At 41.5% G+C, this 115,827-nt stretch overlaps 1 protein-coding gene and 1 long non-coding RNA gene across 5 annotated transcripts; both read left to right on the top strand.

The window, feature by feature from the left end:
* Positions 1–9,135: 9,135 nt before the first annotated feature.
* Positions 9,136–31,404, top strand: LOC135446846 (glycerol-3-phosphate acyltransferase 3). Of its 2 annotated transcripts, XM_064711265.1 has the most exons (12): positions 9,136–9,383; positions 18,573–18,645; positions 24,462–24,732; positions 25,206–25,280; positions 25,758–25,847; positions 26,037–26,130; positions 26,533–26,648; positions 27,737–27,792; positions 28,251–28,336; positions 28,759–28,887; positions 29,363–29,442; positions 30,248–31,404. In XM_064711265.1, the coding sequence occupies exons 1-12, from the start codon at positions 9,243–9,245 to the stop codon at positions 30,372–30,374; spliced, it is 1,338 nt and encodes a 445-aa protein (XP_064567335.1). In that variant the 5' UTR covers positions 9,136–9,242; the 3' UTR covers positions 30,375–31,404. The 2 variants fall into 2 exon arrangements, with proteins under 2 accessions (XP_064567335.1, XP_064567336.1); XM_064711266.1 differs by lacking the exons at positions 9,136–9,383; positions 18,573–18,645 and adding an exon at positions 20,158–20,240.
* Positions 31,405–32,966: 1,562 nt separating this feature from the next.
* LOC135446845 (uncharacterized) lies at positions 32,967–65,780 on the top strand. 3 transcript variants are annotated; one of them, XR_010439910.1, is made up of 7 exons: positions 33,025–33,074; positions 33,631–33,707; positions 51,161–51,277; positions 51,741–51,814; positions 54,562–54,669; positions 62,414–62,464; positions 63,365–65,780. It is a non-coding gene; the product is annotated as an uncharacterized LOC135446845 (long non-coding RNA). The 3 variants fall into 3 exon arrangements; XR_010439909.1 differs by lacking the exon at positions 33,631–33,707 and having other exon boundaries at positions 32,967–33,074; XR_010439911.1 differs by lacking the exons at positions 33,025–33,074; positions 33,631–33,707 and adding an exon at positions 50,153–50,266.
* Positions 65,781–115,827: the final 50,047 nt, after the last annotated feature.

The raw sequence follows: 115,827 nt of genomic DNA, 5'->3' as shown, positions 1-115,827 counted from the left end.
AGGAGGGCATGGTGACAGTAGAAAAGAACATGTTCTTATGACAACAACATGAGTGGGAAGCTGACAAACAGCTTATTTTTCACAATCAAGGATCTTGCACTTGTGTTACTCCTCCTCTTATCTTTCACCGGCCTTGCAGGAACCATGTTTCTAAACTATTAGAGTGTAGGAATGTGCCCCCTGTTGACAGAGTGAACAAATGATCCTCTGTCTCTTAAAAAAGGAAAAAAGCCCAGTTTCTCTCCTCCATTTGGTAAAAGACACCTCATAGGACCTTGAGGACTTCACCTCAAACCTAAGGATACCCAATTGGACAGAAGCCAAAAGTTCCCACTTAAGCAATTCATTAGAAAAAGAGGAGAGCAAAGCAAGTAATTGCTTTTGTGGGGTGTTTTACCTGGGGCAAGAGCCTCTTGGACCTGGCTCAGTTTTTCTCTGTAAAGACCTTTGTCATTTTGCCTTTTATTAAAACTTTTCTGTTTCCAACACTACCTCAGAAGCCATTCTGCTGCTTTTATGCCATCTGAGGTAGCTGGGCTATCTCAGGTGTGATGTTTCCCTGAGAGCTCATCAGACCTGGCTAGAGGAAATATTATTAGAGCTCCTCATTTTTACCATGTACCCTTACAGGATGAAATGCAGCATGGTCTTGTGCTCATTTGTGAGAAATGATAGGCTAAAATGGAAGCAAGTGCAGTATTTGGGTGGACCAGGCAATAAATGCCCAAAACAAAACCAATCAAAGAAAAAAAAATAACAAAAAAACCCTGTCCTGGTTCAGGGCAAATTTTGGAGAGAACCCCCAAAGGGGCTCCTCCAGGAAAGCAGATTCAATTGGCCCCTCTCCCCAGGCAGTCTGGGAGAAAATACCTCCTTGGAGAAAAGTGGAAAAAACCTGTTTATTAATCAATAAAACCCCTTGTTGCTCCAAAAGAGATGACCAACTGAGAGAGTCCCCTCCCCGGGTTGCAGCTCAGCTCACTCGGTCTCTGATCAGTCCCTCTGGGGCTGGAAATGTCGTGGCCCAGGCCTGGCCCGGTGGGCCACAGGTGCAGCTCCCAGTGCTCTGCTGGTGTTCAGTCCAGAGCAGGTTTGAACAGGTCCAAAGAAAAAGGAAAAAGGAAAAAAAACCCCTACAGTCCAGGGAACTTCTTTGCCTCAGCTAGCTAAAAGCAAAGGAGACCTCTGTCCCACTGTCTGTCCATCTGCAGGTGACACAGTCCAGGAGCAGGAATGTGGAGGAGTGAGTGCAGCGTCTGAAAACAAACTGCTGCTTCTTCTCTCCCCCCTTCACTATCTGGAACACTCTTAAAGGTGCAAAACTTATTATCCAGCATAAACAGAACAAGACGATTGGGGATAAAAGCATCATATAGTCAACCTAGGACAAACCCTGTCAGTGTAATTAATGTTTTTGCTTGTTATATTGTTTATGTGTTTATTATCTGATAGATGTGCAAACAACAGACGAGATGTATCATCATCTTGGATAAGCCTGTGAACACTCTTCCTCCAGAGCACAAATTTCCTCTGCTGTTTACCATTTAATATATTTGACCTTAACCAAGGAGCCTTGTTCTTTTAATTGACTGGATGACCTTATCCCAAATTAAATATGATACAGCTAATAAGTGCAGGGAAGACCTACATTCTAGGTAGCCTTGCTTTTTAATTTGGTGTTGCTAGCTGGTACAACTCTTGCTGTTAGCATCCCTCACATGTGGGATGCTGATGTGGCACTAATACATCAGGAAACTGAAACAAACCACAGTGGTCCAGGGTGCATTCATCCCAAACTTGAGCTGCCTAAGGAAATGAGCCATGAGTTGGAAATAAATGTAGGTTGGAATGAGTGAATAAAATAACTCCCTCCTGCTATGTGGGTGGGGTAGAGAACAAAAATAACTGCTGCTTCTAATTCTTGAAGATATCACTGCTTTAACAGCTGTGTGGATAGAAAACCAGATCTATTTTAAAAAGTTCTTTGCTGAAACTTGGGCAGTGTGCTCATTTTTATAATAATCTTTCCCTGTACCATACCTGCAAAACTGATTGATGTAGCTCAAATCCTTTATTCAGTTGGCTCCAAATGTCTTTTTCTGCGGCTGTCTTACATTTGGGAAGGTTTAAATGCTTAACTCTGACTTTTCCAGTCGGCTGGCCGTGCAAGGTGCGTGGCTGAGCGTTAGCAGAGATATGCAACGGGGGCCATCTGGTGGCGTCTAGTCACTGGCAGCACACTGCCTCGCACAGCCGGCTCTCCCATTTCCAGGAAACCACGAAAACGTAGATATAACGTTGCACACTCCGAACACTGCATTTTCAAACACTGATAGTGGTTTACTACCCGCAAAACTTGTGCTTGCTTGACGTTTCAGCAGCCTTTGCTGTGTGGGGTTTCTCCAGGCCATCTCTTCCGTATCACAAACCAAAATCAGAACTGCTTCTGTCCTTTAGTTCATTCAAAATCAGGTAGGGGTCTAACCCCTGAGTTTTTTTGGAAGTTTTTTTTTTTTTTTTGCATTTTAACACTCTGTAGAGGTGACAAACCCGGGATGTTCCTGGATGCAGTACAACATTTGCTTCTGCTGGGATGAGTTTCTTCAGTACCTTGATGCTGTTTGATCTTGATCTGGGGCTGGGGATACTTTCAGAATAAGTTTTCAGGATAATGAAGATGTTCGGAACTTGTTTTCTACCAGCATGCATTTCCTTGTGCTGTAGTGAGAACTACAAACTGTTAGTGCCAAATTTAATAACACAGTGTTTCAAACTCTTCCATGTGCAGCTTGCCCTGAACAAAACCAAGAAAAGCAGCCTGGGCAGCTGCTCACTCTAAAGAACAAATTTTGGTTACATATGCAGTCTGAGGCCTGATTCCAAGCTGACCAATGGAGGTTGGTCACAGATGAGACTTCTGGGGTTTATGGCATCTTTGTGGAATTTACTTTTGGAAATGTTCCTTCTGAGGCGTTGTTCACTCTTTGGAGCAGGTTTCCCAGCTGTGGCACATATTGTGGAGATGACCTGTGAGAGTTCACAAGTTCATTTGGTGTTTGAAAAGGGGCTTGGAAGTTAGAGGACATCCAGCACACAGAGGCCTTCCCGATTCTTTGTTTTTTATTGTTTCATTGCACAGACAGGCAGCACCTTAGCTCTGTAGCCATTTCTCCTCTCCCCTCCTCTTCTATTTATTATTCTATTTAAGGATGGCTCCTCAATTAGTGTACCAGACTCCTCAGTGAGCAGAGTTCATTGTGATCAATTGTCATCAAGGCTCACGTTTAGTACATCCAATCAATGCTATTCTATATAATGGCTGTGGTATTGAGTGATTTCTAATTTTACAGTATGTTGAGCCCTGTTGAACTCTTTTAATATGATAATTGCTTTACTAATCAGTAGCCATGATTTGTGTGCAGTTGTGGATTATTGATATCAGTTGATGTCCCCTAGTATTTCTATTTGACAGTATGAAAGATGCGTGTGATGAAAGACCTGTAATATCTAAACTGTGGCTATTAATTAGAGTATAATTGGGAAAGGTACTATATCCCTGCATATCAAACTTCTAAAAGTAGGTTATTAAATAATTTGAAAAGGCATATTTCTTTTTATAAGGGATAGTTACTTATAACTATCTTTTAAGTTTATAAAGACATCCGTTAAACAGCCGTTTTTGTAAGCATTCATTAGTTCATACATTAAATACTGCATTTATCAATTATATAATTGATTTTTTTTTCCTAAAATGCTCATTGTATGTGGCTATGGACAGCCTCCTTTTCTCATATAATTTATGACTTTTAATAAGATGTATATACATCCATTCAATGAAATAATAATTGAAGTTTGTTACACTTCAAATAAGCACTCTGCCCAGTGTTTTATTAATATAATTTTCTGAAATCCACCTACAAGGGATTAGAAGGATTAACATTCTTGTTAGATTTGAGCTGAGGCTGATTTTTACCCAGATGCTGTCTTAAGACATTTGGGCTTTTAAGTTATTCTTTGCATGTTGCAGTGCCTGTGTGACACAAGGATCTGGTGGTTGCATCCAGCTCAAGGATTACACTGCACAGCAGCCCTAGGAAGTGGCACCCCTGTGTGTGTGTCTGAGCTGCCATGAGGACTACAGCCTTATTAATGCTCCTTTGGGAAGTGCAAGCTTCAATATCACTCAGGGGAGAAAAAAAAACAAACCAAGATGTAAAGATAATTTACTGGCTATCAGCATGTTTTGTCCTTCCTTAAAATCCTGCTGTGAATGGAAAAAATTTCTTTTTAAGTGGTTACTTTTATTGCCGTGGAAGTTTTGGTCATTAAGGAGATCATGGAGTTCTGGACTAATACTCCCATGTTTTTTCATTCACTGTTTCCTCTCTCCCAGTGCAGTGGAAATCCAGGCTGCCAGGTCATGCTCAACAGCCACAGGAGGTGCCATCCTTGTGGCCTGCTCCTTGTATTGGTGTCACAAATTCTATCATGTCTGCTGGGTCAGTTGGTTTTAATTGGGTTGGATTGATTAATTCCTAGAAATATAAATTTCTAAACTATGGAAATGAAATTATTTGAGATGGGGCACGCCTGGGTACTGTGTTCATGAAGCACACAGTGCTTATAAGCCCTTGCTGTTGCTGGGGACAACACACAAGGCTGCAGCTCCATCAGTGCACATTGCCAGGCTCAAAGGCTCTGTGGAAGCCCAACTACTTCTATTTATTTTCAGTGTAATAAGAATTGGAAGTCCATGACAGCAGACAGTAAAATTCCACTTAGGATACAAAGTGAAGCTGAAAAGATCTGACTCCTTTTATAAAAGATATCAATTTTTACAGTGAGTTATAGCAAACACAGTGCTAGAGAGAAAGCATGCCTTGCCTGCAGCCAGAAGACAGACTAGAGAGTGCAGAATTCCCCCGAGTGGTTTGCTGGCTACCTGCCATTCCTCAACTGCTCAAGATAAAAACAAGCCCTGGGATAACCACCCTGACCCTATTTACTTGCAATAAAACACTGATATTTACATGAGATATTTGCATTTACATGTTTGATATTCTGAAGCTGCCCAGCTCCAGTGACAAGAGACAAATGAAATGCTACTTTTTATTAGATCTGACCCACCAGAAGGCAGTAACACATGCTATAACTTAGCAAAGGGAGCCTGAGACTGTCTCATGAGGTACAGGCTCTCTTCCCAGCTTGGTTAACCAGATTTTCCCCATCTTGGAAACCAAGTTTGTAGCCATGTTCCATGCCACCAAAGCTTGAGAGGTGCTGATAATTAGGGGGATAAATTAAGTGTGGCCAAACAAACAACAACAACAACAACAACAAAAAAAAATCAGAAAAGCATTGTGGTAAGACTGATCCTTTTCCTCTGTCTTTGATTCAATCCAATCCCCATTAAAAGCATGTGTTACATCAGAGGGTCATGTTTATTTGTACAATAAACATACTTTTGCCACAGACATGAAAATACACTATTGCTAGTATTAATAGGACAAAAATTAAGAATCTCAGAAACTTCTCACAAAATTAAAGGAAAAAAAACAACAAAAATTTTTGCATCCATTTGGAGCACCTGATTTAGGTAAACTTGAAGCATATCACTTCAACCACAACTTTTTTGCTATGCACTGTACTTGGTGAAATAAATTGAAAAATGAGGATATATGAAAATGTTTTCTTTCAAGTATAGCAACGCTGGTATATTCTCATGGGACGTTTCTTTTTGAAAAATACTCTATTAGAAACATGACTAACTGTAGCCTTTCTACATGAAATAAGCCTTCAAAAATTAAAGCATGGAAAATTTTTAAAACTGGCACTTTTTCTGTCTTCAATGTACATCATACTGTTTTACCCATACTGAAAGCATGGTCATAGTGCTTGAACAAAAAAAAAATGCCTTCTCTCTTAGGAAAACTGGTTCACTGGTAAAAGTGAGGCAGAGAAATTTTATGCCTTCACAGATTACAGTGCAAACAAATAAAATGTAATGATGTAATCAATTTGAAACGAAATTGTCAGTAGATAGGTGATCAGCAGTTTTTAACAGCTTTATCTTTAAAAGGCAAAGGCCACTTAGTAAAGAGAGCAAGTAGGTTTGTTTCTTTTTTAAAATAAGTCAACAGTGTTTGCAGTTAGCAGCCAAGTGTTCTTCAATGGGAGTGCAAGATTTGTGCAAAGGCCAAACTTCAGCATGGTTATGACAGGACTTTGGTAGCAGCACTGTCACCAGGAGGCGATTGGATGAGCAGGCAGGTTTCCTTCCTGCTGTCCCAGGTGGAAAAGGTAATTTTTCAAGCAACTCAATAACAGAATTGATTTTTTTTCTTCCCATTTAACATTAATGATTTTGTGAATTATTCATACAAGCATGGAGGGGAAGCCTGAGTGCAATAAATAAGAGTATGTGTTTATGTGTAAGTCTCACCTGTCTTGGTCTGTTTAGCTCACACAGGATGGCTGCCTGTGCCTAAAACTGCCTCCTGTCATGATACATTTTCACAGTGTTTTTCCTCACTGTTGCATAGTGAGAGCAGGAGTCAACCCAGCCACCTTCCCCTGCTCTTAAAGCACAAATGTTGGTAGAGACTGCTCCCTTCCTACTCTTTGTTTATGGAGCCTGAGAACAGTGCCAGTGGGTCCAATAGCCAGGCATTGCAGCCAAAAAAAGCAATGCCTTAATTCCATGTGATGAATATTACAAGGAGAGGTCTCCAAATCTTCTTTTGTTTCTCCAGATACACTGATGGATTCCAGCCTTCTGAGACTCAGGAATTTGACATAAGGTGTGCCATTTCACTAAAGCAGAGGTTAACAAGCACATAGACTAAACCAAACTATTTTCAGTTTTGAAGGTTTGTTTTCTCAACAAACACACAAGCCAACACTTTGCCTTGCACAGGATTATCTGTACTGCAATTCCTGCTTCAGATGGCAATATTAGATATCATTGGTTGCTGTCTAAATAAAGGTACTGAAATGTCACGGAGATACAAAACTGCATGACCCATTACTGTGAACTGTACTGTTTTCCTCAGGATCTAGACAGCATCTACTGTTGCTGCTTGGGCTGCATCTGTCATTTGGATGAAGCATTTTGTTCCTTAACACAGATGAAAACAAACTAACCAAGCCTTTGGCCTCTGCCATTTGCACCAGAGATGAAAATTCATAAACAAGTACTAAAAAACCTATATCACTTTCTTCTTGGGAAGCAACAGACAAAATTCAAAATTAAAATATGCATGTGTTATAAATATCAGCCAGTCTGGAAAGTAATGTTCTTTTGATTTGTTTCTGTTCTTGGCTTTGGGCACTTTTAATTGACTTGAATCCACACATCTTTGCAATATTTAAAAAGCACTTGTAGTGCAGATAGTAAGAACACTTTATTATACTGTGTGTAGCACTGACAGGTTATGGCCTTGATCCTTACTGGGCCTTTTGGGCATGATCATAGCTAAACACTCAGAAGAATGAAGACATTGAAGTGCTGTTTGGCAATGTCAGATCTAACTGGACAATTGTGGCTGTTGTGTCTAGAGGCTTCACCAGGGATCATCCTGCTTCTGCCTCAGAGAAATTATTTAACCAGATGAGGCAAAGAGTAGGAGGAGAGACACCAGAGCCAAAAATAGGAACCAGAAAGCAAAGCCCTTGTCCACATGACTCTCTTGGAACTCTCCTTGGACTCCAGGTTTTTCGTTGAATCCTAAGCAATTGGTTCTCAGATATATTTCTGATCGCTCAAATGTGGAGAGGCACACATCCCTATTTCTATTGAAACAGTTATGAAAGATGCACACAGAAAATATGCTGACTGCCTTTTTCTCGGAGGACTAGGTTATTCCCTTTCCCTGGGATTCTTTGGGCTGACATCCCTTTCAGCCTTTTTCTGCTAGCATCGCTTTCTTGGATTGTGTCATGCCAAGCGCTGTAGGACGGGCTGTGCACAGGCTGGAGCAGGCAAACCCTCCTCCAGCCAGGTGCCACCAAGTTTCTGTGAAAAATTAATGTATTTTATGATTGGATTTTTGCAAATATTAAAATGAATGTTATATGTGTTGCGTTAGAAAGAAATGCTGTATTAATTCTCTTAAGTACTGTGTTAAATACAGTTTTAGGTCATAAAAATTTTTAAAATAAGAATTATGTTAGTGGGGTTTTTTTAAAGAAAGGAATGAGGCACTCGCACCAGACAGCAGCCACAGGACACCTAAATCTTTCAGGGAAAAGAATTTATTGCCTTCTTATCAGAAGAAACGAACTTCTTCCCGCCTTGAAGGCACTGTTAGGATTAGAAGGAAGAAGTTGGCAATGACCAGACAAAATCCTGTGTTTGAATGGAATTTATGCATCATATATGAAGTGTAAGAATATGCAACAGGCTATTGTTTTTAAGGGTTAATCCTTTGTTAGCAGGGGTCCTTTTTCGGGCTCATGATGCCCAGAAAAAGGCACCTGGACGTCCTTAACTCTTTGTTTTTATTGTCTCATGTTGTCTTAATTCCATTTGTCCAAATTGTTTTTACTCTAATTGTGTTACTATTTTTTAACCATTTTATTACTATTAAACTTTTAAAAATTTTTGAAAACAAGTGATTGGAGTTTTTCACAGTTTCCTTTCTCTTGGAGAGGGCCTAACGCCGGAGTGGGAGCTGGACCCTCAGCGAATCCCTCTTCCCTGCTCAAATCAGGAGGAAAACACAGGTGGTCGAGTGCAGATCTTGCCCCTTTTCCTTTCTTTACTTGTCCTGTTTGATATTCACACACCCACGAGCTTTCCCCAGTTTTCCTTTCCATTTTTGCCCTCTGAGCTGCTCGCTTCGGGCTTCCTACGGCTTTCCAGCCCCCGCTGCTGCCTCGAGGCACCCGGCTGGCCACGGCAGCGCCGCCGCGCTCCCGCCCGCCCCCGTTGGAGCCGTTTCTCCTGCACCAGGAGCCTTCCGTGCCGTCCGCTAGACCCGGGTTCAGCTGCTTCCCGCCCCGCGGGCGCCCTCTCCCGAGGCACACGGCTTCCAAAGCGGCACCACCGAGAAGGGGCAGCTGTTTGCACCAGCCCAGCCGCTCCCGAGCGGCCGCCGGGCGCACGGTGCCCCGCGGGGCGGGCCGGGGCGGAGCGAGGCGGGCCGGGCCGGGCCGGGGCGGCCGCGGGCCTTTAGGGCCGGCGGGAGGCGGCGCTGCCTGGGTTCCGCTGCCGGCCCTGGCTTTGCGCGGCCCTGCGCGCCATGGAGGTCGTGTGGGCCTTGGGGCAGGTGGGCGCCGTGTGGATGGCGGTGGTGCTCGGGCTCATCGTGCTGCCCTCGGCGCTGGGCATCTCGCTGGGCATCTCTGAAGCCTATATGTGGGTGCTGGTGAAGACGCTGGAGGTAGGCGGGGGCTCTGGAGGGGAAGGGGGGTGTCCCTGGCGCTGCGTTCCCAGCGGGGCTGCGCCTTGCTCGCTGCCCCCGGGCCCAGGCGGGCCGGGCACGGCTCCCTCCGCCCGGGGCTGGATATCCCGCAGGGGCGTCTATGCGCTTTGCTCCCATCGTGTCCTGCTATAGGGGAGAGCGGGTGGGTCACGTCCTGCCTGGCATCAGCTCTGCCCGGCTGTAGCTTCGGGCTTAAAGCCCTCAAGTAAAAGTGGAGATCTGTGTTAAATTTCTGCTTGTGTAGGCTCTGGAGCGCTGTCCCTGGAGCCGCAGGAGAGCGGAACAAACCTCGTTACCTAGGGCTGTACCGTGGCCTGGGCGAGGCTGTCGCTGTGGCAGCTGTGCTCCACCTGGGGAGAATGATGCCGGGTCATGCTCCTGGAGAGTGTAAAGGTCTGCTGCCAGAAGTGCTGATGCTCAGAAACGCGGACTCCCATCCACATTGAGCATGTCCAATGCCTTAGTTGCCATCTGCCTCTCAATTCTCAGGGATAGCCAGTTTCTCGCAGAGGGACTGCCTTCTGCATGGGGCATATTTAATATGTGTGTGAAAACCCTCCTTCTGAAGCTTATGGTGGTGGTCAGCAAGGGTGTTTTTAAATTGTTGCTGGACGTGATCAGATTTGAATCTTTACTACGCCTTTTCCAAGGAGGAGGGGTACCCAAACCACGGAAACAGCTGTAAGGAGGAAATGTTAAATGACTCACAGCACACTCAGTGGCTATGCAATATACATCACTACGTGACTATGGAAAGTAGATTTTGTCTAATTTCATCTTGTTCTTCGAGGTTTTTAGGCAAGCCTTGTTTCTGCACTTCAGTGCCTGGCTAAAAAGTTCCACCTATTAAATCAGCATTTGTTAAATACATCTTGAGGCAAAATGGTTTTAGGCTTTTGGGTGAGAATGAAGCTGCTCTAAGTAATTTCTGGGACTGAATGGTATCAGGATAAATGTTGAGAAGATGCAATTGTTAGTGGAAAAAAGAATTTGAATAGCAGGAGCTGAGGAGGTAAAGATCACCCTGGCCTCAGGGAGCAATTCAGATGGCCTAGTGAGATAGTCTTGTTTGGATGACTTGCCTTCACCTTTGAATAACCACAATTTACATTCTTTATTCGTAGATCATTAATCATTATTTTTTAGTGTCATCAAATGTTGCAACAAGAAGTGACTCAAAATGTTTTGGGCAAAATTGTGGAGAAGTATCTGGCAGCATATTGATGGTGGTTAATTGTGAGAGCTCTCCTATTGCCTAAGGGAGGAAATAATGACTTACCTCTCGAGTTACCATTACTTTTGCATTAAATACATTCTGGAGTTGCATGCTGCTCAATATATTAAAAATTTTATTAATACATAATTATATTGGACATAGATATGATATAAAATAATGTATCTATAAAGAAAAGGCAATGAAAAATTGGAAAGTATTCTGACAAGAGTCAGCTGAATTTGACTTGCTATGGGAGAGTGAAGAAGTTCAATCCACCCCGGTATTCAGCTTATCTCAACCTGGCCTTGCTTTGCCTATGAATACTTTGTCCTCAGAGTACTTGCATGGGGATAATCCCTGGAAGGAAGTGGTTTGTTGTGGGATGTTTCCTCTTCATTTGCTCTCAGGTCTGTCGTGTTTAGAAGCCTGACAGAGCATGACTGTCTGCAGCCAGGTTCCAGCAGGAGGGCCTGATGTGTAATATCTTAACTGTGGATATTAATCAGAGTAATATTGGGAAAAGTACTATATCCTTGCATGCCAAGCTTTTAAGAAGTAGGTTATTTAAATAATTTGGGAAGGTGTATTTTTTTAATAAGGGATAGTTATTAATACTGTTGTGTTAACAGTAAAATGTGCTCCTAGCTGAGTGTCTGAGACGCCCTGGGATGTTGAATTGAGTGTGCACATTTTCTCCTAAAAAGAGCCTTTTTGGCTCTGTGAAGTCACAGGATGCTGAAGTCTCTGCTGGCTGAGGCCTTTTTCAGCAGTGTTCACTTATTAGCTTTCTTAAGCTTCCTCTTCCACTCCCTGGATCTCCTCAGGCCTTTTCCCCTCTTTTCCAGGAGGAGGCACCTGCACAGTGTTCAGTCAAGGTGCTGCTGCTTTTGTTGCCTCTTTAATAGGCCACATTACAGGAACGGTCAGAGAAGTGGTGGCTGTTTGTGCATCCCAGGTGATACCCTGGTTTTGCCTGTTTGTATCCCGTGTCTTGGTGTAGTGGAAGGACACAGTGACTGTGGTTTGTTTCCTACATGGCCTGTGTTGTCAGGTTACAAAGTCTGCTTTATTCAAATCAATCTTTTTTGAGGGCCCAAGTCTGTCCACAGTTCAGGGACAATTCTAGAGTGTGCTGTGATACCTCTTCAGGTCGTATCAGACAAAACAAAACATCCAAGAATGAGTCTGTGGTGTTCATTGTTGTGTAGGCTGTGGGATGGAGCAAGTTAAGATGATGGGGGCTTGTGCTTGAATTTTTTCCTGTCAATTAAAAAAAACACCTTTTTCTGCTTGTTTCAGGAGGGCAGAAGCTTGTTCTAGGTGCTGCAGGCATGATCTGAGGAAAGGGAGGGGGAAGCTCCTTTTAGGAACAAAGTGTTTTTGTACTTCGACCATCTGACATTTCTGACAAGGGACATCAGTTGGTGCACAATAGATTTTTCTCTCTGCTGAGCTGCCTCAGCAAACACATGCTGCTAAGAAAACACAGCGTGTACAGATGAGGATGTGCTGCTGTTGGGTTGCATTTGACCCTTAAGTACTGCACTAGGGATTACCAGCCTTGTATGGATATATTTTTCCTATGTGATTGTCTTTTTTTCCACGTGATAAGGTAAAATGTGTAGAAAGTTGTGCTGAAGAAGTACAGCAGGCAGCACTTGCTATTTGAAAGCCTGTTTCCCCCATCATGTGGGTATTCCTGAAAGTGCATGAACTTGCTCCTGAGTTGCCTTACCAAACACAGCAGGTTAGGAGTTTGCTCATTTTTGTCTGTGACTTTCCTTCCAGTGTTAATAGAAGGATTTCTGGCACCATGTTGGTATAGTTTTTTAAAATGTGGGAGTACTGCTGCAGACACATCTCTAGCAGCTGTTTGACCCTGTGAGGAGCTAGTCTGGACTAGGCAGCCTGCTGTCCTGGTGCTTGTCAAGTCTCTTGCCACAGAAATATTCTCTACTGCTGAAATGCTGCGGACTGTCTCTTGCAGTTGTCACAGCATGCTGCATTGCTCCCTGTTTGTTTTTCAACATCAACAGATTCCTTCCAATTTTAAATTTAGTGCATTTTTACCTCTTGGTCTCGTTTATGCTCTGTCTTAATCCATTGCCTATTGTGAACTCTTAATATGATTTGGGGCTGTCAAGGCCCCTGCAAACCTGCCATTGGAGGTGTCTTGCTAAGCACTTGAGAATCCAACCTTCAGAAAGTCCTTTCTCTTTCATTGAGGCCCATAGAGCAGTCACTGTCACATAGGATAAGTTTCTCTATTTCCGTCAGATTGTAGAAAGTCTGTAGGACTAGTTTGGACAGTGTGTCTATATATTTGGCAGTAGCAATGTACCCTCCCAGTGATGATCTCTGCTTGGATGGATTGCAGCTCACCTTGTTAAATACTTGAGGGTTTTTTTCCAGTCTGATGGGGTTTTTTGGGTGTGCCTTTCTGCCTGAGACAGTAGAGTTGTCAGCAGTACTTTGTAGAGTCTGCCCTTCTTGCCCTTTCTAATGGGAAAAATTCATGTGTTTTTAAAACTGTGCAGTGCATAATGTTGTGAAACATGAGGAAACAAGAAAGCCTTAGGGAAGTGAGGTGTTCGGGTCACATTTGAGTCAGGAAACAAACAACCTGGCTATTAACTAACATCACATTATTGTCTGTTTCTGGACTAATGGTTTGTTGATGGCTGCAAGCACTTTTAGTGCACTCCCCTTCCCAGTCTCTGGAGGCTTTTTGTGGGGGCTTGTGGTGAGCAGAGAGTGCTTCTTGTGTAGCTGCTTTTGCTGGCTGTAGTGCACAGCAGATGCTGCACTTGTAGGTGTTGTTCCAGTCCTGTAACTGAACCATGGGGTTTAGAAGCAGCCCCTTGTAACAGAAGCAATTCCTGATACTGTATTGTGCTGCCTGTAGTGAATGTATTTTTGCTGCACAAGAGTGCATTATTCTGTAGCTGGAGGTTAAGCCCAAGTTCCTTGTGTTGCAGATGACCTTGGCAATATGAGTGGAGCTAGATATGAGGGAAAAGGACCTCTCAGTGCCTCTGGTCAAACTGGAGATTGCAGCTGTGCGGGGCTGGTGGGATGGACTGATACTCTTGTCCTAGGTATGCCAGGCTGCAGCTTCTTCCCATAAGTCGCCATCAGGATTCTGTGTGGTGCTGGGCATGAGGGTAGGGAATGGAGAAGAGGGTGTAAACTGATAAATAGATGAATCATTGTGGGCTTTGACTGCTGCTTGTGTAACTCACTGGCCTCAGCGGCAAACTTTGCTGACTAATGTCATTGCACAGTCAGTGAGGGCCTCTGTCTGTGTAATTGGTATCCTTCAAGGACTGCTGGGCAGAGGAGAATCAGAGAGAGCTCTGAAAGCTGCCAGCTCAGATGGTAATGAGAAGCAGGTCTTGGAGACATGCCTGGTGTGAACGATGCATCCTTGTTACAGGGCTCACGGTGACTTTTGCAATAATATTTTAGCAAATTTTGTGCAGAATCTTGAAGTAAATCCCTGGCCTGTATTAATGTAGACCCCAGTCCTTTGAAGGCCTTTATATATGTTTACCACAGATTTAAAAATCAAGAGTCCTTGTATATCAGTAAGATTGGCAGAGCTGGGGGCTGCCCTTTGCTGTAGTAGCATCAGTAATTAATGTGCCATATTCCAGATCAACACCTCTTGTCTGAAACTGCTCTCTGTTTTACAGCATGTGAACACTGTTAATAATCAAATGCTGTTGAAAAAATAACAGCAGCTTGCCTTGAAGTAGGAGTTTGTGAGGCTGCTGTGAAGGAAGCTGCTTGGCATTCCTTTTGCTGATGCCATTGGTGTTATCCTATAAAGCTGGACTTGTAATTGCTCATTGGATACCTGTCCACCAGGAAGGACTTGCTATGCAACTCCTGTGTGCAGAAGAATTTGGGAAGCTCCTTGGAGGCAGTGCCAGGGGTGTCCCATCAGAATAAGAAGTGCATGGGAGGTGAGAAGAGGACGTTTTGCCCTGACTCGGAAATGATTGCTCCTCTTGGTGGTGTTGGTGTTCTTTCCTCACACAGAACAGCTCAACAACTGGCATGCAGATCTTGCTATGGTAAACAAGGTGGCAATGTGTGGGATGTGCTCTGCAATCTTTCTGTCTTGCTGAGGTTTGGAGAGATTCCAAGGAGGAGTGCTCACCTAAACTAACACATGAACTTTTGGCTCTGATCCAGCGGTGCTTTTGAAAGAGGGACCCCAGTGGTCTGCCTCTATGTGATTGTAGATTTCAGTCATCTCTCCCTTCCAAAAAATTGTTGAACATTTTTAAGTCAGAGGTGGTGTAAAGGTGGTAAATGAGGTGAAAGGCGGAGCCCCATTCCTTAGGGAAGCAGGCAACACTTTGAGGTGTTCCTAATGATTTGTGTTTTGATCCCAGCAAAGAATGTCTAGATGTGCTTTCGTGAAATGACATGTCAGGCTTGGCTTTGGACATAGACCTCAGAGGCAAAATCAAACATTCACAAGAGATATCAAAAACCCTTCCTAACTCCAGATAAGAGTTGCTAAATGGACAACTATCTTTCTCAAGTACTGCATAGGTCCTCTATGTGTGGCAGTTGCTTAGTGATGTGTAAGTGAATTTGATCTTTTGGCCACTTTAGATTTTATTTTAAAGGTGCTGATAAATTAGAGGACTTTTCTAGGAGGATAAGGAGGGAGAACTTTTCAGGGAAAAGTTGATCTTTTCCTTGCCTAGTGAAGTGTGGTATCTTCAGATTCTGCACTGCATAAGTACAGCATTCAAACTACTTTATTGTTAGCAGTTATGATACTAAAGTTTCAAAATTAGACTTGTGGTGATGCTTGTAGTTCTGGGATCATGCTGTTTTCTAACTTTACATTTTCAGTCCATTGGGTAGCCCCACTGTAGAACTGGTTTTAATCTGTTCAGGAGCCGGGTGTTTTATACTTATTCCCCAAAGCTGCCTCAAGAAACCCTACTAAAAACACAGGTCTGCACCAAGGTCCTTGGGACTGCCAGCTCAGCACCAGCTGGGAGAAGCCACTTAGATTTGTGCCAGTGTTACTGAGAGATCCAAAAGCCTTGCCAGTCTGCTTTTTGCTCATTTCCTGAGTAGAAGGGAGACTATGACTTGTAATTGTTTCATGCTTTGATCTCTAATACACAAACACGTTGTTTTCCCCTCTGTGGGATGGATCAGCTCACATTGTGATAGCTCTTTGTAGCATAACCTTGTTGTCCTCCAGCACAGGAACCAGCAAAGGATGGCACATATCCCCAGTTAGCAGGAAGGAAGGAGAATTACTCACATTAGTGCAGGTGGTGTCTCTTTTATTTTCCAGCCTGGATACAAACAAGCTTTTCACTTGATCAAAGTTGAGATTCTGGCTTTGATGATAGTGCCTTTAATTCAGGTGCCTGAGAATATGTGAAAGAGTTAGATGTTAAGTAAAAAATTCTCATTTCTTACTCCTTGGTTGCTGGAACATACATAGTTTTGGAAATATGGTGGATTGAGGTAAGAAGAAAGCTGACAGAGAACTTAAAACTTATTTGCTGTGTCATCTAATAGATATGGGTTCTTAGGAATGCTCCTGACCAAGAGGGAGAGCTGGTCTCATCATTGCTTATTTTATTAAGTGTGCTTAAATCCCCTAAGAGGCCTGGCATGGAATGTCAGAATGCCTCAGCCAGTGACTTGTGGAGCACAAGTCAATTGTCCCCCAGAATACACGGTGCAACCCTTGTGCATGATGCTGCGCTCTTGTCAGGCTTGTGGCAGTGCTCCCATCTCCTGGGAGGGCACAGGTAGAGTGCAAAGGGAACTGTCCTCTCCAGGCTTTCTCTTTGCCACTGTTCCTCCATCCCCTGGGTGGGTTGCTGCACCTTTCTGGAGTTAGATGGATATGAGGAGCAAAGGTCAGACCACTTAGGAAGAAGAAAGGGGCTTTTCTGAGTAGGGTTGATAAATGTGTCTGAGCAGTAGAAACTGACTTGAGTTACATGGCCCTGCAATTTCTCTGCTTTGGGAAGATTGCACTGCCTCCTTTGCATAGCAAAACGTCAAGATACTGCAGTATAGGGGGGAGTTGCAAGCTTCTGTGCATTACAAAGGCCTGTCTCAATAACCTGGGTCCTCATGATTTGTGCTGAGGCTCAAGCTTTGACACAGTCTAGAATGAACCCAGAACTGCAGAATTTCTGTAGCAAGAGCTTTCTGAAGCTCTTGCTACAGAAAGCATTCTCTTTTGAGCACTGAAGTGTGCTCGAGTGTTGCATTCTCTTTCGAGCACTGAAGTGTTCTTTCAGGTTTTAATTGTCCCTTTGAGAGGATTTGAAAGATGACAACTTTTTTTTTCTGCTGGTGTGTAGGGCTGAGACCATTAGCCAAATATGCTCTTGCTCTTCTATGTGATAGCTGTTTGTGGAGATATTAATTTGTTGAATGCAATGATTCAAGTCTGGTCAGAAATGATTGCGTGAATGTATTTGCTGGTCCCTCTGTACCCCCCAAATCCATTCTATAGACAAAATGTAAAATGACAGCGCTCTGAATAGGTTCTTCCTTGAACATTGTTTTGGTTTGGTATTTCCCAGAAGTTTTATGGTCACGGTACTGATAAGAATGTAGCCAGAAAGTTACTGAAGGTACTAGAGTACTACAGGAAAACTGAGTTATTCCTACTGTTTGCTGCACAGGAGCCATGGGCAAGTCCAACAAACTCAGGGACTGTGGCAGCTGTATCTCCAGGAGTGAGGAGGCAATAAATGTCACTGGAGCAGCTTCAATATGCATCCAGTTAAAATAAATTCCTGGAAGAGCTGTTTCCTTAGCAGCAGGAGAACTGAGAAGGAAGGGGCTCTCTGTAGCTCACCCCAAAGCTGGTGAATTGGCCTGTTTTCCTGCTGCTCAGAGCTTCAGAATGAGAGCTGAGAGAGTTGGGGTTGTACAGCCTCGAGAAGGCACCTGGAACTCATTGACCAGAGAAGCTGTGGACTCTCCATCCCTGGAGGTGTTCAAGACCTGGCTGGATGGGGCTCTGAGCAACCTGATCTGGTAGAAGGTGTTCCTGTCCATGGAAGAGGGTTGGAACTGGGTGATCTCTAAGATTTCTTACAACTCAAACCATTCTATGATTCTGTGAAGATGCCAAGAAACGAGCAATTGCAGAGTCAAGGGAAATGTCAAGTTTGTTCAGCTTGGAAAGTTCTTGGGTGCTATCCTTTTTGGGTTGAGTCTGAATTCAATTAAAATTTCTCATGAGTGCAAATGCTGGTTTTGGTTTTTAGTGAAATCATCTGTGTGCAGGCTTCAGTTTCACAGTTTCACTTAAGCCAGTTAGGACTTCTTGGTGGTTTTTTTTTGTTTTTTTTTTTTTTTTTTTTTTTTTGGTTTTTTTTTTTTTTGGTTTTTTTTTGTTTTTTGTTGGTTTTTTTTTTTTTTCCCTCAGTATGATGAAACTCTGAAAGGAGACGTCTGGGTTGTGCTATGTCTGTCAGCTTTGTGAACATGTACTCTGCGTGCGTGTGTCTTGTGTCCAGCTCAGCTTCTGGGGCTTTCCCTGTGGCCTGGACCCAGTGGCTGCTGTGGCAGTAGTAAGGCTGACTGAGGCCTTTCAGGCTCCTGGTGGCTGTGAACTGAAACTGAAACAGGTGTGGCTCTCTGAAGAAGGAAAGCAGAGTTGAGAAGTACTGACTAGCACTGAGTGTTGTTTTGGTTTGTTTTTTTAATTATTATTGATTACTCTGAGTTTCTTCATAAGAACTGTGTATGGGTTTGGGTTTGTGGACAGATCTGAGGAGGATGAATGATGATTACCTGACGAAGATATTCTTTGAAAATCACAATGTGTGTTTGGCTAATTGTTGGGTTTTTTTGGTGACTTTTTTCCTTAAGTGAATACTGCATGTGTGAAATGATGTTTTCATTCTGTTCAACAGTGGGCCACTATCCGGTTACAAAAAAGTGCCAAAAAGCCGCAGCCGCAGGTGCCACGGACTCCTTCTGCCACTGGTGAGAGCTTGGGGTAAATCACATTGGTGAGGTTCATGTTGTCGTGTTGGAGTACTGAGGCCTTCTCAGATGAAGCAGTTAGGTGTGTGCATGGGATAATCTGAGAAGAGGTGGGTGTTACATGCTCACTGAAAGTCATGGTATATCCTCAGGCAGCTGCTCACTCACTGTCCCAGTGGGACTGGGGAGAGGATCGATTGCAAGGGTAAAAGCCTGAAAATCATGGGTTGAGATAAAAACAGTTTAACAGGGAAAGCAAAAGTCACACCCACAAGCAAAGCAAAACAAGGAATGTGTTCCCTGCTTTCCCATGGGCAGGCCAGAGAGCAGGGCCCCATCATGGGTAACAGTGACTTGGGAAGACAAACACCATCAATGTCTTGCATTCCTCCTTCTTAGTCCCATTTTATATCCTGAGCATGATGCCATATGGTCTGGAAAGTCACTTTGGGTCACCTGTCCAAGCAGGGTCTCCTCCCACTCTCCCAAGCACCCCCAGCTTCCTCACTGGCCTGGTTGTACAAAAACCAGGAAAGCTCCTGGCTCTGTAAATCCTGCTCAGTAATAACAAAAACATCCCTATATTATCGACTGTGTGTTCAGCACAAATCCATAACACAGCCCCATACCAGCTACTCTGAATAAAATTCACTGTACCCCGCTGAAAACCAGCACACTTACATATCTTATTGTTTTGCAATGCTACTGGCTAGCAAACAGTTCCTGCAGTTTAAAATGCTGCCTTTACTGGCTCGTACTGAGTCTTTGAAAAATCAGGGGATAAGGAAGTGAAGAGCATGAAACAACATGAAATTTAACAAAACAAAGTAGAGCTTAAGATGGAGACTGTTCCTAGTTGATGCAAATTTTTGTGTTTAAATATGAGATTAGTTTTCATCTTGAAATTTGTCTTTACCCTGATGCTTCTAGGGTTGCTGGCAAGCTATCTCAGTCCTAACAGCATTAGAGTGCACTTAAATATTCTCTGAAGAGGTCTAAGTGTTTGTTGGACAGCACCTTTCTTTCCCAAGCTTAGTGTTTTTTCTGTGGTAGGACTGCAAGTTGAAAGTGTGTAGTGGGCTTGTCTTTTTTTCAGTCTGCTGCTGTTGACCTTTTACTCTCTGGAGTTAGTATCAGTGTTTGCCAAACTTCTTACACTCACTGTCTGTAGAAAGACAGCTGAAAAGTTGCTTCATCTTTCTTCCTTTAGCCTGGTTTTGAAATTAGTTCTTTAACTATATCTTAACCCATACTGTGTGTGAGTTGTGGTAGACTGTAGTAGGTCAGAGTTGTCTTTGTCTTTGGAGCCATAAGAGAAGTCTGAGTTTGCCCAGGAAACAGGAGAAGGCTGAACAAAGCATTGCAGTCAGCCCTTGGTTTCCTCCTGGTTCCCGAATGCTTCAGTTTTGTTATTCAATTGCTCTATTTTGACAGCATTTGGCAGCAGTGTGAGCATTTTCTGTGTTCCTCCCTTAGGCTGCACAACTGGAAGCAGGCCCAGCCTGCCAGTTAGCAGACAAGTCAGCTGTTACCTGAGCCTGTGGATTAGCTCATGTGAACATGATCCAGTAGTGGGGACTGAATTGCTGAGCCGGGTATGTGTTTCAGCTCCAAAGGGATATGCTTATCAATACTGCAAACACTGGGATCACTGTCTGCAGGCCAGGTGTGCTGCTGGCTTCTGTGGCAGCAGATGTCAGCATCTGTAAGAATAAACTGTAGTTACTGCACAGCACCTCTGGAAACAGGTTAAAACTTGTCTTGCTTAGTTGCTGACTTACAAGTGGCTGAGAAAAAGTACATCCTATATCACTCACCAGTGTCCTGAAAGTTGTGGGGTTTTTTGGGAGGAAAGGGGGGAAAGGCAAGGTTAGCGGTCCTTTCTGGTAATTGTCAGTTACATGTTGTCTGCTTCCCAGGTTGCCAATGATGCAGGAAGATATCCTTTTTCTTCCTGTAAGGCTGATAGTGCCCCATCACTTCATGGGCCAGTGAGATGGCAAGAGACCCTACTGTGCTGCTTTAGCTGCACAGTGGGAGCTGTCATCCTCCTAGACATCTGATCATTCTTACACGTGGTTATTTCTTCTCTAGTAAACAGACATCAAGGGAGGGAGGCCCTAGCTAGTAGACTGGTCTTTGAACTATCTTTAAAAAAAGCTACAAGTAGCTATTTCTCCTGCAGCTGAGGGGTGTGTAGTGTTAATATGTGCTGTGGTTCAGAACCTGCACAAAGTTGAGTGTACTTTGCTGTCTGGAGGATCATTAGAGATAGTAAAAATGGCCTGAGGTAATATAATAATATAATAATAATATAGATGATTGTGTGCAGGCTATGTTCAAGCAGTCTTAGGGATGGGGATGCACAATCACAATGGTAGCCTGAAGCCCTTTTTAATGTTCTTCATATATCAGAAATAAAAAGTTAAAATCTTTCCCCACTGGAGGTGGCTCTTTCTGCCGGAAGCTGGAATCTTAACTATTCCTTACTTGAGAAAGTATGGGGAGACATGTGATGCCAGGCTGAGCTCCATATCTTGCTCTTGGGAATTTTTAAAGCATAGGAGTAACTGACTTGTGATTAGGAGTTCCTGGCTGTGGAAGAAAGTACTTGAGGGCATCTGCCCTGCACATCACAGGGTAGGCGTAGGTCTAACAGTGCATTATATAAGTCTGCTGAGGTGACAGAACGTGATGAGACAGAGGCCCAATTGCATTACACAATATTTACTGAGGGAGGAGAAACTCCTGCTGATAATGAATTACAGAGTGGTTGATTAAAACAGGGTAAAGGTAAATGTTTCTCTGTGTGTACGCACCTATGTGTAAGTGCTGTACGGATGTGTATATCATATCTTACGATTTCCCTGACCAGTCATAAGATTTCCCTGACTCACTGTACTCAGTCAGTCAGGGAAATCAGCCAGTACTAGGAGTTGGGTCAGGATAGAAGGGGGTACTTGACTTTATGTTCGAAGTCAAGTTCTTCTGTTCCCTGGCAGAGCAAAAATGGTCCTCCCCCAAACACTGAAATTTTGTCCCTCAGTAAAAAAACAAACAAAATCAAACAAAAAAAGACCAACCCCAAAACCAAGTGGACATGATTGAAGAGACACCACCTTTCTCTGCAGCATCAAATCCACTGTGCTTTACATCTCTTGGCAGAAAGGGCTGCCGGTGCCCCTATGTTGGTTGTGTGATAAGCAATAGTTTCAAGAGAAAAGTTGACTGGTGTAGTTACATGGAGAATTATGCGATGCTGTCACCTCAAAATCTTTCTCTGTTAGAGGGCAGTGTGTGCTGGACCCAGTGGTAGCTCTTGGCTGAGTAGGGGCTTGGAGGGTGGGTGTCTATCTCACTGTAACTGAATAACCAGCACTCAGCTGGCTGTGTTGTCTTCAAGGTGGTGGGTTTAAAAATGACGAAAATGCCAATAAGAGATTTGAAAATTACATTCAGTAAAGGAAAAGCTTGTGCAAATAACCTTACTAGTATCTAGTTACTACATAAATAGATACTACTAAGGAACTAATTACTAGATACTACTAAGTAGATCTACTTGCTTTGTAAGTAGATGGTGTTAAATTTGAGTCTGGTATAATTAGTTTACTGCAGTATGTGAGCTTGAAGGCTTGGGGTTAGTGCTGTGGTTTTTTGGTTGGTTTTTTTTTTTTTTTTTTTGTTGAGACTAATGTTTGCTGTACTCCTGCATAGGGCTGTCTTTGGCCAGCTCAGCTGTGCCTGTGGCCAAGGGATTAAAGGCCATTAAGTGTGACTTGTGATTAGAAGAAGGCTAGGTACGTCACCAGAGAGAGCAGTGTGTGTGTAATTCTGTTTGTAATGCCTTCACGTGCCACTGTGATCTTGGCTTGGAGCAGCTGTCCCAAAGCTGCAGGGCAGTTGGTGCATGGGGTGTTATGTGACAAGGACAGCGCAGGCTGATGAGGCTGGACATTCCAGCCCTGCTGTCTCAGCTTGCTGGGTTCAGCTGAGAAGCTGGAGCTAGATGGGCCAGCTGTGTGAGTGTGCTGAATAAGGGGGAAGGATAACAGCTGGATAAAGAGGAACCATGCCCAGCTCTGGGAACTAGAGAGAGAGGTGGTACTTGTGTGGTGGGTGCTGGAGCGTTCCCCTGGTTTCTTGCCTACAACCTGTTTCCAGCAGCATGGAGCAGACAGGTTGCACTGACCACTGACTCACCTACAGTCCTAGATATTTCACAGTTTGGAGACTTTCTGAGTGCGAGGAAAATTGAATCAAAAGCTAGAGCTGTGATTTGGGTTTAACATATGACATAAGTATAGTCCATTTTAGTAAATGCTTGATGTGATGCATGCTTGCATAATTTAGATCCTGAAGGGCACGTGGCTTTTTGAGTGTGCCATACTAATGGGTTATATTTGTAAGCTTGTCATAGGACAATGCAGTGAGGTGGCCACTGGTACAATTGGGAGTTCTGCCTGCCAGGTTCCAAGCTGAAGGTGCCAGTAGGTTTTGTAGCAGTGATGTTCTTCTTTAGTGTTTACCTTGGTGGTTTGTGGGATTTGTATCTTGAAGGCTTCCCATGTTATCCCATATGTGCCATATCCGTACGTGCGATAAGAAGATTTTCCATATAACTTGTAATTTAAATGTTACAATTATTGGCACAGGAAATATGTTGAGAGATTTTCTGCTGACAAGACTTAACTGGGAGGAACATATTCTAGGATGTGGAAAGTTCCTAGTAGCTTGACGAAATTGGGTGCTATGTCCTTTCCCTTTTTTTTTTAACTCAGCATGGAAGCACAGAGATTATGCAATTTATCAGAGGGCGTCTGACAGAGTGGCAACTTGAACTTGGACCTCTGTAATCCAAGTTGAGTGTCTCAGGGGATGGTTGTTCTGGTTAACTGTTACTCTAGATTTCTTTGGTCATCAGTTTCTGGAGCCAGACTTGCTTACCAGCAAGCAACTACTTGATCTGTGTTTAGCTTACACAATTTGTTTTTGCCTTTGAAAGCTCTGATGAGAAATTTGTGCTTATCAGACCATAAGCTTAAAAAATGAACAGATTGGAGGAATGGGAATACTTCTTGTTTGTGCTGCAGTTGTGAACTCTCCAGGTTTCTCTCCAGGCATTATGTAGTCAGAGTTCAGCTGAAACAGTTGTTGGTGCTGAACTAAATCAAGGCTCCTTTAAGCACAATTTTCTTTGATGCAGTGTTTTGGAGAGTTTTTCTTTGTTTGATTTTTAAGTAAAATAAAAAAAAATAGTGTGGTCTCCCTGTACCTACAGAAAATATTTGTGCTGTGATGGCAGGGAGGTGTGTTTGGTTCAGAGCTGGTCCATGCACAGTTTTGTGGTCTGGGGCTTTGGGACTGGTTGTGGCTGTGGGACACCAGAATGTCAGACAATATGGGAGTAGGGAAGCCTCTATCAAGGAGATTGAATGCCTTTAAATACACAGAGCACAGGAGGGAATGAAAAGGCCAAGATCTCACTTGGTTTCTCCTGAAAGCATAAGAAAGTCCTGAATAAAGTTTGAGAACACACCAGATGGTGGGAAAGGGTTTGCCTTCTTGCTTCATGTTCAGTAGGTAACAGAGCTTGATATAGTTGCTGCTCAAGGTGTTGTTGTGAGGAAGGGGAGCTGGAAGTGGCCTCCTGCAGGGTATGCTGTGGTCAGCTGCACAGCTTCACTTCCTGTCCTAGGAGGGGCTCTGACAGTAAATTTGTCTTCTTGAGTAATACAAAGTGACTAGTGATCTGGAGGGTGACTGTTGGTTACATCACAGAATTATTTTCTCAGTTGGTTACCCTTTTCCTTCCCAAGGTATCATTGAAAGGGATGAAACGCCTATGGAGAAAGAAATTGCTCTTCTGCATCGAGCAGACTTCGAATTCTCCCACATTTTTTACTTCTGCAGAAAGGGGATGGAGGCTATTGTGGAAGATGAAGTCACTCAGCGATTTTCCTCAGAAGAGCTGCTCTCCTGGAATCTGCTCACAAGAACTAATGTCAACTTCCATTACATCAGCCTGAGGCTGACTGTCGTGTGGGTCATTGGGGTGGTAGTGCGCTACTGCATCCTGCTGCCCCTGCGGTAAGCTCTGGTGCTGAGGGGTTTTGTCAGCCTGAGAACGGGTAAATTTGGGCTTTCTTGGTAAATGTCATCTCAGCTTTCTTTAACCCAAAAGCAGCATTGGCAGATAAAAAATATTAACGTCCTTAAAGGCTCCTTTTATGTTAAGAAGCACTTATTTGCTGTGGAGAGTAGAGTAGAGCTGCTGGTCATCTTTTGCATGAATGTTTCCCTTAAGCTGATGTGTATTAGCAAAATAAATGTAAGCTCTAAAGCCCCCTGACACTGTGTGCATGGGCGTATCTGGATCTGCTGCCTTTGCTACACCTTGACTTTAAGCAACAGGTTAGGGAATTGCTGAGTTAGAGAACTGCATATGTCAAGTATCTGAGGAATAATTGAATTTCTGCAATCCCTTTCCATTTTAAAGAGGGGAAGTGTTATTACAATGAGCAAAGGTACTTACTTAGGTTTAATGTCTGTTTTGTCTGTAGCGTTAGCCTCGCTACCATTGGGATTACGTCAATGATTGTAGGAGCAACTGCGGTGGGACAGCTGCCAAATGGCAGGTAGGTACTGTGTGTGAGGGATGAACTCTCCAAATTGCATCAGTGCAAACACTGGAGTGGACAGATTTTTACCTAGAACAGGCTACCAATAGTCCATTCCACCCACAAATTTGTGGACCCTGTTTTAGTGGCATTTTGAATTTGGGCTGGGGTTGGGTTCTTGTCAGTCTTGGCATTGAGGTTGATGATTTCTGATGGGTTCCTCCTGCTGGCATGAGATACTCAAATGGGACATTGTAGGGCAGGTAGTAGTGTTGGGATGAAAAACACCCAGCAGAGAGAGGACAGCCCTGCCTGGCAAAGTGGTGCCAAGGGCATGATGTATCTTGGCTGAGCTGCTGGTAGAGCTGGGAGCATCCCTCTGTGCTCCAGAATACCAGGAAGATTTCAGCCCTGAGTTGTGTTGAGTAGTCTGGAGAATATTGCATGTGCATCTAGCTGCTTTCCAGGATGCTTCAGATGTCCAATTTCTTTCAGGGTGAAAAACTACCTGAGCGAAGTGGTTCACCTCACGTGCTCCCGCATCCTTGTCCGAGCTCTGTCTGGCACTATCCATTACCATAACAAGTGAGTGAGCAAAAGTGTATATATGCTTATATGTGTGTGACATCCCATTGAAAATGGGGACTGCTCTCTCCTGAGCTGCGAGTTGTCACACTCTAGAGGTTGACTCACCTGACAGCTTAATGGAACTATTTGGTGTGTAATGTGGTGCTTTAATGCACTAGCAGTCTAACAAAAAATATGTAATTTCAGGGAAAACAGACCTCAGAAAGGAGGAATTTGTGTTGCCAACCATACATCACCAATAGATGCGATCATTTTGACAAATGATGGATGCTATGCAATGGTATGAGGAGACCTAAGATAACAGCAAAGGGACCAGGAGAGGGAAAGATTGTGGGGTATTGCTTGTGGACTTCAGTACTTTTCACAGCAGTGATGTTTGCTTGAGCACTGGTCAGTGGGGAAAAATGTAAATTATGTTGAAATTGGTCTATATTATGTGCTGGAGAAGTTGTCCTTGTACTGTCAATACCTAACTCTTCTGTTGAAGTACCTGAGATAGTGCCATGTGAGTGTCTCGTATTTTTCAAGTGAATGCATTTGAACAGTCCTGTGGTCATTGCTCAATCCTGGCTTGCAGCCTCCCAGTGCATTTGTGTTTGTTGGATGTTTTTGGAGGGGTGGAGAGGAGGAAGTTGTGCCTTTCAGGTGTCTCACATACTGATGTGCCTTGCTGGGCTTGCAGGTGGGCCAGGTTCACGGTGGGCTGATGGGCATTATCCAGCGAGCCACGGTCAAGGCCTGTCCTCACGTCTGGTTCGAGCGCTCCGAGATGAAGGACCGCCATCTAGTGACAAAAAGGTGACGTGCTGGGCTGCCTCCCTGGAGAGGCATTGGGCAGGCAAAGACCTGGATTTGGGAATGAGTTACAGGGGTGGTGTGCAGCACACTGCATCACTCAGAACGACCTGAGTGTGCTTGCTCATGTGGGCTTTGTGCAGTACCCTGAGGTGAAAATGTCAGGTTCCCAGGTCACCAGGGAAGGCTTGAAGCATTTATGCAGCGTGCCATGGTTTAGACCAAAGGTTCTGGGAAGCTTTAGATTGCAGACTGTCACAAAATATCTGATTTGGGAAGCCATCAGCATAATAATTAATGTCTGATGAATTCAGGTATGTCCTTGGAAACAATATGAAGATACTTAAATTCTGGTAGTTTCTGTTGAAGAGAAACACTGATGATAAAATTGGATTTTTGTTACAAAAAGTCAGTATCACTGGAAATTGTGAACGACTAGAAATAAAAAGCCTTATTTGTTTGGGTGAAAGGCCAAATGTCTTGTTATAAGGATATAAGCTGTGTACAAAAGTGGTTTTCTGCAGGATGTCACCAAAAGCATACCTGTGAACATTGTAGTACAGGGATAAAAATTCTTCCTAATTTGTAAAGAACTTTTTAGGTTAATTTTGACAGGTTAACTTCTTCACTGGCTTATTTGCCTCTGCACAGCAGGACAGTTTTGCCAAATTGTCCATGTGTTATTCAAGTACTGAGCTGTAGGCCTTTAGAAGTCCCCTTTTAAGGAATATGCTTTTAAGTAGCAGAGGCTGCATGGACCACTGCATCAATATGCTTTTTTCTTAGGCAATTTCTCGAAGGTTGAGTGGATCAGAGTTAGTTAATGGCATATAATTGTTGGCTTCTCTGACAGACATTAGTAAAATAATGCAAGGGAAGGAAAACAGGATATTGCATCAATGTAATGCTCCAGGGGTCTAAGGCCCAAAGCTTCAGTTTGTATAGGGAAAAAAAGGCAAGTGCCAATTAGTGTCTAGTAAAAGGCTTTGGTTTCATACATGTGTAATATATAAAGGTATTTTTAATGCACCTGCCTGGGGAAAGAAGAGTGGAAAGGAGCTGTTTTTTAAGCTTTCCTTCTGCTTCCACAGACTCAGGGAACATGTGGCAGATAAAAGCAAGCTCCCAATCTTAATTTTCCCAGAAGGTAAGAGGCTGAACTGCTTATCTCCATTCAGTGTAGATGTCATCCCTGTTCTCTTTTCATGGGTTCTGCTGCTCAAGTCTATCTTCACCTCTGGCTTCAACTTTGTTAGGGCATTCCTGGTTTTCATCTTTAATATAAGATGCATATACACGGAGACAACACAATACTGTCTCTGGATGTTGCTTCTCCTGGCAGAAGAAGGGGAAGATTGTTTATTTTTCCCTGAGATTATTAATTTGCCGTCCTACAGATTTAACCGCAGCATTGTGATTTTTGTCTTGCACACCTTCTGGCTTCATTCAGGGAGCCAGTCACAAGACAAAGTCTAAAAGTAAGCAGGGGGGAGATGCTTAACTCAGTGAGCAGCAAATGCAAGCTCTTTATGGGTAAGACCTGTCTGTGGATGTTGTGTTGTACTGAAATGGCTGTGTGAAGCAATGATTTTGTCTTCTGGACAGGTACCTGCATAAACAATACATCTGTGATGATGTTCAAGAAGGGGAGCTTTGAAATAGGAGGGACAATCTATCCTGTTGCAATCAAAGTAAGTGGAAATAGCTGGCTGCTGGATTTCAGATTTGGGATGGCTTTTTGTCAGAGGGGCGGGAAGCTGTCTCAATGCAGCTGCCATTAAAAGCACAGTAGCTCTGGCAATTGGGTGGATGCTGTGGGTGACTCCTGGAGAATAAGTGGCTGAAATTAAAGTTAAATCCTTTGGCCTATAGAGCCTGGCTGGTGGGCCTGATGGGGTCAGCTCCTTCCTGCAGAAAGTTGGAAGGAAGAGAAATCCAGCTAGTCCTTCCCAGTGCTGAAGGGAAACATCCTGCTCACAGCAGACTTAATTATTTTGGCTGTTCAGGCAAATGGGTGACGTCTGCTGCTGGTTCTGTTATGTAATCCCAGGTCTGAGATGCTGTGATGGTCTGGGGAAAGGCTTAATCAATTGTTTTTTGTGATCCTTTGCAGTATGATCCTCAGTTTGGAGATGCCTTCTGGAACAGCAGCAAATACAATATCGTGAGTTATCTGCTGCGAATAATGACTAGCTGGGCCATCGTTTGCAATGTGTGGTACTTGCCACCAATGGTTAGAAAGGTAATCCTGCATCTGGTTGCCTGACTGCTATTTAAAAACTTGACTGTCTGCAAGTGCACTTTTACTCTTTTTTCCCCCCAAAACCTCTGCCCACCCCATGTCTCCAAATTGGTTTTATACTGGATTTTTGTCAGTGCTGACTGATGTATGATTGGACTCTCCTTTTCCTGATTCAGCTTAGTACCATCAGCAGTGCATCAAATGTACAAAGGATAGCAGTAAATACAGTGCTGCTCACAGTAGCAATAATGGTAATGTTCCATCTTGTTGAAGCAGAATTTTCTCCTAATTTCAACACTCCAGGGGAAAAGTGAGTTATTGTCACATGGGAACATCAGATCATGATGTTGGCATGATAAGGAATGGGTATTTTGGAAGTGAGCTATTTTGATGAGGCAGCAGATGAAAAAATGTTATGAAAGTCTGCTTCCATTGACTTCTGTCTTTGATTATGTTGAATTTGTGGCTCTTGAAGGAAGATGAAGATGCTGTTCAGTTTGCCAACAGAGTGAGGTCAGCCATTGCTCGCCAGGGAGGACTGACTGAACTCCCATGGTGAGTGATGCCCTCCTTGTTAGAATTCATGGACTATTTGTGATTAGTTTGACTGATAGGTAGCTTCCATCCTTAGCTTTCTGACAAATAACATTGAACATCACTTTATTCCACTCAGGGGAAACAATGGAGTAACTTCACATGCATGTATGTGAAAGTTAAAAATGTATGAAGTCTTTGGAGCACATAGCATGCAGTGAGTCATATCTAAAAGGCTTGATGATTTTGAAGTAGGTCCATTCACAGTTGTTTCTGATGTTGAGATTAAGTATCAAAAGTGAAGTTTGTTGGCAAATCTGATGAACAGCAAAAAATAAAACAGGTCTTGAGCCTTTCTGCTCTGACTTCTCATGTCCTACCTCAGTAAAGTAGCAGGATAATGCCTAGATTTCATGTGGCACAAACTTGAGAGTGAAATTCAGATGATGAGAATGAGCAAATAGATTCAACTATGAGACCCAGCTCTGAATAATATAAGGCAAGACACAGCTGTAGTATTGCAGAAAATTGACTACCTCTACAGTCTGGGGAAGTAGCATCCCAGACTGCCAAAGATTTCTATCGTAGGTACAGTGTGTTACCAACATGATCAGGCTGCTTTAATGAGCTGAATTCAAAATTTGAACTGCATAAGCTATGTGCTCAAAGTAAAGGTTTTAATAAACCTGCTTAAAATTGAATGTTATAGAAGTTCTGAAGAAAAGCCTTTATTACCTACCTTAATCAACTGTAGAGTTCTAATGCAATGCATAGTTTGATAACAATAGCCTTTATGGCCCTGATGTTTACTGTTCCCTCTTTCCAGGGATGGAGGACTGAAACGAGCAAAAGTCAAAGATACTTTCAAAGAAGAACAGCAGAAGAACTACAGCAAAATGCTAGTGAGAAATGGATCAGTAGGAAGCCTGCCTGCAGAAACTGAGTCAGACTGAATGATGGTTCTTGAAAAGTAACTTTGCACAACCAGCCTTAGCAGGAATGTGGTTTTTTTTAAATTAAAAAAAAAATGTCAAAAAATAGAGCAAGACGACAACAAAATCCTTCATTGTGTGTATTCATATTCTCTGTATGGCTGGTGCAGAGCCTGCCAAGGGCAGTGTCTCTGTGTTCTTCTCTGTTCATTCTTTCACTAGCGTGCCCCTCTCCATCTTCATGTGATGATGCACTGCAGCTCTTGGTATTCCCAAGCTGAATGCTCGCAGAGTTAGAAGATGAAAAAACACCCCAGTTTTTCTGAGTTGGTAAGAATGAAGGGAAGTACACTGAACAGATGCTGTCAGCACACTGCTCGTGAAGATACCTCTTTTTCATGGTACTTTAAAGGTTTAAACATAACAAAATTTTGTCTTTTTATTTTCCTATTGCTCACAGATTTTTTGTTGTAGATGACTTAAATCATATGCTTTAGGATGTTGTCAGAACTGTGAGATTGATTCTTTTTGTTAGCTTGCACCTGGATGTGCAAGGAGGGAATGGAAGCAAGGGTTGCAGAGACCCTGCAGGATGGGAAAGGAGCTGCCCTGCCAAAAGCACAGACCATGGAATGTGAGGAATTTCGTGGCCTTATAACATGGATATTAACTTTATTGAAAACTGCTGCCTGAGGGAAGATAAGGGGCAAGTCCTCAATCTCCCTGTCCATTGCTGTTGTTGAAATTGCTTTCTTGAGCTCTGGAGCTGTAAAGGTAAGGTACAGTAAAGGTTGGACAATGTAGGCTATGACAGATGAATCTTTGTAGATTGTCAAGAGTGCCCATCTGCAAAAATAATTGTTGATGGCTTGAAATTCTCAAGAGAGCCATTCCAGAAACACATCTTGTGTTTCCTGGGCTAACAATAGCTATCACAACCATAAACATAGGATTAGTAAGTCAGCTTTGATATGAGACATGACATGTCCAAATCTGCAATATATTGCTGTCTGAATGTAATGAGAAATAAATTCTATATTAATAATGGGTATTGTGTGGCATTACTACTGTTCTCTATATAATGAAAAAAGTTATACTTCCTGAGAAGCTGACATGGAATCATGGAAACTTCAATCCATGACATAAAGGACTAATTGTAGTTCAGTTCTATAGATTTCTACCCTGACTTTCTTTCCTTTTTTACCCTCTCCTTGGACTCTAAGGCACATAGATGGCTTGGTGTTTATCCTTGTTAGACTAGCAGTAACTCATCATGCAGGCTCATCTTGAAATTACAGCATGAAGTCACATCAGGGAGACTCAATTAATGAATCTGTAACTAACTGGGAAAGAACTGAGCTTCTAAATTTTTAGCTGAGTTCATTTCTAAGTCTTTTCCTTTTAGCAAAGATAAATTAAATTTGATGCTGAAAGAAAATTACTGTCCTATAAATCAAAACTTAATCTGATAGAGCATAGTCTCCTAGAAGAAGAATTCCTGTTTCCCATTATGCACTCACACAAACAAATGTATAGGGAAGTGTTTTCAGGTTTAGCATGGCAAGCCTTCAAGAAGGAAATTGTTTCTGTTAAAATGGTTAGAGTGGTAGGACCATTTCATTGTAACATTTGGTGAGACATACCAAAGGCTTTTTGCTTAAGGTGAACAGAGTTCAACTGTCGTCTGAGTTGTTATTACTGTTAAGATGAACTGGTCATGCAAGCTTTGGGCTAATGAAAGCATTTGTCATAATTTATGGATATTAGCTGTGAGCTTGAGCTTTCCTGGATTGCACTCACAATAGGAAGCTTTGCAAGGACAGCTCCTACAAAAACATGCCTGCCTGTTTTATGTACCTACATACCTAAAATACAGTTTAGGTAACATTTAAAAATCTACTCTGTATAAATATTGGGATATATATTTAAATGTTTCTTATAAGGTATTGATTATGATGTATTTCTCTGTAGATGGAACAAGAATTGTTCTGGTTGAAGGTTTAAGTACAGGATTCCTAAGAGAACCTTCACAGCCAGTTTATGGGCCCTCTTGCTTTCTTCCTGCTTTTTGAGTTAATCATCAGTAACTGAACTGCAGTGATTTTTTGGATGCTCTGTGAGGTGCATGTGTTTACAACAACAGGATTGAGAGCTTTGGCAAAAGTGCTCAAGGCTGCAGTTTGCTTCTTGCTTAGGGCAAAATTGAATTTTAAGGCAAAAAGCCCTGCTAAGTTAAAGGATAATGACAAAGTAATGACCAGGTAATCCAATGATGCTGTAATGAAATGTCTGACAAGCCAAAGGGAGTTCTGTGACTTAATTACAAATAGTCTCCTGAACTAATTTTTAACAAAATCTGCCTTATTTTGGAGAGAATTTGTCGAGGAAATGTGTAGATTTAGCTGTATGAGTGTCATGGGCCATGACCAGAGGCATCATGCAGCAATTTCTTAATTGGGAATATATAGCTGAATAAGTTGAGGTTTCTTGAACCTGCAGCTGTAGGGGGATACAGTGTGGGTAAATGAAGGTGGTATAGAATGTAATCTTATCCCCCAACGAGTTGCAGCTGGACCAATTACTAAAAATTAGGAGCAGGCCTAATGTTAACAGGCCACACCTGTAGCCAATAAGAACAATGTTCTAAAAGAGTGGATTGGTGCTGCAAGGACCAGGAACAGTCAGTGCTTAGAGGAGCTGTCTGTCAGAAACATTGAGGAGGTATGAAACTGGTGATATGGAATGCTTGCACTATAATGATAATAGAGCTCTTGATGTATACATGCAGCAGCTTGTACATCTTTGCTAAGCAGAGAGTCCTGTGTGTTCTTTGATTCTTGTTGGTATAGCTCCAGACTTTTCACTTAGCTCTGAAAATGTCTTCAGAGAGGCTGTGTGGTTAGTGGTGATAACTAATAGGTGGTTTTGGACTGTGTCCTAGATTTGTTACAGCCATGAGATCCAAGTTTTTGGGGTGGTTTAGTTTTTGCTTTGGAGAAGTATTTTTGTAGGGCAGCAGGGATGACTAATAGCAAAGGGCCAGTGCATGGAAAGTGTGACTTGACTTGCTGCCAAGTAGGCCCCTCTACAGCCTTTGGAAAGCTTTTTGTACATTTTTTCTTTTTCCACTGACAGATGGGAAGTTTTACAGCTGTATTGGATTGAATGAGTAGCGATAGCTCAAGAAATCAATGGTTGAACTGGAAGTTTTAGTTTCTGGTGCTGGGCACAGAGCATTGATTCTTATTTTAGGACCTAAGTGCATATTTTTGTTTAGGTTTGAGAAAGACCTTTGAGTTTAGAGAAGGGTTGGCTCCTTTCAAGCTCTGATAAAACTCTGCAGGGTTTGGACAGGTAGGTGGTTTTAAAGGTGGTGATAGAATTGAATTCAAATGTTAATAATAATTTTTCTGCTGCTGTAATCTGTTATTTCTACCTTGAGCACAGTGGGTACAGCCAAGGGTTCCCTTTGTATCCTGTTAAGCTGCTCTGCCTCTAATACGTTAAATGTATGCAGACTGTCATTATGGACAGCTCCTAATTGACATGAAGGAGGCTAATGAAGAAAAACTCAATTAAGTGTCTTTGGAAACTTGTTTTAAAAATCTCAGTGTGATTCTGGAAGTTCCTGGCCCAATCCTGAAATTTAAGGTACTTAAAAATGTTCTTGTCCCCCCTCTTACTGAACAGATTGATAAAGAGGTTTCTAGTCAAGATTTAGGTCTTCCCCCAATATTTATCTGGTCTAATTCAAAGAAGACTTCAAGTGTCAGATTGGATGTATTCCTGCTCTTCCTTATTTTAACTAGTGTTTCTCAAGAATTGGGCAGTCCTGATACTATCAAATTCTTGCTTGAGGAATGGAAATTATTTGAGACAGTACTGAGATATTTAAGGAAAGGGCCAAAGAAAACCCCAAAGATACACAACTAAGGTGAAAGCTGACTTTGGTTGTGAAGCTTTCTCCAAGGTATCAGTACTAATGCTCTGGAAGGAAGTTCCTAGTTCTGATTTTTTTTTTTTGGGATGGTGGACCTAAAGCAGCTGTTGGATAAACAAAAATATTTATCAGTACCAGCACTAAGGCAGCCTGATTTTATATGTAATTGTGCCTCAGCTTAGACTGCAAGCTCTGATTGAAGCTGTGGTACAATGCAGTGTTATTACAGAGTGATTTGGGTTGGAAGGGACTTGTCAAGGCCATCCTTTACAATTTACAATCCCTAACCCCCTTGCAGAGAACAGGGACATTTGAACTAGACCCCTCTGCTCGGAGCCCTGTCCAGCCTGACTCCAAATATTTCCAGGGATGGGGCCTCTACCACCTCTCTGGGAAACATGTGCTAGCATTTTGCTACCCTCATTGTAGAAAAATTCATCCTTATCTCTAGTCTAATTCTACCTTTTAGTTTAAAGCATTAACCCTTGTCCTATACCCTACTAAAAAGTCCGTCCCCATCTTTGATGTAAGCCTCCTACAAATACTGAAAGGCCACCACAAAGTCTCCCTGGGCCCACTTCTTGACCTTGTTCAGGCATCCTGTCCTCCAGGTGTGTCAACAGCACCACTCAGCTTGGTGTCATCTGCAAATGTGCTGAGGGGGTACGGGACCCCAGTATGTCATGGATGAAGTTAATACTGGTCCCAGTGCATCCCCCTGAGGGACACCACTGAAGCGTGATATAGGCCAGTATGTGCTGCAGCACAGAGCTTGACTCAGCCCTGTGTGAGGATATGTAGTTGGACTGAGAGCTACTAAAAGTCACAGGGATTTTTAATATTTATTTGTGTGATAAGCTGGCTGCTCAAGCCTAGCAGTGAGGGCAAATTCTTTGATTTTGTCACAGACATGTTTTTGGGTGCTGCTGTGCCACACAGAATGTGGCCATGCTCTTACCAATCCTGATTTGTTCTCATTAAAAAAGGTTTTTTGCTTCTCTGAAATGAACATAGTAAAACCAGCAGAGCTGTGACCTCAAGAGTCAAGATACAGACTCCAATGATTGTTCACTGTCTCCACATTTTTATTAAATTTTTGAGGCTCTTTTTGTGCTGCATAAAATCCATACAAATGAAATACAAGTAGAGTCAGTAAATAGTAATGAAAAGGTAAATGCATTTTGCAAAGAAGCCAGTGCATATCAGACATCATGTGCAATAATGGTGATTTTTCTTTTTTTGCACAGATCACAAAGCTATTATAGTCTTTTAAAATTAGTATCTGGCTTTTAGGCTCTGTAATGGGTTGTGTGACCTTACCCTTTGGCTAATAAGAAAAATTACATTGTCTTTAAATACAAGGCAGACACAAGATATGATAATTGTATGGATAAGACTGATATTTCTATTAAATATAATGGAATGGGAACATGCTTGGCTCAGTTTTCCAAATTGTGGCCACCTTTGGAGCAGGGAGGAATGAATGTGTATCTGAGATTCAGCACAGCTGCCCTGCAGCTTGCTGAGGAGGCATGGCGAGGGAAATCTCCCTACCAGCTTCCTACCTCTCTTGGGCCAGGCATGGTGCAAGGCTGGAAACTCAGATGTGGCCAGGTTGCAGTTTGTGCATCTCTGTGGTGGGAAGGGCTTGTCCTGGACCTGTCTCACTGAAATCCAGAATTCCCAGCACCCCCAGGAGCAGTGACTCTATTGTGTCCTTGTGCTATGGTAGTGCACGGTTCACAGGCTGGACTGTATCCATTTTTCTCTTGCACACCAGATGATGTTCTAAATGCACAGCATGTCTTGGAGACCTAATTTGTAGGGATTTTAATTTCAAAGAGAGTCTGAGAGCTGAGTAGCCTTGAATTTCTGTGAGTTGCTCTGTCACGTGATGTCTTGACACCATTCAACCAGTGTAACTTGGTTCATGTGACTGCAGTAATGTCAATTCTTAAAGAGTCACAGAATGGTCTGCATTGGAAGGGACTTTAGGATGATATTGTTCCAACCCTCCTTGCCATGGGCGGGGACACCTTCCACTAGGTACCTTCCTCTATACCCTGGAAGACTGTTCCTGGAACTCTTCCAGGAATGGGACAGCCATCCAGGATGAGGAATGGATCTCAAGAGTGATGTTTTTAGCTATAGCTTATAGTGTCCTGTCTCAGTATTTTGAGATTTTGATTCCAGAGTAAAAGCAACTTCACACAGAAGTCCAAAGGAAATTTGCTTTGGAACCTTGAGGCCAACACCTAATCCAGACACATTGCAAGAAAGAAATTTCCTTGCCAAGCAGCACCATCTATCATCTGATAACTGCAAAACAATGGGTTTTATGGTTTGGGGGGTGGTGTGTTTTTTTTGTTGTTGTTTTTTTTTTTTTCTTTTTTTTTGTTCTTTTTTGTTTGTTTGGCGTTTTTTTTGTTGGTTTGGGGAATGAAGAGGGCTTTTGGGAGACCTGGCACTGAGCTAGGATGGGAGCCGGGACCTTGTGCCTTCTACAGTTAAGCTTTTCTTGATGCTCTTGAAGTTTTCAAGTAAAGGGCATTCCCAGCAGAGCACTGCCATCCTCAGTGTGGGGCCCTGTGTCAGTGTCAGGCTAGGCAGGCCAAAACTTTCTGCCTCTGAAGTGACTTGCTGGCATAAGTCAGAGCTTTATTGGGCAGCAGCAGGTTTTTGTGTGTGCTTTGCACATCAGGACTTTTCATCTTTCTATATAATTTTTATTTTGTTTTTTAACGTTATCTGGGTGTGCAATTCTATGCCTGGTGTTAAGGAAAGATATAAGTTTTGTTGCTGAAGGATGATGTCTGTATTTACTTTCAGCTTTGATTGTCTTATATTGCTTTCTTGTGGGCTCTGTCTTTACCTCTCTTCCCCCACAGTAGCAAGTCACTGTCTCCTGCCATTAGTTACAAAGAAAAACTATGAGATTGGCCCTGTGTTCTCCTCACTTCATACTGGGAAAATGGATTAGTCCAGATGCTTGGTAGAATTGCATAAAGTGAGTGTGATGGAGTGTAAGCCCAGGTGGGGACAGCTCTAGCAAAAAAACAACCCTGGCATGGCACACTCCAATTTCCTTCCTCATGCTTCATCTTGTACAACAGTTCCACTTAATTATTACACTGTGAAAGTCAGCTGCCCAGGCAGGGATTAATCCTTTCCAACAATTGCAATCAAACTTCCACTTGTGGGCTCAACTTCTAATGCTGGGTTCGTGCTCAGGGAAAGGGATGGGAATTCAGAAGCACAAGCTCTTAAGAGCAGCAGCAATTTCCTCCTTGTCTTGTTCAATAATAATGGTGGCACTACTTTTTGGGGAGGGAGAGCAATAATGTTGTTTAGGAGGTTGTCAGTTCCCAAGTTAGCCACATGAAGAAACCAGTGACCAGCTGAAGTTCCAAACACACCTGTTTAGCTGGGCTGGCCTATGGTGAAAGTTAAACATGTCTGAGACTTTGGGGAAGAGTTGGGAGGTAGGGAGAATATTTAGGCTTTTAGAGTTGTGAAGTGCTTGGTAGGTATTAATTAAATGCTGTTTGGAATGCCTAAAAAGCTTATATCTTTAATCTTCAGGTGCCGAAAGATCTTTGGAAATTGTCCCTGATATCTTGAGAAAGGTGATGCCCAAATGCAAATCTTCAGTTCTAAGTAGTTCAGAAGTAACATGGGCTTGGTCTAGCTCTGTGTAACTAGAGATAACACAGGAATTAAGACTACACAGCTGAGAAGGGGTGAAGTTATGGCATTAGAAATAACTTGCTCTTCAGAAAATGTAGTGCTGAAGCCAAAAGTGCATCTTTAGTTTGTACTCATCTCAGTATCTTTTGGAGCTGTGAAGGGTGGTCTTATGACCATCTCTTCATGCACCAAAGGGGAAAACCTTTTGGTCATATTCAAGCTTGATATGTTGCCTTTGGACTTTTGAATGTGTACTGGTCAGGATTCAGCTGTGCTCCCACTTCTGTCAGTAGAGGGTTTTTTACTGTGTTTCTAAGGAGCTCACAATAAATCTCGAGAATGTCAGGAATGTTAGTGTGGCATTCCTGTTCCTGCCTTGAAATCATATGCACTCATTCAAGTCCTCAAGAAAACTCCTGGGTGGTTGATCAGCAAGGTTATCTCAGGACTTCCGTTTCCTGTAGATGTGCCAATTTATTGATCCTGAAGTTATTTGAGCAGGATGCTTGCTGCTGTATTTGCAGATGTTTCTGAAGCATGTTGAGAGGCAGCAGTGGTTTGCCAAAAGGGCTAAGTCTTGTCTTAGGGGCCAAGACTGAGAGTTAACTTCTATCCAAAGTGGCACCACTGTCATGTTACTAATGGTGTAGAAGATTAAGATTAGATGCATGTTGTGCTCTCTTGCAAGTACCAACCATCCGCAGTTGATCACTGCTGTAGATGCTATTTTAAATATCCAAAATTGAGGCACTCTGTGACTTCCTTTAAGTTGCTGTTATCATTCAGACCCTGCTTCTCTAATGGGCTCTCCAGAAGATGTGGGTGTTACAGTCCTCACTGATGGCTGCAACAGGACCTACAGGGATGTTGCTACTCTCATTCCAGGATTTAGGAGCAAATAAGACCATTGGTCCCCTCCTGGTGGAAATACACACCAGCAGAGTTTGCATTTGATCTGGCTGAGTCACAGTAAACTTGTATTACAGAAATCCAGTTTCAGAAACCAGCCAAGTCCAGGATTATTTTCAAAAAATAAAAATTATTTACTTGACCCTTTACTGTCCAGCTTTACAAGGTTGAAATGACTTAACCATTCAGGACCTTCTGGATTAATCTTTGCTTGAAGTAGCTTTATTTGCCCTGCCACATCACCAACTGAAATGAAATTGTTAAAAGATGGAATCTGTAAATGGGGCCACTACTGAGGCTTGCATGGTGTTCCATTTTAGCCCCCTCTTCATAGGATTTCCTTCCTCAAAACTAAGTATATTGCTCCTGCCAGTTTTTCCAGCTTGTTGCTATCCTTGGGATTTTCCATCTGTAAGGCAGGCTTCCTCTTCGTGTCTGCTGTTTTGTTCTGGCTGTGGAGCATCTTTTCCTGTAGGCTTAAAGAAGAGGGAGATCATTAACAGATAAAGAATCAGGTTACTTGTGTATGTCACTGTGGTCCTTTAGGAAGATGGACTCTGTAGGGAGCAAAATGGAGCCATTAAGAAGATGGCTGTTTGAACTGGTTGTGGCCCAGAGAGAAAGGAGAAGAAATACGTCCCAGATGCAACAGGAGAAGTGCTGTCTTGAGCATGCCCTTGATAACTCTGAAGGGTTTTATTTTTTCATGGATGTGTGATGGCAATTCTAGCAGACCGCTTTACAGCTTAGAGAATTCTCTTATTGCAGTGTTTCTCACAGCCCTCCGGTGGTGCGCATTTGTGCATGCTCCTGAAGTAAAAGTGGATATTTCACACTATTCTCTTAGCAGAAATGTAAAATAAACTCTTAAGGATACTGTTTCAAGGAGGCTGTTATGCTGTTTAAAATCATGTTACTTTACAGAAGTGTTTGCTCATGGTTTTCAAAACTGTTTTTGTGCTTTTTGCTGCATGTAGCTGCTTATAAAGTAATGAACAATTTCCCCCACCCCACTTCTTTTGCTTTAAAGGTTTCGTTTCTAATGCTTTCTGTTCCTGAAGTTGTACAGTATTTAGTTGTACAGTATTTAGTTGTACAGTATTTAGTTGTACAGTATTTAGTTGTACAGTATTTAGTTGTACAGTATTTAGTTGTACAGTATTTAGTTGTACAGTATTTAGGATCATTATTTTTTAAATGGCAAAAATGCTAAAGTTTGGATTTGGCTTAGAAATCAATGTTAACTAATATGCAGGGCGAGTGAGGATCAACAGTGTTTAGAGCGCTTGAACTCCCAGATTTGCCTTCTCACATCTCTTGGGAAGGTGTGTCAAGATTTAAAAATAGAAATGGTTTGTCTTCCATGCTTTATGTGTAGCATAATCATGTTCCTTTTCAAGGTGCTTCAGAAAAACCCCTTGGCTATAATATGATCAACATAAAAACAAAAATGTGAGAAGAAAACAAGCAAACTCAAAGCTCCCAACCACACACAGCCCAAAAGCCTGGAATATGCTGCGACATCAAAGTTTCCACACCAGAAAAAAGCTGGAGTAATTCTGTTTTTGCAGAAGCTGTGCATTTAATTTTAAATCGTTCTGTAGTTGCTGCTCTGTAGTTTACCCCAAGCCCTGGCAGCACTGCTAAGTGTAGCAGTAAATATTACATCATAATTTTTAGGTAGCCAGTGGAAAGATGAAGCTGTCTGTCAAAGCTGGCTCTAAGGCCAAGGGAAGAGTCCCACTACGCAGGCAGGAAGCCACTATGGGGGCTTTTGGCCAAAAATGTCCTTGGACTGTAGCCAAAAAACTGGGAAGCTCAGTTCCTATGGATGCCTCCTTGAAAGGAATGATCCTGTCTGTTGTGAGCAAATGATGGGGAAATTGGTCAGGATGAAGCAGGACTTGGGAAGGCCAAATTTTTGTAGGTGCATGAAATTGGATCTCACAGTCTAGCAGGCACTTGCCTGGTGCCTGAATCCTGCAAGAATGTGAGTTCAGTTGCTGACAGCACTCAGTGCTCTCGTGGGGCTGGGGTGGCACTGGTAGGAACAAGAGGTTGAACTCAATGCAGTTCATGCTACGGTAGCCTTGCATCTCTAGACAGCTATGGACCATTCATGGCATGCAGGAAAATTTTGGCAAACTTTTCCTTTGCATTTTGAGTTTTCACAGGGAACAGGAGAAAGCTTCCTGAAATGCTATGGTTTTGGTGTTGGGAAAAGCAAGCTCAGATTAGAGTGGTGGCAGGGTGGAGATGTACTACAGCTTTTTGTTGGCAGCCAGAGCTCTGTTCTGGAGACCCTGAGCTCTGCCACTTGAGAGGGCGAGAGGTTTAATTGATAGCACTTGGATTAAATTCTTGCCTTGCAATTTCATTATTAATATTATAATTGAATAATTTTTACATGTTTTTTTAGTGCTGTTTCCTCTTGATGTAAGATGATGAAAGGCAGGTAGGCCCTCTGTTTTCTGCATATTTGCACACCCCACTTTTGTAAACAATGCTGAATCTGCTGTCTGAGACACGCTGGTGGGCTTTCTGCACCTGAAATTGCAGGACAGGAGGCTGCTGAAGAGCTGCTGTTTGGCACAGTTGATCTCTGCTACGTTTGCATCCTCCTGCAAAGGAGCTGTGGCGAGTTGATGTATCACAGCACAGGCAGCTAGGTGCCAGCAGCGGCTCACATTTGGTTTGCCTGATGCTTGTCCTTCCCAGCAGTGCCCAGAGCAGGAGCAGCTCAGCTCTGCAGGGCACTATTTGCATACTCTAAAGAGTTGGGCCATAATTGGCCTTCATTGATTTTGTTTTCATTGAGCTAAAATAGAGTCAGAGCTTCTTAGGCAAGAAGAGCTGATTGATTTGTGGTAGGATTCAGGACTATTCAGTTGAAGGAATAATTAATTATGTTCTTATTTAGTAATTGTCAGGGTCGAAGTTTACTCTTACCTTTCAAGTAGACACTGCTAAATTTGCTCTCTAGACTCTGTCTCTCCTTTTAAAAACTAGGAGAAGGGACCAACAGGCAGAAGATAGTTTCCTTCACTATCCTTTCATTACCATGTCTTTTTCTCCCTGCACTATGTGCTGCCTGTGAACTATCTCCCTGCTTATCCATTTGCATGACATCCTTTTTTCTGGGTCTTAATTGATCAGCTCCATTCTCTGGAAATTTTCTTCTAAACAATTCCAAGAAAACACTTTTTTAACCAAAAGTTGGAAAACAAAGGAAAAAAGAATCATTTACTTGAGAAAATTTGAATGGTAACCTGCTGTTAAGATTTTTATGATCTTTTTTTGGTTCTAATTAAAGCTTTTGCCCCAAAGAAATGTTTTCTTGGGTTGAACAAATACACCTGTGAAGCTCAGGAGCTGGGGGGTGTTGATTGTGTGCTGTTTAACACTCATAAATGTGAAACACTGGATATGTGTGTGAGTTATGGTCTTGCTGAAAGTGGAAACTTGTCCTTCCTTGTGCTCTTCTTAGCAAGTATGCATTTAATTAAACATTAGAACTGTGTGAGCAGACAGTGCTCTGTGGCACAGGCAGATTTTATGAGCTGTTTCAGCAGAGTTGAAAGCAAGGTTATAGCAGCCCCATACAGCAAGGTTAGCATTGGCACACACATAACAAAGATGATGTTTGTTACATTTTCTCCTCTTCTCATCTTGTGCTTGCAGCATACCATGGTGGCAATGTTTGCTAGTGGTTTTTAAGTGTTGGTCTTATTACAAATATAATGTTAGACACCGATGAATTGAGTCCAGCTGGTTTCTGTGCTGCTGCCAGGAATGCAGTGCTCAGTAAACACCTTACACCAAGCAAGTAAATGACAAAGGAACTGCCTGGACAAACAACAACCAAATGCAAGGGATCATTCTTTGTAACAAATTAGTTCTTAAATAGAAGGGTCTTCCACCAGCTTCACTGGATGAAAACTCCTGACTCAATGAGGGCACTGAAGTGGACACAATCACCAATAATAAGTAGGACACAACCCCTGCATGGCCTCAAGTCCTTTGCAGTATGTGAGTTTGCAGGGGTGGGAAAACCAGAAGAGAAAATTACTGAAAAAATAGTAGGGGGAGAGGTTGATGGCTTTAGGTAAAGGGCCAACTCCAGCAGCACCACAACTATTTTGTCTGAAATGTACATGGGCAGTATTGTTCAGATAAAGAAAGTACCTCTCAGTTTGGAGATGTTCAAAGGAGTGCAGTTTACTCTGGGGATGTTGTCTCCTTGCATGAGAGTTGGTGGGAAAACTAGGGAAACTGCCATGGAAGACCTGCAAAGTTCATTTTCTAATATGCTTTGCAGGAAAGAATTGAATTTTGAAGGAACTCAGCAAAAAATGCTATGTGAGAAATCAGCTGTGTTAGGATATTTTTTTCCTTTTTTACCATTTAATTTCCATGGAAAAGCAGGAGAAACACTGTTATATGCAGAAAAATCATTTTCCCAGTCATCAATTTTCTACCAAAAATAAAAAAAAGTTCTGAGGTTTTGTGGTTTTTTTGGTTTTTTTGTTTTGGTTTTTTTTTTTTTTTTTTTTTTTTGGGTTTTTTTTTTTTTTTTTTTTTTTTTTTTTGTTTGTTTTTTGTTTTTTCCATTTTGGACAAATGGTGGGGTTTGTTTTGTTTTGGGCTTTTTGTTTGAATGAGAGATTTCCTATGTAGAAAGGCTGTAGCAGATTTCTTTGGGAAATATTGTTCCTATTCATTTACTTTTCCCAGAGGTAAGCAAACTTCTTTAGTGCTACTGCTGAACTGGAGGCAAACTTCTTTAAAACTGAATGGCTTTTGAATGCCATTTTGCTTCAGTAAAGTTTCCCAAGCTGTGGCAAAGTCCCAGCCAGGTAATAACTGCATAGGATCTGGGGCACTCAGTAGCTGTGTAGGCTCACCTGGATCCTGCTGGGCTGAGCAGCCATCCTGGACACCAAGGAAACCCCTTTTCCAAGCCCTATGCCCTCTGCAGGTGTCTGAGCTGGAAACCTCTTATTTCCTTGCTTGCTGTCTCGCTTTTTGGTTAAATCAGCTTTTGCCACTCTTGGATTACACACACACACCCCTCACCCCTGGGCCAGTCCCAGTGCCTACTTTGCCCTGGCATGACGGGTCCCAGACCCTCCAGCTGTTTTGTGGCCTGTGCAGCAACTTCCATATTGGAAACAGAGCTTTGGCTGGGAAACAAGGTTATGTGGGGAGCTGTGGAGTTTGGAGACTGAAAGAAAAGGGGTTCAGGGGTTAAGGTGAAGCAGGAAAAACAGCTGTGTGATCTTACAGTGGTAAATCAAAGCCTGTGCAGGCCAGCATGTTCCTTTGAATTGGACACTCCTATTACATCATCTAAGCTGTTCTCTTTTTGGCATTCACTTTTCTCTAAATAATGCTTTTTATTACTCTGGATAAATCCTATTTTGAGATTTTGAGATCTTAAGGTCATGGGCTCCACCATTTCCATAGAGTGTTTTTTTCTCTTTCCTAATGATCTGTTTTAAGGAGCAGGGAGGCACTGAATTTTTTCTTTCCCATGAATAATCTTCCTCTGTCAAGTTGAGATGCTTTGTCATAAAATACCTTTTTGCTAAAATAGTGAATGGGTGCACCATAGCCCAAAACAATTAGCACCACTTTGTGTCTGAGTGCTTTCAAGTGTGCCTCCTGGGATCTCTGTGATTTGTGCTGCCATCTTGCTATTTGTGCTGTGTCAGAGTTCACCCATCATTTCAGAACCAGGAGGGCAGGAGCTGGGCTATTCTGCACATGCGCTTTCCAGGCCTTCCTTTGCCAGGGGCCTGGAGGCTTCTGCCTCATTCATTTTACTGTGAGTAGTTTTCTCCACTGCATATATATCTCTTGGATTGAATTCTTATGTATTTCTGCCTTGGGACAGAGGTAACACTAATGCCTGTGTACACCAGGGCATTGGTAAAGGTTGCCTGGTTTTGTCGAGGCTGAGAGATGAACCTGAATTCCAAGTGCTCAGTATGACTTTTTCCTTTGCTTTCACTGAGAGCACTGATTAAACATGTGTTTACAGGCCTTTTAAACTTCACCTAGTTCCGGTGCACCAGAGTTTCAATGACTTGTCATTTCTACTAGACTGATTGCCTTGGAAATTGAAGAAATTTCTATGCTGATATGCTCTGGGTAATGAATAGTTGTCTTAGAAGAAGATGAGTACCTTGGGGTTGTAAGGATTATTGGACTGCCTATGCTGGAGCTCCAGCTATTGCATTGTGAAGATAATGAATGATTAATTGGTCTCATACTTTGTTCTTAATTGGTAGCAGCACTTTGGATGCACTGGTTGCTGTAGCAACTTAGAGGATACACCTGTTCTCAGTAAAAAAAAATTTTAAAAAGTGAAGGGATATAGGACAAGGAGCAGAAATTACCACCTCACTGGCACATGTAATTGTTGTGGACAAAATAAGAGTAAAGGGAAGAGCTGAGAAAGAGGACTAGCGCAGGAATCCCCCCAGCGAAAAAGATGTGGAAACTCCTCCTGTCTTGAGAGCAGAGCTTGCTTTGCATCCTTCTTCCTTTCTGGCTAAGACCTATTTTTTTTTCCTTTCACAAAAAATGCAGAACTGTGTTAAATGCCTGAAGTTTCTCTCTCACATGATAACTCTGCACCAGTCTCTAGAAGGAGGCTGACCCTAGATCCTTCCTGGGTAGCTGCTCCTTTACAAATGAATGTATTGTAGTGAGCTGCAGCTACAGGCGCTTGTTCCCCCTGTTATTTCCTGTTCCGAGCATTCCTGCTCAGGTGTTCTGTGTCCTTGGTGGATTATTAAACCCTGTGCTCCTGTGTTTCAGGGGGTGAGCTACAGAAGTGAGTGGCTATTAAAAGCAGCAGTTGGCCACAGGAAATCTGTGTTAGACATGAAGTTAATTCCTGTTATTCTTGCCTTTGTAACCAGTAAATCCCTATTTTCCGCCCCTGTTTTTGTGATTATGTAAAATAACTTGCCAGGTCTAAAGGGAGCACTGGCAGCTGTGCAGCTCTAATCTTGTGTGCAACGAGGGAGAGTCACAATCACATTTTGTCTAACAGTCTGCCAGAAACCATCACACATTCATTTCACAAAGTGGAAGGAAAAAACTCTGCAATTCCTTACATAAACCAGAGAACAAGCTGTGGGGCTGCATTGTCTTCCTTCCTTCCTGATGGAACAAGAAGGGATCCCATAGTGACTTGCATCAGAATAAGATGCTGGAGTAGATATTTTATGGGTTGTTCACCCACCCTCTGTCCAGGTGAAACTTTATCTTGGTGGAGATGGTAGTAGTAGAATTATCTCATGGAAATTTCTTGCTAGTTTTGAAAAAAGCTGAACTAAAGCTGGCAAAATTGCACTTGAAAATGAAAGCATGGACATTACATTGTGGATAAATGTTTTGATGGGTGGAGCATGAAATTACCAATACTTCTGCAGCAGTATTTGTGGCCAGGACACTGACTTGGGCAAAAATCCCTGGAGCAAGGAAATACATAGAAGTACATATTTCAGCCAGATTTTGAAAAGGACAGATATCTCCTTCGTAATCCAGAGATTTGAAAATATGTCAGGAAGAAAATAAGTTAGTTTTCTAATGTGCGGTTTCTGCTACTGCAACTTAGAAATAATTGACAATATAAGAGTGGAAAGAGATGCAAATGAGGATGTTACAGTGTGAACAAATGGAGGTTATGCTAATCTTGGTATGAAAAACCCATGTATGTTAACAATGATCAAACTAAATTGCTCATTAATAATCACCATAAGTCAACAGCACTTCCTACCCAGATGCTCAGAAATGTTTTATGAATCTTTGAAGCTCTGACAAAGAGCAAGATGAGGTGAGAAATTTTCTGTAGCATAGGCAGTGATGGTGGAGGAGTGGAAATGAAATCTGGGGTTATGATTTGAAAAAATTCAGCAAACAAAGCTGTGTTGTCCTGAGAAGAAATAAAGTTCTTTGACTTGATCTGATGCATGAAGCCACATGTTCAGTGACACTGCTGTAAAGTGGCTCTGCCCTGGGTTACCTGCAGTTGGAGAACTGTAGCAAAACTTAGTAGCTCTGTATACTGCTTGTGCTGCTAAGGAGTAACTTCCTCTTTATACTGATGTTGATGTGTGAGATGCACTCAGAAGACAGCAAATATTGTATGTTTCACAACAATAATGTGTGAAAAATCCTTTAGGTTTGTTTTCTAATTTGTTTCTACTTCAATTAACTTTTTAAACTGCGTGTCTTGTCTCATAAAATGATGAACGCTTTCCAATTTATTGAAACAGTGGTTCTACAAAAGAACAATATGCTTGAGCAACTCTTTGTGCTGATATATCATCATCAACCTTAGTAATGAGTAGGAGAGAGATAGGGCTGGGTTTGGCTGCATTGAAAACATTTGTAGATTTTATCTGGAACAGATTTTATTAAAATTGCAACCAACTTTATATAGCCCAATATACGCTTCATTAAGGGAACATTACCTTACAATTATGATTAATTCGATTAAACTTATGAGAGTGTGTTATTTGTTCAAATCAAAAGGGTGGCAGGGAAGAATGATGGATGATGAAAGAGTGTGATAAATGAAGAAAGCAGCTGAACTAAATTGAATGTGTATTCATCCGTTTTCACTTCATAACTAATGATAAATTGAGCATGTCACATTTAACAATACATGTCTGAGCTTAATCACAGTCCCAGCCCCTGTAATCTAATGTCTTTTGTCAGATAGCTGCATTCAGAGGACGTGATATTTGGTTTGGAGAAATCTACGCAGTTCATTATCTATCTGTCCCGGCAGCTAAAATCACAAATGAAGGCTCCTGCCCTCCCTTGAAATGAAATAACGGAAGTCTCAATTGGGATAGAGTTGTCTAGAAGGCAGAGTCTGACTGTGAAATGTTAATTTGACTTGAAAGGCAAGTGATGTATTGAAAATTGTGTGTTGTTGACAAGAATACATTTTGGGATAATTGCAGACTCGAAGCCTGTGAGCTCAGAGTCTAACTCACAGGCTCAGGCACTTGTTGTGCAGCCACGTGGGAAAGATGCCGTTCAGCACCAGCTGAAATGTCTGAATTTGGCCTGGAAGGTTTGGGGAGTTTGTATGGGCAATGACTGGCTGCCTTGGGATGGTTTGCAGGCTTCTTAACACGTACCTCAGGTTTTGATGGTCAGCCTTGCTGGATGGCAATCTGCAGTTCTGGTTCTATCCTTGGTTGTAAGAGATATGAAGCAGGATGTCAGGATCAGGGCTGTGCTGAGGGGAAGATCTTCATTTTGTCGTCATCAGAACAAAAGAGGAAAACATTTTATTCTGGGATGTTTGGTCAACATTTCATACCAAAAATGTAGTTTCGGCTGGCTTTGTTGTTCCATTCCTGGTTCAAAATTATTCACATGTTTAGGCCTGAGGAATGATGGATTAGGCTGCTGAACCACACCAGGGATGAATTTTGAGCATGAAATGTTTAGCATTTCCAGGAATAGTTCAGATGTGTTGTTGCAGATCCTTGTGTGATGTAGATCAGAGAGAGAGAAAAGGTTGTTGTATAGTTTTAGGGAGTAACAGGAAGCAACTGCAGAAGAGCTGAATGCGTGAAATGGTCCTCCAAACCTGAAATGGAGGAAAGTCCTGCATCTCCTAAGAACACTGGACATAAAGTGATGTCCTGTAAACAAATGAAGAATAAAACTGGGTAGCTAAGCATGGGCATAAGTGTCATGTACAGGGATAGGGAGTAGGGAAGGGACAGTCTCTTGCTCTTCTCAGGTCACTTTAGTTGCTTTAGAGCAGTATCAGACACCTCTCTTGTTCTCTGTGCTGTTCCTCAAATTCTCCTTGTCCCTCTCTTGCAATCAAGTCTCTTGACATGGCAACTGCACTTCCTGCCCCTGAATAGGAGAACTCTGTGGAATTTCAAAGATATTTTTGAGCTTCTAGGTCAGGAGTGGGCCAAACTTTGTTCTTGTACAGTACTGCCTGTAAGACTGGATATTAAATAGGTTCTGGACAATTAATGTAATTTAAGAAGGGTAACGATATTTAATTTTGCCTGCCTCTCTAAATTTAATGACTGAAGGAAAGGAGTTTGTGGGTAAAAGTTAAGGAAACAAAATAGACTATGAAATAAAGGGAAGAAAACTGTAATATTAAACTTTTCAACCAGTTTTGTAATGACATCATTCCCCCCTAGACTGATGCCACTGTTTTAAGTACCATACTATTGTTCAGTCCTGGCTTCAGGTGTCTGAATGCTTTGTTCTTCTGTGCCAGACATCACATCTGGATGGGATGGATGTGAGGGAACCCCTGTGAAGCTGTCTCTGCTTTTCCTTTATCTGTTTCTCAGGAATGCTGTAAAATGTTGGTCTATTTGCCTGAGGAATACAACTGAGCATTTTTTGGTGCGTAAAGAAGAAATTTATTTACACCTGTAACCAGCATCTATAAAACCACAACCTGATTTCACTGAACTATTGAAGCCTTATCCTTTGGAAGGTGATGATTGCACATGACATAGCACTGGCTCTAGCAGCGATGTTATTAGAGCTAGGATTCTCTCTAAGGGATGGAATTTGTAGTGAAATCTAGTCTGCAGTTCAGTTGTACACTTAGTGGCAGGAAAAGTCTAAGGAATGGAATGGAATTCCTGTGAAACTAGCAGTTTTATTTATCCCTCATGCCATGAAAGAGGTTTGGTGGGGTGGTTTTTTTTACATAGCAGACACACAAAGGGCTAACTATGTGCTTTTCTCTGGATGTCACAATGCTTCTCAAGCAGTAGTTTACAGTTGCTACACAGATATTTCTGACTCTGACCTGATTGACTGAGGTGGATTTTTTTGAGAAATGGTCTATGCTGTGAAGATGGTTAACCTGGAGGTAAATGGACCATTTCAACTGTTTAGGCAATCTGAAGCTTCAGTCTCTCAATATCTGATTGTTATGGTGAGGTTAGATCTGGGTGAGAAAGGAGGGTATGAGGTGCTGGGCTTCTCTTTGGAATGTTCCCACAGGCTCTTTGGGAAAAGAACAATGTTTACTATTACTTTTATGCACCTCTGCATTGCCACCAATGCAAGCTCCTTTCCTGTGAGCTCTGCTTTAGCCAATGCATTCTTTTGTGGGAAACAGGGAATTGACTGAGTAAGGTGGGAAGGAATCTTCTGGAGGGATAGCTGCAGATGGCTCAGCTTCTTTGAGGAGCTCACTCTTTACATGTGCCCCAATTTTGGGTACCCCAGTTGGAGACTTCAAAGAAGATGGCTCTGGGTGCTTTCTGGACTTCAGATTTCTGCAGTGCTCCTCAGTGTGAACTCCTACAAAAGAGGGGTACTGGAAGTGACTCCTTTATCTTAAAAGAAGGTATTTAAGCCACCCTTCCCCCATGGCTGAGTAGAAGGCTCAGAGGAGACAGGGGTGTAGGAATCATTAAAGTGAAATGTGAGTCATGTTCATTAAAGGCAAGCTAGCAGAATGTCTTATATTAGTGGCTGTGTAATGATTAGAGCTTCCTGTAATAATAATGATGGTGATTCTACTATATGAATTGAACATTCATTCTAAGTTAATTCACACCCTTTTAACTAATAAGTTATTTAAGGGAATAAAAAAAAGGAACCCTTTTTAGCTCATAATTTGAATAGACTGATCAAGAAAAGCTGAAATAGCAACTCTCCCTCTGTTCTGGGAAGATTCAAATTGTAACCTTTATCTCAGTTTGGTAGTTTTATTTATTTATTCATAATTAACTACATCTCTACTAAATACTAGGCCTCCCTCCCACTGGAGATTGTCTATGTGTTCACTAGAAGTATGTTCCTAGTCACAATTGTCTTAAAGAACTTTATTTTGGTGTGAAATTATTTGAAGAAAACGTCATTTTTATTTTTGTTATTCTGAGACATGGCAGGGAGATGAATGATTTACTGTTTGCCTTTCAAAATCTCCATTTTTGAGCAAGAAATCGTGGTCTACAAATATTTTTATGAGGAAAAAATAAAAAGAGGAAATAATTATTTATGGTATATGGGACAAAAAAAATCTGAATAACAAGATTAAAATGAGGCAAAAGGTTTAGTTAGAGTATTGAAGGAAAACTCTGATGGTGGCAGCCATGGCTTTGCAGTAGTCTCTTGGTAGCGAGAAAAAACTCTAGTTAAAGCTGTTTAAAGAAAGCCTTGGGGATAGAATAGCATATAAAGCCCCAGCAGAGTGGAAAATGGATACAAGAGACTAATTGGTCTTTTGTACTTGCAGCTTTGGTCATTCAGAGGACCTGGAACCACTAGCAAGTTGAGGACTTGAGAAGTTGTGTTCCATTGACGTCAGCTTCTGCGCATCTGCAAATTCACCTGAACAAATTGACACCTTTGAGTGAATAACATGGGTTTTCTCATTGTTTTATTCATTACTTTTGCCTTGCATTCAGAATAGGAATGTCCAAGACAAGTTTTGGCATGGTTAGGTATAAAGACTGTACAGAACGCCTCAGTGTTTTAGTTGTGTACTTCCTGTTTAGAAGTAACAACTGAACTTTTACCATGATTTCTGTCCCGATCAAAGGATTAAATTTATTAAACTACATCTTGTATTGCCATATATTTCAAGATGAAACTAGCCAAAATTTCAGCTCTGTACACAATAAAAACTTGAAGGAATCCCACACTGTGTAAACCAAGAGGTTCAAAGTTAAATTCAGATTAGTATAATTTGTATCTGGAAGACACACTCTGATGCCTTGTCAGCTGAGTTCCAGCAATTAATGTCTTCCCAGCTTAGCTTGTGCAGGACTGCAAACATGTACATTTGGAATAACTTGTCATAATTTACTCCTTAGGTTGTGCTCTTGTTGGTGACACACAGTCTGATGTGCAAATCCCTCAAAGTCAGCTTTTATTTGAGTCATTGCAGGTATCTGCTTCCTTGTAAACAATTTATAATGAACGTTTGGTTATTTGAGATGTAACTCAAATTGGTTTGGAGAATGCTTCTCTTTGGATGCTGCAGCAGATTCTGGAGGAGAACAGCTGGGACAGGAGTCTGGATGCTGCGGAGTCTGGGAGGGCCTGGGTAGAGGGAGCTGTCCAGCCACTGGCAGCTCCATGTGTTCTGTATTTATCTTGCAGGGGTAATTCTTAATGTTTCTTGAGCTTTCCTTTAGATGAGAACTTTTTGCTTTCTTCTCCAGAATTACAAGAAAATCCTTACTGCAGTCAAAGTTGCTCTGGAATACCAGCGCTGAATTCCAGCCCAGGCCAGGCTTAGATAATCCTTTAATAAACATCAAGTTCTAACTACCTTAGTTAAACTAGGCTGAAATACCAGTACCTTACATCTGATGCTGCAATTGAACGTTCTCACTTCAGGGTACAACAAACTTGAAATTATCTCCAAAACATGGCCTTCTCCTCATCCATATCCCTCAGGAAAAACAAAAAGTCAGTTGAAATTTCTCATAGGTATCACAGAATCATTTTGGTTGGAAAAGATCTTAAGTCATCCAGTCCAATCTTTGATCACTACCCTGCCAGCTGGCACTGAGTGCCACATCCAGACTTTTCTTGAACACCTCCAGGGATGGTGACTCTAACACCTCCCTGGGCAGCCCACTCTGATGTTTAATAAGCCCTTTCTGTGAAGGAATTCCTCCTGATGTCCAAACTGAACCTCCCTCCCCTGGTTCAGATTGAGGCTGTGTCCTACTATTTGCCTAGCAGGGAGAAGGGGTTGACCCCCACCTTGCTACCACCTCATTTTGAGGAGTTGTAGAGTGTGATAAGATCCCCCTTTAGCCTCCTTTTCTCCAGGTTAAACATCCCCATCTCCCTCAGGTGCTTCTCACAGGATTTGTGCTCCAGAACTTGGTTAAAGGTAGTAAGCAAAAAAATGTTTTCTTTAGGGTTTGAAAATACACTGCTAATCACTCTTGGGTTAATCTGGAGACAGAGGTCTTTGAAAGAGAAATATTTATTTCCCTCTTAAAATAGCTTTTTTTCAGCTGCTTCTCAAAACTGGGTTGCCCTCAGGCTTTGTCTTCTTTTTGTTCTCCCAGCACAATATCTAACACACAGAACTAGTTCTGGTAAAGTGCTAACTTGGGTAGTTTCTGAATGTCTCTGATAACCTCAGTGGTTTGTGTGTGCTTGGACATGGGTCTGGAAGACATCAAATATCACATTAAATGTTCAGCATTATTAATAATATTGACCTGAAATCTGCCAGACTTTTATGAAACTGTTGGTGAGTGGTGGAGTCTAAGTTCTGCTGGTTGAAATACAGAGATCTGGCAGCTCAATGAGCAGTTTCATATTTATTGGTAGGCCTAACTGTTCTAAGTCAAGCCATATTTCCTCCATCAGAAGAGTTTATGTGCTTTCATCATCTTCACTGGTGACACTTTCCAAACAGAATTGTGTACCCCAACATAAATATTGAAGGATGCTGGCTGCTCTGACCCAAAACATAGAGGAAGTAGAATATGTGGCAAGGCCCACTGTGCCCTGTCTAGTGCTTGCATGTTGCAATGGAATTCAGAAGGATGTTAGGAAGTGAATCGATAATCAGGATGATAATGGTCAAAAAGGATGTTCACAGACAATAATTATGGATCTTCTGGCTTTATTTTTTTGCCAGCAAATATAATGTTCTGATGAAGTCATAATTTAATTAACTCCATCTTAACAGCATCCAAAAGCCTATACTTTGCAGGAATAAGTAATGTCCTGTCGTCTGTCTACACTGATTTTACCATTGTTGTTGTTTGCTGTAATCTTCCTGTGTTACTGTGAAAATTGCATCTGTCTTTAATATGAAATTCATTAAGATCTCTGCTTTTGAGCAGTTGTCAAAACAGCTTCTTACATTTCAGCCTTAACATTCATGTATTTACATTTAGCTTTGTGGAGAACCAATGGGAATAAATATTTTCTCCTCCCCCTCCTCTTACTTTCCTCCTTCAGCTGCCTTTCCCAGTGCTCTCCTTTACTTTCTTCTCCCTTTCATAACCTCATCTAGACACCTATTAGCTCTCTGTTTCAATAACACTGCTCTGGCTTCCATGAAAGTGCTTTTTAATGTAGGAGATGTACTTCAGCCATAACACCAGGGTCACTTTCTGAGTAACATTTTATGGGATTGATTAAACTTTAACACCATAACTGTTGACTTTATAGGCCAAGGAAGAGACACTGAGTGCTAAGCTCTGGATAATTTGTGCTTCACAATTTTTAAAAATCAGACAGAGATAAGGTTTAATGTGTTTGATGAAGCAACCCGTTTTCTTTTTCTACAGCATGTCCTATTTTAAAAGACCTACAACATTTAACATAAAGTCTTTAATGAAATAAAGTTATAGTAAATAACTATATACATGTAGAAAAGATTATTTAGTTATCAATGGGACAAGAAGTTATCAATGGGAAGAATACAAGAAGATTTAATTTGCTCTTTCCTTGGCTTCAAATGTGAGCACCTTGTGCTTTTTGCTGTTTCTAGAAAGTGAATTAATGGCTGCTCTTGGCTGAGTTGGTGTTCCAGAAACATGTTGTTCCTTCTCACTGCAGGGTCTCCCCTTGCTGTGACTTTGGTAGGGCAGAAAACAATGGTGGTTTGCTAAATAAACAGAAAACCCCCAGCTCTGTTTAAATCTCTTCTTTCAGTGTGTGCAGTGGCTGGTGCTGAGAAGTTGCTGGAGAGTGGTGCCTCTCAATGTGTTCCAAGAAGGAAGAGGAGCATGAAAGAGTGCTTGATGGATAATGTGGCTGCAGGTACAGTTCCTGGGCTGGTTTTAGTCTCACATGATTTTAGGCAGGCCGTCTGTAATCCTCTCATTACCTCATCTGCTTGGTGGCTAATAGAGCACTTATCTGCCAGGGCTTCCCTGTTTTTCTCTGCCTGTGGGAAACTCCTCTGGCTGGAGCTGACACACTGCTCCTAATTACTGTTCATAATTAATGGTATGGATGTGCTCCCCCATCCAAAGGGAAGAATGGTTGTACTTCCTTGTGGAGCCTGAAGAGTCTCATCTAATGCATGATTGACCTCAGAGGGGAGCACACAGAGGTTCAGTTTCACCCTGACTGAGCAACTCAGATGCAGAATCCCTGCAGGCCCTGGGGATAAACCCCAGCCTGGGACTGGGCCTTTCTTGCACATTTTTACTCTGCCAGAGCAAACTAGTGTAGGGGTGTTGGATAATGCTCTATTCTGTGCATGAGCTTCCACTGGGGTTTCTGGACCCCTGATAATAAATGATAGTTAAGGGCGCCTCACAAATCCCTAAAAGCATTCAGCCTGTGCTATGGTGAAACCCAGCCATTTTCAAGGTGACAAAGACCTCCCCAGTAGGAAAAGATGGCTTGGTGTGGCCAGGGAGTGCAGTTATGGCCTGGCATCAGCAGATTTCATGATGAAGTCACAGTAAGATTGCTATTTTAGAAAATCAATAGCATGGTTAATTGTCTTGTCCTAACATTCCTTGGGAAGGGTAACTGTGCAGCTTAAAAAAGAGCCAAAATTTAAAAGCCTTGTGGCTTACTATTTCAGTGGAAACGTTTTTAAATTGAAAGCCAAGTCTTACTTGCAATGCTAACTTTCATAAAAGGATTCACATATTTGAGCACCTCTTGAGATTTTGAGATTCAAAGGAGTCATCCAGAGGGTTCTGTCTCTGCCCTGAATGCAGAAGACATTTGGGCTCCTAGGAAGGCAGACCCCTCGAGCTGCTGGGAAAGCTGGGGAGCCCAAAGTGGGTTATTACCAAGGAAGGAAGGATAATGTCTCCATGAGTCCTTCACATGATGCTCCTCTGGGCTGTTGCCAGCAGCACTGACCAACGCCTGTCTCAGTGCTCCTCTTTGGAGGTGGGTGCTGTTGGGAAGGGGCACAGATTGCATTGTTTTAAGGGCAACTTTCCAGAACTGCTTGAAGCTGCTAATTGATCAAAAGCACAGTCACATTGTTGAGGAGGACTGGATATCACAAGTGATGCCTAAGAGGAAGAGGCAGCCTCTGTTTCAGGAGATCTCTGAAACACTGATTGCTGGAAACTGGGAATAATACCCAGGAGAAGAAATGCTTTGCCTTGTTTTAGCAGGTTCCTGGGGAGTCTGCCACTTGTGGCTTGGAGAGATAGTCCAGTACTAAATGATCATTGAGTCTGTTAGTGCTCATAAAAACCAGTTCTTGCCTTAAAACTGAAATGGTTTGTGGATAGGCTGAATCTAGGAAAGTTTAGATTGCTTGTTGAAACTGAGAGGGGCCCTGATCAGATGTCTTTTCCTTTTCACATGGATGAGTAAACCAGTATTTTCTCCTTAAGTCAAAAGTATTTCTTATATGACTTCTCACTATCTGTTACCTTCTCTCACTCAATCCATGCAAGGTTTGTTACTTGCAATTCCCCTTCAGTATTTCCTTTGCTCTTGAGTCTCGTGTCCTTCAGCATGTGCCACTTTAGCTGATCGCTGAAGTCTCAAGAGGGTCTGGCAGGCACTGTTGCTGTTTTCCAATCTTGCCAACTGTAATATTTCTTCCAGGCAAGGTCCCTCATAATTCAGGAGAGGTCAGTCAGGACCTGGGAGCTGAACCTGTCTTTACAATGAATCAGCAGTGAGACCGAAAGAATTTATGCAAACCATCAAAATTATTTTGCTGCTAACGGTGTTGGGGATAGGTCTGACAGCATTGTTGAGTTTTTTCTGTTCTGCAGCAAACAGTAAGTAGTGTAGGATCCATTAAATATCAGCCTAGGTTCCCTTCATCCTAGATGTGGGCCTTGAGTCAGTCTCCCTACTGCACAGGAAACAGAAGAATGGAGCTAAACACAAGCATGTAACACTTTATCATAAAAGTGTTTATTCTGTTTATTCTTCATTGGAGTCTCTCATCACCACTAAGCTGCTGACAGCCCTGCCTCTCACTAAGGGAATTTAATTTTTCTTTAGACCATATTTAATTCCATTCTCAGATAAAAACAATAGATGGGGAGTTTGTCTCTCACTGTGTGTTTGGCATTCTTTAGAGACTCTCAGGAAAGAGAGGGAGGTATTTTTCTTATAGTAAGATGTGCTTTTAGAATTAGGTAGTGTAAAAAAGTTCAAGCTGTTCCCGACTTGACAGATTATATTTTGGTATCACTTAACTTCTTGAAGTATTTGAGATTTGGCTCCTGGTCCAAACCTGAATTTGTTGTAGTTAGGTGCATCATAGGAGAGAGAAACATTAAACACAGAGGACTTAACCCTCAGAGAAACACCATGGGAAAACACCCCAATTGAATGGTAAAAGGTACAATGCTAAAACTGATCAATAAAATCAGTCTGTAAACAAAAAGATAAAAAAGAAAAAACTTGCAGTGAGTGTGCTTCAGTCTGCCTGGAACAAAATCTGCTCTGGTGGGAAAGCTCTTCCTTCAGTGCTTTGTTTCATCTAGTATTTTACTGCCTATATGCTTTTGTAAAAAGTCTGCCCTTAAAGGCTAAGATATCTTCTAATTCTCTTCTATATCTTCTAATTCCAAAAAACTTTTGATGTGCAGATTGTTAAATTAATATGCTTTAGAAATGGAGTCAGCACAATTTTGCTGAAAATTTGAATGTAGACATATTTAGATTTAGCTCTCAGAGATTTTGAAAGGTTATCTGTACATAATGTCCTACTATAAACACAGGGTCTTTTACCCTAAAAGAAGAAGTGGTAGTAATTCAGAATGGAAATTGGACCATGGCAGATTGTCACTGCCTTTGGGTGTGGAGCCTGTATAGTCCAGGTTCAGTTCCAAAAGGTGCAGATGTGGTTAGTTCTTTGTTTCTGTCACTTCTTCACCAAAAAAAACCCGTCTTTTACCCATGTAAGCATCTAAATAGTCTGAAATCCAGGTTATGTTATCTTTGCTCAGGTGAATGGCATCTCAGTTCCTGAGCAGTCCTTGACTTGTCAGTGCTTTCAGAGCAAAGTGCTACCTCAACAATCCGATGTAGTGGCACATGAGCTATATAGAGTAAAACGTTAGACTCACACAATAAGTTTTTGCACGCTTCTCTCCCTTGATCACGCTGCCAAAGCAGACATTAATCAGCTTTACTCTAGGAGTCAGAATAGAAACTTGCTTGTAAATTACAACCATTACATTTCCGGCTTAAATTTCGACTCCTTTAAGCTAATGCTTTAAAAGACTAACCCTACAGCTCTGGCAGGTGCCACATCTTGCCTCTATATCCATTTGGCACACTCTCCCTCTCTCTCTCTCTTTTTTTTTTTTAAGTTGAAGAATTACATTATCTCCGTGAAATAACTTTCCTTCTTTAGTTGTTCACTTTGATTCAAGGATTTTTGATTAAGCGTTCAGGGGTTATGAATAAATAAGAACCAGCAGCTCAGTAATTGGTATATCATTACTCCCTAGTAGCACATTTAATCCTCAGCTTCGCTGCACCACATAACCTTTTCCTTCAGTCCTCTTCCTCCTCAATATTGCTTACATAAAAAAAAAAATAGGGGAGGAGGGAAAAAAGCCATGTCACTGCAAGCTTCACAAGTTACCATTAAAATGAATACTTTTTAATTTCTCTGGATGAGATGGAGCCCTGTGCTCTGGGACAATGCTGATGGATGACATTTTAATGCAGCTGAAATGTTATTTTTACTGAACCAGGGAAAACTATAAATTTTGCTTCATTGCCACTGATGGCTCTATGCATAAAACTGTGGTGGCGCCCATTGCCCATGAATAATCACCTCAGCATGGCAGATGTTACTTCACAGGGAAAGCAATTCTTTTGCCGAAGAATTGTGAAAAGATTAATTGTCTACAGCTGTTTCATGGCCCACAGCAATCTTGATACATTTATGATAAGTTTAAGAGCTCACTAGAGGCAGCTCACATTCCCTGTTGTGAGAGAGGGAGGAGAGGGAGCTGAATGGCTTTATTTTGACACCTGGATCCATAGAATCTGTCAGCTCCATTATAGCCTTCATAGAAAGCCTGCTGTTGGCAGGTTTGGGATGATTGTGAGTGGGCTAAGATACAGGAATTATCTGGACATAGATAAAGAAAGGGAGACTGAGAAGAATTATTCAAATTTGTGCAAATGAATTACTTCCATTTTTCCTCCCTCTGCCAAGTGGAAATTGAACGTAACCCACTCTGACCTTTCTCTATTAAGTGCTGCAAATTGCAGTAAATGCATAGTTCTGAGTGCCCTAATGAGACAAAGCTCTAGCAATGCCTCATTAATAAGGAAAGTTTGACCTTGCTGGTCAGCCCTTCATTCGATATTGAAAAGAAAAGAAATAGGAAAAAAGAAGAGATGACCTGCTGTAAATTTTGAACAATACTTTTGATTTAGTTTGTATATACTCCCAAGCAGACACTTAATTCAAAATAAATACCAATAATCCAGTCTAAAGAGATTTATTTTAAAATCCCAAATCTGTGAATGCATGCACATTAAAGAGAAAAAATGTTGAACAAAGCTAAAAATTGGGAGAGAAATATGGAAGTCAATCAATAGATTTATAGAAGATAAATGGTTATAATCTCTGGTGTTCTATGGTCAGTCTTGCTTTTAGAAATCATAAGGGGTCAAATATTGCAAACATTGACAAAGTTTATTTCTCTTTTTTATGACTTGGACATGATATACCTCTGGTTTTTTTCATAGTTACAGAGCCTAGCTTGATTTTTGTTTACATTCTTTGTTTGTATTTGTATATACCTGTGTTTTTATATATTGACATAATTTTAGTTATAAGATATTTTTATTTATTATTAGTTATAATAATCATTATATATATAGCAGTATTCATGTAAACAATATTTTTGTAATTCATATATTTATCCATATTTATGTTTTGCACTTGTTTCTTATGTTCTTTATTTGCAGTTATTATTTCAAACATTTTAAGGCATGCATTCAAGAAATTTAAATAAAAAGTGAGGCTTAAATGTGTTCTCTGCTTGCTAAAACTTGCTGCAAGTGGTAAATGAATAGTTACAAAGTGGAAATCTGCTCAGAAATGGTTAATGAACCAAAATAGCGTTGCTCAATTTGCTTGGATAAGTTAAAGAATAAGCTGACCAGGTCTGTTAGACATTTATAGTTCCTTCAGAAATTGCATCCCCTGGGATTTGTGGGTCGCAGGGGAAGTGCAGGAGCATGCCTTTAGTGTGCTGTAACCAAAGAGAGGTGGATGGAGGCTCTGTGGGGCCTCAGGTACTGGAAATTAACAAAGCATTGGAAACTGGGATCAATTTTGTACCTGGGAACAGCCTCTGGGAGTGAAATATGCTGCCACACAGAAGAGGATGAGTATGTGCTTTGCACATACATCAAATATTGAAATGCCAACCAAGGAATCCAGGCTTGTCCTCCCAGTTCTGAAATGACAGCTTTTGGGGTGTGAGGGATGTCAGTGTTTGTTAGCAGCCCTGTTCTCTACAGAAGAGCAGCTGCTCCTGCCATATCCCTGTTTGGTCCATGTTGCTGACATCCAGGCAGCTCGTGAGGCAGTGTTCATCTGGCAGTGGACAAGGAGGATAGAGGGGTGTGTTTCCCAGCTTGATAGGATAATTGTTATTCCTGCCCACAGAGGCAGATGTTTTTCCGTTACACATTCCAGTACAGTGTGACTGTAGTGGATGTTAATGTTGCAGGTTTCAAACCAGGAACAGCATTCAGAAAATTTTGCAGTCCATGGGATCATTATAAGTGGTCTTCAGACCTAGGATAATATCTATATAATCACAGATTTTTAAGCAATAGTGCTAGTGGTGAAGAAAATTTAGGAAGGTGACAGCAACCACCAATCTAAAATATCTAGGAATCATTCTGGTGAGGACACATCAGTGTCTAGTGAAGCCCCATGAAAGGATTTCTATAAAGAAATCTAGACTGCTGCTGCATACAGAGAGATTCTGTGCAGTGAAAGGTATGAGAATATGGAATAGGGGCATTTTGAATGGATGAAAGAGTCCCTTTTTGGCATGGTTTATATTTCTAACTTTGCCATTGCTCTCCAATTTTACTGCCAGACTAGAATAAAAGATTAGTAGCAAAACACAGATCTCTGAGAGAAGAATCATAAGCAACAAACATGAAAAATATCAGCATGAGAGTTTCCTGCATCAGCATGTGTAATGTAAAGGGTGTTGTTGTAAGTGCTGCATAGACAGCAGCACTCATCCCCAGCTTGCTGAGAGTAATGGGTGGGTTTTAAAAATTTCTTTCATTAAGTTATACCTGTGAACAAGTAAGATTTTCTCAATATATTCATAATTCAAAATAATTCACCAAAATACTGCAGATGTATCTTAAAATCAGTGTTTTTTGGCAGTGGGCTCTGACAGACTATTTAAATATACCTAAGTCAAGACAACTTGACTTATTTGGATTTGTCAGCCTCACACCTCTGATTGGATGGCTGTAAAGATTTGAATCAAATTCCCACAGTGAATATTTATACTTAAGACCTAAATGTTCATTTTACACCAATATTTTCCAGCATGAAGTTAAAATATACTGTTTCTGCAAACATTCCTCCAGAAGGAGTCATTTGTTTGAGCACATCTCAAAGAAGGTTGCCCACGCAGCTGGAATAATTCTGAATAAAAAATTCTTATGTATTTACCTGTAGATTGTATAATACTCACTTTTGTCTCATAAAAGGTGCTATTTGAGCCTGATAAATAAGGTTAATAATCTGTTGTCAAATTCTCCATTCTTCAGGATCAGGTTTTTCAGCACAGCTCAAGAATTGCAAATACTTAATGAAACATTAATTATCTAAGAAATCTTTCTACAGTGCTGAGTGAAGAGTAGAGACAAGCATTTTTTTTTGTACTTGGGCAGGAAAATACAATAGTATTTGTTCAGACAAAAAAAAAAAGAATACAAAAGGAGCTAAAATTGTCTTTTGTGGGACCTGTCACTAAACTAAAATATGACATGAATTCAACTAGATTTTTTTTTTCTGCTATAATTAACTTTGTCTTTTGACAACTCTTTCTGAGGCATATATTAATTAAATATGGGATAATGAATAGAGACAACTAGATCACTAGGGCATAAATCAATTGAGGGATTCTGATGATATCATAAACCACAAGAATGGAGTATGTGCAGTTCATAATAACATCAAAAGACTGTGATTGATTTGGAACTTAGCGATCCTTCTACATTCATGATTTTTTTTATATAAAGCATAAAAACTAGTGATCTTATGCAAAGACAAGATGATTTTTCTCCCCCATGTTCTTTGATAATGGGGAAATTGTCATTGTTCAGAGATAAAGAAAAAGGCTGTGCTTATTACATGGAGAGGGATGGCAGAAGATCCTGCTGTGGTCTCAGAGAAGGGCTGGAACTAAGAACAGTTTTACTGTCATTATTTATACACCTTCTGTGGAGAAGTCAGGGCCTAGTTTTCTGGTGGTTTAAAATGCTTCTGCTACTTGCAATCCACTGATTTCTTACTAATAGATACCTTTTTTTTTTTTTTTTTAACTCTCAGGTTGTGCTTATTTAGCAGATTGCATTTTCTGGAGTCTAAGACCTTTTCCATGTAAGTGACCTGAGATTTTTATTTTTTCCCAGATAAATAAAAGCTCAAAGTAGTGGATTTTCCCTGCAGATATGCCTCTTTTGCACAGTAAATCTGGATCAAAGTGTGGTCTCTGTGGTATGACAATAGTTCTTTTAGAAAACTGTATGGTGATAAACGTGTGTGTCTATACAAAAAGACATGCGTGTATATATATAAATTAATTTTTTAAAAATCATATTTGATGAACAGATCAAAACACCTCTGGGCTGTGCCACATGCACTCCTTACATATCCAGTGCTTTTCATGTTAAATTTACTGGGTGTGGGGATATGAGGTGAGGGAACAAGGGATGTTTTGGCTCCTAGTTCTGCATGTTCAAAGAGAGAAGTCTCCATGCAGAAAGACGACCTTATGCTCCTTTTAGTTCTTCTATAGTGCTGTCAGGAGTGCATATGGAAAGGGTTGTAGCAGATAAAGAGGGCACCGGTCAAAGCCTTGTCCCTTGATAAACCTTTCAGATGTGTTCAGGTGTCTCTGGGCTATGAGACACTGTAAAACAAAGAATGAGAGGATGGCTCTGTAGCTGCATACCAAGTGGAGTGGAGGAATGTGATTTTGGCTTTTTGATCAGACACAGCATCCAAGAATGAAGAGTTAGGTGTGACTTTGGTAGCTAACCCAGCTAGCATTGCCAACTATTAATAAATACATTTGCTTAGTCTCTGTCCCCAGGCTGGTCTGCAGAGCTCTCTGGCAGCACTAGCACTCCTCCTTTGCTGGTAGCTTTTGCAGCCATGGATGCTGAAAGGAAAGGCCCTGTATTCCTGGAGGGCAAAATTATTGGCTGTGCAGTTTGGTGATTACTGCTCCTCTAAACTCCTTTTGACACTTGAGAACGTGCCATGTTTTATGTGCAGGATTGATTGTCAGTGCCAGGGTTGAGGAGAGGCTTGGGACAGCGGAAGGAGGGCTGGCATGGTGAAGGTATGAGATTGCAGATCCAACCCCTCATGGAAAGCCAGGCTCAGGGGCCAGGAGACAGACACTGCCTGCTCCAGCACCACCTCATCCACACAGGCTGCCTGAGGAGGTGAATCCCAACACATGTGATAGCTCTGAGAAAGGTGTTTCCGAGGAAATGCCCAGGAAGTAAAGGAGTGTCAAATATGCGGCCCTGTTTATCCAGCGACATAAAAGGAAGATCCAATACTCCAGAGACATTTTGGTTTATCTTGGCTGCCTCACACTCTAGCTACATTTCAAAACCAAATTCATTTATATTTTCATTGCAGTTATAATTTCCTGCACAAACAAGCCAACAAAATTGGTTGCTTCAGGACCTTATAATTCCATGTAATCTGCTCTGAGTCCTAAAAGAAACCTGCAGATAATTTGGGCTCAAAATCTTTTTGTAACAGGTTAAGCTGGCTTCCAAACAGTTGGACAATGACAACCATGTGTGACTTTTGAAAGCCTCTGTCTGTTCATCTAAAATGTAAATTCCCTGCTAAGGGCACCACATATAAGTAAATTACGTTTTAAACACCAAATCCATTTTATTTGCTGAGGCCTTGGGCACATTTTAATACTGCAATGCTAGCACTTTAAGTGTATTTTTGTGAGGCCTCTAGAGCGTTGTCACGGCTAGGCACCGTATAAATAACATTTATTGTTATTATCATTGTATGTCGTATTCACTCTGTTTTGCTACCATTAATAAACCATTCAGGCAATGTTGTTGTAATGTATAATATTAGCAGCAGCCTCCTTTGGGAGACATATAACTGGGTACTTAATATTCTAGCTGTTTCCTGGGCCATCTCTCCACAGGCTCAGACACTACAGTGTGTTCAAAGTTCAGCATAAAAAAATGGGCTGGCTGTGCAAAGATCACAGTATCTTACAGCACGCCTTGCAGCAACTCACATCCTGGCCCTTGCTGTCAAAATTCTTTAACACTAGATAATAGTAAATTAGGGAAATTGCCTGCAATTTGGGGAATGCTTTGTTGCCCCTTTTAAATTTGTCATTGCTTGGAAAAAAAAAAAAAGTAAAAGATGCATTCACTGGATTGATATTTATATACCTTTGCATCAGCCTTGCAGATAAAGCTGCTGCCCTTCAGCCCTCTTGTGGGACTGCCTAGATGACAGAAAGCTCTGGTGCTAAGGAAAAGTGAACTGTGAAGCCCAGGGTTGTTTCAGGCCTGTATTAATTTGCACTGAGGATCATCCTCTGTTAATGGCTTACAAAGCAAAATTGCTGTGACCTTTTCTCTTAATAAACAGCAGGCAAAATCCAACCATGCTTAGAATTGCGTTCTTAAAACCACAAAAACAAGCAATGTTTTTGTGTAACAATGATGATGTGAATACGGAAGAGAAAAATGTTCATGCTGTGAAAGCACTGGTGGATTAGCAGGTGGAAAGATGGGGGGAAACCTCCTTGCTGCAAGGCCTTCTCACCACTCAGCCACCCAAATGCTTCATCAGCTCACAAGGCAGAAGATCCCAGTTGGCAGATGCCTTTGAAGGGCACTGCAGGCCAGGTGTGACTTGGGCTGGCACGGGATGCTGTCTTTTAGCAGTCCTGCCTCTGTTTGTGATTTATTCACCTTTCCTATCTCTTTGTGGACTTCCTTGCAGCTTTTTCTGGGCAAGCTGAGTTGTGATGTGTGGCTGGACCCATCGGTGCTGGGCTGTGGGCTGTAGCACATTGGCTGCTCAGTGCAGGAGGAGCTGGCTCCAGGCAGCCTCAGCACCACACACAGCCAGGTCAGAGCACAAGCCAATGGCTCCATCACATTTAAGCTCAAGACACACTTTTCTTTCCCTGTTGCCTGTCTTGCTCATGCATTTTTCCCCTCTGGGAAATAAAGCCTTTCTGATATCAGTCACCAGCAACACACTAAGAGCTCAGAAGAATTTTTGGGTTGGAGGGTCCCTGTGCTGCACAGTCCCCTGCCTGCCAGCTTGTAGGAGGCTTCCAAGGGTTCCTCTGCCTGTGTGGGCAGCCCACAGGATGTAGCTCATAGTCTGTGACTGACACACCTTCTGGAAGGTAGGAGTGCTCTACCACCTCCTTTCCTATGCCATCAACTGGGTCCTGAGGTCTTTCCTAGCAACTTGTCACTCTGGTTTTTTAAGATTTTCTAAGCCTTCTGATGTTGACATTCTTGTAGTGAACTTTCTCACACACTTTCTGTAAATAACTCATTGTTTTGCATTCCTTTATGGAGAGAGTTGATAGACTGTTGGTTTGACCAGTGTTATTGGAGAGGTGGCACTGTCACCCTCCAATCCACTGTCACTTTTGTAAAACTATAAATATTGGAGTCAGAAAATAAACTTTCCTTTTCTCCTTCACTTTGAGAACGGTGGTGTGCTTGTGTTCTTTCATGTCCTATAGCGACAAGCAACTCATGCTTTTTCTCAGTTTTCCTTCCTCTCTCACTCCACACAAAGCTTTAGATGTAATTTGCACATTCATGGGTCACTTGTTGAGTGGTCTCTCTGGGACTGATTGTTTCATCTCTTTGAAGATGTTAAGTTTTCTTCTAATGATGTGATCATCATCATCCTAGTCTGTATTATACCTTGTAAAATCCATTCCAAGCCTGCACAGCCCAGGAGAAAAACTTCCTTGTTTTTTTTAATGGGAACCTGCATTTCATGGTAGGGTCATGTCCTGGATGTCCTGGTTTAGGGCAAATTTTGGCAGGAAACTTCTGAAGTGGTCCCTCTAGAAGCAAATTCAAGTGCCCCCCCCCCCCCTTGGTTCAGGAGACACAAATCTCCTTTGAGAAAAGTGGAAAAACCTGTTTATTTAACAAGTGAAGTACTCACAAATGTGGGAAAATGAATAACATTAAACAATGGAACCTCTTGTTCTGAAGCAATGGCAAATTCAGAGAGAGAGTCCCTGTTGTGGGGTGTAGCTTGGCCCTCTCAGTCTCTTGTCAGTCCCTCCTGGGCTGGACAATCCTGGGCCATGGTGGGCCACAGGTGTGAGCTCCTGGTATTTTTCTGGGTGTTCAGTCCAGAGCAGGGCCAATCAGTTCCAAAAAACCCCAAAAGCCACAGTCTGGGGAACTTCTCTGCCTCAGCCAGCTAAAAACTAACTAAAAGCAAAGGAGAGGTCTCTCCGGCTGTCTGCGCTGCAGACAACACAGTCCATGAGAAGGAATGTAGAGGAGCAAGTGCAGTTTCTGATAACAAACTCTGTGTTGCTTCTTCCCCACTTTGCTCTCAGAACCAGTCTTAGAGAAAACTTATTTCTGGGCTAAACAGATGAATGGGGATATAATTCAGTATCATAAAGTCACCCTAGGAGAGATGACAACAGGTTTTCAGCCTGCACACAGGACTTGAGGGCAGGGGGCCAGAAAATATCCTCCTCAAGGTCATTTTCTAAAATGGCAATTTAGAGGAATCTGAGTAAAGAGGCTGTAGCAAAACAGCCATCTGGGACTCAGCAGGTGAAATATGGAGAAATTAAGTGAAATTATGTAAGATATGCTTCATTTTCTTACATTCATTTCATTGTGTGATGGTTATTAGTGGGCATGTGCCTCCTGAAGACAGAATTGTCTTGTGTGCTTCCTAGGTACTGAGCCATGTGGTATCATCTCTATTCCAAAGGAAGGTAGGAAATGTTACAATATTAGAATAAAACCCTTTGATTAAAATGTTAAGGCTGCTGCAGTATCACATGCAGTCATGGTGAATCTCTCTCCCACTGAACTAAACACAGGAAGAGAGATCCCACAAGTCTTTGGTGTCTCTATGCTGGCTGTGGCCTCCTTTCAGAGCCTCTCTGACCCAGACTGTCACTTGTAGAAATCCCAGGGTACTGTGTAGGCCTCACATTGTTCTTTGTGCTTATTACTTTAGTTTGTTCCTTTCTTTTCCAATTTTGGGACTGACAGGTCATAAATAGACAGTCTGTGTGCAGACAGTCAGTAGCCTGGGAAATCAGGGAGTGGGGTGTTCCCCTTTTGCTCCTCTGTGCTTTGCCCTAGGCTGTTAAGCTCAGAGAAAATAGTCCAAGGCCTAGTAAGTATAATTACTATATATTCCAATGAATGTAAGAATATTGTATATAATCTACCTTGTTTTTTCTTTAAAAATCTTTTAAAGACTATGTGAATGGTGTAATTTCATCAACATCTGTTTTAGAGCCTTATGCAAAATGTTTGCAAGGTGAATTTGGCTCCTTGAAAAAATACAGTGCTTCAGACTGTGATGGGCCCCTTGCTGGAAACCCTTCAATGGACACTGGAACTGTTTTTGCCTTTTTGGAAGCTGTGAGCCTTTACAGCAGCATTCCCCATGGCCATGCATTCTCCCAGGAGTGGGGAAAAACTGGATGTAGGGCTGGGAGGCAGCTAGAGGAGGCCAGAAGGTGTGGAGGAAAGAGCAGTGAAAGCAGCTCCTCAAAGTCCACTCTTGGCTGCTACCTGTTGATAGCAAAGAGAAGATGAATCACCAGTCTAGACCTGTGACAAGTTTCCTGAGATGAGAAAAAAGGGGCCCAGTAAATGCATGCAGCCTTCTCCCATCATCCCTTTAATAACCTGTAATATTGCAGCAGGATATTTTTGTCACACCGAATCTGATTGATGGTCTTGCCTATAAGACATTACAAGTGCAGAGTAAATTGACCAAACACCTAAACATACAAATTATTAAAAGGAGGGGGAAGCGGGCTGGGGCCTCCTGGGGAAAGCAGGCAGGCTTTAGTTAAGATTATCTCATTTCCAAGTGCAATTTATAGTCTATTGACTTGCAGCAGTGTCTTTTCAGATGCAAGGAAATTGTCATACATTGCAAATGAGAAGCTGTTTTGACATCAGGATCGCAGAGAGTGCCAGGAAGAAATGATATCAATGCCTGGTCTGTTAAGGTTAAATGAAGTTGCGTTGCTGCCAGCAGATAGGCATTCATTTCCTTTTCTTCCCTGCCTGTCCCTGTCTACAATTACTGTGATTAGGATGAGTAACAATGTGCTTCTGACACCCATTGTATTGACAGCTCGCCTAGTTTTTTCCACTCAAGTGGCACTAGTCATTACTTAAACACGTGGCTATTTTGACAGGGAAGATCCATGCCTGCCAGTCAAGTATATCAATGACAAGGTGGCCTTAGCCCCTAGACAGGTACTGCTAAATTAAAGCAGTCAAAGCCATCGCTGCTGGAATATGATGAACCCTTTTTAGAAATGGGGCTCTGGGAAACCCAGAGAGACACTGATGCACTCGGTGTGTTCTTCCTGTCTTCTCCACACATTACTGTCAGTGATGTGCTTGTTTCCTCTCCATCTACATCGTGATCTTTTGGAAGAAGAGCATGATTGCAAAGTAAATTATTACAAAGGGGAAAGGAGTTAAAATTATTTGGGGCTTTTACATTTATATTGGGGGGGCAGTTTTAATTTGGACTATTCTGGAAAAAAGTATCAGTTAGCAGTGGTGGGGCAGCCTGAGAGTTAAGTACGTTCATTTAATTGAGAAAGTGCCTTGATTGGTTGCCAGGTACTCCTGTAGTAATTTTCTACCTACGCACTAATTTCCTCTATTGTGTGCTCTGAGATCTCTTCAAATTACATCTTACATGTATATCAAAAGCAAACTTATTTACCAAGGTTCCTTGATTTTTATTTTGGTTTTTTTTCTGTGCCCTGAGGATAATTTGGGTTCAATGTAGAAAAAAACACCTGAGGAATATAAAAAATAGCTTTGCAGAGAAGAGTTCTGAATATTGAAATATTTGTGCTAAAGGTTCAAGGAGGAAGGGGGAAAGCTAACATACATAGAACACACCAAAAAAAACCCCTACCAGCTGCCAGTTCTTGCCAGGCCTCATTCCAAGACTACTGGAAAAAAAAAGCTGGGGCACATCCAGTTTCTTAAATATTATTGTGCTTACAAAGACCATTAGGGCTTCGTAGATGTCTTTGTACAAGTGAATGTATGAGTGTGTGCACACAAACACAAAGAATTCAACAGGTTATTGTTGGAGATACTGAACTGGTACTCTGCAATGCTGCTGTATTTTCATCATCTGCTCCCCTCTGCCTCACCCCAGCCCACACCCTCCCCTGGTGTGGGATGGTGGCAATAAAGAAAATGGCTTGCAGATTTCTGGAATCAGAGAGGAGTCTTAAGCTTTACTGGAAAATCAATTACGTAGTAAGCGAAGTACCCCATAATGTTCAGCAAAAAAATATGCTAACATCCACGTCAGTACATTGGAAAACACATTTATCATGATTTCCATGAAGGCCTCAGCCTAGTGTGTCCCAAGAGCAACCTCTGAACTTTCTTGAACCAAACAGTCAAATGGAAAACATTGCTTACTTAGCATTTTAAAAATTTGCTTCTCTTCTGAGCCTTGAACTGGAAGCTTCATAAAATGGTCCCTTCCACCTCCTCAAAGAGGTTTTAATAAACATTTCCTGTAGAAAAGATATTTTTTGTTGCCTGACTTTTCTTTGACTCAGCTCTAAAAAAGGACTTTAGACAGATCCCCAAACTTCTTTTACTAGTGATTTGCCTCATGAAACATTGACTATTAAAGGCAATTAACTGCACAGAGCACTAAATGTGTGTACTTTCAAATTACTGCTTCTGGCAGTAGTTTCCTTTTCCTTTCTGGCATAGGTTTCCTTTAAATATTTGCTTCTATGTTGTTTGGTATTCCTCATTTCTGTAACAGATTATAATGGAAAAGGTAATTGTATATTGGAAGTGATGGTCTAGGTGCTGTACAAATACAAGACTAGAGATAGATGGTGTCCTTTCACCGAGCTATTTACAACCCAGAAAATGTGTGTACACCTGAGCAAGTGATTATGTGGAGGCTGAAAGAGAAAAGGCATAAATTGCTGTGTGTCACTCAAAAATGGTGTTTCATGTAGCTGTCTGTGTCCGAGGGTACACCAAATCATCCTGGTGTCTATCCATTCCCAACTTCTTTTTTTCTGCGTAGGTTGTGAACAAAACCTTATTTTGTGAAGTGTCTGTACAGTTTCCAATAGAATATTTGGAATAAACTGGGGGGAGCTTTTGGCATCCAAGTTTGAATGGCTTGTTCTCTGAGTGTAAATAAAGTATTAATGTTAGGCCTTGCTGGATTTAATTCATAGTGTCATTCCTCTACACAAAACAGCAATAGTGGTACACAAATTCCCCTGCAGATTCTGTTAGTAAAAAAGGCACAGTTTTTTCCCTCTTCACTGCCATGATTTTTGCCCTTGATACATTCCTGAACTTACCTCAAAAACTGTAGAAAAACAGCTCTGGAGGGACCATTGGAAGCATTTTTGCGTATTCCTCTGCCCCAAGCAGGCCCAGTGATCCTTCTGTCATTCCCAATGAATTTTGGTTCAGTTAGACTTTAAAGATGTCCCTTTCTGGAATCTTCATGGCCTATCCAGGTGGTTCTTCTTCAGGTTGGAGACCTTCATCATGTTTCCTGTTAGAAAGGATGACTAAACTTATTTTCCCTGTCCCCACAGTTTATGGATATTCTCTCTTGACTTACCCACTGTGAATATGGAAAAAACCCCTTCTCCTTGCAGCAGAATTTTAATGTATTTATGACAGGTCCCAGAACGAGTTTATCCTCCTAAGGCTGAACAATCCCAACTGTTTTGCAGGTCATGGCTTTCTCTCTATCATCTCCCTTTGTATCTAGTGCGACTTACTGATTCATCCATGTGATATCTTTTTTCTGTGTTGATAGAATTTGTTTGATAGCATTTTTATCCACTTTTAATCATCTTTCAATAAAGAACTGAGTTTACTACTGACTCATAAATGCAATTATATTTTTGGCTACTGAAATCTTGTGACTTTGTAGTTGTTGATGGGCAAAGACAGAGTTTGCATGGATGAATGGAAAATGCCTAATTGTGGTCTTAAGAATATTCTGCAGCTAGTGGGGAAAAAGGATTTAGTGGAAGTCCATACAATTTTCTTTTTTTCATGACTTAGAATGGACTATTTCCTGACAAGTCAGTGAAAGGAAACAGCACCAGTCCTAAGAAGACAATCTACTCAAAATCGAATAGTAGTGAATTTCAGTGTATGGGAACAACATTTTTATTAAAATAGTGCTACTGCTGCTGATTGTCTTGGGCAGGGGACGTGACAAACACATTTACCCAAAAATGGGCCTAAGGCTCACCATGGCTGCAGAAAATGGGAACAGAAAATTCCATCTCCCATTGCTTTTTACTTTCCAGTAAAAAGCTGATCTCTCTTCAAAATTTAAGTGCTGAAAGAAACAGGAAGTTCAGGGTGAAAAGCACAAAGATGTCTTGCTGAAGTTAACCTATGGAGGTGATGCTTCTAGGATTTATCATGTAATTTATTTTGTTTTAATCTTGCAGGTTCTCATAGGGAGGTTTTTTTTTTTTTTTTGGTTTTTTTGCTGTTATGTTGTAGTACACTGCCCTTCAAATCTAATTTTGGCATCTTTTACTCCAAAATGTGATAATCCTCACATTGATTTGGTTGCTGACATACTAAGCCCTGCCAAAAACTGGCAATGAGCTGTGTTAATTGCTCTCTTTTATATGCTTGTATAAAGTGTGATTTTTATGTTTTCAGCTCATACGTTAAGCTTAAATCTTTTCCTGCTTGTCTGAAGGGAGAATGGATAAATATTTATTTTTATAGTCAAGTTAAGTACCAGCTGTGTCTTTAGATTCTACAGCCATCTCTGACTGATAGAGTTATTTCCTGGACAGCCAGTAAACAAAGCTGCATGGCAACACCCAAGGGACAGGAGCACTTTTAAGCATTCTTTACATGTCTAGGAAAAAGCCTGATTGTAGCAGTCAACAGTCTTGGGGGAAATGCTAAGCATGGATATCTTCATTACTTTTCAATTAAGCAGCAAGCTTATGGATTCAGGAACCCTTGAAGGAGAAGCTGAGCTCTGAGTGTAGCTCTCAGGGGTCACACTGGGAGAGTTCATCCCCCAAACTGTGTATTTTTTGGGAAAGGATCATAGAGATGTGATTTATTGTCTGGAAGGCACAAGATGGTAAGAAGTACCTTGAGAATTACTTATATCTGATGTTGTGCTGACTGATAGGAACAGGAGATGCAGAAAACCCAACCCCCAGATTTGCTCATTGCCATCACCTCTCATTTACTCTGAAAAAGTCATTATTTTGTTGAGCTTGTGGTCCCATTAACTCATGTTCTACTTCTATCTCCAGGTTTCTCAGAACCCAATATGATTTCATGGTTTTTAGAAATCTTTCAGCTTCCCATCCTCCTTGATAAGCAATTCCTTCAGAGATGTGTGGCATTACAGTGGCAAGATTTCCAGAACCAAGGCTGGATCCCCAGAGGATTGTGGGGTGCCTTCCAATAAAGCTGGAAGTTGACAAAGCTCTGAGTTGGTTAGGGAGAATGATCTGCGCATGGGGAGATATTTACTGTGGCAGCATTGTGGAAGGAGAGTGGGAATAATGCCTCTGAACCCTGGTGTGGCCATGGCAAAGTGTAGACAATGGAGTTTTTTGGGAGGCCCATCCACAGTGATTGGCTTTTGATGATATCCTTCAGGTATTGGTGCAACCACAGCAAGAATGAAGTGTCATCTCCTAGAAAGCACTGTCAGAGACAAGATTCAGGCTGTCTAACCACTACTAAACTGCTGCCAAACTTGATAATCTCCTGGAAGCCAACCTGACTCCTCTCTCATAAGGCATTATTGGAGCATTTTGGGAAAAAGGACTGGGGTGATGGGCTGCCTGTCTGTGCCTGCCCAAGGCAAAATGGAATAAATGGAAAGCATACCTAGAATATCTGCTGAGAGTCAAAACAGGACAATCTGCCATGGATAAAGGTATGGATGGATGCATCACAAAGGGGCAAATAGGGAAATGTTCCTGTTCAGTTGCCTGATAAATAATATCTCAGAAAATGTCCTCTATGTAATGGAAAAAGGCTCACATTGGCTTCATTGACCACACAAAATGAAATGCCTTAAAGGTTAAGGAACAACTATTAAAAATGTGAGGTGTCTTCAATTTATATTTCAGAACTATATGCCCATTATAAAACAAAAATTAATTAACTTAACATCAAGAACTCCAGAATTATTGGATTAACAGTAAAATCATGATAAGGCTTCAGTTCGTCTTAGACTTTTAGCAAATAATTTATTATCCGGTAAATGCTCAGATTTAGTAACATGTTTCAAGACTCACTGTTTTCTGTCTTCCTTCCCATGAGTTTCAGCCCCAGTCCCAAAGACCAGGCTGAACTGTCATCTCCTGTGCTGTGCTCTGCTAACTTCAGCAAAGCTCTGCTGAAGATTCGGAGTCAGTTTGGTTGGAGCCAGTCTCAAAGCTGAAGTCTGTGACTGCTGGGGAAAAAGAACCCATTTTTTTCTACATCACAACTTCATGCAGGGCAATGCACATTTGAAATGATCCTGGGCTGAACTACCTTGGACAAAAGCAGTTTTGCAGCAATCCTTATGAGCTCTGTCGCAGACATCTTTTTATGAAAATCTTTTCTTAGGATTTTTTCTTCCTGAGAAGCTGAGAGGCTCCAGGAACAAAATGTAAACACTGGTCATCTGCTGCTGTGGAATGCAACAGGTGGATCTGTGATTGGCTCATGTTGGTTGTTTCTAATTAATGGCCAACCACAGCCCAGTTAGCTTGGACTCTCTGTCTGAGACACAAACCCTTGTTATTCATTCCTTTCTATTCTTAGCTTAGCTAGCCTTCTGAGATGAAACTTTTCCTTCTATTCTTTAGTATAGTTATAATGTAATATATATAATAAAATAATAAATCGAGCCTTCTGAAATATGTAGTCAGATCTACGTCTCTTCCCTCATACTGAAAACCCCTGTGAACGCTGTCACAAGCCTCTGCTTTCCACCAAGGCTGTTGGCAACTAATGCTTAGGTCAAGTGATTGGAACTCAGCATAACTGTGATTGTGTGGCCTCTGCTTGAATGCAGCCAGGAAAGTCAGAAAGCTGACACTGAATTTTCCTGGTGGACTATTCTTATCTTAATTTTCAGCCCTATGACATCCATGGCAGTGTAAAAGTGAAATGGTAAAAATGGGCTCACCACCAGTGCAGTGGAAGCCACCCTCACATTGTCACCTCCAAGGGACAGTGGTTTGACCCCCTGCCTCCTTCCCTGTTGTGTACAAGGACACTTCTTTGGGTGCAGAAGCTCTTTTGAGTTACTCCTGCCAGAACCACAGTGGAACAAGCAGTTCCTTTACCAGGGGAGCTGATAAAGTCTGGCTCTGTGTGGGTCTGTCTCACAGGAATGTGCTTCTGTGTGGAGTCTCTGAAGGGAGTCCAAGAGCCCTTTAGTCTGTCTCTGATGGGGAGATTGTGCTGCAGCTTAGGTGTCTGCTGGTGCACTGACAGAGGCTTGCTCTCACTTTCTGTTTCTGTCTCTGTCTCTCTCTCTCTTCCCTCTGGCCACACATTTTCCCAAGGCTGTAGGAAAACTGTATTGTGGAGTGCTCTATCTGCCATTGGAGTTGGTCTGAATGAGTTCTTGGTTTGAAAAGTTACAGGGGAGGGATATTAAGACAGCATGACTGCAAGTTTGCTTCTTCAGAAAATAAGCGAATTAACCATAGCTCACAACCAAAAGTAGTATTTCTACACACACACACACAGATATCCTGTGTCTAATGAAAGCATTAATACAAGAAGAAGCCAGGTTGAAAATCACTTTTGGGATATTACACTTAAAAAAAAAAAAAAAAAGACCTTTAAAAATATTAATATATTTAAAATTCAAGTGCAGAACATAAAGTTAAAATATCATCTTGATGCCTCATTTATAGCTCTGGGATTTGTGCAATGCCTTCAGGCATGATTTATATATCCATAAATAAGGGGTAAGCTTCTCCTGTAACTCTACAAAAGATTTTGTATCTCATCATCAAGATCCTGCCATTTTTAGTCCCAGGAAAAGCTCTTACTCACTTATCAAATGAGCAGTTTTAACTACTTGGAGTAGGGAATGTAGAGCTTATTACTCTTCAAACCATGTATATGCTGACTGGGTAGTCATTTAATTCCCAGTTTTTTTCTTGTATTGGCTTTTGCAGCTAAGAAGGATAAAGGAAAATCAGGGGTCACATTGCTTTCTTTGGCAACTTTTCATAAAATTTCTGAAGATGAAATCTAAATTCTCATCAGCACAAGATATCTTTGTACTTACAAGTCAGCTTGATGAATTCCTTTACCTAAATTTGTAGGGTCAAATTCTGCTCTCTTCACCCATGTTATTCCCGCATCCTTTTATTTTCTGTATTCCTTCTCAAAATAAATATACTGAACTTGAACTTCTGTCTGCACGGCCAATACAAATTTTTGCAGACAATGAAAAACTTCTGTTAAGTTCACAGGATGTCTTCTGCTGATTAGTCTTGTTAACCAAGACTTAGTGCTGTTGTTTCTCAGTTTTGGAGAAGCGGAAGGATCTTCATTCCAAAACAGACCACAAGACAAAAATAATTGTGTTATACTTGTCTTATAATTGTCTTATAATTTTCTTATAATTGTGTTATAACTCTGTTATAATTGTCTTTCCTTGCAGCTTTTTCTTAAGTTTTTTTGTAAGAGTTGCTTAGTTCTGCTTCCTGATTAATCTTCAGAACATAAGCACATTTCCAGTGATTCTTAGACAAATTACTGTCTTTTCATCTATCTGGGCTGTCTCAGACAGGAAAAGAAAGCACGAATAAAGTAAGTTTTCCACTGTTTCCTTTTGCAAGCAACCAAGCTGTTACAGATCCTGAGAAATCTGGCTATATAGAAATAAATACATTACATAGTGTATATTTAAGAACAACTACCCCCACACCTTGTTCACACATTTTCATCTATTTTTTATTATGTTTGCCCCTTCCAGAAGAGAAATAAAGCCACAGAAATTGAACCAAATAGCTCAGGCTGCAACTGAAGTTTAAATTGCTTCATTGAGAAAAGTAGTGGAACAAAAAGACACACAAAAATATGGATTCTTTACTGTTTACCAGTTTTTCTCACTTAGAGTGTGAAAAGAAGTAGAAAGAGTAGCTTAGCTCCTTGACTTGGAAGTTTTATGTACTACAGTCTGTTTACACTGAATTTAGACTGCCTGTTCCCCTTTGATAGCACTGCGAGTGGATCTCTGATATTAAATCAAATGTATCACATTTAGTTCAAGGACTTATTTCAGAAGAGGCTGGGTGATTTTTGAATGGTTATTCACTCACACCAGAGATATGGATAACTGGAGATGAATACACGTCTTGATGAGGAAAGAATCAGTATTAGTAGGGAGAGATTTCTGAAAGGACTGCATAGAAGGACATCCTAGAAAGCTGGTAAACTTCTAGCTTCCTCTTATCGGCAACCAGTTGTAATTTTGCAATTGAGTTCAGACTGGAGTCCATAACAGCATCTTCTGCTGTTACCACCTAGGTGAAGCTCATCTAGGTAAAATGAACAAACCACCAAAGAGTCTTGTCTGTTCCAGAACCATGAGAGAAAGGAAGAGAGACAGGATGTTACAGAACAGTAAAGATTTTAGTTATGGTTATGATTCCAGGTGCAGAGGGCATGAACAAGAAGCATTTAAAGCATAAGATGCTTTAGGGGCCTAGGCTGTGTCCTTTCATGGAGCTTCACCTTCGTAGTGTGACGTGGCTGCTGGTGGATCCAGTACCTTAGATGTAGGGAAGGCAAAGTGGCAGGTCCATGTGCTGAACAGAAAAGTGTCATCTACCTTTCAGGCAGTACTGGCCAGCTGAGGTCATGCTGTGTATTTCAAAATAGTTGAAACATGTTGTGATATTTCAATCTCTCTATTTCCTAGTGCTTTGGAATTGTTAGCTTCTGAATGACTGGAAACAGAAGAGGCTGCAGTGCTATGGACACAGGTATGCAGACTGCAACCCCTCAGAGAAGCATGCAGCTTAGTGCTCTGGCAGGAGCTATCCTCATTCAGCTGCTTAAAACAAATTTAGGTACTCAGTAAGAGTAGGATTTGCCTTCCTGGATGGTGCAGCTGTTGGAATATGCAATATGTTACGCTGATGATTATTTTAATTTCAGGAAAAGAATGACTGTGCTGCCCATGAAAGTTTTGTTTTGCTTTTCAAAGGGGTGTGTGCCGTGGGAGCGGGGGGGAAAGGCTGCCTATTGAAACCCAGAAGGAAGTGGCTGTTTTTCTCTAGGTGTTTGATCTGACTGACAGCCCTTGTCTGAACTTGCTAGTGATTTGCCATTTCATTAGCTGCTGGGTTTTCAATTTCTGCCTCTTGGAAGCTACACCGCTTTGAACAAGTCCCCACAGTAATTGAATTTGCCACAGAAATAGAACACTGGAAAATTTCATTTTCTTCCTCTCGCAAAGGCAGGACGGCAGACTCATATTCCAGTCGGGCTGCTTCTCTTGCTACCCCTCTGTCTCCTCCTGCCCCATTCCTCCTGCCCAGCACAGCAATGCACTTGCTGGTGGCCCCCACCATCCATCCACGAAGCCACAAAAAAGATCTCCTTTTGAATCAGCTCTGAGTGCATCAGCCTGTCACTTTGTAATTTTCTCCTAAATGCCTTCCACAAATAATGGTTTTCAAAATGAGCATTAACAGGCTTGATTACATGAAATTGTCCTTTTAATTTACACCAGGATTCTATTGATCACACAAGTGCAGATTAAAGTGTTCAATGAAGCCCATGATGAGGTATTAACCAGCTAAGGGTCCTCCAGGGGCCGCCAGGGACAGCCAGGAATATGCTAGAAGTGTACAGTTATTTCCCCATAATGAAGTAGCACTATGCGAAGGCATGAATCGCTGGCAGAAAGAATAGATCGGAGATGATGAGCTCTTCAAAGTCATTTCTCGCTCACTCATTCAGCCTCATGCCCAGATCCTCTTGCGATTCTTCTGCATTACTTGTCATGAAATGCCAGGATTTACTTAGCCAGCTGATGCAATTTTTATGACCTTATTGCTTTTTCACCATGGTAATAGTTTTGAATCAATTTATCAATCCAGCAGTGCCATCAGGCATATTGCCCTGAAGATCAAGTCCAGGTCATTCCATCAATTCACTGTGGTTTACGAAGATAGAGAAAAAAGCCAGGCCGTGGGGGCTATCAACTTCAAATGGCTTAGTAAACATGCTGCTGCTACTTTAACTGCTTCACTTCTGACTCCAGATCTTTCTGCTTATAAAAATCAATCGTCATGCTCTCCTCCTCTCCCTGCATTTTAAGTTTAGATGTATTAGCCATGCTGCAAATAATCTAGGGGAGAACCAGTGGAAGACTCTTCCTTTCCATGAAAGCCTGGAAAAAACAAGGAATTTGTAATACACCTTTCACTGTTGCATTTCTAGCTCTGTTAGTTTGCTGCTTTTTGTGCATTATCAAGGAACAGCAACATCCTCTGTCAACAATTCAGAAACAAAGGGGGCATGAGCAAGCAGCAGGAAAGCACAGATTCAGGAACAGATAGCTAGATACTGAGCTTTACCATATTAAAAGTCTTGATTGCAGTATCCAGAAGTCTTCCATTTGGTGGGAGTTTGATAGACAAAACCCTACATTCATACAGCAGAAATTGATGCAAGTTGTTTTGGCAGGCAAAGAGGTAGGCTCTGGATGAAATTACACTGCAAGCCTGTCTAAATCATGGTAGAGGGAATCTGGCAAAGAGCTAGCAGGGCATTGTGTCAGGTTAGAACAAATCCTGGTACTTCACCAAGATTTTAGGATTAGGGAAATGTTTTTCCCAATGTACATTTCCTTTAAGGTTTTGTAAAACCAATGCTCAATTTCACTCAGTCTGCTCTCTGAACCAATGCTGCCCTTCACAATTTTTGGAGACATAATTATTTAACTTCATTATATCTCTTATAGATCTACATAGCATTGCTATAATTATTTTGGAGGAGTTTTACATTTTGCCCCATGATGTGAGAAGTATTCTCTGAGTGCTAGGAAGCAATGCATATTCCTTCACCATAGTAAGCAGGGCCTGAGGTACAAATCCCATTTTCCAGTGTTCACATGCACATGAGGAAAGTAATTGAAAGTCTTCTCTGCCTCACTGCAGCTGTCTAAACTCTACAAACACATGCGAGTCAGGCACAATCAAAGCCTTCTTAGGGAAGTGATGAAACCAGCCAAAAATCATTGACACAGCACCCACACATGGTTTCCATATGTCCAGTGATATGTGGCATAATCTGTACCTCACTTTCACAAATCTAAGTAATGCCCGACTGTAGGAATAGTATTTGTGGAAACAAGCTATTGCAACTTTAGACACGGGACTACATATACAAATGAGATCAAACAAGTGTGATCTGAGCTGCACTGAAGCCTGAAAAATCCTTGGGGTCAGAGAACCTACAGAATGTCTTGAAGTCCCATCACCCTTGTCCCTGTTTATACCTGTGCATCTATTAATGGCTGTGGCTCTTCCTACATGCCTTGTATTGATTGATCCTTTAGAACAGCACAGTTGGAATAATATTATTAACCAATAAATGTTTTAAACCATAAACCGACAAACATAATCAACCAGTTATCATCCAGGTTTATGGAAAGAACTAAGTCAGAACATATGGGGACATGGGCTTGTGTGTAGGGGGATACAGTATGGGTAAATGAAGGTGGTATAGAATGTAATCTTATCCCCTAAAGAGTTGCACTGAACCAATTACTAAAGATCAGGAGCGGGCCTGATCTTAACACTGCCACACCTGTAGCCAATAAGAGCAGTGTTATAAAAGAGTGGATTGCTGGGATCTGGAGTCAGATGGCTGCTGCAAGGATCAGGACCAGTCAGTGCTTAGAGGAACTGACTGTGAGAAACATCGAGGAGGTACCAAACTCTGGAGATATGGAATCCTTGCACTATAATGATAATAGAACTCTTGTGCTGTGTAAGACAACAAGATATGGAATCTTTGCATAGAACTGTGGATACATAAGACATCAGCTTGTGGCTGATGTCACTATGAGATGGTTAAGGCACAAGTATGTAAATGTATGGGGTAAACACAGCTGAGAACTTCAGTGGTTATAGTGTAATGATTTCAAATACAATACAGAGGCAACAACTGTTCTTTGGATGGTTTTAGGTAAATCAGTGCCAAAACCAAACTGGAGAGTATGTGTTCAGCTGGGTAAAGACTTTCAAACTCAGATGGCCAGTATCAGGGCCAGCTATTATATGTAATTTTCCTATGTATAATATAGATTGATCTTGCTTTACAGCCATTGGCTTCTGTTCTCTGTGTCAAACTTTCAGCACAAGGCTGCTAGGAGCTGTGTAAGCCTACCAGCTGTTCACATTAGTAAAGCAGGTTCAAATTTATACTTGAAAAATTAGTAGCTCATAAAAAAAATACAGAACAATGACAACCATGGGGAAAAGGTAATAATTTAAGTAATGAAAAATTAATCAGGGAGTGATACATTACTTTTTTAAGCAAGATGTGTTGCACTAAGAAAAAAAGAAGCTTGTATCTTTAATTAATTCTGCTTAACATTACTAGAATAAGGTCAGGCACAGCAAAAACTGTTGAATAAAGCAAAAATGTGTGCAAGATATATGATCTGATGTTATTCATAATGAAAAAGGGTTATCTTGTGGTCAATACAGCACCATTATTTTTAAGTTAGAGGTACAACTGCTGAAAATATACAGTGGCCATAACAACTTACCTGAGAAGATTGTGAAAAACGGTTAGCATAAAAAGCATTTTATGAAATGATACTCCCATTTACATGATCAAAATTCACGGCTCTTTCTGTCTCTTAAACAACCCCAGGTTTTATTCTATCAAAAATAGGGAACCTTCTTAGAATGAAAGGATGTTGGACCCAATGACCCACTGTAGTCCCTTCTAGCCTCACCCATTCTGTTATTCTCTACATTTAAAGTTGTGGCAAAATGACAAGAACATAGATTTTGAGAAAATTTCCTGCTCAAAGCCCATGTGCCAGGGAATGGCTCTCAGACCAGTAGCTTTGTGGGTCTGCAAAAGAAGAAGCTTTTGGGCAACAACTACAAAAGCTTTTTGTTTATAACATGTTGTTTATAGTCAGAAAGAGCAAAACAGGCCCACATGTTTTTCTTGTGGCACTCTGTACAGAATCTATAGAAAGCAGAGCTTTCTGGAAAAGGAAAATGCTTTTTAAGACATACAGAAACACATATGTAAGAAACAAGTGGGCTCAGAGATGGTTCAAGTTCCAATTGACTGTCTTCATTGTTTATTCCTGAGCCTGGGCTAGGCATCTCTATAGCATTGGGAGGGATTAATCTTGGTAAAATATCAGCACCTGTGCATCTTCTGGATGGCCAGGTGCCTTTCAGCATCAGTGAAGAGACTCTTCTAGGTATGATTTGTCCCAGGTGTCTGAAGTGATTCACTGAATTCCCCCAACCAGTCCTGTAGCAGACACTCCCTCAAAGGCCAGCTGAGAATAATTGGCTCATTTGAGTCTGAGCAGACCTCAGGACATGTAGAACCGGAACTTCCCAGGATGGCCCAGTCACCTTGACTTCATTCTCTCTGCCTGTCGGCTTGGGGCTCTTATTTAAGCTCAAAACAAGAGGTAGAGCTCTTTTCTGGTGTGTCTTGTGCTCCTTACTGGAGTGCTTTGTTGGTGAAGACTTGGCAAGACCTCTAGTGGCTGAGCTGATCTGCCACCACCAGCCCATTCTGCCCTCCTTCAGAGCTGTGGCCATTTCTGCCCCAGGATTGCCTGACCCCAGGGTGTGTGTGCAGCCTTGCTCCTGCTCCTCCAAACAGGTACTGCCAAATACATGTTGCTAAGATAATTTTTCTGCTGAGTTAGTAAGAGTTAAAAATATTTTGAATATCACATTTGGCATTGCTGAAATACTATTGTTATTATTTTGCCTTGATCAAGGAGACAAAAATAAGTAATATTTAAAACTTTCACTTGAGCAATTGTTATAGAAAGACTGTGCAAGTATAGGTTTATTCCAAGTATCTCTGTTGAGTAGTATGTATTTATAATGAGGGTTTTTCAGTCATGAAGAGCAATGCTAGAACAGTCATCCTGTTGTGAAGTTGCTGTAGGTTCCCTACTGAAGCTGCCAACAGGTCTTTGGGTGGTAATAGAGATGCCATTTATTTACCTTGAAGCAGATTTATTTTTTGTTCATCTAATATTTTTGAATGGTTTCTAAATGGCACTGTCAGTTCATGTGTGGAAATATAGCCTTCCTGTTTAATTTCCAGTACGCTGTGTGACTGTCCTTGCACCTGTTGCTTTGTCCAAGTGTATGCTGCCCATGATAGGGCCTTCCTCACATTTCATTACCTTGAGGTTATTTCTTTGCCAGAATTTCCAAAGGAAAGTAGGAGCACCAGTTTGTCTGTAGGGATGGGGAGAAGTGAATAGAGCTGCTGTCCTGGGTCTTCAGTGGTGCTGAAGTCAAGGGGGCATTACTAGTGAAATGGGGCAGAGAACAGGGAGTTCAAAAAGTGAGAAAGCTGGCACTTTGAGATAAAGACAGTTTGATAGGTAAAGTAAGAAGTTTGTGTGAAAGCAAAGCAAAACAAGGAATTCATTCACCATGCTCCATTGGCAGACAGGTGCTCAGCCATCCCCAAGAAAGCAGGTTGTCATCACACCTAGTTGTTTCTTTGGAAGAAAAATGACATCAATCTGAATGTCCCTCCCTTCTTTCTTCCCTCAATTTATGTGCTGAGCTACCTTTGATGAAAGGCTGCCTGCTAATAAACTCTCCTTATCCTTAAGGCATTTCTCTTAGGGCATCCTTTGAGATTGCTTGCCTATTTCATAAAGCAAACATTTTCAGTGTTTTCCTATGATCTTACGTGCTTGCTCTGTCCTGGCTGTTTATCTTATGAATAAATTCTAACAGCATGGTCTGCTTGATTGATTTGTAGGTGCTGCTTGCTATTTTGTGCATGTGAATATCCTAAGAGGCATTTCTCTCTAACCATAGTTATGCAGGCAGACAGACAGGCTTCTGCATCAGCCTTTTAGCCTTCAAGGCTGTGACTCTTCAAAGTACTGGAAGAGAAGTTGGTTTTGGTATTACAAAAAAGAGCAGTGGGACCTACCCATTCCATTTAACATTTTCCCAACAAATGCTTCAGTGTTGTTCTGGTTTTGTATTTTGTTGTTGTTTTGTTTTTTGTGGCTTTGTTTTTTGGGGTAGTGAATTTCAGTTTTGGGAATGTATTATTGGTGGTTTTTTAGTAGTTTAAAGATGACTTTTTTCTGCTGCATAGAAGCATCACATAGATATGAATAGCAAGGCCTTGCACAGAGAAGTTGTATCCATCATGTTGCACCTTACAAAAATTTTGTTGCCTGTAGTGATGGCAGATTAAACTCAGATTTCAGTTTTCAAAAAATGATGACCATGAGATTTTGGAGGAAAAGCTTCAAAGTTAATTGTTTGGGCTTTTTTTTCCCCTAGGCCTTGAGAAATAGAAGAGAGAGAGAGAATTGCTTTTCTACTGTTTTAAACCCTTATGCTTCTTTTGGGATAGATGCTTGATTCTTGAAAATTGCTGCCTTTGTTGTTGTTTTTACTGCCAGGCCCATATTTTAACAGAAATGCTACCTTAGCAGGTGCTGGTCCCTCTGAAGCTCTGCAATGAAACCATGTCTCTCCATTCTGAGGAACAGAGAAAGTTAGAGGGTAGTGAAACCCAGTATAGCATTTTACCTATGCTCCAAAGAGAAGCTGGGAAGGCCAAGGACATTTTAAGGAAGCTGTATAAATTGAGTAAAACCAGCTGAGTAAGAGGTAGCTTTGATTTACAGCTTAATTTCTTCTAAGGGTTAGTGTTTTCTCAGACTTGCAAGGATTTTTTTTTTCTTGTGCATGTTGTATATTTCTAGCCATTCTTGAGCCTTGTGCAGCTGTATTCTCTTCCAGCTCCCCCCATCCAGGGTCTTTGTTCTTATTTGTTTCATCAGTATGCTTTTCCATTGCCACTACCTGAGGCAGAGGGAAGCTGAATGAGTTTCACTCCTAATATTTTTCCCTCTGGAGATCCATTAATCTTGGTATAGCTTTCCAGAGCAGGTGGTAACACTAGTGTTGTTCTAGCAGTCTTGTCTCAGTAAGAAGCTGTTAACTGAGATGGCAAAATGAGCACTAGCAAATTGATTCTTTTATTTGGGAGTACTGGGAATGAGCCTATAGTTCTGTTTGTAATGATCAGCTGCATCATCTTGGAGCGTATTTCTCTTCAGAAAGTGTATTACTCTCTCCTGGCCACCATGTGTAGGTTTGGGCACTTTTGGGCCACAGGTGAATGAAAAAAGGCTAAAAGTGTCTGCCGCTGGCCAGGAGATCCCACTCCATACACACTGAGACAAGGAACAGAAAGCAGCAGTTTGTGTGTAACTATGCTCTTCTTAAAGCAATGGCAGAACAACTTGTCCCAAATGGTAAAATTAATTTTCATGGACTCTGCCTAAAGTAAGATCCTTAACTGGTTCCATAGTAAATAGACTTCCATTGGCTATCAGAGTGGGAGCGCTCTCAGTGATATTTAGTGTAATCCTCCCCATTTAATTCATTCACTGAAGCTACAATTCAGTATTTCTGATGTCAGACTTAATTCCCATAGCGGCCATTGTGGCCTCAAAAGCATTGAACTGTGGCCTTGCTGAATGTATCAGGCAGAAGAAATAGGGATAATCATCAAGGAGGAAAGTGTATATTTATACACGGATCATTGTCATTGATAATAGCTGAAAGGAAAATGCAGAAGAAATACATATGGGTTTTAATGAGGCTTTTGAGTAGCAGTTCTCTAGCCACACTGCAGGAGTAATTACTCATCAGAGATATAACTCAGGGATTACCCTAATGCAGTTTTGTGAAAGTGAATGAGACCTCTTTAAAAAAACACCCATCCCTTTAATCAGTGTTTCCCTTTGACAGCAGGTGCTTTAGCCCTGCCAAGACATTTTTACTATGAAGTCAGCTCAGCACCAAAGTCCTAAATGATGCATAGGATTTCACGGCTAGCTCTGTGGTTTAAATGTTATGACTGATCGGGGCAGAAGAAATGCCTTTTCATTTCACTACAGGAAAGTCTCCTGTTGTGTGGAAAGAAACTACCATTTTTTCTCCACCTTTTCCTCTTCACCACGCATCTGAAGTTTTCCCCCTACTGTTAAAGCAGTTCAGTCTAAACAATAAAGCACCATAGGCAGGCTGTACAAAGATCAGGCCAGTTCCCATGTTTATTAGCCTGAGAGTTCTGGGGTTTAATAATGGCCAAAAGACAGGCTTTTCTTGCAGAAAAGGGGGTGTCAGTAGTCTTCAACCTTCAGCGGTCTGCCTTCTCTAACAAATATCCCAGTGGTGGTATCAAGCTGTGTGGTTCAAAACTTTGTCTTTTCTCTTGGATCAGCTGAAAGAAGCAGATGTCAGGAGTGTTTCTTTTCACACAGCCTAGGCCTCAAACCAAGCTAATGCTTGGGCTTAAGCTGTGGGGCATCATGTCTTCTGGGCATGCAGAGGGGATGTGGCCAAACCTTTTGTTACCAGGGAGTGTTGTGAACACCAAGGACAAGAGAGAATTGCTCTATGCACTCTTGAGAAATGACGAGTGTAAATGGAGCAAGGGAAGCTCTGAGTGGCACAAGACATTCCTGTATGGTACTGTAGAGGGGAAGCTGCCTCCTTACTGCTGTTGCTCATCCCTTGCCTGGCTCTGGAGATGTGTTAACCTGGCTGGTACAGGGTTAGTCCATGCTGGAGGCCAGCAGAGCAATTGGATTGCCCTGGGGATTGGTTTTTCTTTTAATCTTTCACTTCTGTAACTTCTAATAGGAATGCAAGGGGTAGAATGTTGTTTGTGTGGGGCCCAAAGTAAGAGGGATGTTTGTTTGAGTTAGTCTAAGAGGAAAGATTCATGCTTAAAATAGAACATCTGGGCATGACTGAGATGACATTTCCTAACAGAAGATTCAGTGTTAAAAGGATATATTTAGAAATGGTGGGGGAAATGGGACATGTAGATTAATCTCTATTGGATGTTTATGAAGTGTCATAGTTTTATTTGGGCAGAGGTTTGACAATTATCAACACCAGCCCTGTTTATTAGTTTTGAAAGTAGATCAATAGCAAATTGGAATTCTGTTTATTTTTGTGACTGCTTTGCTGCTGCCTAACAAAGTGCAGCAGAACACACCTACTGGATGGTCACACGTAGGAGTTATGAGGAGAGATGTGCATGTGCACACTTACTGCTGTTAATTGCTTTCATGAGATGAACTGTGTTGTAGTAAGGAATTTTCAGAGGAGAATCAGGAGGAAACTCCCATGGTAAAGGAAAATCCAGTGAAATGAGTAGGGTTCAGCTGATGGATGCGGTGATAAGGGAAGCCCTGTGGTAAGGTGTGGTCTATTTAGCAGCTCTATTTTAACTGACTTGAAGCTTTTGCAAGAGCTGGGGAAAACATTTGCTTCTTATTATTCTTTCTGAAAGTTGCTAAATATGTAGAGCACTGTCCCAAACCATGAAAAGCATTCTGCTCTTGAATTGTTGTCAGGGATGATGAGAGCAATAAAAATCATGCTGTAGCAAAAATAAGAGACCAAAACCTGTGAGTTTTTACTGGCAACACTGCCTAAATTTCTGGTGATACAGGTGGAAGAAAAAAAATTATTGGAGATGAATCTCTAACAGGCAGCTCTTGGTTACGCACATTATACTTCTTTGAGAATGGCTTGGCCCCTGGCAATGTGTAAGTTTTGTTGGAGATTACTACTATTATGCTCAGGATAGATATATCTTTTTGTTCCTTTAGTTTTGCACTTTATAACCAAGCCCCTGTGATGGGCAAGATTGTAGTTCCCATGGAGATGGGAGCATGCTCTTGCCCCATTCTAGGGACTTGCTTCAGCTGAACTCATGGAATGAGTGCTTTGCTTGTGAATGCATGAGAGGTAACACTCCTTGTTACATGCCAAAAAGGGAGCAAAAATAAAGCTAAGATATGTGTAGTTTGCAAACCACTTTGAGTTTTGTGGCAGCAGCATGAATGAAGGTCTTTTTGCAGTGGAAAGATGCAGGATTCAGCAATTGAAACCTACCATTTGGTGGTTGCCTGAAGAGACTGAGCCAAAATCGAAGATTCTGACCTTTACTGATACCAGCCTAGCATCCAAACTCAAATCCCTTGGCACATATTCATCTCTGCATGAATGTGTACTGAGAAAGGTATGAAATATCTCACATTGCTAATAATACTCTAATTAAAAACAAAACTGAGGGAAAGAGTCCAGGCACAAAGAAATGACTAATTGCCTGGAAGCTGTTATGAAAGCATAATGATCCTGATGCAATTAATCCATGAGAATTACTGGCTTTTAGATTCTCCCAAAGGCCCTTCTGCCTTTGATTTTGCCTATTGCTGGTCAGCAGGTGGAACATGGTATGCTGTACTTGTCAATTTTCTGTTCTGACTCCGTCCTTGTGAACTTGTAGCTGCCCAGATGAACTGTGATTTGTTGGAGAGGTCTGGAATTCTGCATGTAGATGACTTCCAAGGTGACAATTCAGCCTGAGGAGAGGCGGTCCTGCATTCTGCGTTGAGAATTTATTTCTCAGGAAGCAGAAGCTGTGACTGATGACATCAGTGTTGCCAGGAAATCAAATGAGCAACCTATTACCGTTGGATTTGTCTTTTAAAGCAGAGGCTCTAGCAAACTCTCTCATGCCCAAGAATTGATATGATGGTTATGTGAACTTTATTTGGCAGAGGATACTGTCAGTCATGTAAGCAACATACTTGGGTAATCTTGGTCTTGCCTGGTGAGGGTTCTGTAGTTAGGTGTTGTTAAAACATCCTCTCAGTAAATGCATTCACTGGTGGGCAGGAGGGTGTCAGGCTCTAAACTCATCTGAGGAATAAGCCAAATTGAAAAGGCTTTTCTCAACATCAGAGTTGTTTTTCTCAGAGGAGGAATGGGGAAAATTTCACTGGTAAAGTTGCTGTGTCAGAGGAGTGCAGAAGATAGTGAAACAGGAAAATACAAATAGCATGGAGCCAACAAACCATTTAGCTGAAAGTGTATGAAAAATAAATACTCTGCTGTAGAGCAAGTAGGATATGGCCAGGACCTGTCTTTCCTGTGACCTACAGGATTTTAAGAGAAAAGCTTCAGAATTTTATTGGCATTGCCACTATTAGACAAACTTTTCTTTCCCTTCTCCCCAGCCTGGGGTCAGCTTTAAAGAGAGCATTAAGTGAATGGCTAATGGAATTAAGGGTATAATAATAGAAGGATATAGTGAGACAATTGTATTAACAAGAAATAAATCATGTTGAGTGTAAGGTAAGTGTTTTTTAATTGATTGATGGGAAGGATGCTCTGTAGTTCTTTTTGCCTTCCCATCTACAGTAAAAAGCCAGAAGGGAAAAAGAGATAAGAAAATTATGCAGTGGGGAGATAAATTATTCAGAGAAGATGGCCATTTTGTGCTGACATCACTAATGTGAAAAAGCATTAAATCTTTGATACTAGTTGCATTCCTCAGAGGTTGTGGTGGCTGCACAAGATATTAGAGATTGCAGCTAGAATACTACTTCAGCTTCCCTGGATGACTTAAATGGCTTCCCAAGGTGATCCACTAAGTGAAAACTCAGCAATGCCTGTGGGTACCAGGCTGCTCTGACTTTTGTAAAATTTACATTATTCTAGTGACTTCACCAGCTCCCATGTTTTATGTAATATGGCCTGAAGATACAGGCAATGTGTGTAGAGATGAATGAAAGCTGGTGGCTATTTTAAGTGTGGAGCTTACACCTTACATCTGTATAATTTCACTGAAAAGGGGGAGATAGGAATGCTAAATATGAAGTGAAGCTTTTAAGGCCAAATCTTTCTGTTCTGTAAATAATCTGATTTTACAAATGGAAACATGGTGTCAAGCTTGCACCTTTTCGGGACCTGATTTTTTTCAGTCAGAGAGTGGAAAAAATTAGGTCCTAGCTAAGACGCAACTGAGATGGAAACTTTGGCAAAAGGCAATTAAGAGTAACTACTGAAGGTCTATAGAGTACGTGAGTAAAATGAAAGCAATGTGAAGGAAGAGAGGTCATTTCATGGCCTTTTTTTTTTTTTCCAGTTGAGAGCTTTTAAGCAGTGCAATTAAAGTGCCTTTCATTGTCAGTAATTCAGCAGGACCCTTTGTGTGATGCAAGACCTTAAATCTAACCTCATTTTATTCCTCAACACTTTAATCAACTGTTCTCCCAACAATTCCCCCCACCTGTTCAGCGCCTGTGTGTGCTGCTTTTGCTGAGGTCAGAGCTGCAGCAGGCAGCCTGCGCTGGAGGAGGTGCCCGTGTGGATGCTCACCTCTGCTGCTGGGGAGACCACTTCAGGAGCCTCGTTACTGCACTCATGTGCTGTGCTCCCACAGCTTTCCATCAGAGGCGCTGGGGTGTCTGTTAGGTACAGCAGGACTCACTTCAGTAGAAAGAAAGAGTTTAATAGGCTTTGAGAATTATTTGGAACCTTTGGTGGTGTGAACACTGCAGGGAACTGATGTGAGTATACGAGTCACTGAGTTTAGGCTCACTGTATTGTCACAGAGAGGCTGAGGGAGGGGTGGTGACCCACTGAACCTTTCAGGCATGGTCAGCATAAGAGGCTTTTTACTCTAAATAGGGTAACCCCTGGCTTCTTGCACCACTTAGGCAACAGATTTCACAACCCTTTAGTGAGTGTTAACAACTGGGTTAATGTGTCTCTTAGAGTTCAGATATCTGAATCAATCTCGCCAGGCAAATTGAGCATAACTGTGGTGTTGCTGTTTGCAGCCAACTTGAGATACACATGAACATGCACTGTTTTTTCAAATGGAACAGGAACCTGTATAATTTTTAAATGCTTGTGTAGTTCTCAAATAAAGCAAACCAGAAGTGTTTTCAAACACTTAGTTTAGTAAAATACAGTAAAAATAAAGCAGAGGTCTCTAATGTATTTTTGAAAGGCAGTCTCACAAAACTTGCTAAGTGAGCAAGTTTGGGTATTGCTGTTATCCCTGAGGAGGAATTGGCTGTGGTGTTGCTGTCCTGTAGCTTCAAGAACTCTCTAAATGCCCACCTTTGCATTAGTGGTGTCCTGTGGTCAGCCTGTCGTTGACTTGTCAGTAGCCAATCACACCCATTTTTGACCAAATGGTGTAATTTGCTGTAAATTAATTTACTTTTGCCATTAAGTGCAGACGGTATGTGGTCAATTCAATTTTGTCCATTAGAGACAATAACCGTAGCCAAGCTCTTTGATGCTATTCTTAGTTCACCCATTGGGACTACTCTACTTACATCTCCAGAGGTCCTGGTAAATTTATATTATCATTCCTTGTCTAATATTCATGATTTGTTGTCTTTGCTTTAATACATGGATAGTTAAGTCTAAATGCGAAGGCTCTTGCACAGAGTAATCTCAGGGATGTGAAAGTTCTGGGAGGAGTAGAAAGCAGAGTGGTTGTGTGTAGCAAATCCAATACTTGTCTAGTTTGGAGAGTGGTTATTTTTGTGTCTCTACTCCCAGCCTGACTGAGGTAACTGGTTTTACCACAAAACAGGGGGGGCTTCTTGGTTGCTCGACATGATTATAGCAGAAAATATATATATGTATTTAGGTATTCTACTGATGGAGGTCCTACTGCAGATAACTTTGTAAACCCCTGACTTAAAAAAATATTTATTGTTAAAGTAAAACAGGGAGATTGAGACACTTGTGATGCTTGACTCTTCCATGGTTTTGTCATACATGGGTGAATCTCCATTTACTTTTGGCTGCTTTTAATTGCAAAGATTACTGGCAAACAAGGAGAAAGAAATAAAGTGAAGAAAATGTCTTTGCAATCTGTCCATCTTTACTCATTTACATTCTTGTATAGACCCGCACATCCAGGTTCCCTAGAAGTTGTTCTTTTCTTGTACCCCTGTGACATGATGAAAACAAGTTGTGTTGCTTGTGCAGATCTAGAGATGCTGAGTGCTGCACACACCCAAGACTGTTTGTTCTGGATTAACACAAATAGCCAAGTGCTTGGTTTTGGTCTACCAAGCAGTGTCAGTGCCTGTTGTATATTATCTGTTGATAGTGTGTCTGTGTAGTAGGTAACTTACAGAAGTCATGTTTTCAATTATTGATTTAAAGAGGCTAGAAGCCATCTTGAAAAGCACATAACTTCTTGTGGTCATGAGTTCACTTTTTCTCCTGCTTGTCCAGTTAATGAACAAGCAGTTTTGCTTCAGTCCTCTCTGTAATAATGTGAGCTATGTGTTTCTTTATAGGGCCTTGTTATTTAAAAACTGGATCAGGCACTGGCTTGACAGAACCTGATTAAGTGGAAGGCAGTTGTGACATTACTCTTGGGCCTCTAAAAGGAAGGAGAATGTGTCCAGCATGACACAGAAACAGCACCTGTACAGGACACAAAGGCTCTTCCTCCAAGACCATGTATGGTCTGCTCTCCATGTGATGTAGGAACCCTTCCTACAATACTTCATGGCTGTATTTTTGGCTGTTTGTGTAGAATTAAAAGGTGGTGCAAGGTTTTATGCATTGGTACTGCTGCACAGTTTTGGACAGATTGAAGAGAAAGATTTTGACTTCCAGTTGTGAACCTGCAGCACACAGAGGGATGGAGGAAATGTTGTGGAACATGGAAAAGTGTTAACTACCAATCTCTGAAAAATAAGAAAGCAAACCTGATTTAGGTGAGACATGAGGAACAGAGGCTGCACGTTAATAAGAGAAACTTGAAGAGATGAGAGACTACAGGAAAAAAATCTTCCTTACTTTGGTTTAATGCAGTATGCTAGCCTTTTACCCCTTGAGGCAGTAGGACCAGTGCAGGTTTGGGTCACAAGTGGAAATGAGGTTAGCAGTCTCATGCTAATCTCTAGTGGATGTTTGCCTACATTGTGAAGTCACTGTGTCTTATGGTAGAAATGGCCAACAGTGTTTTCAGGCAGTCTGGAGGAAGTGGGTCTGCCTCACCAGTTGTACCTGTAAAAAAACCATAATCTTTGTTCTGCTTCAACCTGATTCCCAGGTATTTTGTCTTTTTGCTGTCAAAAAACCCCACAAAAAACCACCTGACCCTGCAGCAAGGCCTACTGTAGTGCTGTCCAAAACAAAGGAGGTCTGGAAATTATTGCTGTGGCTGAAATATGACTTTTAATCTATGTACTCTAAATGCTTAAGCCAGTGATGGTGGAAGGCAATTCTGGCTCTCCAAATATTATGACTTCTACAACCAATAGTATCTTCAAAGTAGATGCAGGAGGCCATCTGAATGGTTGATACTTCTCAGTGAGTGGGATGGCCAAAAAAAGAAGCTGTAGGAAATAATAAAGCAAATAATAACTTTGACTTTTAAGGAAAGAAGTAGAAGAGTAAATGCTGCAAAAATGGGAAAGGGATGTATCAGGTCCATCACCTATGGATAGATCAGGGATGTATCTCCAGGTGACAGTCTTCATATGATGGGCTTTAAAGGGGATTGTTGTTGATCCTGAAGGGTCTGGGGTGGAAAACAAACTCAGTTTTGCACTCTAGCATTTGCTAATTCACAGGATGGAATTTGGGGGGAGCTAAAGTAAGCTTATGAGTTAGTAACTTGCTCCGTCTCCTGGTGTGTATTCTTTTTAAGAAGTTAGGGTAAAATTATCACAGAATCACAGAATAATGAGGTTGGAAGAGACCTCTAAGATCAAGTCCAACCTATGCCCTAACACCTCAACTAGACTATAGCACCAAGTGCCAGGTCCAGTCTTTGTTTAAACACATCCAGAGATGGTGATTCTACTGCCTCTCTGGGAAAAGCGTTCCAGTACTTTATTATTCTTTTGGTGAAAAATTTCTTCCTAATATCCAACCTATCCCTTCTCTGATGTAGCTTGAGACTGCGTCCTCTGGTTCTGTCAGTTTTTGCCCAGTGAAAGAGACCAATCCCACCTGTCTGCAACCTCCTTCAGGAAGCTGTAGAGAGCAATAAGGTCGCCTATGTCAGTGTTGAGGGGTCTCTTGCTCTTGGTTTGAAAGTGAAGAAGTGTAAAGCCAAAAATAAAAGGGGAAGGGAAAGAAAAAGGATTTCCATGTTGTGCAGAGTTAAAGCTGTTTAAATATCTGTGTCTGTCTGTTTAAATGTCTGTAATCTGCTCTATTTCTAAGCTTTCAATTCACCCATTCCTTAATTTAGCTACATGAATTTCTTCTTATACCTTGCCTGGGGTCTTTTTCTTTAACTGCTTTGCAAAATGCTGGAAATAAGTTGTCCTCTCAGGATAAAAACTCAGGGTGCCTCGAAAATGTACCTGCTGCTGTGTTAAGTGGTGTAGTTCTGGCTCTTTTGATTTCTGCAGCCTGGGGATTGAAGTGGGAGCTCAGTGGGCAGCCTGCCAGCAGGAGGGGTTGGGCAGGGTTTGGCAGTGCCTGCTCCTGTGCTAATGGCCTCAGGGTTTTAAATTCCCCCAGCTAGCCCATGGTGGGACCTTGTAGCCCTCTCCCCATGGGCTGACTCTGAAGTCACAATTGCCATCTGCCAGCAGTTGTGTGGGCCCTAGGTGGGAGGTCAAAATGAGGCTTAAAGTAGTTTCCCTGCAGTTTTGCTCACTATTAGTTTGCAACAGGTAGAGGTTTTTTTCTTCCTTAATCTGAGAAACTTCAATTTTCTTTTACTGATAACAGTGGTTACCTCCAAGTGTAGAGCAAAGACCGGATCCCCTGTGTTAAACACTTAAGTGGCTGATGTGGAGAGTTATTACCACAGTGGGACCCTGAGTCTCCTCTTGCTGTCAGGAGCTGTGTGTTAGGTCAGTGCTTCTCAACCCTGGTTCGGGGTTATTAGCTCAGTTGCTAATAACTGCCTATATCAGGACCTATTTGTTGGATATTTGTGCATCCTGATGATGAAGACATGCAGATTGAAGCTTTAGGAGGATGAGCTGCAATTCATCACACTCATTTCAGATGGTGAGTGGGATAGAAGGAGCTGAGTTCTTGGAACCAGGATATGCCCTGGGCAGCACAAGGGTATGCTGCTGGAGGTTCCTCTATGCTGGCAAAATGTGGAAAACCTTTACTTTCTTCCCCTATTCTTTGTTCTCTTTCTGCTTTGATATCAGCAGGTATTCAAGCAGCTGACATGTCCCTGCAGGCCTCAGTGAGGAATGCAATTAATTCCCTGTAAACACTGGTTTAAGAGTACTTGTAGAGATTCTCTTAAATTAATCCAATACAGGGCATGGGTGGCAATGACAAGCCTCATACCTCTAAACTGGTGAGACTCTCCAACAGGAAAGTGTTAATCAAAGGGATTGACATAATTTTATAAATTATTATTGCTGATAAGCATCTACTGTTTTTTTTAATGGACCAAATGGGATAAATCCCCCTGATTTTTGATCCCAGGGAGAAAAGTCAACTTCTCAAAACTTTGCCCCTATATATAACTTTCAAAATTCTAAGTCACGAGTCTCATGAAAAATGTTTGTTGGCAAATCACTTCCAGTAAATGCTTTTGTGCCAGATGTTTGTTTGAAGGGTCTAAATCTCATTCTATGGTGGCTTTTCCTGTTAAAATCAGAGTAGCTGCATCTGGTCTAGGAAATAACTAATCCAAGTCCTACCAGATACCGGACAAACTATTCCAAGAAGAAGCCTCAGATGGTTTACATACCCCTCCCTACACTTTCAATTTTCTTTGTTCTTGTCCGTAGACATCTCCTATGTCTAGGAGGAGTATCAAGAGCTTTGCTTGAGCTGTGCCTTGGAAACACAGGAGGCATTGTGTCCCTTGGAATCTGGGGAGATCCAGCTAAAACAAATTTGGGGTCACCTGAGTAGCCCTGTTAACTTTGCACACACTGCAGGAGCCCTTGCAAAGATGGAGATGGCAGCATGATCACCTCACCCTAAAAGTCAGTGATGGGGTTAGATCCTTTCTTCTTAAAACAGTAGTGTTTGAACACTGAGCATTTGTCCATGGCATTCCATTATGCCCCAAGTTGAGGAAGCTTTTTGTGCTTTTTTTCCTGATTGGAAGTTTTTATTGTGAATGTTGAGACTATGAAATGGATGGAGTTTGTCTATTACACTTACTGAGTTGGATAGTAATGGTATCTAGTCTAATGGCCTTTCTGGTTTTCTCAGGGAAAACTGAATTTGCACTGAAAATGGACAGAGCTATTAATTGCATGGTTTGCTGCTCAAACTCAGAGCAGGCTTTCATCTAGACAAATGAAAGAGATATGAATCCACATCTATCTTCTCCCTACACATTTATTTCTTTTTCACGTATGTGGAGTCAAGAGCAAGAAAAAATATTCTTTTAAAAGCTGTGAAGTGCCAAATTATGAATGAAGCATATGTTATGAAAAAATATGGATTGGAAAGTAACAACACTGAGCTGAAAGGAAAGGGCACTCTGCAGAGAGGCAGCTAGCAAGGACACGTTGCAGAAACAGTAACCAGAGACAATAAATATGTCTTACCTCCCAATCTGTCAGCAGAACTCTGTCCTTGCTGCCTTCTCCCTTAACTCCCATTTTGCTGTGGACTCCTGTGGAGGTGCTGCTGTCTATCCAAAGAGTTTTGGGTGCCATTCCCAGTAGTGGGAGGTGAGCTGTGCATGACAGCTGCCCTCCAAGAGGAAGTTGCAATTAACACTAGGGAGTGTGCAGCTGGATGCCGTGGAGCTGGGTGTATCAGTTCTGACTTGCAGAAGTTGTCTGCAGCTCTTGCATGCCCTTGGAGGAGTCAATTTACTGCTTGGTTTACATTCTTTGCCTTTCAAGCAGAAGTGGTAGCATGCATCTTGTCCTATTTTCCAATGCTTTCAGAATCCACTTGCATAGGTGAGGGCCGTGTAATGAGAAAATGAGATGGAATGAGGATCTGTTCACTAAAAAGTTACAAAACTGCCCAGAAAAACTCCTAAAGAGAGTTTCTGTCTTTTTGGGCTTGGATGCTGACACAAAGCAAACCTTTATAATTACAAATCTGTAATTAATGGAAGTTCAGTTTAGACCTTGTCGTAATACTTAGATACCAGAGAGAAAAACAGAAGCCCTTAGTCCAATAGTGCAAATATTGAAGCCTGGATTCTGCTGATACTCTTTTACAACTTGGTATTTTATGTGAAATACTGGGATGCTGGTCACAAATTCACTGGTAATACAAAGTTCTTGCCTGCTGTTCCTTGGAGGCCAGCAGATAAAATTTCAGGGACCAAGATTTCAGTATATTGAGGGAGATTCTAAGAGTCTTTGAGCAAAATCAATAGACTGCAAAAAGGAGGAAGAATATTTTTGTATTTTCCTGAATTTTTACAGGTCCCTGTTGAACTCTCACTGGCCTCCTTGAAGCAAAACAAATAACAATCAGCCTGCTGAGACTCTAGAGGTAAAATGACAACAAATTTTGTTGCTGTGAAGGCTGCCAACATGCAGCTTTAAAATATTGCCAAGAAAACTAGATAATCAAATCTTGTTAAAAGGGTTATTTAAACACAAGGTGAATGGGTCGACCAGATCAGCTGAAAGTCAACAGTTGTGTTTCCATTGCACTGCTGAATTAAGGTCATGTATTGGCCCCTTCCTAAATCTTTGACTCCTGGGAGTGCTGGGAAAAGGCTTGTGTGCCTTTGCCCTGCTTAGGTTGATCTGCTTTTGGACAAATGAGATGTGCTCAGCTCCTGCAGGTGCCATTGAAAGCTACCTTTTTGCAAAAGGCAGGGGGGTTTTGGCTGACTGAACTTCCCTCAGGAGAAGCTACTGCACAATGCCAAGATTATGATGTCTGGCTCAGCAGAGGGGTGAATCATCAATTGCTTTCCCAAACTGAACAAATCAGGCTCTGCTGCTTCTCTTCCACAAGCACTTAAGTTCATTCCCTAAAATGCAGTTGCTTACATTCCACCTGCCTATACCTCACCACCTCAAGCATTTCCTTGGTTTTGTAAATCACTTTTCTGATAATTATTGTAAGAATATTTGAAGAGCTGACATGTTGCTAATGTGATGAGGTCTTGGATGGGCAAGAGATGGGCTGTCCCTGACGCTGTTTTTCAAAGTTCCTCTGTGGGCCAGAGAAATGTGAGAGAGTAGTTGTTCTGGACTGAAACAGCAGGAGAACAGATCTGTGTGTTAAGAGATACAGCATCTGAATTCACTGCATCCCAGGGGAATTTTTTTGGTGAGTGTCTCTCCCCAGCTGGCTCCATTCCTCCCCTCACACAGCCTCCTGCACCCATGATAATCATCCACCCCTGGCTATTAGAAGCAGTGCAAACAAATACAAATCTCTGGGTGCAGGAAGTTAACAAGAGGCTGATCAGTAGCTTTAGTTATCTTTCCTTCATGTTTATTGCAGTCGGCTGCAGTTATTTCAAAGGCACTGACATTGATCGACAACTTCTATTAAGGCCCATCCAAGGCAGCTGGATTGCACAGATACATTAAATAAAGCAGTTATTGCTTTTCATTGCCTTTCCATAAAATATCACTGCTAAATAGCTTCTGCCATCAGATGCAGTTAGGTTACATGGTTTTAATTTGAGGGACTGCTTTATAACACTGCACAATTGACATTGGTCTTTGTTTCCCCTACAATAATGATTGTGTACATCCTGGAGAATTGATGAGCTGTCTTCTGAGGCGGGAGGGGGGAGCTGGGAAGGGACACCCGCCTTTGTTGCTCTTGCTCTTTTTTATACTTGCCATGCTTGTCAGTTGTTTGCAGCACAGACAGAAATAATGTCAAGCAGGACCCCTTATCTCAGGATGTTGTAATGTAGCTGCTGTAAGCCCTCGCCTGGATACGAGATAAGAGCAACCTTACAAGCTTGTGGGGGAGCGAGGAGGGGGCCCAGCAGTGCCATCACTGGGACAACAATGGCAGAGCTGTCACTCGCACATTATGGCTCTTTCTGGTGCCAAGGAAAGATATGTATGCTGAGTGGTGAATAACAAGCACAAAAATAAAAGTCTTGAATGTTCATCTAATAATGATGTATTTGTAACAGGATTATACTGCCCAATGATATTCTTTTTTTATCTCCTCAGTAAATGGTGAGGCAGCTGTGTGCTTTGGCAAGGCATGATGTCCTTTCTTTTGTGTGCTGCATATTAATCCTTTATTGAAGTAATTAAATGTGTGCTTAATGGCAATGAGCTGGCAGAATGAACGTACAATTGAATTAGCAGTTATGATGGGGACCATGCTACAAGATGAACTAAATGCAATTACTGTAGGCATTTTTCTCCAAGTTGAATCTGGCTGCATGACATGACTTAATTACAGGTTGTTAGACACACTGATCCCATAGTGGTGCATGTGAAGGCAGGCACAGCTTCGGCTCTCTGTGTATCTGTAACACACATATGGGCACTATTCACTGAGAAATTCAGTCTGGTGTCCATCCAGACTCCTGAAGGCAGCTCCTGGTTGTGCTGAAAAAACACAGATTAACAACCAGACAAACAAAAACAGAGGAATGCCAGTGCTCTGCTGCTGGGGGCATCTGGTGCAGGCTTTGACCAGGTCCTTGTTGCTTGGGGATCTTCCCCCCTTTTCTGCTTTTTGAGGGAATACTTGCTCTTCCTTGAGGAGAAAGAACAGGTAGTAGTCTTCTGTATAGTCCTTTTCTCAACATTGGTGCCTCTGGTCAAACCCAGCTCTCAGCAGGAGTACTGACCAGCTTGTCTGACCCCAGCAGGACATCTCTAGCCTGGCAGGAACACAGTTTGGGAGCTGGTGTTTGGAAATGCTTTAGAAACAAAAACTAAAAAGGCAAAGCCATTAGAAGCTTTTATTTTTCAATACTGACCAAGTTCTACAACATGGCCCAGAGCTGCATCAGGACAAAGGTAGTGCTAAAATTTAGGATGTGGTAAGTTGCTGAGATTTCTAACACTAGGGGGACTGTAACTACAGCATTGCAAGTACGGGTTTTACAGCTCTTTAGTGATCTAATATGTCAAATCCTGGATTCCCAGAGGATTTTTTGTCACTGGTTCAAAACTGAGCTAAGCTTCAGCTGTCACCAAGGGAAGATTTGGTCTATTTTGGTAACTATAGACACTTGGTCACTGTTAGCAGCACAAACATCTCCAGTGTCAGGGCCTACTTTCTTTTACCGGCGCACAGAAGGCAAGAAGTCCTTCTTGTCCCATGCTTCTCTGCACTCTTAGCGCTCTGTGCCTGCTCCAGCAGCATTGCATTCCTTTGAGGGAGGCAGACTGAGGTACAGGATCTGCCAGGCAGCATCCTGAGTGGGGAAATGTATTGTGGCCCTCTGGCCTCAGTCCGGAGGCAGTGCAAACCTTTCCTTACCTCGGCAAGAGCTCCTCTGCCAAGCAAGCGCATCCCAGAGTTTAGCAAGTCCCAAACTGCCAATGTCCTGCCATCCTTCCAGGAATGCAAACATTCCAGGGTGTCTCGGAGTTCCTTTGCAAAGGACTTTAGATCAGTGTTTTGTTTGGGTGCCCGACTCTCTTGTATTGTCTGCAATTGAATTTCCAGATTGAGGAGGAGATGGTGGCAGAAGTGATAATAAAGCTGCTGGTATAATATGTAACCATGTGTAAGGTAAGCATTCTGGTCACCGGGACTCTCGAGGTTTATTTTATAGCCTTCATTCTCTTTGGTGCCATAAATGAAACCCTATCATCCCTAATGACCACAATGACTTTCCTCGATCATGTTATTGCTACTTTGGCACATTTATTGCTTTCACATGCACTAATGGATGGGTTTGGATATGTTAACAATTTATATATCATTTGATCCTAAAAAAGAGCCACCTCCCACCAACCAAACTAACTTAGCCTTGAGGATTGAGTAGCTTTTAAGGAGTATAAATGAATTTAATGCTTTCGAAAGAGCTTCTGTAAATTATGAACATGACACCTATTACATTAAGCTGCATTAAGCATTAATACATCTTCATTACTGGCAGGTTGCCCAAACCTCCAAGGTTGAAAAAGCTGCCTGAAATGCCCAACGTGGTAGTCACCTAAGCTGAGATTTATGACCTCTTTTTGGGCAGATGGGACACCCTGACTCTCAATGTGCTGCATTTGCCCATGAAGAAATGTCTTTGGAATACCTGTTGCATGATGGGTTTTTTTTCCTAGAGTTTTGCTGGCCTATCTAATCCAAATGTCAGACTCTAGGTAAAAAGGTGTGATAAATCTTGTGGAAGCTGCTACAGAAATAGAAACTGTCTTCACTAAGCTTTTTAAGCCACTGTTAGTGGCAGATTTCTTGGCAGATTTTTCTAACCACTGGCCAAAAATTATCTCACTGAGCATGTAATAGTAATTTCATATTGTAAATCCTTTCTGCACTGTAGGCACCAAAAGCTGGAATTGCTGAATTTGTTTCCAATGGTTTTGGAGGAAGAAAGTCTAAAAAATAATCACAGTACATTAATGAGAGCCTATTCTACACAGTCAGAGAAAGAAATAAAAGTGATTTTAGTGTCTTAAAAAGCAATATCCATTAGACTCAGATTTGGCTAAAAGTGGACTGAAAGGCTCTTATTTCAACAAGATGTACAGGCTCAGGGGAAAAAAAACAAGTTAAATGCTTCTGACATTGTAATTGATTTTATGTGGTACATTTATGAGACTTTCAATTCATGTTCCATATGGGATTTAACACTGAGATGTTATTGCAGCTTCTGAGACTGTTATGTTGTCGTTTTGAAGGAACAATTTGGTGGTTCCTCTGCTCCCAGAACAAGCACTGACTAGGGTTCAATGTTTACACCTTATCACAGAGAAACACTTTGAACTGGAGACTGTTTTCTCACAGGTGGGAGAGCACATAGCACATCTTGGGAATTTGAGTGCCCCAGGATGCTGTTGTGAGCCTCATGTTGGCAGGGAGAAGGTGGGAGTGGCTGCAATATTGAGACCGCAATCCAAGCATAAAGCAACGTGGTCACTATATGAGATGGAGATTTAATGGATATTGTTCATGGTGTTGGAATATATGAAGCAATAAATTGCTTTTCTGGGTGATTTAATGCTGAAGCAAGGTTGAAGATGCAGGTAACTGTACATGGTTTACTGCAAATACTAGCTTTACAGAGGTAAATGTAAAACCTAATAAACAGCACAAAAGGGACAGAAAAAGAAGCCAACCCCAAAGCCTTTTAATCAAAATAATATTCAAGGTTCAAAGTCAAGCTCTCAGAAGTTGAGAAATACAGTATTTAAGGCAACCTATTTAAATTACATGCTCTGGGAATGTGTGTGTATTTGTGTGAGGATATTTTTATATGGGTTTCAATTATATAAACACATGTTTATCTCTTCCACATATTACCAGCTTCAGTGCACAGCATGAACCATGCACAAAGTGTTAAACAACTCCACAATATTTCTTCCTGTACTGATGGCTCAGTGCCAGAGGTTATGTAAACCTTGCCATAAATATGCATTTAATAATTTCCTGATGTTGTTCTTTGTGGTGACCGTCACTGCTGTGGACAAATATTAATGAATTGCTTTTCTGTGAAACAGCCAACTAACATACTTACATCATTGGGCATAATTCACCAGAAGTCAGTGAGAAAGTTTGAGTGTTTGAAGTTAAGCACATGCTTAAATATCTCTGGGATCAGGGCCTCGAATGCCTTCACTGGATTAGTGGCAATGTGAAAATGAAAGTGAATTGTAAATGACACTAGTGGGCCTTATTTGAAGTTGTGAATCTTACCAGTGTGTCCTGAAAAAGCACATTAAGAGGAAATACTTACACATACAGAATTTAGGCACCTGCTTATGTCTAACTGGGGATGTATCTGCTGTTTCTTGACTTGTTTGCTTGTTTTTCTTTCTGTTTGCAAGCAAACACAAGTGATGGTATTGTTGTTTGTTCTCTTAAGTGAAACTTAATTCAAAGGGACTTCAGGTTTTAGGAAGATTATCCTGGTTCCCTCGGTGTTGATGGCAAAATTCCTATATTGAGAAGTGTGATGTAGGTCCAGGGCAATGTCGCTAAAAGGTGATATGCCATAAAAGCTTTCTTCCTGCTACAATGTGCATTCAGTGAAGCTCTGTGCCTTTTCCCCCCTCTAAGAAATTTAGTGTTTCTGAAGAAGATACTTGTTTACTTTGTTAACTCATGTTTGTAGATGGTTCAGCTTACTGGGTGTTTCAGAAAAATAAGATTTGCTTGTTTAATGTCTTTCCAATTTTTAACAGACTTTTCATAAACAGTCATGTTAATTATTTGCCCAGACCTTGTCATAAATGAAATGTTTGCCAGAAGAATTAACTCTACATTTGCTTTATAATTGCTCATAATTTCCTATACATTTTAAATTGTAGAAGGAAATACAGTCTTGAGCCTTTTTGGCTATTGTAATGTTCTATTCATAAGCTGGCAGAAACTATACGTCAGTATTGTGCAAAAAATAAAGAATGCATCTACTAGCTTCAAAGAAATTGAGAAAATATCCTTAACTATTGAATAGAATAACTGAATCAACTCTAATATTGATGCTAAGAATTCACAAGTGTATCTGTAAATGGCAGATCAAGTTCTTGGGGTTTCCCTGGAAGCTGGAAAAGGCTGTATGTAAGGTTAGGATCTCTTTTAACTGCAGGCTTGTATGATAATTGCATCCCAACCCAAAAGTACATCAGTTTGTTTTTTTGGGGTTTTTTTGGTACTAAGTGCTGCCCTGACTCTAAAAATATCAAAGATATCATAGTTTTGTACAAGAAATAGTTCTTCCTTTTAAACATGGGAAGAGAAAATATAGGTGTGTTTAAGGCATGTCAACTGCTTCCTTCTCACTATCAGCCTTGTGTTTCCAGATGGTTGATGCTACAGTAAAGAGTTAAGCAATTTATTCTCTGCTTAGCTTCACAGGGAAATTTGGTGAATGTACAACACATTCCCTGGCTTAGTAAGTACACACAAAGAGTTTTGCAGGTTTCGAGGCCTGAAATTCTTTCTTGGGAATGGGTATGAGATGGATAACTGTTTATAATGCTGGAAATGTGTATAGTAAATTCTGTGTATATGTACACATGACATATATAATTATAATCATTTCTTTATATATACACATGTGCACTCTGAAAGATTAGCATGAATTAGGTGCTAAACTGAGTTTTAATGTGACACTGTACCTTGTTTATAAGTATCCAAGTGTTGTCAGTTTAATTTTCCATACTGGCTAGTGACTCACAGTGACCTTATGCAGAAGAATTTAACATAAAAAATAAAATTTCATGAAAGAAATCTTTATAAACTATGTGATTAGCAAATATTAAACAAAACACTGTACTTCATGGACATGAAGTTGCAAATTCTAAACTCAGAAAGTTAACCATATTTAAGTATTCTCTCACAAATAGGTGCAGGAAAAGATAAAGAGTTAGCTGTTGTCTTTAAGCCAAACATCTGAATGCATTTTGCTGTGCATAGAGCAAACACAGGGTGACCTTGGGCCCTTTGTGTGAGCTCACTCTCACACTTCAGTATAGATGAAGACATCTGAAGTGTTGGCTTGTGTTGTTGCAGCTTCAGCCCTAACCAGTGGGATGCCAGATGCACTGAAAACATGTCATAGTTAAAACTGTATTACTTGATTATTTTAATGCTGCTTGAGCACAAGTTTTCTGGGACAGGGACCAGCTTGATGTCTATTTCACAGCTTGAAGTGGATATTGTTTCTCTGTTGGGTGAGTTAAGTAAAAAAAATGCTCTGTTATTATAAGTAAGGGCTGCTCTGTCCCCATGTAGCCCCTGTTTGGTGTACCTGATTGCTTTTCATTACTCAAGGATAACCTAAATGTCAGAGGTGAGTTCAGTTTAATGCAGCAAGATGCTTGTAAGGTTCATGGGGCTCGGTTGCTTGTAATGAAACCCTAAATGACCTTCTTGGTGTCTGTCTATGACCCAAAGAGCAGGGCAGCAACTGATCTGATGACAAATTTCAATACTATTTGATTGAAAATTGGAAGGCAGGTACAGGAATGAACTCTTTGCATAAATGGTTTTGCTGCTGGTAATGTCCAAGTTACTTCAGTTGCAAAGCAATGCTTGCCCAAGATGAACTAGCAGGGAAAGGAGCACCTTTTAGAAAGAACAGTTGGCCTCAGACTTGTATATGTTATAAATGTGCTTACAGTGTTGCTTCTCTAGTGTGGTCAACTAGAGAAGCACAGACATCCTGCTGGTGAATGTGCTTCAAGTAAACCCTCAGCATCTGAGGGTATGAGTCGAGTCAGTTCCCTTTCCCTTCCAGGTTTTGGGAGGAAGAGGAGTCTGGCCCAGAGCTGTGTGTGGTGTGTCTCTGCAGGCATGGGCTCAGGGATGGGATATGAGGGGAACATGAAATGGCTGTAGGCAGTGCTCCCCCATGCTATGTTGATGCCTGTTGTGTTTGACCATTTCCAGTGCTTCCCAACAGGAAGGAAAACTTGAAGTCAGGAATGTTCTGCTGAGTCAGCTCCTTGATTTGTAGCTGTGTTTTAATGGTTCATCTGACTCCAGGGTCAGAGACATTTGTTCTTTCAAATCTCAGTAGATACAGAGTTTTCTGTCTTTGACTGATTTTAGCCAGTATACATCCAGCTCAGGTATGAGGGATCCTCTTCCTGTTCCTATTAGACAATTTGTTGCCATGATTGCTATGAGTTTTCTGGATGATATAACTACTGAAAATTTTAATGAGACTAAGATTGCTTTTACGAATGAGCACTCAATGTGCCATTAAAATTGTTCTCTCACTGAAAGACTTCATACTTGAGAGGCTGCTGTATCCACGGAGAAAAAATGGCTCAGACACCAGCCAATGAAGTCAGTAAATCAAAATAAATAAATGGAAATGCCAGGGGCTATGAGCATGTACTTGATGCAGTTCAGAGCAATTACTGTTACCTGAAGGGTGGGAATCCATCATGTGGAAGCAGCCCTACCTGTGGGTGGAAAATCTGCTCAGATCCGTGTGGTTCCAGTTCCAGTGGTGGCCTCTCAGCAGGAGACATTACCTCTGAGGCCATAGCTTGAAAGTCAAACTTGAATTTTTTGAAGGACTCCAGTTATTTCTTGACTTGCTATTTTTGCACAAGCGGCCCTCTCCCACTGCAAAGTGAGGATCCTAACTTCTGTCCAGGAGAGATGTCATTTTCTTTGGACTACTGAGCGCAAATAGATCTTGTAATGCTGCTCATTTGCACCAGCCAAACATGTTCTGCATGTAAAAATGATCAGGGAAAGTATGTGTGTTGGTGGAGTGATTTTAAATACTGCTGTTGAACTAAAGTAGAATTCCTTCATGTATTTCCTTGTTTGGTATAAATGGTGGTATGAAATTCAGCCTAATTTCCCCAGAAAGAAAATCAGTTGACCCTCGCATTCTTAAAGGCTGAACTAAAAATTTGGAGGCTTACATCAAAGCTCTGTAAATAAAGTGAGTAACACTTTGGACACTTGTGGTGGGGAGCGGGAGAGGAGGAAATTCCCTCCATAACGAACACCCAAGTATTCAAAAAGAAATGGCTAGATTGAAATATCTCACTGTCTTTCTTCTCTGGGGCTCCATGCTGAGGATTTTATTTTCCTTTGCAATGCCTGTGCTGCTGAGCCTTTTTTTCAGAGGTAGGCTGATGTTAGCACACTGGAGCCACTAGCAGGTTCACCAGAGCAAGTTTATTTGTAGTGTGGGCTGAGTTGTTTTTGAGGGTACCATCAGGATTCAGAAGGCTCCCCCAGTCTTCGGTGGCACTTCAAAGGACTGGAGCTACGAAGGGGTAGACGTGCTCCCTCACAGGCTCTGGGGTGAGCAGTGGGAAAGATACAGGTTCAAAGGTAGGAAATGGGGAGCATTTGTCCCAGGGCACTGGTAGTGAAGTAGGCACCCTGGTCTTCTAAATGTGGTGGAGTCTGGGATCTGCAGAATGTGAGAACTCTGCAGGCATTACTCAGGGCAGCCAGGCAGCTCTCCCTGCGTTGCTACCTCGTGTAATTCTTCAATCTAGCCAGGAGTTGAGGAGAAAGAAATACAATCACTTTTATGATTGTTTTTCCCCCTGAGAGATATAAATTGAAACCATATAATTTGTCTTAGATTTTCTCAGGTATCATTTTAGATTTTGGGAATCTTTAAGCCACCCAAAGCTCCTTCCTTTGTTAGGCCAGTCTAAATAAACCTTAAACTTGGGGTAGTTCCTTTTTCTTGATCTCATGGTTTAGCTGAGTGCTTAGGTTTATTAAGGATGAAACCAGTGGTAGTATTTAGTCTTAACTGCTTGAGACACTATTAAAATTTGTGTTAAAGACTAGCAAAGGTGAGCAAAACCTAGGTTTTCTTGCAAACATGATCAGAGGTGCCTGCTTTTCTAAGATTATATCCTTAATAAGTCTGGTGGATACAGAAGAAGGCCCATATCTTTAATTTAAGGATTGGAAGCTTGTGAACAAGTATTAAGTGACTTGACCAAGGTCATTCAAGCAAATGGTGTCAGAAATAGGAAACTGATGGCCAAACAACATGCTTTCATGCTGTAGTAATGAGCTGTAGCTAAGAGTGTGGCCTTGATACCTTTTAACTAAATTAACTCAGCCCAGGAAGCTTGTTTTGATGGGTTTTCTGTCAGTTTTAATTTTTTTCAACAGGATTTTGCTTCTCGACCTTTCTCTCTGGAGACTTCTTTCTAGATCAGAAGTCATATTGCAAACTTCATCAGGCAGGAGAAACAACTGTGTGTCCATATGGCGCAAGACATTGGCAAAACCTCTTTTGAATTGGATCCAGATCAGGACAGGCTATCTGGGTATGCCATGAGGTAGGCAAATACTTTAACATCCACTGATAAAACTTCTTAGGAAATGGTCATGTTTCTCATGAGTGTTCAAAAGGTCAGTTGCCTCTTTTTCTGGAGGTGATGTAAATGTTTCCTGTGTGGAAGTGACTGTCTCCTGACTGTGGTCCTAGCAGTGCTAGGGACCACCACAGACTATTCTGGAGATGTTTTTTGTTACAAACCACTGTTGTTGAGAGAACATTCCCTCTGCTTATGTTCTGAACTGGCTTTGCATCAACCACAGTAGAAAAGGGGTGAGGGACACCTGTCTAAAACAGGTGTCCTTACATGCTGCATCTAGGTCCTTGTAATACTGTCTTGTGAACTCTTCTGATGTGGAGATGGCCAAGTGCTTTCCTGTGAACCTGAACTGCTGGGGACAGGTTGGGACTCAGTTTGATCTCTGCAGACTTTTTTTGCAGCCAGGAATGTCATCCTAGCTGGCCATATAATCTAGGCTGGTTTGAGGAGGGAAGGTAGAATTCAGTTTCAGTTAGATAAAGGTGTTCTAATTTTAGATTTTTCTATGCTAGCAGAAGGCTGCCTAATGTGTGTATATTTCTCTATATAACTATTTTTTTTACTTTTGGAACTTCTATTTTTATTCATCCATATTTTGCCTGATCCATACTTTCCCTTTTAAACCAATGAGGTGCACTTGTTTTTTTATTCACAAAGAAGTAGCTCTTCCTTCAGAGTAAAGGCTGTATTTTATGTTGATATTACTAATGAGTTTACCTTCAGAATTGCTGGAGCATACCTTTGTGTTCTAACCTTTTGTTATGTAACCTGACCTTATTTGTTTTGGAGGCCATATCTCTGTTAGCCATTGTTTGCTCGGGACTCTGATAATACAGGCACTTTGCTAGTGTTAATTATTTGTTTTGCTAGTATTTGGATTATTCTTACAGCAGACTAAGACCAGAAGAACATTACTCCTGAAGAGCAGCCCATGTAGTACGCAGGCTTAGTTGTGCTATTGTTTTGGCTCCAGTGGTAGATCCTGTGTGGGAATCGTGGCTTAATTTTGGCAGCTCAGGAGCAATTGCCTGTCTTAGTGGTGCTCATGCTCCTCAGCAGGGTTCAGAAGAGACTGGAAACACACACAGCACTTGGGGTTTGGACTTGCTCTGTGCTGAAATCTGAGGAGCAAGCAGAGGAGGGTCTTGCCATGCCTCAAAGCTGTCAGGGCAAATATATATTCAGATGAGAGAGAAAGAGATTCTGGGATGGGTGGAAGAAAGTTGGGGGTAAAAGCAGTGATCACAGTTGTTGCAGAGAGGTTACAGACATAGAGTACAGATTTCCTGATCTCTCCTCCAAGCACTCAAGGAATTACCAAGAATATGGGCATTACTAAGATGTGAAAATGGAGGAGCGTTCCCATCTAAACAGGGAGTTACTTTTTTTCCTCATGCTGAAGAAATCTCTGCTTAAATTGGTGCAGCACTATTCACCTCCTTATGGCAGAGGTGCAGAGAAGCTCTGAATGAAATGGACACCCGCAGCCCATTTGGGGATGCCAGGCCACACGAGGCTGTTGTTGTGTCACTCCAGCAGTCCACAGCCACCCCTGTCCTGGGCAACGGCCAAGACGCCTGCAGCAAGCCCCAGCACGAGGCAGCAGCCCAGACGTGCGCATGGCTGCTGTGGTGTGTTGGAGATTCAGCTGCTGTGCCAGCCCAATGACACAGCATTGCCATTTTGTGAACTCCGCTGTGCAGAGAGGAGCTCATTAGTTCCTGCAAGGATTTACTTGTTCCAACCCCATCACTTGTTTTACAAAGCTATCACGTACCATTTAAATAGAACTTACCACTGTTCTACAGTGTTCTTACACTACTTTTTGTACTGATATATTGCAAAAGGACCTGTGTTAAACCCAGGGTGGCAATGATTCAATATCAATCATTATTATAATTTTTGGTTCAGTGATATCTGGTGAGGTATGACTAGGATAAAAGAAATGAGTCTTTAGGGGTAGACAGTAATTATTTTTCATTGTTTCCTTTATTTGTGAATGTTCCCATGGATTTTTTTTTTTCAGATCACTTGCAATATTACAATGAGTAAATAGTGAGACAGAGTAAGGATCCATCCTGAACTAGGTGAAGTGTCTGGGAGAGGTGAAGGGTCTGTGGAGCTAAAGCTGAAGGAGAGGCCGCGTTCCAGAGACAGCAAGGAGACAGAGAAAGAAAAACAGAAAAACCACGAGGTCAATCTGCCCCCGACCTAGGAATTCCTCCGATAAAGAAGAATTAGTGCTAAGTGTCATGCAAGATGAATATGTATGAACTTATTGTGAAACTGTATGCATATGCATTTGGAAGGGGGATAAAAGGAGGTCTGAAATCTTCAGGGGTACGCATGCCCTTTTGGGGAGTCTTGCGTCTGGCGCGCGTCGTAATAAAGCATACCGGGCTTTACAACTTTTACAAGTTGTGAGGTTTCTTCTTTTCTCTGCAAAACAATAGAGCAAGAATGGAAGCATACTGTGTAGGACAGCTCAAAACTAGGAAAGCAAATTGAGTCTGGTAAATTTTTCTCTATTAGTGTATTTTCTATGGCATGTTTTTACTGCTCTTAGATGATAGTTTTCTTTGCTCCAAATATACCTTTTGTTCCCATGCATTAGGAGGGTGCATTCTAGACTTGCTCGTATTTTCCAAAGAGACAAGTGATTTTTTTGTTCTTTGGGTTTTTTTGAAGTCCATGAACATTCTCAACTTGGACCTCCTTTTATAGAAATACTAATTATTTTTATTAAAACCCTCAGCACCAGGTTCTTAGGCATTCCAAGACTGCACAGATTGTATCTCATCAGCATCAGCATACAACAAGGAAAACATTTAACACTGAATTTAACCAGCAGCTCAATGTATTAGCCTATTAATTTGAAAAAAATGCCGATGAAAATTGGTGTAGGATTTTTTTTTTTTTTTTTTTTTTTTTGCAAAACAGACCAGGAAGCATTGGGAGCTCAGGATCTTGAGGATCTTGAGCCGCAGATCCTGCCTGTGAGCTGTGCAGTTTCCCACTGAAGAGGAAGGGGCATTTCATGCCAGGCCATGGGTGTATCTCTCTGTAGCTGTAGTTTTGGCATCCATGGCAGAGAGTAAGAAACAGCTGACAGAAACAGCTGGGCAATGGATGATTTTCCATGTTATGTGAAATCTTCATCAAGGAGCAGAAGTTCTTTTGGAATCAGCTAAAATGCACATGGTCCCCGTTAAGGCAGTTCTACAAGAAAGCAGCCTTCATATGTGGTCTTTGGATTTTAGATGCTTCATTTCTGTGTGTTTCTGGAAGGAGAATAAGGAAGCACTAGAAAAATTAAATTGCCTACTAAATAAAAGGCTAAATCAGAGTGCTGACCAGCTGATAGGCACTGCTCCACATCATAGAGTCACCGGGAGCCAAGTGGGGCTGCTTGGCAACTGTATATCTTCTGAGACTGGAGAGAGGGGATATCTGGCACTGTCTGAATTGGAAACGGCCTGTAGGGTGTCACTTGTGTATGTGTCTAAAACAAGCATTCAGTGAGACTCAAATCCCTTCTGGAGCTCATATTTTATTTTGGCAGACTGATATTTATTTTTTTTTTCCCCCTGGGAGGTGGAGGTGAATTTTCAGAATTCACTGTGAGGCAGGCTCCCCTTGCCTGGAAATACTGAGGTGTGTGGGCACCAGTGGCAGGAGGCTCAGGTGTGTGGCACAGAGGATGAGCTCTCCTTCGTGCTAACTCCACCCAGCTGCTTGGGCTGGGCTGGGCTCTCAGTGTCAGCCCAGAAGCTCAGTGGGACTGGCAGTGAGGGAGAGCAGCAGGCAGGCTGTGAGCTTGGAGGAGCTCCCTAGACTGAGTGTGAGAGGGGGTGAACAGCTCACTGCAGCCTTTTGGTTTGGACTTGCCGTTTGTGTAGCCTTATGTCTCAGAGAAACAAACCCAGCAGAAAACAGGGATTGTGTTCTGGCCTTGTGAATATCAGATGGGGCAAGATGCATTATGTGCCAGAAACCAAGCAGAGACTCCAGCTTTTTGTGCCAGAGGTGGCTAGAAATGGCTTTGGCTCAAGCCATGTCAGCAGAAAGGCTGTGTGGTGTACACAAGATGTGTACCAGGGCATGGGGAAAGGAGAATGCTGCAAATTAATCATTATTCAAGATTATCAAAGAACACTTCTTCAGCTTAGCTATGGCTTTCACATAATTAAGTCCCCATTAATGAAATATCTATTTTTCTTTTTTTTTTTAAATTTTATTAGAGACACATGTACACGTTCGACAGGTGGGGTTTTTTTGTTTTGTTTTTGGGTTTTTTTTGCCAGGACAGCAATTAAAGCATGAAACTTTACAAACCAGAAAGGCTATTCTGTAGAGGTATGCAAAAAAGGAAAATCTTCTCAAGATGTGAGGTTGTGAGGAGCTCATTGGTGTAACAGAGTGAGTAGGTGTAGAATGGAAAGTCAATTTTATGAGAACTTGCTTGCATTTTATAATTCGGTGACAAATAACACAACCATGTGACCTGACAGCTGATGAAGTTCAGCTTGAGATCATCTGAGTGTTTTGAAAGCTTTTCTTTCTTTTTAATGAATTCCATGATAAATAGAAGCAAAATCCTCTTTTAAATTATGTTGGTAATACTTCATTTGAATAAAATCAGTTCTGTGAGCTGAATATACAAGAGACCTAAAAGTAGGAAGGAGTCCTATTTTGAAATACGTGAGGTAGTCTTATTGAATCTTTTATTTAAAAGAGTGTCTGAGAATTCCTCCACAAGACACACAAGTTGATATTAGGTATTTTTCTTGTCATAACTTTTCTGGTTGACAAAAAGTTTCTGAACCTTCTCTATGGATTCAATGCCAAGAATAGTAATAGGGAAAAAACCTTAGAGTTTTTTCCTATGTTCACGTCATTCATTTGCGTAAATAGTTGTGGGAGCTTCTTTGATTTATATGGTCAGCAGATGTTGGAGCTTAAAGCACCTGCTAAGAAAAGCAGATTCTTTACAGCCATGGCTTAGCCCTGTCTCCATTGGTTTTTATTTTTTCCCCTGGCCTCCTTGCTGTGGCCCAGCAGTGTCTGTGCTATGAGTTCATCTGTGCAGGCAGCGTCTGCGGTGGGTCTTGGATGCTGTGCTCTGTGTATCTGCCAGCCCTGCTTTGATAATGCAGCCAAGCCACTGCTGGTTGAAATGTGAAAAATGCCAGAAGCTTCTTTTTCTGTGTGTACAAAATCAGCCCAGGGGGCCTGTGACATGAAGAAAGCATCACTAATTCTACTATGGTGCTAAAAAAGCCCCAGCAAAACCCAAAATAAATAAAAGAGGCTTGCTAGCAACATCTAGGCAGTACTGCAGCTCAAAGCAGGGGCTTGTATTATAAGAGCTTGATAGCTGACAAAAGAAGTAGTATCAAGAAACAATGAAGAAACTAAATTAATCCTAAACAGACAAACTGTTTGCTCCCCTGTTTACCTTGTTTATTACCTATCAGTGTGTCTGGGAAGACCTTGTTTTCTATTTCTAGGAGCTGCCCATATTTTCAGTCAAATCACATTGGTTTTAACCCCCAAATATTTGGTTACACGGTGACAAAAACAATCTAATGTTCATAGCTGCTCTCCTCCCATCATAACCTCTTCTGATCATGCCTGTGCCATCTTTGGCTTTCAAAACAGATACACAGCAGATGTAGAGCAAGCAGGCAAGAACTACAAGTTTGACACTAAGCACCAGCAAGATGCTGGAAAGGCAAAGGGTAGATAGGTCTGTCTTTAGCAGCCTTTGTCTGTTTTAGTGTAACTGCTCTATATGAAACTTGGAGCAAATCATTCATCAATAGATGGCCTGTTGTTGGGGAATTCATAGGAAGCTGACATGAAAAATACCCTGTGATGCTGGAAACAGTTGAAAAGCTCAGATATCTGCACCAAGACACACAGAAGGGTAATGTCCTCTTCTTTAGGAGCAAACTGTACTCCTTGAAGGGAAAAGGCAAACACTAGGCATGGCACTCAGTTCACGCAGACTGGTGGAGCTAGTCCTTATCCAGGTGAGGTGAGATTAATTGTTGGAGTACACTGGGGTAGCTGAGTAACAGATGACTCTTAGAAGAACAGTGAAATATATGCAGCAACTGTGTTCCAACCCTTTCCCTGGACAACTCCCATGCAGAAATGTGTGTTTGCCAATCTTCAGTGTGCGATGTGGAGCTCTGCCTCACTGGAGTCCTGGGTTTGTATAAGGTGACTTCGGTGAGGATGATGTAACTGAAATGTGAAAACAAGGTTTGCCTACCTTAAAAAAAAAATCACACCACAGTTTGCAAATCCACCACTGATAAGGTTTCCAATTCAGTTATAAATCTCTTAATTACATTTAGATCTAAGTTGCTGCTGTTATAAGTGTCTGTAATACTATGAATACTCTGCCAAGCACAGAAGTTGGAGAGTTAAAGGAATACATCATACCAATTAGTTAACGATGTACTTTTGGCTGGCCAAGTATTGTTAAAAAAAAAGCTGGAGAGCATTAAAGGAAGTGACATATTTTGGCATCTTGACTGATACTGTGTTATCCTTGACCTCATTTAATTGAAGTAGTAACTGATCTTAAACACAGTATTTCTTTCAGCTCAGAGTGACGTTTGCAGTACCTGCTTGTAGAGCCAGTCCTCTGCCATGGCTGTTCATGGCTTGCTTTTAGTTCTCAGTAAGCCTTGGCTTCTGCCTTAGCCTGTGTTACTGAAGTCCATGCCTTGGCATTTTTCTCAGGAGATAGAGTATTAGTCCTAGCTCAGGAGGGACTCTCTGAAGATGTTACTCTGCCCTGCTGTTTAGAGAAGTAGGACAAGTCTGAGTCCTCTTCCCATGATGGAGATGATGGACTGGGACAGTTATCTCTAAAGTTGCTAATACAGCCCTCCTGCTGCTTGTATCAACAGGATTTGTTTTACTTAATCTGAAACCAAATCACTTCCAGTTGGGAGAGTGATTTCTCTTAGCCTTCACCTTGATCTGACATGCTTCGCAACTGTTCATCTTTTCCAGACAGCCGGCAAGTTAGAATTGAAGGTTTGTTTGTCAGAACACAACTTTGTGAGTGTCATGTAATCTCAAATTAACAAACCAAAACTACTACAGTGGGTTTTCCTGATTTCTGGCCTGCCAGATAGCAAGAAGTAGTAAAAACAGATGGTGTGTTACATGGTGGAAATGAGACCAGGGCATTTGTGTTGTTCAGCAACCTGGCATGCTGTCCTGGCAGAAGCCAGCTCTTGGGAAGGTGTTTTTGGCTTTGCTGCATTTCATTCACTAAAGTACTCTCCTTTGAACACTGACTGAATCTGATTCTTTGAGCAGAGCATTTAATCTTGTGCTTGGCATTAAGTTGTTGCTTTATTCTGAGACACGTCAGAGAATAGCCTGATGTATTATAATGGACTCTATGGGTGAGCTGGGCTGGACTGTGTGCAGAGAGTTCCCAGGGCCTTGAATGACTGCAAAGGAAATGGGAGAAGAATTTAGATCCGTGGTGTGTAAATTAAGTTAGATGAAACATCTTCTTAATCAGATGTGACAGTCATACTGCTGTAGTTTATTTATGATAAACTAATAAAGGCTGTCCATAGCTGATGGAATAGGCATATCATTCCTTGTTGAAGTCATTCTTAATTTCAGGCAGAGTCCTCCATCCCTTGACTGAGTGAAAATGTGTCTGACACAAAGTGAGAGGTGTTCTTGGGTTTAGGATTGCACACAGAAATTGTCCTATTTGTGACAAACTCAGCTTGAAAAGGCAACCTCGGGAATGTGGGAAAAAGCAGAAATGACTAGGGCATCAACACAGCTCAAAACTGGTGTTCCATATCACCAAAAAGAAAAACCTTTTAGCAGTAGAAACAGTAAATGTATATTATTGTCACAAAGATGTGTGAGAAGCCAGTGCATCTCATGCTAACCACCATGCTGAAATGGAGAAATAGATCCACTGGCTCAGCTGACAGCTGGGCACCAACACAGAGTGAGCATCTCTGAGGTACCTGTCCAGGGGAGAATTCCTTCCATGGCCGGGGACAGGAGGTACAGGTGAGTGATGTACACAGAGTCCAGTGAGGTCCAGGGAAAACAGATGGATCCCCCCTCTGGAGAGATGAGTCTATTGATAGGCAGGGTTTTGTTTTGCCCAGATGGCTACTGGAGCAGAACACAAAAGTAACCAGGGAAACTTAATGTGGAGAGGCTCTGGCATCCATCCTGGTAGAGTTTTAGAAATATCTAAGGTATTTCTGCTTGAAAGGAAGGGAAAACATAGGGTTTGATGAATAGAGGATGCCTGATCTCTAGAAGAAATTATTAGTTATACTTAAAATTATAAGGTTGGAGATTCAAATCTTTTCCCCTTAAAAAAAATGAGGAGAGGTGAGGGGGTGACCAAACTTGAAACAGTAAGGTGAATTTAA

The sequence above is a fragment of the Zonotrichia leucophrys genome, chromosome 4 (assembly GCF_028769735.1).
Source record: "Zonotrichia leucophrys gambelii isolate GWCS_2022_RI chromosome 4, RI_Zleu_2.0, whole genome shotgun sequence".
Taxonomy (NCBI): Eukaryota; Metazoa; Chordata; class Aves; order Passeriformes; family Passerellidae; genus Zonotrichia; species Zonotrichia leucophrys.
The sequence above is the reverse complement of the archived record's forward strand: the minus strand, read 5'-3'. Positions and strand labels throughout refer to the sequence as shown.

Excerpts from the sequence above, each read along its gene's own strand:
- LOC135446846 (XM_064711265.1), top strand. The coding sequence starts at position 9,243 with ATGGAGGTCGTGTGGGCCTTGGGGCAGGTGGGCGCCGTGTGGATGGCG. Across the intron at positions 25,848-26,036 it reads ACTATCCATTACCATAACAA|GGAAAACAGACCTCAGAAAG; the intron begins GTGAGTGAGCAA and ends ATGTAATTTCAG. Across the intron at positions 29,443-30,247 it reads GGACTGACTGAACTCCCATG|GGATGGAGGACTGAAACGAG; the intron begins GTGAGTGATGCC and ends CCCTCTTTCCAG.